This window comes from Trichogramma pretiosum, unplaced genomic scaffold, assembly GCF_000599845.2.
Source record: "Trichogramma pretiosum strain Unisexual culture from Peru unplaced genomic scaffold, Tpre_2.0 scaffold102, whole genome shotgun sequence".
Classification (NCBI taxonomy): domain Eukaryota; kingdom Metazoa; phylum Arthropoda; class Insecta; order Hymenoptera; family Trichogrammatidae; genus Trichogramma; species Trichogramma pretiosum.
In genome coordinates, this window is record NW_019640799.1 from 237,046 (window position 1) to 360,060 (window position 123,015).

The following is a 123,015-nucleotide window of genomic DNA, read 5'->3' on the forward strand; positions in this document are numbered from 1 at the left end:
AAATTATTGATGATATTAACATTGCCTGACAATCCTCATAACTGGTTTGCGTACAGGCAAAATATTGAACATCGATAATTATCAATGAAAGATCAATAATTAGTGAAATTTCAGCTCATCTTATGCAAAGCACATCGTGCGTATGGTGATGAAAAGATACATTATTTTGCAATCATCGTTCGACTTTGCTGGGCTGCGGTCAATTTATTAGAGTATTAAATAATATTGATTCCTCGCGTTTGTGCGAGGGCGTATTGTAGTGTGCTGGTGTGGTATCTTCAGCATTAAAACCTACTGTACATGTCCGGAAGTCTAATTTAAAAGTTGTCATTTATAAAATCAATAGATCCTTCAATTTTCTCGTATGATGTTAAAGCAATATTAAATATTTTAAAAAAGTTATTACATTTGGTAATGCTTCTGTACTTTTTTCTGAGGTGATTTTCTTATTGCAGTGCTACATTCGCCAAAAATTTTTTGAATTTTTTTAAAATGAATTTTTTTTAAAATGAAAGTTTAAATATATCCATAGACATTTACTTACGTTAGAATGTTGAAACTGCCGAATGCAAGATCATCGATGAGTTTGAAAGGACCGCAATAAAGAATTTCGGCCAGATTTTATAATCCGGAGAGCTTTGCTATTTGAACGACATGTTGACGGTGAGATTTAAACTCTCCGCTCGTTATACCGCCTATTCGAACAACGAGCGCCACGGTAGAAAAAGCAACCAATGAATACTGTTGAATATTGAATTGTATTCATAAACTATTAATCCTTTCTACCTTTTTAAAATTTTATTCGTTCCTAAAAACTTTATTTCAAACATATTAGGTGAGTCTAAGTGCCCTGGTTGTACGTGAGTAAACTGCTGGAAGAACAGAATGCCAAGGAATTATAGGTATCGTATACACAAGAGATCAATAAATTAAATTAAAACACAAACAAATTATAAGCTATGCACATGAATGAATTCAATTTTTTTCATATTTATTTACTTCAATAATATGCGAAATATGCAAGATGAAATAATAACAGACATTTAAAAATATTGAAAATTATGCTCATCGATGTCGGAAGCTTTGGCCTTTGGTGGCCAAGGTAATGTTACACAAATCTTCGTTAAAAAATGGTTCAATAATCATTCGGCAGCACTCGATCGGCAGTCGATTGCGGGTCAGCTTTGAGAGAGATTTCAACGCCCAGCGTAGGAAAAATTTCCTAGACATTTTCTCGCACAGATGTAAGGCACAAGCATCTCGATGACTTTCAGGGAGAAGATTTTCAAAGTTACTCACTTCTTCCGCGAACTTGTAGTAGTCTGTATATGTGAGTTGTTTCGCCGCCTCTTCGGGGCTCAAGCAGATTACGTTAAAGAGCGACAGGTCTGAATTTATCATTTCCTCTTTTGCTTTTTTTACAACCTTCGAGTCTTCGTACCAAGACTTGTCAAGATCCGTCGACTCCGCAAACAACTTGTGTTCAACAAAAAATTCCATAATTTTCAGGGCGCCGCTTCGGTCCAGTTTGTATCCTCTTCTTTCAAGACGTTCGACGACTGTCAGACATTCAGATGCTAAGCCGAATTTAGGACAAGAGCTTGGCGAATTAAAACAATCCCCATAGTAACTTTCAATGGGAAAAACAAATCCAGACAGGTCAGCGCCATGATTCAAAAGTAGATCGACCACATGAGGCAAAAATTCCGCCACGGCGTATTGAAGGGGTGTCCGGCTCAACTTGTCCAAGCCATCGACTTGCACAAGCTGATTTGTTTCGTCGTTGACCTTGAAGAATAGCTCAGCCATTCCATCATCGTTTGGATCCTTGCAAATATAGTGCAGAGGTGTCAATCCCTCTTCATTGGCTAAATTTGGATCCGCGCCTCTTCTCAGCAACGCTTCAACCGACTTCCGTTTGTTCCAGTACACAGCCAAGTTCAATGGTGTGTCACCAATATTGTTCTTGGCATCTATCTGCACTGACTGTCGTATAATGTCGATGATCTTGAAGAATTTCTCCATCGTGTCATCGTCACAGAAGCTCCAACTAATGTGCAAAGGTGTCTCTCCGTTCTTGTTCTTTAAATTAGGGTTGGCGCCGCGCTTCAGCAATAATTTTACAACCTCCATACGCTCACCAGCTAAAGCCAAGTGTAGCGGCGAATCACCTGTTTTTGGCACAAGTTGGTTGGGATTCTGGCCGAGCTTAAGGAATTTCTTGACGACGTCGTCACAGCCATACTTGCAGGCCACATGAAAATGTGTTAATCCGGATGCGTCGGTGTAGTTCACGTCGAATCTGTTATATATTTTGAAGAGGTTACCGACTGTCTTTACACAATAACAATCGTCTTCTAACCCTACATGATGCACTGGTGTGGTGCGACATGGCGATGACTTGCCGTCTTTACCAACTTTGGGCTTGTCCTTGTAGCCGCATTTGACCACAAACTCGATGAGTGGCTCTTTCTCAGACTCCACAGACTCAGTGAGAATCCAATCAATTTCTTCGGCCTGAAAGATGTCTCGAAGATTTGGAAGTTGGCCCTTCCAATGTCTAATCAAGAATCGAAAACGATCGAAGAGTAGACGTCGCTCTTTCTCCACTTCCCAATCGATCGATTTACGTATACTCTTCAGTTCATTCAAAAACTCAGCTTGATCATCTTGATCAGAAACAGAATCGTCGGACGAGGACATATTTCTACTCACTCACACACACACAGCACAATCGTACACAATTCAAGATGTTTTTTTTTATGAAAATCGCTTTCAGCAGTCGATGCGGCCTTCCTCTGTTCAAGTGTTTACGCTGTGGCGTCGTAACGTCAACTGAACTGAGCCGAATGATTCCGCCGAGATAATTCTACGTTCGAGCGAAACAAACACGCATGAACATGCACAGCACAGAATCGCAGCGAGATAAGAGCGAGGGAGACACAAATACACGACGCTTCGTAAACGTGACACATGAAACATGAGCGCTGAGGAATAGTCGAGCGAGCTATAACTCGCCCATAAGCCTCTCGCCATCAGAAAAAACTTTGTCTTGGAACAATAGGCTAGGCGAGGGGAGGGGGGATTACTGCACACCAAAAACTTGAGATTTTATTAATTTATTAAACTTATTCGAGTTAGTTGACACAACATTTTTAGCATATTTTTGATTAATGTTTAATTCATGAATTATTTATGAAGATTCAATTAAAATGTTAATACTTGAAGATACAAATAAGACTAAATATAGAGTTAGTAAGTGAGAAAAATTCGACATCAGGAGTACCTCTGCCAATTGAACGTTACAGCTACTCCTCCAGATAACGTGCAGAGCTGTCGATCCGCATACGTCTCTCCACAGCAGGTTGGCGTCACTTCTCAGCAGCGATTCTGCAACCTGCCCTCAGTTTCTTGATTAGAGCAATTGTCACCGTGGCCGAATTTTTAAAATAAAATACTATTTTATACATTCGTGTGTGTTTAACAAAAGTGAGACCGACATGCAGGTGTCGCAGTATGTATGCAGTTTCATCTAAACAGAAAATTGCTAGAAGAATAGAATGCCATGAAAATATAAGTATAGAACACACAAGAGATCAATAAATTACATTAAAACACAAACAAACTATAATCTGGGCACATGAATGAATTCAATTTTTTTTCATATTTATTTATTTGAATAATATGTAACAGAAGCAACGTAAAATAATAACACACAGAAAATTATGCTTATAGATGTCTGAAGATTTAGCTTTTAGTAGCCAAGGCAATATTACATAAATCTTTGTTTAGAAGAAGCTCAATAATCATTCGGCAGCACTCGATCGGCAGTCGATAGCGCGTCAGCTTCGAGAAAGATTTCAACGCCCAGCGTAGGAAAAATTTCCTAGACATTTTCTCGCACAGATGTAAGGCACAAGCATCTCGATGACTTTTGGGGAGAAAATTAACATTACCTACTCTTCGCGCTGACTTGTAGTAGTCTGTGCATGTCAGTTGTTTCGCCGCCTCTTCGGGGCTCAAGCAGATTACGTTAAAGAGCGACAGGTCTGAATTTATCATTTCCTCTTTTGCTTTTTTTACAACCTTCGCGTCTTCGTACCAAGACTTGTCAAGATTCGCTGATTCCGCAAACAACTTGTGTTTAACAAAAAATTTCATGATCGTCAGGGCGCCGTTTCGATCCAGTTTGTATCCTCTTCTCTCGAGACGTTCGACGACCGTCAAACATTCAGATGCTAAGTAAAGTTTAACATAATCGGCCGTAAAACACGAGCCATAGTTATTCCCAGTGGGGAAAACGAATTTTGACAGATCAGCGCCATGATCCAAGAGTGGATCGACCACATGCGGCAAAAATTCCGCCACGGCGTATTGAAGGGGTGTCCGGCCCAACTCGTCCAAGGCATCGACTTGCACAAGCTGATTTGTTTCGTCGTTGACCTTGAAGAATAGCTCTGCCATTCCATCGTCGTTTGGATTTTGGCAAATATAGTGCAGAGGTGTCAATCCCTCTTCATTGGCTAAATTTGGATCTGCGCCTCTTCTCATCAGTGCTTCAGCCGTTTTCTGTTTGTTCCAGTACACAGCCAAGTTCAAAGGTGTGTCACCAATATTGTCCTTGACGTCGACCTGCACCAACTGTTGTTTCTCGTCGCACACCTTGAAGAGTATCTCTACAAAATCGTTGGCGTCATCTCTCGAGCAAAGAATATGCAAAGGAGTTGATCCGTTGGCATTTGCCAGGTTCGGATTGGCACCCCGTTTTAGCAGCAATTCGACCAGGTATCGTTTGTTTACACTTGTCGAACGCGCAGCCAAGTGCAGCGGCGTGTCACCCGTTTTTTTCCAAATGACATTGGGATCTTGGCCGAGCTCGAGAAACTTCTTAACGACGTTGTCGCAGCCAATTTTGCAGGCCGCATGAAAATGCGTGAAACCCGATTCGTCACTGTAATTCACGTCGAATCCGTCGTATATTTTGAAGAGGTTATTGACGTTCCTAGGCCATAAGGAGAATCCGCGTATAGCCGCATGATGCACTGGTGTGGTGCGATGTGGCGATGGCTTGCCTTCTTGGCCAACTTCGGGCTCGTCCTTGTAGCCGCATTTGATCAAAAACTCGACGAGTGGATCTAGCTTCGCGTAGTTAGTTAAATTAAAGGACTTTGCATACTCCGAGAGAATCCAATCAATATCTTCGGCTTGAAAGATGTCTCGAATAATTGGAAGTCGGCCCTTCCAATGTCTAATCAAGAATTGAACACGATCGAAAAATTGATGTCGCTCCTTCTCCACCTGCCAATCGACCGTTTCACGTATGGTTTTTAGTTCATCTAAAAAATCGTCTGGATCAAAATCGTCGGACGAGGACATCTTTCTACGCACTCACGCACAAAGCACAATCGTTTATAACTTAAGAAGATATTTTATTGTCAAAAATCACTTTTTGCGGTCGATGCGATCTTCCGCTGTTTACGCTATGGCGTCGTAACGTCAGCTGAACTCAGAGCTTATAATGAATCACGCACGAAGATGCACGGCGAGACAGAAGCGAAGGAGACACAACGACAACTGCACGACATTGCATAGACGTTACAAATGAAACATGAGCGCATGAGGCTTGAGCGTCAAGTTCACGCATCAGCGACGGCAAAAATGTACGAACCGCCGACCAATCTCAGCTCGCGAATAACGTTGACTTTGAGAAATGTATACTTGATAAGGTAATACTTTTTTCAAAAAATTAGATGAGTGCAAGTATGTCAGTCAGAAAAATTTATTTTAAATGTTGAAGAAAGACCATTTACCATTTTCAACACTTATATAAACTCTTTTTCCGTATACATTGAAACATGAACGACGAGTGCGAATATCTCGTTTTTGATCGAGACAGTCGGGCAAGTAGAGTCATGAGTCAGATTTTTTCCATACATTTATTAATTTCACATGATCACTATTAAATTATTCTACTCAAGCTTAGTATGTTTGTCGACGGAAAAAAAGTTTCAGTTTGTCTGAATAGTTGTCGGAATATATTTGATTTCATTACTATCATAGCCGAGTAAGAATTCAATCGCAAATTGAAATTGTACCTTTCCAAAATGAGAAAAAAAAGTATTTTGGAGTTAGACTGCACGTATCTAGTCTTTTGAAAAAAGTATTACCGCGATTTTGAATTATTTTATGTTAACCTTAATAGTCCAACTTCAATTTCCGAAATAAATATGTTATTTTGACAGTTTTATCGAGTACTTCAATAATTGCATTTTAGATTTTCAAAGTTTATTTCAACAATTTTAAAACTAGAAGCTTAAAATTGAACATTTATTGAGGAAAATGATTTTACACCAATTTGAGATGAAAAAAATTGAAACTTTTGATTCGCCTTGCTTAAATATAATTATCACACAAAAAAAATCATGATTCTTTGCATTATTGATATTTGGACTTGATTTCCGAATTTCGAGAGCTACCAACAAGAGCTTTCTGTGTCCCTCATATCACTTAGGTTATCGATAAATCTTTACTTTCTTTAGAAAGTCATCGTATTTTATACTTCAAACGATCGCGTGCTTGTCAATAAAAAAATCGAAACTCATTCTTTCAAATTTATTTATTTGCATTACATGTAAACAAAACAACATTTAATTACAACGAATACAAAAAAATTCTGTAAAAAAGCTTATGTTGACATCACGAGCTTTGTACTTCAGCTGCCAAGCAAATATTGCATAAATCTTCGTTCTATAATTGCTCGATGAACAGCAGAGAATCGGCAGTCGGTCGTGTATCAGCTCCATGAAAGGATCCAGGGCCCAGCTCTGGAAAAATCCTCTCGACAGTTTCTCGCACAGATGTAATGCACTAAGCTCCCGATACTTATCAGACTGCAAAAACAAAAACAAATCGAACGTGCAAGCAAATTTCCAGTAGTCCTCGTATGTGAGTATAAGTTTGGCCGCATCTTCGGGTCGTAATCGAATCACTTCATCAAGCGACAGACTCGGACGTATCCGTATCACTTTTGCTTTAGTTATGAACTCCTCATCATCGTACCAACATTTTTTAAGATCTGACGACTTCTCAAACAATTCGTACTCGGCGAAACATTTCATGATCGTCATGGCGTCACTTCGCTTCACTTGATATCCTCTTTTCACAATTCTTTCGACGGCGGCCAACGCGCCGGACGCCAGTTTCAATCTGTCATTGGACGAAATATCTGATTTAATCGATTTATATCTTTCGGCAAAGTTTGGAAAAACGAAACTAGACAAATCAGCACCACGTTCAAAGAGAATATCAATGCAATCTGGCCAGAGATTCGCCAGGGCCAACTGCAGCGGTGTCCGGCCCAACTTGTCCTTTGCATCGACCTGTATCAGATTATTGAATTCGTCGCAAAATTTGAAGAATAGCTCCACTGAACCCTTGACATCATAAGAATATCTGTCTCTATTGTAAAATTCGTGCAAAGGTGTCGATTCCTCGTCGTTGGCCAAACTCGGATCGGCGCTTCTACTTAGTAGCAATGCAGTAACATAATCGTTGTCGTTGAGCACAGCCACGTGCAAAGGTGTGTTACCTGTGATGGCTGGTTTGACCATCTATTAATTATTAATAAAATATGCCAGCTGACTGAAAGCTAATGACTCGACTCTATGTCTGTTGGGTGGGGCGTGGTGGAGAAATGAATAACACAGGGACTTGGATTCACACACAACACTGTTTATTCAACCTTAATCCTAGTTACATGAATGTTGCTTACTATGTACTGGTGTTCTTATCTTCGGCGGCGACGTTCGGTGCGGCGACTGAAGGCGTCGGTGTGCTGGCTGTTGTAGGGCGGGCCCGTGACGGTCTGGCCTCGGCTGTTGCGGCGTCGGTGAGGGTGATCGGCGTCGGCGAGATCGGCGTCGGCGAGGTCGGCACGGCGTCGGTGGATGTAGCAGAACAAGCTCGCGCACTGTTCGAGTAACTAAGTCGGTGCTCGTAACTTTGTATTTACCGGATTCGAATGACTCGCGAATTCGTCTAAGTGCTTAATAGCGTAAAAAAATCGAATAAGTCCCGAATAGAGCAAGGTGTAGCGCGATTGAGCGTAGCTCCGTCCTGGTTCGCGTTCGGTCACGGTGTGCCCTGAGGCCGTGCTGTGGCCCGGTATTTATATCGGACTCCGTGTCCGGTCTGGCCCTGTGAACGACTTGCACATGTTTGTCGAGGGGATGTTTAGTTCTTGCTACCGTTTTTTCCTCGTCCGGTCCTGCTTGGTGATCTATATTCTGTCGCAAAAAATGTAAAGTTTATAAGTTGCCTCCTGGAATTTAGCCGGCTCGGGCCTCTCATTGATGAATCGACGAGATGAGAAAGCTCGCTCGGGCCGTCGATCATAAACTACATCTTTTAACGGCCCCTGCCTCCGGTCTTGTTCGCTGATTCAGCCTGTCACCATCTTCACGCCGGCTTCGGCCACATGTGTTGCGCTGCGCGATTTTTATTGCTGCACGTGTGGGCCCTTGCTGTCGTCGAATAGTTCTTGCGAACTCGCGGCTCTATATCCGCCCGTGTATATCCGCAGGTGCTAGTTTAGCTCGCAATCGTGCGTGTGATTTCGCCGCTCTTTCGGCCTTGACACTCGCGTGCGTATTCGGCCGCTCGTGTCTTCACGCACATACTGCGGGGGCGTCTGTGTGTGTGTGCGCTGCCTCTATGCGAGCATAGACGTTGCGGTGCGTATGGGCCGCTCGTGTGAGTGCTGGTTCACCCGTGCCCGTGTATATGGCAGCGGGTGCGCTTGCACTTGCTGCTTGTATGCTTGTATGCGCGGGTCGTTCGGTTATTATTGTCTTATTCCTGGACATGAGTCCGTCCAGCCATTACATACCGAATTTGTCACGAGCATCGACCAGCAATGGCTGTTGTTTTTTCTTGGTAATCTCGAATAACAACTTCGACGTATCGTAATCATATTTCACGCTTATCAAGTGCAAAGGTGTCAATCCATCCTTGTTAGCCAAATTAAGATCAGAACTACTTTTCATCAGTACTTCGGCCATTTCCGTGTTTTGCACGAATTTGTTCTTACCAATCAGATACAAGTGTAGTGGCGAATCTCCTGTTTCTGGCCAGAGGCCATTAGGATCCTGGCCGAGCTCGAGGAATCTCTTGATTTCGTCGTCCAAGCCACACATGCAGGCCACATGGAAATGCGACAGTCCAGATTCGTCGGTGTAATTTACGTCGTATCGGTTATAGATCTTAAATAGTGAATAGATTACGTAATGCTTTATTTTAGCCGCAATATGTACTGGTGTTGTGCGACGCGACGATGGCTTGCCGTCTTCATCGATCTTAGGCTCGTCCTTTTAGTTAATGTCATTCAGGAAGTCAATGAGCACTTCGAGTTCTTTCATATATTCTTTGTCTTCAAAAACGTTGATGTAATCCATGGCAAGACGCTCAACGTCTTCAGAACGTAAAACGTCTTGGAAATTTGGAAGTGATAATCGATCGTATGCATACCATTTTTCGATAAAAGGATAAAATTGACGGATATATTTGCGTCGCTGATCCACGATCTCCCAGTTGGTATTTTTTAGTAAACTATTCAAAAGTCTGTCTGTCTCATCTAAAATTTCTTGTCCATCGAAACTCACAGTGGATTCTTCTCTGCTAGTGCAGTCTTCGATTATAATAGTACCCATCGTTCAACTAACTTAAACACAATTCACAATTACTAATAACTTGAAATGTTTTTTATAATTTTTTTCCACGAGAATCACTTGCTATATCTTTTTGATGTTCACGCTGCGGCGTCGTAACCTGTACTGATCTTTTACATGCACTACGATCTGTATAGAGAAAATTGAAAACTAATAGGTGAAGCTACAAGAGATGAAAGTAGCTATGCAGCATAAAAATACATTTCGAAAAACGATTAGAAAGTCTATATCCAGCATAGTGGGGGCCACTCGTGCATAAGACAATACGAGGAAATAATACCAATAGAACATGACTCGGCATAAGCAACGCCCCTACTTCGATAGACTGCCACTTTTTACTGAATTAGATGACTCTCAATTTAGTTTCGGTATAGGAGAAGCATAAGAGAAATTAGAAATAATGCAGAGACACTAGGCTGCTTCTACACGTAACTCAGGCATAGTTCATCAAATGGGGGCTTTCTTTTTTTCAAATAGGGAACTCGAAAGAAAACTCGATGTAGTCGAATTTTTTCGAGTAATTGCAGACCTATAAACGAAAATTTTAAATCTGACCCATATATATATTTTAGACCTCAAATTATCGTGTGCTTATCACTAAGAAAATCGGAACTCATTTTTTCAAAAATATTCATTTGAATTATTATAAAAAGACAACAAAAATTTAATTTAGGCTAAGAAATTTAAAAGACATGAACAATGAATACGAAACATGTCTATCTATATCTGAAATAGTTGACTGATTATGTCACGATTTCGTTTAGCGGCATGATGCACTGGTGTTTTGTGACACGACGATGGTTTGCCGTTTCTATCGAGCTTGGGCTAGTCTTTATAGCCGCTTATACACAGGAAGTCAATAAACAATTCAAGTTCTTTTATATATTCTTTGTCTTCAAAAAAGTTGATATAATCCATGGCAATACGCTCGACGCATCGGGAGCGAAAAACGTCTTGCAAATTTGGAAGTGGGAATCGACCGTATGATTGTTTGATTAAAGGACAAACTTGACGGATAAAGTTGCGTAGCTCATCTACGATCTCCCAGTTGACATTTTCTGGAGAGGAACTTTACCAGTGTACTTATTGAATAAAGATCCAATAAGTATCCCATACGGTTGTGAGGTTATTGATACTCTTCGATTTGACACTCGCCAGTGCGTCTCTCAAAGCTTCTTCTGTGTATAGAAATCTTTTTCGATAGGTCCTTTTTTTCTTACCCTCCTTTTTACCCCTTGCATTCTTCTTCACGTCTCTACTTGGCATGGATGATGGGTAATTAATTAATATTTGCTCTTTCAGGATTGATGCTCGTAGGATTGCTCTGAGTTTTTCCAACTCGTTCTCGTGGCTACGAACCGCCGAGTGAAGTGATGCACGTAGCAGCGTTTTAATTCTGTAATTATCTTTCTTTTTCGGTGCATACATTTCAATTTTTTTGCGTAACAATTCGATCCATTGGCTGACTTTTTTATTTCGCTCAAAATCAAAAGAATTTTTCATTGTGCTGCGGGTAGAATTCACAAACTGCACGTTATGTTGCTAGCCAGATGATAAGTGTGGCTGTTGAGTTGTCAATGATTCGTCGAATAGTTGATTCAGATAGAAAAGTAATGCGAGGTCATGATGATATGATTTATAAATCCAATGATTTATTTGAATCACTTTTGAAGTATCACTAATTCACACGTGCAACTTTTTAGGTTATGAAGTGGGTGCGCTCGCTACTACTGCTCGATATTATACCTGTCTGGCGCCTGTCTCTCTGCCAGCCTCTTCGGCATCGCGAAGAGCGGCGAGGCGACGGCGACACACAGCTCCCCGCGCATGCGCTGCAGCGCGCAGGCGAGGCAATGTCGCATGACGGATGCCAAAAGTAGCAGAAAAAAGAAATCTGACGGTCGCCGAACCACGAAATTTCAAGATCTCATATTTTAATCTCGTTATCTTACTTTCATCTACTGCTAGCAAAGCTTGTGTTCAAGATACTTTAGATGCATTTTGATGGATCGGTATACAACAGAAACATTTCAAGTGAGAATTTTATCAATGAACTTGATAAAGAATTTGAAACTCTTTCAAATGGTCACGAAGATACACGTGTTAATATAAATAATAATGAATGTGTCATGTGTCAGGTTATGTGCGATTAAATAAATACGTGTATAAATATCAAAGCTAATTAAACTTCATCGATCTACGGCAGTTTGACAGAAGTTAGACAACCTGGTCAACTGGACAGTTGGAAGCTGAAAGGATAAATTTCACAACGGGAAAAGATTATTTGTGTAAACTCTCCAAGGTTTGTTTAAAAAATTTCATTATTTATCAAGTGAACTTGATGCTATTGCATGCTGTCGATAAAAAGAAATGTATGCAAATTACTTCAATCCTAATGCAACACTTTGTATCTAGGCTTTCTAGAAACATAAGTTGAAGGTGCATCTACTGGAGCTAGACTTGGATGTTTGGCAAAGAAACCAATGGAGCATAGTGTGCTTGAAGTAAGTGTGCAATAGGCGTATTAGTAAAAATAAACAAATTTTAAGAGAATTTGTTTTACTATTTACTTATCATAAGAATAATACGTTTTACTATTGAATTGTATATTTATGATTTAGAGAAATTTAGATCAAGCCTTATTATGTAGTTTAATCCATAGTTAATTTTGTACCAAATTTATCAATGACAAAATGCTGCAATTTGACGAGTCATTTATAAATTCAAATAATATGTAACATTGTATACATCAAGTTATTTGATCAGTTATATTGTTTTTATTAGAACGTTATGCTAGTGTTAAAATGAATATTATGTTAATGAAACATTATTAAAAACCAAATATCAGAGTAAAATTTTATATCAATTACTTCATTACAGGTCAAACCAATCACTGTTGTTGTTGTTGCTGCTGCTGCTGCTGCTGCTGCGGAGCTGCTGGACAGATAGCCTACTTCCTGTTGTATCATTCGGCTGCTGGTTCAGTACTTAAAGGAGTTGCTGTGTTAACTGCAGGATCTTGCACTTCTCTTACTTAAAAGTTAAAAATTACAGTTAAGTGTAAAATTACAATTTTTCTCATTATTTTCTTGATGCTATATTATTATTATAAATTTTCAGACGTATTGAGAACTGCTGATCCAAAGACCATGCCACAAAAACAAGGGATGAAACGGCAAGATCTTTTCGCTGCTAATATTAAGATTTTCAAAGTTCAAGGAGGGATCGAAGCTTGGAGGGATACTTTTTTCAATGTGCCATTCCCATCTGATCATGAGTTTATAAAGCACTTTTTAGCTTGTATGATTGTTGTATCAACTGCAGATGAAAATCCTCTTGACAAAATTCAGCAGATTGGAGCACAATTAAATCAAAGTGTACCTGGAAAATTACCAAAATGGTTTAACAACAATGCCCTTAGATATTATATCTTTATTTATGACACCTTTCAAGATGACAGAAAAAAGTTAGTCACCAATATACATANTTATTTATAATAAAACTAATTCATGCTCCTTTTTAGACAACAATATTCTACGATGGTTTCATAGCAAAATGTCCTTATTGCAAAGAGAAATCAAATAATTTTTTTTCCTGCGATATATGTAAGAAAAATCTACCAAAAAATGTTATAAGGACGCAAATCGTTTCAGAGCCAAGCGGTAAATAAATTTTCATAGTTGATTATTGTTAACATACTTAAATATAAAATCAAAATTTAATTACAGCCTTGTCCGAAGACGTAGAATATTTTTACATTCACGAAGAAGAACAGCTCACGATTGGAGATTTTACATTGCCAAAACATCTCATGTTTCCCAAGGAGAGCTTTCAACTTTTTTCAGAGCATTTTTCTATCTTATCACATTCATCATCTCCAGAAGGATGGTTGAGTGGAGAACTGATTGATTGCTTCATGAAGTTCAAAAGCAAATCTTGGCCTGGGTCCACATTTGTAACAACTGAATTAAGTTATTTGATTCTAAATTTAGGACAAGAAGTACAAGAAGTAAATTGGAAGGGTTACAATATTGGAAAAATTGCTATAAAAAATTATTTATTCATGCCATATTTTGAAGCAGACCACAGGACTCTATATGTAGTCGACTTTAAAAACAAAACGTTGTGCTTATTAGATCCGGTGCGTACGGGAATAACTAATCGATCACGTAAAGCTCACAAACATTTCAGGAAATTTCTAGTCTATTTAAAGATAAAAAAGAGCAAAACTTCGATTCCAACGACTAATTGGACAGAAGTGTGCATGGATGTACAACGTCCGCTGCAAGAAGACGGGTACAATTGTGGCGTCTTTGTTTTATATTATGCTGACCAATTAGCCCGTAACAAGAAATTTGACGAAAATGATATGAAATTTAATGCAGATGAGCATAGAGTAACCATTGCTAAAGATTTTTTGGGGTCTTCAAATAACAAATCTCATTGTGTATATTGTTTTAGAAAAATACCAGGCAAGGAAGTACAGTTTTGTATTGTATGTGACAGAAAAGCACACCTTTCTTGCCTGGAAAAAACTTTATCTCAAAGTGTCACACGGGAAAAGTACACATGCATAAGATGCCAATTATATAAGCAAACTAGTTTATGATCTGGATGTGTACTTTCAATATTCTGCACTCCTCCTTCAATTTCTTGGTCATAATATCTAGTTTGGTGAGAACGTGACTGTTGATTTCCAATCCCTTGTAAAAAAGAATGTACTGTATTAATTAGATGAAAAAATGAAACAAAACATGATTCTTTTAAAAAATATATAGATGAAAAAATACCAAAGCCCTCGAATCGACTCTACGCCTGTTCTATCGTCGTCTTGACGCTTTCGATCATTGGTGCACATGGTCTTTAGTTCATAAATTTACTCTGACAATCGTGACCCGAATCATGTGAAAATTTGTCAATATAAAATATCAAAAAATAGATGTTTCACATCAAAAAGTAAAGTCACGTTGTATTTTTCAGACGATCACGTAAGTCCCAAAAAATATCATTTTATTTCAGCTCGCCAAATATTACGAAATTAGCTGGCGCGCTTGCAAATGAATGGAGCAAATTTCCCGAAGTGTCCTAGCACTCTGCAGCACAGAATATTTAGGCAGTATCAATAAATTTCTAATTTTCTGCAAAAGTATTGAATAGAAAAAATAACTAACTATTCGATAAAAAATTTCCTCAGTTTTCCAATGGTCGCGACAGATTTACCAAAATGTTCCACCTTTAACCGGAAAATTACTATCATTCACAACCAAATATCTCTAAAACATCATTTATATACTTGAAATGTTTTGCAACGTTGAAGGAAAATATAATAAAAAAAATTGCTGCTGGTCGATTTTATAATAATAAGTATAAACAAGAGTGAATGCAGGCCATTTTCTGATAAAAACTGTTTTTACTACACTGACAATTTATACACATTTATACAAATTTTACGTTTAACTAATAAAGACTTTAAAAAATAAAAAACTAACATTTCTTTCATTATTGAAATTATGTATCAATATTCAGAAGTTATATAAAGATTATTAATCAAAGTACAAAAGAAAAGTAACTATTATTAACACTAAATTTAGTTCACTAACACTTAGTTTTGTGTACACATGTGTACATGCCAATATAATTCTGATATCATCATTTTCAATCGTTGAATATCTTCAGTTGAAAGTCTAGCGCCATGATGTGATAATACTTGTGTGGGAGAATCTACCCAAACATTAGCATTAATGGGTGGCATACCATCGACTTGAGAATTCATATTATCTACATTATTCATCTTAGGAGAGAGTTCACTTTCAGGACTTAAAGGATGAATAATTATATTGCTAGTAGGTACTACTTCTTGTGCAATTTCCAATTGACTTATTTGTGAGTCTGTCAGCTCTGTAGCAATACTAATATTTTCATTTCGATCAGGAGTCATCAAATTGAAATTTCTGGGAGAAACTGGAGTCCCAGCTTGACTAGTTGACCTAGTAATAATTAAAACAGTTAGTAGGTAATAGCTTATAATTCTAAATATAATTTAATTGCTCATACTTTTCTGGTTCAGTATTCACTGCATTAGGCATTGATGCAACACCTAATGTGTCACCAGGAGAACGAGGTGAGTTATTTTGATCGCTGATATACCAGTTAAATCAGAATGCTTGACTATAAATAGACTCCATGGATCTGGTAGGTGAGTATTGTCTTCTGAAATATTAAATGGTCTTGACAGAGTGTTGACAGAAAAAAACAGTTGTTGGGTCCATAAATATTTTTCATTTCAGAAAAAATTTCTTCAGCTCTAAAAAATAATTTATATATTAGTTGATAAAAAGTTGATGTAAAAGTTGTTATGTATATTGGTGACTAACTTTTTTCTGTCATCTTGAAAGGTGTCATAAATAAAGATATAATATCTAAGGGCATTGTTGTTAAACCATTTTGGTAATTTTCCAGGTACACTTTGATTTAATTGTGCTCCAATCTGCTGAATTTTGTCAAGAGGATTTTCATCTGCAGTTGATACAACAATCATACAAGCTAAAAAGTGCTTTATAAACTCATGATCAGATGGGAATGGCACATTGAAAAAAGTATCCCTCCAAGCTTCGATCCCTCCTTGAACTTTGAAAATCTTAATATTAGCAGCGAAAAGATCTTGCCGTTTCATCCCTTGTTTTTGTGGCATGGTCTTTGGATCAGCAGTTCTCAATACGTCTGAAAATTTATAATAATAATATAGCATCAAGAAAATAATGAGAAAAATTGTAATTTTACACTTAACTGTAATTTTTAACTTTTAAGTAAGAGAAGTGCAAGATCCTGCAGTTAACACAGCAACTCCTTTAAGTACTGAACCAGCAGCCGAATGATACAACAGGAAGTAAGCTATCTGTCCAGCAGCTCCGCAGCAGCAGCAGCAGCAGCAGCAACAACAACAACAGTGATTGGTTTGACCTGTAATGAAGTAATTGATATAAAATTTTACTCTGATATTTGGTTTTTAATAATGTTTCATTAACATAATATTCATTTTAACACTAGCATAACGTTCTAATAAAAACAATATAACTGATCAAATAACTTGATGTATACAATGTTACATATTATTTGAATTTATAAATGACTCGTCAAATTGCAGCATTTTGTCATTGATAAATTTGGTACAAAATTAACTATGGATTAAACTACATAATAAGGCTTGATCTAAATTTCTCTAAATCATAAATATACAATTCAATAGTAAAACGTATTATTCTTATGATAAGTAAATAGTAAAACAAATTCTCTTAAAATTTGTTTATTTTTACTAATACGCCTATTGCACACTTACTTCAAGCACACTATGCTCCATTGGTTTCTTTGCCAAACATCCAAGTCTAGCTCCAGTAGATGCACCTTCAACTTATGTTTCTAGAAAGCCTAGATACAAAGTGTTGCATTAGGATTGAAGTAATTTGCATACATTTCTTTTTATCGACAGCATGCAATAGCATCAAGTTCACTTGATAAATAATGAAATTTTTTAAACAAACCTTGGAGAGTTTACACAAATAATCTTTTCCCGTTGTGAAATTTATCCTCCCTATCGAAAAATGTCAGATGATAAATCAGATGAAACATCATCTGACAAATTACCTGCAACATCATCTGATAAATCATGCCAAAATATCATCTGACGTTCAAACATAATCCGTTTTCAATTAATAATCCGAATTCGCTGAAAGTCAAATTAGACATTTTGTCGGAGACCTTCTAGTCTGGGGACAAATTGATATCGCACATCCGATTTTCGATCGTTAGTAATTCAAGTTTTCTCTTCCGCATACCACGTGTAAAAAAACACTAGAAAGCATAGAGCTAGCGGAATTAAGCCCAAAAAATTTAATGGCAACAAATCTAAAGCATGTGACATTGGTTTTCAAGACACACCGAGTACTGGATCAGATGGCAATTTTCACGAGGCCCCGTTATACCTACAAGAAGCATACATTCATTAAGGTTGTAGATCACCGAATTGAAATTATGGAGAGATTTCGATGAAACTCTGCACATTTCTATATTTATGCATGAGAAAGACTCTGCCAGATTTTTGGACCCTGGGGTTAGCTCTGAGTTGAATAATTAGTAATTAATATTTCGCTCATTTAACATAGGAAAAATTGACGCTGCTCCTTACAATTTTTTTTCGCTATTTTGAAAGTCAAATTTACTAGAAAAAATAGGTTCTCTTCTTGAAGGCTATTAATAATTGATATGTGAAAATTGCCATCTGATCCAGTCATTAAAAATGCTGAAAATCGAGATACAGCGATATGAGCCAATATAGTAAGCGGAAATTTTTTCAGTTTTTTATTGGATTAAAAAACATAACCTCAATTTTTTTCAGATTTTTTCAGATGACCTAACGCACCTTTTGAAGCCTAAAACCGCTTTTTTTAACGAAAATAATTTTTTTAGGACAGTACGGAGCCTTGAAAAATGTGGAAAAATTTTTTTCTTGTTTTTTTCATTAAAATACATAACCTCAAATTATTTCAGATTTTTTAATTCAAGGCGATAGCTTCTAGGGCCGAAAAATGCTATTTTCAACAAAAAAATTGTTGTAAAATTTTTTTTGAATTCCTTGACAAATTTCAATAAATTTTGACCGTTTCAGAATTCCGATTGAAGCCTCCTAGCTCAATATAGAGCATCAAAATAGTTTTATCGTTTCTTAATGTCTTCAGAAACCGTCTTCAGAATTTTGCATAAATCTTTGTCCTGCTCTAGATTAAGCTAGGAGGCTTCAATCGGAATTCTGAAACGATCAAAATTTATTAAAATTGGTCAAGGAATTAAAAAAAAATATTTTCAAATTTTTTTACCTGAACCATCGGGTTCTAGGAACCTTTTTTTGTTAAAAATAGCATTTTTCGGCCCTAGAAGCTATCGCCTTGAATTAAAAAATCGGAAATAATTTGAGGTTATGTATTTTAATGAAAAAAACAAGAAAAAAATTTTTCCACATTTTTCAAGACTCCGTACTGTCCTAAAAAAATTATTTTCGTTAAAAAAAGCGGTTTTTGGCTTCAAAAGGTGCGTTAGGTCATCTGAAAAAATCTAAAAAAAATTGATGTTATGTTTTTTATTGCAATAAAAAACTGAAAAAATTTTCGTTTACCATGTCGGCTCATATCGCCGTATCTCGATTTCCAGAATATTTAATGATTTTATCTGAAGGCCTGAAGCACTCAAAAAATCTGAAAAAATTCGAGGTTGTTTGGATTGTGTAAAAGTATTTTTATGAATTTTTTTAGATTTTTTACTTGCTTCATGTCCTCAGAAAAAATATAGATCGAAAATGGACGTTTATACCGAAAGTAATGGGTAGGAGGGGGGAGAGTCTAAAAATTTTTTTTTGGGAGCTTCTTACCAGTACTATAACATAGCAAAAGCGCGTCAAGATCGGTGACATACGTGCGCACGGTTTTGTAAAAAAGTATTATTTTGACCCATATACATTACCATGCACGAGAAAAAAAACTTCAAATAATTGTAATCAGGAATAGTTGAAAACGAATTATGTTTGAACGTCAGATGATATTTTGGCATGATTTATCAGATGATGTTGCAGGTGATTTGTCAGATGATGTTTCATCTGATTTATCATCTGACATTTTTCGATAGGGCTTTCAGCTTCCAACTGTCCAGTTGACCAGGTTGTCTAACTTCTGTCAAACTGCCGTAGATCGATGAAGTTTAATTAGCTTTGATATTTATACACGTATTTATTTAATCGCACATAACCTGACACATGACACATTCATTATTATTTATATTAACGCGTGTATCTTCGTGACCATTTGAAAGAGTTTCAAATTCTTTATCAAGTTCATTGATAAAATTCTAACTTGAAATGTTTCTGTTGTATACCGATCCATCAAAATGCATCTAAAGTATCTTGAACACAAGCTTTGCTAGCAGTAGCTGAAAGTAAGATAACGAGATTAAAATATGAGATCATGAAATTTCGTGGTTCGGCGACCGTCAGATTTCTTTTTTCTGCTGCTTTTGGCATCGCTGATGACGGCTAAGGCCTGTAATTCGAAAGTGCCTCTAAAAACTACGGAAGCCCGCAAGTGTCATGCGTTGCCGCATACTGCGGGCGAGCGCTACAGTCGGGTGCAGCGCTCGCCAGCAGTATGCGTGCGAATTTCTGCATCATCTTTCCAACTTTTATGTTCATGCTCCAAAGTGTGCAATTGCTTCCTCATAGAGGGAGCTCTATGATAGGCTCGAAAACGAGATTTTGAACCAGACCTCGTAGGATAATTTGGTTTACATATTTGGAAACTACATTGAATTACCAACAAATGTCTGTATGAGTTTTTGTTTTCTCGGCTTTTTGGCTAACATAGAAGTGTCGTTGTCACTTTATTACGTTTCGACTCGAGTCAAAAGTCAGTCGACCAATCAGAGGCCGAATAGATTGGCTTCACTTTTAGGTCCATCTCTTTTTATAAGTTAGATTGGGACACACTGAAATACACACACTATGGCTTATGATATGAAATATTTATTCTTTTTTGTAGTTGATTGATCGGTTCTGGTAGTGACGCTGTTGGGATCTTGGCCCAAGTCTAGAAGTTTCTCAATGATGTCGTCGAAGCCGTAACTGCAGGCCACATAGAAATGTGTTTGGCCATATTCGTCGATGTAATTCGCGTTGTATATTTTGAAAAGTTCGCGGATTATCTGATCCCTGTTGACGAACTAGCGTCTGGTAGCGAGATGCACCGGTGTGGTGCGTCGCAACAGTGGCTTGCCGCCGTTATCGGTCTCAGGCACGTTCCTGTAGCCCATCGCGATTACAAAAGCGATGAATCGTTTCGCTTGATAATAATTATCTCTCATGATTTTTATGCAATCTAAGAGAAGAATCCGATTTCCTTGTGCCATTTAAAGATGTCTCCGAGATCGGGTAGTGGGCTATCCCAACCGTTGATCAAAGAGTCCAGCTGACGAAGAAATTCAACTCGCTTATTCTCGATCTTCCAATTGATATTTTCTCGTGACTTTTAATGTTTGCAATTTTTGTTGGTTTATGGATTTATTGAATAAAAATTTTTTTCGTCACGAAAATAACTCGTCTACGCGATCTTGGTAGGTGTGCACACAACGGCTTCTCGATGTATAATGACTATTTTACTTGGACTGCGGTTGCTTTTATAGTCGACGCGTAGCTCAGACAAACTGCCACATAGACGACGTGTTCCACGTGATCGAAGCTATTTGAAAGTAAAAAACGAGAGATAATGTAAGTACACTCACAAGCTACGTAACAAAATGAATTTTGAGTCATCAAAAATTTCCGTAAGATTAGAAGGTTCAAAAAAACCCAGCGTAATTCCACGAACTCGTTTGTAATACGATAATTAGACTCGCTTGCTACGTGACAAAGTGCAGCATGAGTCATCAAAAAATCCCATTAGAAAGTAAAAAACGAGAGATAATGTAATAAGACACACTAGCTACGTGACGAAAGTAATCATAAGTCATCTAAATTTTCATAAGATTAGAAAATTCGAAAAAACCCAGCATAATGTGAAAAAATGGGAAGGTTGGGATAAGTGCCACACCATGTCCGATGAATTAATTGTTATTTTTTTGGAGTGCTTTGCGCGTGTGCAATGTCCAGGTGTGTTCATTATAAAGTAATATTGTATCCACTTTGTCGAGCAGTATAAAATATGGAAAGAAGCTTGGCAGCTAAGACAATCGGAAGATCTGACATCCATTATTCCGAGACTTTTTCGTCTTACAAAAAGCAATTGGCTCTTCTGAAATCCGATATTACGGAGACACGATCAGAATCTCTTATCAACTTCGCAATGAATTCCAACTATAAAAACAAGACTAACTTTGATAAAGATGCTATCGCACCATCTTACACTTTGCACACATCGCACACAACCATCGCACACGTGGCAGCCCGAAGGACTCTCTCGCTTTCTTTCGGAATGACTGAGAGAGAGACTTAGAGCACTGTGATATTGCGCTAACGCACTCACCAGTTTCACCACCCTTGATGCTGCTGCTGCTGCTGCTGTTGCTGGTGTATACACCCCTTTTGCGGGTGTGTAATGTTGGTGCAACTGCACCCACGACGGCAGCAGTAGCGCTCGCGTTTGCATCTATCTATAAGTATAATAATACTAACTAACGCAGCGCCTTGCATGTGCATTATGAGCGTTCCACAACCCTCGAGTGTGTGAGCGCGTTTACCTCACGACTGTACTCTACATTCCGTTACATTTCGGCCCGCCTCGCAGAGTTTTTTTTGTAATCGTAGCCAGTTTGTGTTTCTTATATACTTACTTACTCCTACCTTGACTCGTGTATCCGTGTGGTTCGATTATTATTATTCAATGGTTATAATTTCATACTGATTAAGCATATTTAACCATGTTTAATTTCGTTTATGTGAAAAAATGGGAAGGTTGATAAATAATTTCATGACATGTTTTTGTGTTATTTATCATAAATTTTTTTATTTTTAAAATTTGTTCCTTATATTTGCATGAATACATTTTTAACGGAAACTCATCGGCTCTCATCCGTTTGAAAAAAAAACTTTTGGAAACTAAAAAAATCTTTGCCACAATCAAAGTCCGTCCCCGCTAAATCATATCAAAAGCTTAGTCGATGGAGGAGGGATGTAGCAGGAGCTCTCGAGTGATTTTGCACATTCAAGGGCACATTCCGTTAATAGAAATGACCCAACATTCAAGGCACGATCCGTTTATAAGACGGCCAACCATTCAAGGGCACAGTTCGTTTATAGAACGGCCCATCATTCATTCGTATAATCACTCGGAGCACCTGCCGATACTCCCCATTCCCCTCTTTTCCACTACTTGCTCATACTAATCTTAGCTAGGACATCGCTAATTGTGACGAGATTTATGTGCCAATTTTCAAAGGTTTTTATTCGAAGAATTTCCATTGGTTCTATGTGGTTTCGTCCCGTTCGATGGACCATTGGCCAGGCCAACGACAAAACTTAAAGCTAAGCGTGATTTCAAATTTGACCACCTTCACATACAATTTAATACAATATTTGATTCATTATTGATTATTTTTCACAAGTGAAGTTAAAAAATTTAATTGTGAAAGCACGAGTTGATGTTGGTTCTGTAATTCTCGTGTGCACTGGTTTTGTTTTTGCATCATTTGTTGCAGCTGTAGTTTCTGCATTCTTACCTGCAATACCTCCAAACTTTGTGATTTAAGTCGTTCATTTTTCGTAGGGAACGTCTCCAAATGTAGAAAGTCAAGTTGATGTAGACTTTGCAATTGTTGCCGTTGCTGGTGTTGTCTCTGATTGATATGCTGCAGCTGCAACTCCTGCATTTGCCTTTGCAACTTTTCCTGACTTTTAGATTCAACACTAGATTCATTCTCGGAATTAAAAACATATTGTATTTGTGGTTGCTCTTGAGAAAAGCGAATTTTCTTCGGCTTTTCACAGGAATGCGTTTTTTTTCAAAGATTTCATCAAGTTTTTTTTTAAAACATTAAAATCTGCTATTTTGTGCTGCTGGTGCTGGTACTGCAATTTGCGTGTAGGTTTAACTGCGTATACAGTAACTTGGTGATTGATTCACGTTTCTTTGACTAACGATTTTATTGGTAGCACAATGATCACTATTAAACTGTCGACTCCAAGCGGTGTTAATATCACGATTCGTACTGGACCGTGTCTCAGAAAATAATGGCGAGATATTAGTTATGCTGTCTATAAACTAGACGAATATATTACATTTCCATACACTTGCAGCCTATTGGTCCGTACAGTGCGCGGCCGAAGCAAGAGAGAGGGTACGCGTACTTGAGCCCAAAAGCCAAAGCGCAGTTTCATATGCGCACTGCGCAACGCACGTGTTGGAGGCTGACTAGTTCGAAAAATCGAATCTACTTTCTCTAAAATACATGCTCAATCATAATTAGCCATGTACGTTACAGACATGCAGTCTTTGCAAGTTCATGAAGCTGTTCACATCTTCCTCTCTTCATCAACTTTTCTCAAGTCCAAGTGAGTCATTAGTTTCGACCACATGTTCAGTAGTAAAATCCAAATTTATCATGGCATAAGAAAATTTAAAAAAAAATGGTTCCAACGAGAGAAACATAAAAGATACCTTGAACAGATTCAGAAGGAATATCCTTCGAATGGATTTTAAACAAATGAAAAAATGTAGATATATGATAAAACGTGTCCATCTAAATTTTTCAAAATTGTATTGGATGAGAAGCATTTGGAAGTTCTTGAATTTCAACAGCAACGCACGAAACTCAATATTCATAGAATATTAATAGATGGAAAGTTTGCAATTGTAAAAAGATTTGCCTAATAATTTTTTTTTACGTTTAAGATAAGTGATTTGTAATTTAGTTAATAAACAAAATAACCTTATTATTTTGATACTAATATAATACACACCTAAATACACATGTTTCAGGTGCTACACCCGTTCTCAGGTTATTTTTTATCTTCGACTATCATCAGATCAAATGTGTTTTTTAAGTGTGTTTTGTGAAATCAAGTTGTAAATTGATTCGTAAAAAACCTAGAGTTTTCTTGGTCAATTAGATGTAGAAAATGTTTAATAATAAACCTATCTATGTTAGGTCGCACTAAAAAATGTAATCATTTTTGAAACTTGAAAATAAAATAATTCCTCGATTAAAAATCCGATTATTTGTTATTATTTAATATACATTTCCATACTTTATTACTTAATGAACCATCTTAAAATAATTCTTGGTGCATCTCCTCCGTCACGTATGAAAATTATTAGGATTCTGAAATATCAAAGTTCTCACATACGATCTGACACAAGAACTTATGTAAGATCTTGTGTCGATTATCGTAGGCCGGATCTTGCACAAGATCTTGTGTACGATCATATGTGTGATCTCGTATAGGAACTTATTTAAGATCTTTTGTCATATTTTTCACCTGGGTATATCTTATTTTCTTATTTCATCTTTGTCATTAGTTTTGAATTTTGATTCCACAATATCAGACTGTAAGTTTCTAATTTTGTCAACATCTTGAGGTTCTGGTTTCATGAACTCTCTGTAGTGTTTAATTCAAACTTTTTAGATTTCTGCTTTAACGTAGTTGATTCAGTTGAAATGTTACTGGTGGTTGGTACTTGAACATTCAACTGACGTTTAGACCTGGGTGATTCTTCTATGCAGATGTATTCACAGAAAAAAATGAATTGGCTAATTTGAAATGTTTTTCTGTATTGCACTGCGATAGATCTGCTGCAATAAAATAAAAATTAAAACCAATTTATTTCACGAAGATGAAAGTAAACTTATCATTCATTACACTTACTGGCTTTCCTTTTCAGCCCAGAATGTATGCTAGTACTTGAACTAAGTGAGTTCAAGATGTCATGACAACAGGAAGCTTTTGGTTTTTTTTAATGGTCTTGCTCGTGCATCGTGCAATTTAATGGATCGCTTTTGCATCGTTTGTTGTTGTTGTTGCTATAATCCAAAGTTTAGATCCCACATCAAATTTATTGTCCTTGTAATACATATTCTCATGGGACGTAATCGCCAAAATCACTCAGACAGTGAGATATTATTGTTTTGGTGAGATCTGCAATTAATACAATTTTTCATACAGACATTGATACAACAAAGCACAAATCCTTGTGCACAAGATCGCTCAAATTTTACTGTACAAATTCCAACCTAGGACAATAATAATGATGCAAAATAATTACCTTACGTATCGCTGATACAATCGTTGCTGCTAAATGAATGCTGGTAATTTATCTAACGCAGATGTAGAGACAAGTTGCTGCTCTTTTGAAAGAGATTTAATGAGCGTCTCTACATCTCACATTCGTAACACTGCTCTCGAGTCTCGCTGTCGTCAAACGGCGCCGGCCTGCCTTTGCAGACGATTCCGCAGCGGCCGAAATCCCCTGTGCTGCTGCTGCAGCTGTTACTGCTATCGGTCAAATTTGCGGAGTTCTACAACTCACATTCGTTTTCGCTCGGTGGCGCTGCTGCGGTCAGTTCTGATCTTCGGTTTGCCGCGCATTGAAGTGGAAATTGTTAGACTGGTTCACGACGAACCATTACTTTATAATCAAATGGACAACCGCAATTTGAAAGTGCACATTCACCGGGCAGCCTTTATTCGGATGGAGGATACTTTGATCGAGCAACACGGGGAGATAAGGAGGAGAACGGTGAGTAATTCCATTTTTTATTTTTTTTTTTGCAATAACTCTAATCTTGTCGCGCATATTATTTTGTTCTCTTTCGCTTTCTCTCTCTCTCTCTCTCTCTCTCTCTCTGTCTCTCTCTCTTTTTCTCGTTGTAAAAAAATATTGCCTTGCAGTGTTCAACTTTTAAAGCGATTCGAATCGAAATCGAATCTCTCCTTGTGCCTCTCTCTCTCTCTCTCACAGTGTCGCTAATTTTCCCCTATTTATATTTGTGTTGCAGCACCCTACGAAGCCAAGGCCACTTGGAACAAACTTCGAGCGTCATACTCGACCTTGACTAGACGGATTATCGAGAAAGGGCCAGACTGCGTCAATCGGATGCACACTCGAAGCGTAGACATTCTTGAACGTCTGAGCTTCCTGAAAAATTTCATCCGCCGTCGAAATTGAGTGGGAGAAAGTTGCTCGATGCCTTGAAGAGTTTATGTATTGCTCTTGCTCTGTAGAGCAATGTTTTGATTTTAATAGTATTTTTGTCAATTGAAACAATGCTTTTTTTATTTGAAATCCTTTTCATCCTCCTTCGACTCCTCTCGAATTACGATTGCAGTAATCGATAGTATATAAACATTGCTGTAGTTCGGGCTAGCGTTGGTGTGCCTGTAGCTCCTCGGCGGCGGCGATGTATTCCTGGTAGGCGATGGCGGACGGCGGCGGCTCCGGTCTGTCGGCTTGGTGCGCTGTAGGCAGAGGTGGTATGGGAGGGAAGGGGTAGCGGACTGCTCACCGAATAAACAACACTGATCTATTAGGATCCAAAAGCTCGAATTTTATTTAATCTCCTTTTCGAATCGGAGCGAGTTCGATTTCACTCGTCCGATGGGCTTCTATATAAGCCTACAACTCATCTTTCTTGATTGCGGGTTTCGACCTCGCCCTCTAGCGGCGCAACTTAATACTAACATAACTTTATTTACAATTCTCCGGAGAGTGACATCTGCAGAGGTCAAATCTTAATTTATATCAACATATACATTGTATTATCCGCGATTGATCGAATCGGTTGCATAAGTCACGAGTTTTCAAACGAGTCGCGCGCGTACACAAATTATGAGCGATGAATCAACGAGACGAGAATCTCTCACGATTATCTCTCAGCGCTCCTTTCCTTTATTTATTTTATACGGAATTTGTCGATACATAAAAATCTTTCTGTATTTTTTTTCAAGTTTTTGATGTGAAACATCTATATTCGCGTTTGGTGTCAGGGGTAAACCCGTAAAAACCGAGCGTCCGTCCGTCCGTCCGAGCGAGCGCAACTTTGGTAGTAGAACTGCCTATACAGCGTCGGTTTGCGCTACGCGCTGTGATTGGCTGCCGCGCCAGCTACAGAACTGCTTTCTGCTGCTGCCCTCTGCCTAGACTCGACGCGCGTACGACTGTGTTTACGTATACACACGAGCACAGGAAGAACATCATTTCCGACCCAGGATGTGCTTGCGGCTCGGGGGAGGAGAGCCTGAACCACGTCCTCTGGAACTGCGGGAGGTTCGAACGTCAGAGACGCGCCTTGTGGACGGAGCTGGCGCGACTCGGCCTCTCTGCTCCGTTGAACGCCGAGAGNATAAAAAAAAAAAAAAAAAAAAAAAAAGTATACACACGAGGTAACGAAACAACATAAGCAACAGCAGTCGGTTTAGCTCACGGGATTGACTGCGTTGCGATATTTTTCTCTCTCTCGCTTATGCTTACGATAATACATAGAATGTCTATGCGTATGCGTCGTGAGACTACGCACTATTATGCACGTTGTCAAATCTGATATTTATTACTGCATGTATGTATAGTACATTGTATACGTGTCTATGAGTGTGTATCTTCTTAAGGGAAGTCGAAATTTTTATCATGTTATATACTAACATACAATGAATGATAACCGCTCGATGCACTAGGACGATATTTTGATTCAGCGATGACTTGTGCAAGGAAGTCGATGTTTCTTTTATAACTTGTAATGTATTTGATAGGTCTATTGACTCGATATTATAAGAAGTTTTTTGAAGTACTTAATTGAATAAGACTAAAAAAATTCCACGAAGAAATGTTAGACAAGTTTGAACTTTGAACTGATTCAAATATTGAACAGACAATGTGTGTATAAGTCATTACAGATGAGTCGGTAATTTAATTGTAAGCAATAATATCATAAACGATTTTGACATCGTCCCTCGGCACCCTGATCATATAGCAAAAACAAATTAGTTTGAATGTTGTCTTTCCCGGTGAGACAAGCCTTAGATACATTTTACTAAATGCAAAGATCTATTTATTACTCGAGATATCAAAATGGATGAGTGCAAGAAGAAATCGGTGGAATTCGTTTCGAAAGATAACTCGCGTGTACGCGACATTATGATTTCGTACGACAAAAAATACGTTTGTGATATTTGTCTGGAGGCATTCATATTAGAATCAGACTTGATAACACATAGACACACAATTCATAATAAACAAAAAAAGTACACTTGTGACAAGTGCGAAAAAAAATTCGAATTCGAGAAAAAAGCTTTTTCCGCAAAAATTTTTTGTTTTTTTTTTGTTTAAACAACCATAACTTTATAACTAAGCATCAACTGTCAAATTTAAGCCCGGATTCTGAAAGGGCATTAAATTCTACATAAAATTATATTTACTTGAGGTCTTTTCAAGGCCTTGAACATGGAAAAAAATCACATCGATCGCGAACAAAAAATTTCGTCACTTTGAGCTTTGGTGAGTTAACATGCATAAAAAAATCGAAAAAAAAAATTTTCTTAGAAACGGATTATAACTATTGCTTCTTATTGTACACATAAAAACCAACCTTTTTTGTATATAAAATTTTTTTCTACGACCCCTTGAACGCGGTGTACATGCAAACGAAAAAAAGGGTCGTTTTTGCACTAAAAGGGCTGTATATTTGTGAAAAAAGCTCGTAGGACAATTTTTAAAAAAAGGATTTAAAGGTCTCGTTAAAACCTACAAATCCATCGGTTCAAAATGTTTCTACGACCCTTCTAACTAAAATGGCAAGAGAAATAGCGGAGGCAAAAAAAAGAAATATTTTTTATTCGTTAATTGTTAATAAAAATTGATGAATAAACAAAAAAACCTGATAACAATTTATATAGCCTTAAAGTGCTAGTAAATACCTTTTGAATAGCGGGTTCAGAATGTCAATCCGACTTTTTTTGACTGAGCTACGAAACTTTGAAGTTTACTCATTTTTCGCTCAGGTATGGCAAAAGTAATTGACGGGCAGTGTATGTACTTTTCATTTGTAGCTTAATTATTGTAATTTCGAAATTGTACACACTTTCTCGCATTTGTAAAGACCAAGAAAATTACTCATTACTGATTAAGTTGTGGTACGTATTTATACAAAAGAAGCATTTTTTCCTAATTTTAATGCACTTAATCGGTAATAATTAGTTTTCACCGCTGTTATTAAATTCTTGTTCACTTAATAAATTAACAACTTTGTATTTGCAATAAATGTAGTATTTTTTATTTTTTGCAATGAACGGTTAGCATATTTACATCATCGACCATTTTCTTATATTCGATAATATTTTCTTGAAACTTGATGCTGTAAATTTATTTATTTAGTTTAGAATCTTTTTTCATTTCATTCAATTCATTTTCCTCCGTCAATGAAAACTCACATTGACATATCTATCATTTTTCATTTTACTTCGCGCCATCATCTTATCAATAAGCATCTTTTCATCTCTTATTCTACTTTATCAACTGGAATTATAAATACACCCGATCTAGTGATCGGCGCGCGCATTTACTCCTCCCATCTCCCTGCTTACGCTGGAATCAACTTTGGAGGTTGTTGCAGAATCAAACGTCGTATAGTGTACTTGTAGGTGTTGTTACTTGATCGAAAATTCATATTAAATAAATCAGTTAAAAGATTAGATTAAAGTTACTAATTCCAAAACACTGCTACACATACAACTACAATTGTTAGATACATGGCTATATTCATAGTAGTTTGAGGCATAAATCCTCGTAGCATAGCCCGTTAATACACACACATTTTTGTACTTCATTAACGATTCGTGAATTTTTCAAGTTTTTTCTTTGATAAATTGTAAAATGATTGCCGCAAGCGACACCTACATCCTATCGCCGGAATTACTGGGGCCGATATTCAAAAATCCAAATATAAATTTCCGACAGGTTAGAGAATTCGCTGAGTTTTTTTTATAGTATTTGAAGATGATACGTAAATTAATTTTATATGACATTTCAGGCATTGTACGAAGAAAATAACATAAGATGTTTGCGAATTATGGCCACGTTTGTTCCCGACATGCTGATTTGTTTGTTAAACGAAGAAGTGGAATATCGCAGCTACGATTCCGTTGTATTGATGCTCCTGAATATTTCTGGTATAGTTTTGCTCTCTACTTGTTTTTTTTTTTCATGCTCGCAAAAATGATATGCAAGTGATATTAATTTCTTAAAATTATTATTTTTGAAGATTGGCACACTTTACTGAGTAAGCTACGCATGCACAACCAGCACGCGGCCTCCGAGGCTTTAAAAATAATCAATTCCCACACGAGCGTCATCATCGAATTGATAGCTCAGAATTACGGGGACGTTTTTCATTTCACTGGTGATTTTTTCTTGCAAAAAATTATTTTATCCTGATTTACGAGCTACTGTATAATTTGAGTATTTCTTTATAGACAGTGGTATTTTGGTCTTGTGGCAAGAAAATAAAGATGAAAGCAAGAAATCAGTAATCAAGAAAATTATTTCCTGCTTTTTCACTATTAAGGAATCGATTGAACATTTGGAAGCAAATTTATCGAATGCATTGCCAAGTAATCAACTTCTCAAAACATATAAAAATGTTGCCTAAAGTACGTTTTTAACTTTTCATTGATCTAGTTTCAGTGAGAGCTACAGTGGCGGCAGGTGCAGCAAACATCGCATTGATCGGTCGCGAAACTCCTCGCTCCTACATCATGACCGGTGAGGTCATGTCGGCACTGAGAAGATCGAAAAAACTCGCGGAACCCGGTTACCTCATCCTCGACGAGAGCATCTCGAAGTATTGTCAGCTCAGCGATTACGAATACGAAATTAAATCGCAAAACTGCATAAAGGTCTCTAATTATTTCGTATCATTTGCACGAGGTATTTGACTAAAAAAGTTATCACGAATTTTTAAGATAATAAGAAAACTTGAAAAGTCGAATAAAAGTTCAACGTCGAGGAGACTGACAATCGAGGAACTTTCGGAGATACAAGAGGTTCCTTTGATCGATGAGATCAGTGCGAGTGAAATAACGACGAAACCGTGTCTGGGTTTTCTCAAGTGCGTCGGCTACGACAGATATATTCTAGGATGTAAGTTACAATTAATACCAATAATCGTACAATTGCGAATTAAACATTTTTTCTCATCAAGGCACAATAACCGAAACGGAATATTGCAAGACAGAAGCGTCGCGAAGTTTGAAAAATTTTATCATCCCATCCATTTTGACTTGGGTAATTACAACTGTCTTGTGAATATGGATAAATTTTTGATGATTATTATGAAAAGTATCTTTTTTAAAGATAGACGAGGATCGCTCGTTGAAAAGTTTAATTGAGTGGAGAAGTATCACCGTCATTTATATCAAAATGACCACAAAAATGTGCACCTTGAAGCAAATAATCGAGATCGCTAACGATTGTCATTCTCTCATTCTGAGGTAAAATTTTCAAACCTAACGGGGAGCTTCAGATTTTCGTTAGAGAGTAAAAAACATATGATCGAATGATCTATGTATGATGAATCAATGTACAGCTGTTCAAGTAGGTAACGATTGGAAAGCGTAATACCAGCCAAGTGGGCGTGACTGTGCCTATGGCAATACGCGACACATGGAGACACAGAAGTCGCTACTTCGATGGACTAACGCTTTCTAATCGTTACTGAATGAACTTGACGAAGCAATTAAAAAAAAACTCGAGTTACCCATAAAACTCGAATGCTCGACTCGAAATCAGAAATAAAAAGTCGACTCATCGCTTTTCATCCTTCGTCCTGCTCAGAATTTGCAGCCAAGCAGCTTGGATCGAGAGGCTGCGCCTGCACGACGACGGCCTGTCGTACCGCGTCGTATTCGGCGCTCGCAACTACCTGAAAAACGTCAATCACTGCCGCTTCGCCATCGAGTGCGCTTGGCAAATGGTCGACTCGATGAGCATCATAGATCGCGTCGATCAAGTCACTATGGGCATTTCAACGGGTATGTATTTGGGTTAAGCAGAATATCATCGGAAAAAGACATTTCACCTTTAAGCCTCTGTAGATTCATAGACTCTTCAAAAGTACAAAATTTTTTCGAATTTTTATTTTTTGCCATCAAGCTAACTATGGCTTAGCCCATTTGTAAAAATTATAAATACTGTAACTGCGGGAATTATAAAAATTTAGGCTGCGGATTATTATTTCCATGTAATTGAAGATGAGTTTTTTAAGAGAATACATCTTTTTTACAGATTTAGCTTATTTTACAGTCATTGGCCACGTGCGACGTCGTCATTACGTAATCATGAGCCCAGTTTTAGCTAAAGCCAGAGAAATCGCCATTATCGTCCCGAACTTTTACGAATCCTCGAAGGTTACTTGATATTTTAGTAATATTTATTTCTTGTTAAATAGAAAATTTCAATTTAATGCATTAGACATAAACAACAGATTGGATGCGATTTGAATTCTGTGCTCTACAGTGGACTCAAGAGGAGCCTCTTCAAGTTCGAGAGATTGGAGAACTTGAAAGATCTGGGAAAAAATTACATTTACTCTTTGAGCAGAGAAGAAAAGTTAGTACTTACGCGAAAAATAACTCTCATTTTAGGGTAAAATTGAAATTTTTTCTAAAAATGTTCTGTTAATCGGGGGAAAAAAGTAGAATCATTGCATGCATAGTAAAAAACATTGAAGAGAACAAGAAGTGTCTCGGAAAATACGTTGAAAAAAATTTCATTTTTACCGAAGATTTGGGGTGCTCTCTAATAAACTCGTTACCAACATGACTCGTGAAATTATCTTGTAGAAAAAAGGAGCTAGTAAAGGATAAGACTTTCTGCATTCTGGGCAGACGCCGTGTATTGGCAAAATTCGACGATATTCTCGACGACGTCGGCGTGGAAGGTCGAGTCTACTCCGGTATTATCATTGAAGTGAGCGGAATCGCAAACGACTGAAACAAATCATATCATTTTAATATTATCACGCAGTAAATGTTGAAAATAGGGCGATCGTACGATGGGAAAGTCTCGCGTTTTGGACGCTTACGTCTCGTTGGCAAGGGCCAAACGATTCGACGTCGTTAAACTTCTGATTCATCCGTCGTTTGCCGCCTGCTCGCACAATACGATCAACAAGATTTTGATTCAGGTATTTGAGCAATTGTATATAAAAATTCTCAACAATCAAAGATAAAATTGCTATTGAAATTTTTGTCACGTGACGTGTGTACTGAACATTGATGGTCGCTGGGATGCAGGTCTCAGAATGGTGGGAAAATGCGCGAACAATATAAAAATGAAACCGAATAAAAATTCATAAGGGATCAATCAGAACAAACTGTATTTTTTTAAAGTTAAGTTTGGCGATTAATATTCCCAATGCCTTTGAATTCACAAGTTATCCTAAACTATTTTAGGAATTTTCATTCTATAAAATTTTTCCGTAAAGTTGATGATTACCTAGATATAAATAATGGAATTCGCCAATTATTACATAATTGAGCATAATATGTCAGAAAAAAATTACTGTAATCGCAGTAATTGAGAGATGTACTTAAAACTGCTCTTAAAATTTACTGCAGTAATTATTACAATCATTTTTTAATTTCTTATTTTTTCATACATCATCGAGAAAAATTTTTACTCATTAAATATAGATATAAGTTTTATATAAAATGTCTTTAGTTCATTGATTTAATTAATCATAATAGCTCCATTTTGCTTCTTTTACGTAAACACTTTGAAATTTAATGATTTGATTTGCAAATATGATTAAATTTAGCTCCATAAAATAATTAGCAAACAGGCTTTGTTCATTCTGATGTTTACGTCGAGCGACGCATTCATGACCTTACTAGAGTTGTCCAGTACTGCGTGCCATAGCGACACAAAAGGCTGTAGTTTCAACTGAGTCGATCGCACGTAGAGCGGAGAGCCTAGTACTCATGGTCAGTGCATAAACAAAAGTGAGCAAAATACAGCGCAGTTCACCAGTCTTTTTCTATTTAATTAGTTGTTAGTTGATTAATTTATAAAATCGTCTCGGAAAGATTAAGTGTTGACAAAATTGCAAGTAACAAAGATGGAACACAGTAACGTACATAATTGTGCTGCCAGGTAATTTTCATCGATTGAGAATGAATTAATGATAAAAATATCGTGAGAAAATACTTGATATGATTGAGGTTATTTCAGAGTGAAAGAGGAGCCTAGCGATGAACCGCTGAGTGAGAATGCGAGGAAAATGATTGACGAGAAACCAGATCTGAAAAACTTCCAACTCTTATCATTTCCGCCAGAAAATTCAGTAAGTTTTGTTAAATATTTATATCTCACTCGTTTTGTAATTATATGGGAATCGTATTTTTGATGTTGCAGCAGCCCAAAACCCCTCGAAAATGGTACGTAAATCATAAAAGTGAACTTAATAACGAATTGGAAATTGTTGCTGAATGCGAAGACGTCAAGCCGAACATGAATTTAAAAGCAGTTCATAAGATTAACTACGATTCGCCAAATTTCTTGCGTAATGTAAAAGACGACAATGGTTATAAAAGTCAGAACGCGATTAAAATAGAACCCGTGACAAAAGTGAAACAGGAATTCTTCGGTGATGTAGCGGAAGAATCAAATATGAATTTCGACTGTGAAGTTATCGAAAAAAATAAAAAAAATAGAATTACTAAAAAGCTTAATAATGAAAATAATCTAAAAACTCGCAATGGGTCAACGAACAATCGTACAATCTATGCCTGTGAAATTTGTAAAAAGAATTTCTCAACTAAGGGCAGTCTGAGTAGGCATGTCAAATCGTTACATCATCGTATCACCCACTCATGTGATACACGCGGCAATACATTTTCACTAAGATCCAATCTTAAGGTTCACATCGACGCAGTGCACAATGGTCTCAAGCATACAGGCGATAAATGCAGAAAGTCATCTTTACAAAGATCCAAACTTAGAACCCACATCGATTCGGTGCATAATAAGATAACTTATGCATGTGATGTATGCAACAAAACATTTTCATGGAAAGCTTATCTGAAAACCCACATCGATTCGGTGCATAATAAGATAACTTATGCATGTGATGTATGCAACAAAACATTTTCATGGAAAGCTTATCTGAAAACCCACATGGATTCGGTGCACAATAAGATAACTCACGCATGTGATGTATGCAACAAAACATATTCTCAGAGAGCTTCTCTGAAAGCCCACAAAGATACAGTGCACAGCTGTCTTGTATATAAATGCGATTTTTGCATAAAGTCATTTTCACAAAGATTCAGTCTCAAAAACCACATGGATACGGCGCATAATAAGATCACCCATGCATGTGATGTATGCAACAAATTATTTTCACAAAAATATCATCTTAAAACCCACATCGATGCAGTGCATAATAAGATAACTCACGCATGTGACATATGCGGAAAAAAATTTACACGGAAGGATCATCTTAAAAACCACATCGACTCGGTTCACTATGGTACTAAACATACATGTGACTTATGCGGAAAACAATTGTCGAATAAAAAAAATCTTAAAAAACATATCAATTTGATGCACAAAAGTACCACACGTGCATGAAATGTATGTGGGAAGAAATTCTCAGTGAAGCAATCTCAAATACACATCTATACAATGTACAATAATCTCAAAAATATAAGCGATCAGTGTGGAAAATCATTTTCACAGAACAGTCATCTCAAATCCCACATCAATACGAAACATTGAAGTCTCAATTTCACACGCAATTGGTGTGAAAAATTCATAAGAAAGGATTATCTCCAATTCCACATCTGTTTACAGTACATAATGGTATCAAATACGCGTTCTACGTATGCAGGAAAACATTCTCAGCGAAAAATTATCTGAAATTCCATACTCCACATTGATCGTTACATCTGTGCATAACGGTACCACAAGTATACGTGATATTTGCTGAAAGATATTGAATCTCAAATGCCATGTACATGCACTTCACAAAGGTATCACTTATACAATATACATGCAATACACGCGGAAAGAAATTCAAGCACAAAACGATTACATACATAACTTGAAGAATTTAATCTAAACGTTCAAAGACTCATTAAAAATTTTTTATTTATAATTATATCATGGATTTTTCCAATGTTATCTAATAATGTAAAAGTAATGTTTAATTCAAATAAATAAATCAATAAATAAATTATACAAACGTAAGTAATTTTGAACCACTTGAATTAATCTCGATCGGTCATTACTTTGCTTTAAATTCAAGTTTTGTTTCGCCACTTATTTTTGTCTATCACAACTAAATCGCTTCAAAATTGTTCAAGCTAATTTTAAGAGGCTTTTCAATTCAATTTTTTATACGAGGTGTTTTGAGTATAATGCCACGTTTACTACTAGAAATAGTAATTAATAGTAATCCCAAAGTCAAAACAAGAGCCAGAGACAAGTTTTGAATGAAAAAATAGCTACAGGCAAAACACCCATCAAGCTTTCGCTTGTTCCCGTATTTTCCTATATATTTCTCGTACCTCGATTAACAATTATTATCAATATACGTGAAATATTTTTATGAATAAAAGTGTACATATTAACCCTGGAGACATGTATTGACGTTAACTTAGGTTTTCGAAGCGACGGAATGCAAAACCATCGATGAGCTCGAAAGAACCGTCATCAAGAACGTCGGCCGGATTTTGCGATCCGAAGAGCTTTGCTATTTGAACGAGATGTTGACCGTAAGGTTCAAACTCTCCGCTCGTTACATCGCCGATTCGGACAACGAGCGTCACTGCAAGAGAATCGACATCTTCACGAGGATCCTCAAACTGGTTCGAGTCTATATTATACGAATTGAAAAATAATGCAAAAAATAAACTTTACATCGGGTAATTCTTTTTCACTATACTATATACAGCATGATTCGAAGAGGTGCATCGTCTTGGACGACGCGCACAACATGGACCCGATGTCTTGGGAATTTTTGAAGCGAGCCATGAACGACAAAAACATCGTACTCGTAATGGCGATACTCGTTCCGAAGCGCTCGAACGACGTGTCTCAAATCGAATTGGCTCCTTACAATGACGAGCGACTGTTCAGGCATCGCTTGGAGGAGTTGGAAACGCGATACCTGCCTGCGTTGGTCTGTCAATTTATGAACGTGCACGGATTTTCTCAAGAATTATACAAGTAAATTCAATATGGCTTTTATTTGGTAAATTTTTAGGGGATGACAATTCGATGCTCAGCTTCAGAGTTCGCACACTGATTATTCAATGGGATTCGCGATTAATTTTTTTTCGAGAGTTACAAAAATGTTTGAACTGAAAATTCAGAGTATTATAGTTATTACATACACTATATTCTCCTGTCCAGATGTTTGATATTTTTAACTTATTATGATTTTATGATTTAAGCCAATTAATGATATTTTTTTAATTTATTTATTTGAATCATAAAAATATAAAAAATTTAAAAACACAAGACATGAATTAAAAGTTGCAAATATATCAACACCGTCATTAATTTGGGCCTGCCGCAGCCAAGCAAATATGATACAAATCTTTATTGATTAGCGGCTCGATGATGATTTCGCAGCAGAGAATAGGCACCCGGTAGCGCATCAGCTGCCATAACGAGTCCGACGCCCATCGCCGGCAGAATCTCCTCGATAGTTTCTCGCACAGATGCGAAGCACAAGTCTCTTGAAATCTCACGGATAGATCCCTCAATTTATACGAGCACTCAAAGTAGTCCTCGTACGTGAGTAATTTCGCCGCTTCTTTGGGTCGTAGCTGGATCAGGTCGTTGAGTGACAGGCTCGGACGTATCATTCTCTTTTTTGCTCTTTTCACTAATTTTTTGTCGTCGTTGCAACATTCGTCGACATCTCTCGACTTCTGGATCAATCCGTACTTGGCGAATGTTTTCATAATCGACAGGGCGTCGCTTAGGTCCAATTCGTATCGTCTTTTTTCAAGACGTTGGGCGACAGCTAGAGTACCAGTCACTAATTTCAATTTATAATACGAATTTTCTAATCTTCCGCGAGAGTAACTCTCATCCGGAAAAACGAAGCTAAACAGATCAGCATCATGATCCAAGAGTACATCGATAGTATCCAGCTTGAGATTTGCCACAGCCAATTGTAGCGGAGTCCGACCCAACTAGTCCCGGGCATCGACCTGCACCAGCTGATTGAATTTTTTGGCGATCTTGAAGAATATTTTCACCGAGTCGTAGTCGTATTTTCTCATGCAAATAATGTGTAGAGGAGTCGATCCCTCTGCGTCGACTGAATTTAAATCTGCGCTTCTCCTCAGCAGTTCACGGGCAATGCCATCTATAGAGCCGTCGGCTAATGCGTAGTGCAGCGGCATCCGGCCCCTTTTGTCCCGTGCGTCGACCCGAACCGTCTGATGTTTTTCATCGCACATCTTGAAGAACATCTCAGCTAAATCATCGTTGTATCTTCTCTGACAAATAAAGTGCAGAACTGTCAATCCCTGTGCATTGGCCAGATTGGGATCGGCGCCGTTTCGTAGCAGCAATTCGACCATCCTCTCGTTAAAGTAGGGCAGAGCCAAGTGCAACGGCGAATCGCCCGTTTGTGTCGCGACGACGTTAGGATCCTGGCCGAACTCGAGAAATTTCTCGACTGCGTTCTCAAGACCGATCTCGCAGGCCGCGTGAAAAAGCGTGTATCCAAACTCGTCGGTGTAGTTCACATCGAATCTGTCGTATATTTCAAAAAGCTCGAAAATCACGGCATTACGGATCCTGCGTCTGATCGCAAGATATATCGGTGTAATGCGACGCGACGTGGGCTTGCCGTCGTAGTTCAAGCGAGGATCGTCTTTGTAGCCAGCCGCAATCGCAAGGTCAACGACGGAAACTTCGAAGCGAGGATATTCGGCGTTTCTCACGTCCTCCATGAGAAGCCAGTGGATTTCTTCGGGCCAAAAAATGTCTCGGAGTACTGGAAGTTGGTCCTCCCTATAGTCCCAATCTTCGATCAAAGAATAAAATTGATCGCGAAGTACGCGTCGCTCATTTTCAATTTCCAAATTAGCTTTTCTTCGTAAGTTCTTCAGTTTGACTGAACTAACTTCATCGAGGTAGCCCATGTTCAGATTTTCGTTACACACTCACGCACTCGACACACCTATTTTTTCACGATAATAACTTCGATCGTCTTCTGTTTACAATAATCAATAATTATACTGCGTCCTCGCTCTTCTACATTACCAATTGTAGACGTCCCCGTACGGCTTGCTGACCACGAATTCAGAGTACCTGAAAGTAAGATTTTTTGGCCGCGCGCGGCGCCACACCGCTCGCACCGCGTACGGCCGCCCTTCCGCCTCAGTTGCTTTTTCGTGCGTGCACGCTGCACACGTATAGTGAGTTTAACCTAGAAAAGTAAAGTAAGATGCCCAAAAAATCGAAGAGAGAAAGAGAGCCTGAGGAGAGGTTGGAAAGGCTCCTCAAGAAAGTTAGAAAGTTGAATGCTGAGGTGGAAAACGTTAAGACTGGCCTAAATAAGGACGAGGACGGCGGAAATAAATCTCCATTGGGTGATGAAAATGCTTCGCCAAACACCAACAATGGCGTACTGCAGTCACCGCCTCCCAGAGATCCGTTGTCTCCTGAGGGCACCGAAAGCGAGGGAAAAACTATCGAAGAGGAGGATGACGAAACTATCGACGATGATAATTGGAATAAAATAGTGAGTAAAATTATTTTAATAAAATCATGCATTAGTGGCTCGACGGGTGAGCATAATGGCGGATCACTGTCCGACCTCCGTATAGCGCTGTGAAACAGTGGCGCATGGACGACGCGTTTCTAGGAATTACACAGTTATTGGACGCTCGCGCGTATGCGGCGCTCGAGGCAGTTTCGTGCTCGTATTTATATGCATACGTTCATGTACGTTTACTGTTCTTTCTGCACGGTGTGTTTGCACGAGTGGCAAGACAAGCCGTTGTATATCGCGCTAGTGCTTGTATGCGTGACAAGACGTGCTGCTGCCTATTATGAAATCTGCCGGTGTTTGTACGCGTGACAAAACGAGGCTAGAAACATAGTGCTTATGCAATTAAAAATTGAAAAATTTTTTCAATGCGCTCTGACGCTAATTTATTGTTCCCCTTTTCTGCTCGCAGATTGGTGAGGACCCTTCTTCTGCAAAAGGTGAAAAACTCTCCGTAAAGAAAGATTTATTAAAGATATGGCAATTTCTCTGTCGCGATGGCATGTCAAAAGAAAAGGAAGAGGCCTTGATTGAAAAATATCAGACCTTAGAGGAACTGGCTCCACCCGACTTGAACCCACAGCTAGACAGCATTTTGAAAGAGACAGCTAAAAAGCGAGACAAATACATGTTAGCCGTTCAAAAAACAGCTGCACAAGGACTCTCCATAATTGGTTCGATTATGACCAATATTTATAACAACGCAGCAGAAGGAATGGATATTGAGGACGTTCTGTCGCCTCTGAAGGAAGCCGGAGATTTGCTGTGCCTTATTATTAATAAGCAATCCAAAAACCGGAAAGCGTTTATAGAACCTGGATTAGCTAAAGACAGCGCACAGATTTTGAAAAATACAAAAATTGATGAATTTTTGTACGGGAAAGATCTGTCTTCCAAAATTAAAGAAACCAAAGCTCTGTCAAAAGAAGGGCAAGAATTTGCCAAGCCAGTGGTACCTTCTAAGAATTTAAACACGAAATCCCCGAACGTTGGACGTCGAGTTGCGGGGAATACATTTATCGGAGGACGTCCGAAACAACAGCTGTTCTTCAGAAACAGCCAACAATTTGTGAACAACAGGGGTCGATCATCTCGAGGGCGCGGAGGCAGACAAGCACCGTACAGTCCGAACCAACGAACGAGCCAATAAATGTAGGCGGTAGACTAAAATATTTTTATAAAAAATGGATGGAAATCACGGATGATAGCTACATTCTTAATTTAATTCTAGGCTATAAGATACCGTTTCACACTGTTGTTCCGGAAACAATGCATACTTATAAGTCGCGCGTTGAGTCAGAAAACAAAGTCGCATTAAACGCGGCGATTGAAAAGTTAATAGTAAAAGGCGCGATTAGAGAGTGCGAATACTCTGTGGGTCAGGTATTATCCCCATATTTCTTAGTTAAAAAACCGGATGGTTCCGACCGTTTTATTTTGAACTTGAAATATTTGAATGAATTTGTTAGAGTAGAACATTTTAAAATGGAGGATCTCCGTACTGCCATCCAATTAATTTTTCCGGACAGTTACTTAGCCTCGATTGATTTAAAAGACGCATTTTTTATGATACCGTTACACCCCAACAGCCGAAAATTTGTACGTTTCAAGTTTGATGACAAAATTTTTGAGTTTCTCTGTTTACCATTCGGTTTATGTTCTTCCCCACTTGTGTTTACTAAAATCATGAAAGTAGTTATGAAATCGTTAAGAGCGCAAGGTTTCACGTCAGTAATTTACTTGGACGATATTTTATGCATAGAGAATTCTTACGAGGAGTGTTTAACTAATTTGAAAAAGACAAGATTTTTTCTTACGGAATTGGGATTTATCATTCATAATGAAAAATCAAACGAAATTCCTACCCAAAAGGGGAAATACTTAGGTTTCATTTTTGATACTAAAAGATATTGTATTGAACTCCCAGAGTACAAAAAAGACAATTTGCAGATTCTTATTAAAAAATTCCTTAACACTCAATCGTGCAAAATCCGAGAGTTAGCTCATCTCATAGGTAAACTGGTTTCATGTTGTCCAGCCCTTGATTATGCTTGGCTCTATACTAAGAATTTGGAAAGAGAAAAAATCTTCCAATTATATTTTAATGATTTCTGTTATGATAAGACTATAATATTATCTGACGCGGTTAAAGCCGACCTTTTGTGGTGGTTAAAAAATATCCCGAATAATGTACACTACATAAAAAACAACGAGTTCAAATTAACGATTTTTACTGACGCTTCACTTGACGGCTGGGGCGCAACTGATGGAACACGCAAAATTTATGGAATTTGGTCACCCGATGAAAAGAAGTATCACATAAATTATCTTGAGCTTCTAGCAGTAAAAATCGCGTTAATAAATTTAGCATCGAATATTCGAGATGCGCAAATTTTATTAAGAATAGACAACACTACCGCTTTGGCGTACGTCAACAAGATGGGGGGCATTCGAGTTGATAAACTTAGTAAACTGTCTAGAGATATATGGCAATGGGCGGAGGAAAGGCGTATTATTTTGTTCGCATCTTATATACCGTCAGAATGTAACACAATAGCAGACCGTTTGTCTCGAATAGGTAATATTGACACGGAATGGGAATTAAACGACGCGTATTATAGTAGAGTCGTTAAAAGATTCGGAAAGCCTCAAATAGATCTTTTTGCTTCTAATAAAAATCGAAAATGCGAGAAGTTTGTTTCGTGGAAACCTCAAAATGGTGCAGTCTGCGTTGACGCGTTTACCATTGATTGGAGCAAACACTTTTTCTACGCCTTTCCCCCTTTCGCTTTACTGGCAAAAACCTTATCCAAAATAAAGAAAGATAAAGCTGTCGGAATACTAGTAGCTCCCTTTTGGCAAAATCAACCGTGGTTTCCACTTTTCATAAAATTATCTATCACTGAAATAATAATTATAGGCCCAAGTAAAGATCTTTTATTGTCTCCTTGTAGAATTATACAACACCCGAGAGCACAACACCTGGCTTTAATGGTGTGCATTGTATCCGGGAAGCATTTATAAACAAGAACATCACAAATTCCGCAGTCGACATAATCCTGGCGTCATTAAGTAAATCGACATTTAAACAATACAACGGCGCACTGAAGCAGTGGTCTGATTTTACAAAAAGAGCCAATATTGAATTTTTTGATATTACCGTAAACACAGTGNAGTAGAATCAACTATGGAAAAAATTGCATGAAACTGTCTGATAGGTTTTTTTCTCACCTTTCCAACGCCGGTTTCAGAAGTTAAAAATTCGCAAGATTCGCTGAGATACAGCTATTTTTGTACCATGCATTTTTTTAGCTTTAAATTCATTAATTCTCAGCCAGCTCTATTCATTCAAAAACCAGCGAAGTAGAATTTAAGCTAAAAAAATGCATCGTACAAAAATAGCCGTATCTCAGCGAATCTTGCGAATTTTTAACTTCTGAAACCGGCATTGGAAAGGTGAGAAAAAAACCTATCAGACAGTTTCATGCAATTTTTTCCACAGTTGATTCTATTTAGCTTTTTCCTGAAATAAACTAATACACTTTTCAATTTTTCAATTTTTCGTAATGTCGTTTTTTGGGATAAAGACGTATTTTTCTGCATTAAAATAATTTCAAAGTGTATACTAATTTATACCATTGGATTTGTCATAAAAAATCCTAAATTTTAGCAGTGTCAAAAAATTTTCTAAATTTTTTCTGTTCATTTTTAAACGTTTACAAGACGATTTTTTGTTTTTTGCGCAGAATAAAGATATCGAAAAAGTTCATTTTTTTCAATGAAATCGTCCTCCTAGGTCAAAACTGACTACGGAATTCGATTCTACACACAAAAATACGTAAGAAAACGTCTTGTCGACATAAATTGTACCTTCTGAGCAATGTTAGCAATCTATTATATGATTGCCACTTTCAGAGCGATTTTGCTAAATTTCCGAAGCACGTTTTTAAACTTCAAAAGCCTATCGACACCGGTTCCGGTCACTTTTTTGACTTCTGCAGCCCGGCTTTTTTCATCTGAAACCTTGAACTTTCAGCTCAGCCATGAGCCCAGGCGATACAAAAAATTTTTGCAAAAACGACCCGGTCTAATATACATGTTACAGCTGGGGCGTATCGGGACCGTCACTTACTATAAGCACGGGATAAAACGTCGACTAGATTACAGTTCACCGCCTGCATTTTCTTTAATAAAATTTAAAAGAATGATAAAAAAATTAAAGTTTCTAATGGATTATTGTTATTTTTCTAGATTGATACAAAAAATAACAGTCAGACCGCCGGGATGGTACGAGCTGTTGACTACTTTTTTGATCGTAACGAAGGGATGCGCCTTGTCCCACAAGAAAGCGAACGACGAGACTCTGCGCAAGTTACATTTTCCGGATGCCACTTTGACGACCAAGTACGACGCGGATTTGTTTCCGGACGAAGCCGCGGCGCCACTGTCTTGGAGCGAAAGAGACAAGGTCGTCGTTTGCATCGTGAACGAAAGATTCACCATTGCGGAATCCGTTCAAAATTTCGATTTACAAGGTCAGTCGCGTAAAATTTTTGAACTGTCTCTCGAATAATTTTATTATTCATAAAGCTCTGGCCGTGAAAATTTTTTTATCTCTCCCGGCGTACGAGCAAGATTTGGTCAAGTGCGCCGCACTCATCGGCAAAATATTTTACCGCAGTACCCTCGAAGCCATAGTTCCTCGCCACGATCCATTGAAAACGGCTTCGGGTAAACTGTCATTCATAATTAGCAGTTAAAATTTGAAAAAAACAATTACGCATTTATGCAGGTATACACAATTTGATGAAAAGTCGAATTTTCAAATGTACCGCACAGCCGAATCGTTGCTGCGAGGCCGACGAACTCGTTCTTTGCTATTTGAAATCGACGACTACTTTCTCGGATATGCTTCACTCGCCACGATGTCGATGTCACTTGCAACGTAAGGAATTTCGCGTGCCATACTCAATTATGTTTTATCACGACTATTTTTTATTATTTACTACCTTTTTTGACGGTGCCAGTGTCAACAGTAATAAATTTAAGTGATCATCCACCAATCATACATTTATTTTAGACATTCCACTGATGGAAAGTAACTTGCCGACCTACGCTTACTGCCGGTTAATGGAATTTAAAATGTCCCTGTTTCGGCGTACCGTTCTTCAGCACATCGACGAAAAGGACAAAAAACACCTCAACACAATGATAATTGAAATAAATAATAGTCGATTGAAGAGGTGCAAAGCTTGCGGTGGAGAGCCATTTTTAACGATACCTGGTTTAGAAAAGCTTGTGAGTTTTTAGAGAAAGCAGTAAAATGAATAATGGCACAGAATATAATGTTTCAAATATGCTTTGGTAGCACAAATCTGTTAAAATTATCAATGAGTCTACGATGAAAAAGAGCGATGTGGTTACTGCGAACAAGAGTCGGAAATCTATATTGAAGAAGTCTGACCAGAATTACAGCATTCAGTCACCAGACGAAGGGGTTTCAAACGACCAATTTTTCAAACGTATGCCATATGAATTTAATATTTATTCATGTATTTATTATTTCAATCATTTGCATTAGTTTTAATAATTTTTACTCCATAACAAAGCCAAAATCGATCAGAATCTGATCCAGTTTTCCTGCTCTGATCACGGGGTGCTGCCCATAATAATCAGTTCATTGAAGCAGTACAACAATTTGAAAAACTTCGAACATATTGACTACAGAAACTGTCAGTGTTTGGCTTTGATCGAATGTATATTCATAAGACTCAATGATCACGTAGACTCCATTGAAAAATATTGTAGGTTTTCAATTGAATGCGTCCTAATAGTTTTACGATGTTAAATGATAAATCAACAAATTTTCAGGTAGCAGTGAGAAACTGATTGATTTTGCCATAGAATATGCCGCAGCTCTCATTCAATTCGATCGACCGGCTTTCGCACTGAAACTTTTAAAACGAGCGGAAACCAAAACAGATGTAAGTTATTGGTAATTTATTCAAAATATTTTACTAGAATTAAATAGACCATATGATCTTTGGAATTGTGCTTTTTTAGTAAAATTGTTCGTAATTTTAGAACGAAAAGCCCCATCGCTTGACTCTATTTCTAAGAGGATTTCCATACTCCTGCCCAAAATTAAAATTTTCAAACAATTTTTCTTAAAATCCTACTGAATATTTCTCCAAAAAGTTTTACGAGCTTCTTCATTTTGAAATTCTCAAAGAGGCTTTTTCAGTTTAAGTTTTTCAATCGTGAGCCTAAAGCTGTACATTTTGTATGCGCTGTACGCACTGCGTAGTCTGGCATCCGCTTATTCATAACAAAAACATCGTTTTTTTCACTTCAACTTTAAAAAAAAAAATCTTGATTTTTTGCAACGTCAAGCGCTATTTTACGATGCACAGGCTGAAAAATGAGGGTTTTCTTCTGTAAACCCTGTATCCTTCGATACCCTAACAAATTAACTTTTGTTTATAAATAACTCACGAGTGTGGCCATTGCATAAGACAAATATTAAAACTGTCATACTTTGAGATAAAATATCTCGAGATTTTGAAGCGTAAGCTACATAAATAATTATACCCTTGAATTAAGCTTGATTAAATCTATCAAATAGGGTAGGTAGAACTTTTTTCAATCATATTATATTAAAATTAAATGATTATACTCAATGGAAACTAGCATGAACAAATAAGTAGCTTTGGCTAAACCGATTAAAATTAATAATTGACTCTCATTGAAAACCCAATAACTAAGAAAATAATTATTTAGACTACAAATTTTCTTTCCTACGAGAGGATCTTCTTAATTGTTTGTTTGGTACACTTTCATTTCATTTTGTCTTATTTACTGGTACATTTTTCAATACTTTTCTTACTCTCTTGGATTTGGTGCTTACATTTTGTTTATCCTTTTGGATCTGGCGCTTTTGCTCTTTTTCTATGTCAATACGCTCGACGTATCGGGAACGAAAAACGTCTTGTAAATTTGGAAGCGGGAATCAACCGTATCATTGTTTGATTAAAGGACAAACTTGACGGATAAAGTTGCGTAGCTCATCAACGATCTCCCAGTTGACATTTTCTGGAGAGGAACTTTACCAGTGTACTTATTGAATAAAGTTCCAATAAGTATCCCATACGGTTGTGAGGCTTTATTGATACTCTTCGATTTGACACTCGCCAGTGCGTCTCTCAAAACTTATTCTGTGTATAAAAATCTTTTTCGATAGGTCCTTTTTTCTTGTCCTCCTTTTTACCCCTCGCATTCTTTTTCACGTCTCTACTAGGCAGTACATAACCTTTACACGCAAGCAGAGCCCGAGGCGAGAAAGTAATTTAAGGGAAGTCATACGTACACATACATGTACTTAATGAAAGCGCTGGTCAGGGTACACCGAGCAGTTCACAGTTTAAGAAGGAATCTTTACGTTTATTATTAAATAGTGCTTACTTTTGATTAACAATTTTAATTAAGGTTTACTCAATATTGAAATTCCATTTCTGTCAAAAAAGAACCCAAATTATAAACTATGTGATATTCGTTAACTCGGATGTCACACTATATCAGCTTGAATCGACATTCAAATTTATTTATCGCTATAACCACGCCATGTAATTACTGTTGGCACGTGAAAATTCATTTGAATTTTGTAGCGTGCGCGAGCCCAAAAGCCAAAGCGCAGTATCGTATGCGCACTGCGCAACGCACTTATTGGAGTTTTAACTAGTTCGAAAAATCAAATCTACTTTTTCTAAAATACATGCTCAATCATAAGCCATGTACGTTACAGACATGCAGTCTTTGTAAGTTCATGAAGCTGTTCACACCTTCCTCTCTTCATCAACTTTTCTCAAGTCCAAGTGAGTCATTAGTTTCGACCACGTGTTCAGTAGTAAAATCCAACTTTATCATGGCACAAGACAATTTAAAAAAAAATGGTTCCAACGAGAGAAACATAAGAGATACCTTGAACAGATTCAGAAGGAATATCCTTCGAATAGATTTTAAACAAATGAAGAAATGTAGATATATGATAAAACGTGAAAGTCCATCTACACTTTTCAAAATTGTATTGGATGAGAAGCATTAAAGTTCTTGAATTTCAACAGCAACGCATGAAACTCAATATTCATAGAATATTAATAGATGGAAAGTCTGCAATTCATTATTTGTTCAATCTCTACTACAAACACTAGGTTAAATGTGGGTGTTACTGCGGTTTTTTTAGGTTGTTTTCCAACCTTCGATATTAAACGTTGTAAAAAGATTTGCCTAATATTTTTTTTTACGTTATTGTTCAGGATCTCGGCTAAACAATTCAAATATTAAAAATTGTTTAATTTCAATTTAATATTACTAAACAGTACTTGGGATGCCCTTTTTTACGTTGAGATACAATCCAGCCCACTATCTCATCCTTTTCAGTTTTAGTAAAAACTGTTGAACGTCCTGACCTGTCGCTTTTATATTTTCCTGGTTTTTGAGCTTAGATTGTTCATTCAGGTACCTTGAAAGTCCGTGAAGCTTCAGCGATGGTAGTACCTTTTGTGACGGCTTCAACAGTCATTTTTTCTGAGCACTAGATTCACTTTGGTTTTATTATTTTTTACTGTAAGTTTATTAAATAAACATTGAGATTGGCAAATTGCGAAGTCATAGATCTATGATTATTTGGTTATGTTACCGCAGTAATATACACATTTCAATAACATAATGTACCTTACATTGTATCAACGAAAAAAAATAAAAAATAATTTTAAATCGATATAAAAGTTAATTGAATATTTTCTGCATCACTTATGCTTACTGATAAAATTATCACTTTTCTTTCCAAGTCGATGCAATGAATCAAATCAACTACAACAAAATGTGTCTAAACACAAAATTTTTAAACTTTTTTTGCTTGATTCCAAGAATCACATTTTAAGAATGCTTCAACAATAATTAACTTCATTGTTATCTATTAATTTTCAACTCATAGAAAGAAAAAAACTTACTTTAAATACTGATATAGTTAAGTTACAGTCATATGCATTTACAAAATCATAATATTAGTTTATTTTTCTCCCGTATAAATTACTATTTTGAGGGAGTTGAAAAAAAGATAGTCATTTCAATAAAATGTTTTTTTATTGAAATATTTTTGCATTATATACAAAATTATAAACAGGTCTGCTCAGTCGAATATTTTTTTCTCTCGACTAATAGTGAATTACATTTCTATTTTTCCACTTGTATTGAATCGAACTCCTTTGTGCCTGTATATCTCTTCTATGAGGTTTCGATTGACAAATTAGTAATGTCTTCTTTCCGAATAGTTATGTAAAGATTTTATTCTCAGAGTATGCAGTGTTGGTCGGTTAACATAAAAAATGCCGATTAAGGCTTTTTTATTGAATGCTGTCTGGTTTGAAGAAACTTCATGTGTCTGCGGCACGTCGCCTGAAAGATTATTTAATCATTCTCGGATTTCATTTCGAATTTTGTCGTTCTTCAGGATTGCTCTGAGTTTTTCCAACTCGTTCTCGTGGCTACGAACCACCGAGTGAAGTGATGCACGTAGCAGCGTTTTAATTCTGTAATTATCTTTCTTTTTCGGTGCATTTCAATTTTTTTGCGTAACAATTCGATCCATTGGCTAACTTTTTTATTTCGCTCAAAATCAAACGAATTTTTCATTGTGCTGCGGGTAGAATTCACAAACTGCACGTGATGTTGCTTGCCAGATGATAAGTGTGGCTGTTGAGTTTTCAATGATTCGTCGAATAGTTGATTCAGATAGAAAAGTAATGCGAGGTCACGATGATATGATTTATAAATCCAATGATTTATTTGAATCACTTTTGAAGTATCACTAATTCACACGTGCAACTTTTTAGGTTATGAAGTGGGTGCGCTCGCTACTACTGCTCGATATTATCTGTCTGGCGCCTGTCTCTCTGACGGCCTCTTCGGCAGCGCTATGTAGCTTAAAATTCTGCTTAGCCGGTTTTTTATAAATCGAGATAACTCAGAATTTTGGAATTTTAAGCTAAAAAAATGCATCGTACAAAAATAGCTGTATCTCAGCGAATTTTGCGAATTTTTAACTTCTGAAACCGGCGTTAGAAAGGTGAGAAAAAAACCTACGAGATAGTTTCATGCAATTATTTTAATAGTTGATTCTACTTAGCCATTTCCTGGAAGAAACTAATACACTTTTCGATTTTTCAACTTTTCGTAATATCGTTTTTTGGGATAAAGTCGTTTTTTTTTTTGTACGAAAATAATTTTTAAGTATACACTTATATATACGTTTGGATTTGTCATACAAAATCCTACATTTTGGCAGCATCGAAAAATTTTCTAGATTTTTTCTGTTTATTTGACATACCCTCGAATATGATCTTTTCGAAATTTATGAAAATAAAATATCGAAAAAGTGCATTTTTTTTAATGTTATCGTACTCTTACACAGTACACAATTAAAATCTTATTTAGCGATGCTGTCCAATTTTTGCACTACGTTTTTTAATTTCAAAAAGCTATCGACAGTTATTCATAGCATCTGGTGATATCAGGTAGACGACGAACTTCATGTTTTTAGTTTAACTAAAAGATTCTACCGGTGCTTGCAAAATTAAAAAAAAAATTTCCAAAACGAACCGGTCTAGTGTTTAACCATCACAATTGACGATTTCACTCATGTTAAACATTATTAAAAATGTTAATATTAAAAATAACTATACCACAGTGAAACCGAAAAAATTCAAATGCGTAAAAAGTAACTAACCCAGCACATGTCTCTTGGATTCGTTCGTTACTTTCTTTCACCACATGCTCATAAATTTCTCTTTTGGGAAATCCACTCTGGGCGGTGCTTAGTCAACCATTGCCACTTACGAATGCGCATTTCCAAGTAAAGTACACATTTTCGCTGTCTGCGCATCCTCGTAGTAAGTGTTCCGGTAGAGGGCGCCTAGACGATCTCGTTCCCCAAAGCATCTCGGTGCATGCGAATGCAGGTCGGGAGTCAGTACCCCGTACAGCCACCGACGTGTGAACAACGCAGCGAGACCGCCTAGATCGCAGCAAGTGATTTCAGTGAAATAAAGTGTATAACAATTTTGATAGCGACAAAATGACGTCCAAGTCCGATTACGAATCCCACGAGATGTTCTACTACGAGAGCGGAAGCAGCGAGTTGGTCGTGAACGATTTCGAGCCTGAAGCTGCAGTGGCGGATTTCCAACGAGAACAACTCGAGAGTTTGAAGAGTTTGTTGCTCAAAAAACCCAACTGGATCCGTCGCTTGAAGAAAGAGCGATACGACGTCCAGCAACTGTACTCGTTGATCAGCGATTGGGACGGGCCGCTTCCGGATCTCCGCGGCATCCTCCAGGCCCAAGAAATCGAGCGTCTTCTCGTGGAGTGCGTCAATTTCACCGGCGGCCGCGAGTACAACTATCCCGGCCAGATAATCATCGAGTTCGTCGCTCGAAGCGGCTACAGGGACCAGCCCCGAGTCGGTATAGACGGCGAGCCGCTCCAGTATCGCACCACACCGATACATCAGGCCGCCAGACACTTGTTCGTCAACAGAAATATCGTGATCCGTGAGCTGTTTAAGATTTACGATCGTTTCGACGTCAACTACACCGACGATTTTGGATACACGCATTTCCACGTGGCCTGCGAGAGTGGACGGGCCGACATCGTCGTCAAGTTCCTCGAGGCCGGTCAAGATCCCGATTGCCTCGTACCAGGCACGGGAGATGGGCCGCTGCATTTGGCTCCCTTGGGGAACAGCAAACAGGTAGTGGCAGCGCTGCTGAGAGCCGGAGCCAATTCGAACTCGACTAACATGGATGGAAGGACACCTTTGCATGTGATTTGCAAGATAAACGACGAATACAGCTTCATAGACGAGTTCTTTTCAGTCAACGACGAGTTGGATCGGAAGATTCAGGTCGATGCACGAGACAAGCTAGGCAACACGCCTCTGCACTTGGCTTTAATGCGCTCGCGCGGCAACGAGACGGCAGCCGAGTATCTGTTGAGACGTGGCGCCGATCCCAACGAGATCAACCAAGATGGACTTACTGCTCTGCACGTCTGCCTACGGAAGGAAGACGAAAGTTTGGCCAAGACGTTGTTCAAGATCTGCGACGATGTCGGACGGAAGTTGCTGCTCGACGACGGCGACGAAGAGGGGCGAACACCGCTGGAAGTGGTCGTGGCGAATATCTTCCCAGACCTGGTGGATATACTCCTGGATCGAGGCGCCGGCCTGTCGTGTTTTGTTTTTCCCACGCTCGCTCACTTCACCGAGAGACTCAGGCTGTGCAGGCTGCACGAGGATAATTCGAAATTGAGACTGGCCTCGGGTGTTCTCAGCTGCGTCGAACGCCTGGAGAGGAGAGGCTACAAATTGAGCCGGAGCAACGCCTTGACGATCATGAAACTATTGACCAGGGAAAAAATGTTCCTGTCGGCGGATCTGGAACAATCTTGGTACGACGATGTGCAGTTCGCCGTCGATGCGAAAAAAATAATGCTGAAGCCGGACCTGTCACTCTGCGACGTGGTCCGGTTACGAGAAGAAGAGCTGGAGAAACGACTCACTTACATGGACTACTTTGAGTTGGCAAACTCGGACAGATTGTCTAATTTCTCCGTAGTATCCAGAAAGGCTTGCACTCTGAGTCTGTGCGAAAAATTGACGAGAGGATTTTTTCTGCGCTGGGCACTGGATGCGTTTTTGGAGTTGAAAGGCGACGACTATCCCGATCTCTCCTGCGAAAGGCTCCTCGAGAATCTAAAGAACAAAGACTTGCATCGCGTTTGTTTGGCGAATTTGGACGAAATGCCTCTGGGACGATATATAAGTTTGTTGACAATACTTTTTAAATGTGGATATTTTAAATATAGTAATTCAAATAAAAGAAGTTAAAAAATAAGTATTGTATTCTTTGATTGATAAGTACACCATCATCTGTAAAAATTTTCTACATTCCTTTTCAGATATCTTAAAAAATGATTTCTTTCCAAAAATAGGGGTTTTTTCTGATTCTAGATCATGGATCATCTGAAAAAATCTGAAAAGATTTGAGAATTGAATTAAATTTGATAATGAAAACATCAACATATAAACGATGAAAAATCTTGAAAAATTTTAAAGAAAATTATAGAAAATAAAATCTTAGGGCTTAAAGGGGGCTTGAATATTTTCTATGTTTTATTTATAGTAATAAATAGACTTTAAAAGTGATAAAAAAGTATATAAAAATATTTTTTTTATAAAAAACAGATATGATATCCTTTTTCAATAGCTCATTTGAAAGGTTTTTGTCCTCTCAGATACTTTCAAGCAGTTAAACACAATTATTATAGTCTAAAGATCTTCAATGATAAGCATTTGGATATCTAAGCTGTTTGCCACAAGATTTCAAGAGAGAGCATGAATCTGTTTTTTCCTTTATGAAGTTTCATTTTGTTCAAGCCACCAACGCAACCTCAAGCATATGATGAACTTTAACTACTTGTACATATAATAAACTGATTCATTAACTGTTTTCACTTTATTATATTTATTTTTGTCTTATATGTGGTTTCATTTTGTTCAAGTCACCAATGCAACCTCAAGCATACAATGAACTGTAACTACTTGTATGTATAATAAAATGTTGCATAAACTGATTTCCCTTTATTATATGTACAAGTAGTTACAGTTCATCATATACGTGAGATTGCGTTGGTGGCTTGAACAAAATGAAATCACATATAGGATAAAACAGATTCATGCTCTCTCTTGAAATCTTGAGGCAAACAGCTTAGATATTCAAATGCTTATCGCTGAAGCTCTTTAGACTAATATATGAGTGCATTTAACTGTTTGTAAGTATCTAAGTGGACAAAGAACTTTCAAATAGGCTATTGAAAAAAGATGTTAAATGTGTTTTTTATAAATAAATATTTTTTCACTTTTACAGTTTGCTACTGTAAATAAAACATTAAAGTCAAAAAAGAGAAAAGGTGAATAAGATTAAAGAAAAAAATTCAATCAAAGAAATGAAATCTGAAGTTTCACCTTTGGCGTTTTTATGTACTACATAATATGTAAATTTATACTGATACTTAATTTCGTTGAAAATTCTCCTTAACTTACTTAAGAATAGAAGTATACTTGAGAACGTTTTACTTGAGAATATCATTCGAATATGAGAATTTTTTAAATAAATTTCCTGCTTAGCGTAAGAATGTCAGTCAGATAACTTGTCTCTAAAATGTCTCTATACAGCTAAGGCACAGTTTTGCATCATTCTATTATTTTATATTCTATTTTAAAGCTATTCAAGTTCAATCCGTGACAATTGCATTATCTTATTGTCGTACCTGAAAAATGTCTCGTTTAAATTATATAACAATTGTAATGCATCTTAACTCACGAAGTGAGTAATCAAAATCAAGTGTCATATTCGGCATGCAATGTATTTAGCAGCGAAAGAATATAGTCATCGAGCTCTATGCGTGCTAACTGCTAACTAAACACGTCGCATCTCGCTTTCTGTCATGCGATATGTTTGCAATACTGCAATGAACCAGGAGGACGGCGCACAGTTCAGTTAGTGTTGCGCCGCGTGTTGAGTCGTGTTCAGTTCAGTCCGTGTCCTACACTCCACAACGCCACAGCGTAAAACAAAATAAAATCGCATCGACCACCGCGTGTTAGACAAGTGACCAAGTGAAAAAAAAAGTATTCCAAAAGATAATAAGACAACAATGGCCCGAGACCACGACCAAGAGTGTTTGAAAAGATTGAAAGCCATGCGAGAGGAGGTCAATTGGGAGATTGAAAACGAGCGACATGAACTTTTCGATCAAATGCATCCCTTGATGAAAATGTGGGTAGGCCGGCTTCCAAATCTCCGGGATATTTTTCGGCCCGAAGAAATTGATTGGCTCCTTACACAGGACATGAAGAGAGGCATACCCATTTTTATCGACTTTGCTATTAGAACCGGCTACAGAGACGAGCCCGAGGTAGACGAAGCCGGCGAGCCACTATTGCGTCGTACCACTGCACTGCACTCGTTCTTTAGGTTAGGTTGGGAATTTTGCATCGGGCCACTATTTCGAATATACGAAAGATTCGATGCGAATTACATCGACGAATCTGGACTAACGCACTTTCATTTGGCTTGCACTGGAAAATGTTACGAAGCCGTTGAGAAATTTCTCGAGCTCGGACAAAATCCCAATTGCATCTGGCAAGGTGATTCGCCGCTACATTTGGCTCTCATGACGAGGGTCTCTCTTCAGATACGTAAAAATGTGAAAAACAAACAAAAGGTGTTGAAATTGTTGCTGGAAAATGGGGCCGACCCAAATTTGGCCAATGAAAATGGATGGACACCTTTACACATCATTAGCACGAGTCCGAGTGACGACGACATGCCAAAAACATTTTTCGAGATCACAGATGCAAATCTTCAAACCGTACATATCGACGCAAAGGACAAGTAGGATCGGACACCTCTTCAATTGGCCGTGGCGAGTCTCCATCCAAACGCAGTCAATGTACTATTTGCTCGTGGCGCTGATCTCTCTAGCTTTATTTTTCCCACCGAGGATTACTTTGGCGAGGCCCTAGAATCGAAACCAAATGAAGATTATAATCTTTTGCTGGTATCTTCCGCTCTGGCCGTCGTCGAGCGCCTAGAGACAAGAGGATACGAATTGGACCAATGCGACGCCCTGACGATCATGACATTTTTCTCAAAACGCCAATTGTTCAATGAGTGCGAGATAATGGCGCGAAGATTTTTCCGAAGATGGGCACTGGATCCTTTCATGGAGCTGATACGTTACAGATTGCCAATTATCTGCTGCGAAAGAATCATTGAGAAGTTGAAGACCGAGGATTTGTTTCATATTTGTTTTTTGGCTTGTATTGAAAGTTATGAATAAATTGGATGAGTTTTCTCATTTTTACTTCAGAATATTTATATATTATTCAGCTCCTACCACAATGTTATACCAGAATATGCGCATAAATATAAGTACAGTAAAAAAACGCACCTACATCAATGTGAAAACTTTAGCTTTGCTTCATATTTTAGTGTAGGTTCGATACCATTGATAACTTACTTTCGTGGGTAACGCTCAAATATTTTGTTTAAATGACAATGAAAGATATAAAGTCGAAAAATTGAAGAGAATTCAAGATTATTTATTTTGTTTGAATGTAATTTCATTAAAAATTTTTAGATTTTCTTAGTCACAATCAAATTTAGAATTTGTAAAAATAGAAAAAAACGTCTACACATATTCTGAAGGCTACGACCGATATCGGAGTCTAAAATGCCGTCTTTAGCACTATTTTTCCACGTACTATAACATACCAACATTTTCAAAAAAATCCGCGGACCTTATCCACGTGTTTGTTCAAAACATTCTGAATTTGACCCATACATATTTTATGCTAATTCAAACGATCGTGTACTCATCAATAAAAAAATCGAAACTCATTCTTTCAAATTCATTTATTTGCATTACATGTAAACAAAACAACATTTAATTACAACGAATAAAAAAAAATTCTTCAAAAAAGCTTATGTCGACATCACGAGTTTTGTACTTCAGCTGCCAAGCAAATATTGCATAAATCTTCGTTCGATAGTTGTTCGATGTTCATCTCACAGCAGAGAATCGGCAGTCGGTCGTGTATCAACTCCATGAAAAGATCCAGGGCCCAGCTCTGGAAAAATTCTCTCGACAGTTTCTCGCATAGATGTAATACACTAAGTTTTTTACATTCTTCTTCGCATTTGTACAAATAGAGTATCAAATTAGACGAGCAAGCAAATTTCCAGTAGTCCTCGTATGTGAGTAGTTTGGCCGCATCTTCGGGTCGCAATCGAACCACTTCATCGAGCGACAGACTCGGACGTATCCGTATTTCTTTTGCGACCTTTATGAACGTCGTCGTACCAACATTTTTTAAGATCAGCTGAATTCTCGAACAATTTGTACTCGGCGAAAAATTTCATGATCGTCAAGGCGTCAATTCGCTTCAGTTGATATCCTCTATTCTCAATTTTTTCGACGGCGGCCAACGCGCTGGACGCCAGTTTCAATCTGTCATTGGACGAAATATCCGATTTAATCGATTTATATCTTTCGGCGAAGTAATCATTTGGAAAAACGAAACTAGACAGATCAGCGCCATGTTTGAAAAGAATATCAATGCAATCTATCCAGAGATTCGCCACGGCCAACTGCAATGGTGTCCGGCCCAACTTGTCCTTTGCATCGACCTGTATCAAATGATTTAATTCGTCGCAGACATCGAAGAATAGCTCCAGTGCAGCCTTGACATCATAACAATATCTGTATCTATTGTAAAATACGTGCAAAGGTGTCGATCCTTCGTCGTTGGCCGAATTCGGTTCGCGCCTTTTCTCAATAGCATTTTAATAACATAATCGTTGCACTGGAACACAGCCAAGTGTAATGGTGTGTTACCGAGTTTGTCACGAGCATCGACCAGCAACGACTGTTGTTTTTTCTCGGCGATCTCGAATAACGACTTCAACATATCGTAATCATATTTCTTGCTTATCAACAAGTGCAAAGGTGTCAATCCATCCTTGTTGGCCAAATTAAGATAGGCACTTTTTCTCATCAGTGGTTTAGCCATTCTCATATTGCAAAAGTGTTGGTCCTTACCAATCAGATACAAGTGAAGTGGCGAATCTCCTGTTTCTGGCCAGAGGCCATTAAGATCCTGGCCGAGCTCGAGAAATCTCTTGATTTCGTCGTCCAAGCCATATATGCAGGCCACATGGAAATGCGACAGTCCAGATTCGTCGATGTAATTTACGTCGTATCGGTTATAGATCTTAAATAGTGAATAGATTACGTAATGCTTTATTTTAGCCGCAATATGTACTGGTGTTGTGCGTCGCGACGATGGCTTCTCGTCTCCATCGAGCTTGGGCTCGTCTCTGTAGCCAATGTAAGTCAAGAAGAAGATGAAAAGTTCAAGTTCTTCTATATATTTTTTGTCTTCAAAAAAGTTGATGTAATCCATGACAAGACGCTCGACGACTTCGGAACGAAAAACGTCTTGGACATTTGGTGGCGATCGAGGATCACATTTTCTGATTAAAGGATAAATTTGACGGATAAATTTGCATCGCTCATCTACGATCTCCCAATTGGTATTTTTTTGTAAACTCTTCAATATTTTTCATCAAAACTTTTTGTACACTTGTTGGACATGTTTATTGTTCAGCTCAAACACAAATCACAGTCCTTAATAACTTGAAATTTTTTATATTATTTTTTTTCCACGAGAATCACTTGCTGTATCTATTTGATGTTCACGCTGCAGCGTCGTCACCTGTACTGATCTTTTACACTCACTACGATCTGTATAGAGAATTAAAAACTCGTAGGTGAAGCTAAATAAAAGATAAAAGTAGCTATGTACAGTCAGAGTCATTGAATTCGGTATCGATTAGAAAGTCTAAATCCAGCATGGTGAGGGCTACACGACCGAAAGACAATACGAGGAAATAATACCAATAACACATGTCTATAGGCACAGGCCCCTACTTCACTAGACGCACACTTTTTAATTGTTCAACCGAATTTGCTGACTTTTAATTCGGGTGTCAGTAGGAAAAGCATAAGAGAAAGTAGAAATAATACAGAGGCACTGCAACTAAGCTGCTTCTACACACAACTCGACGCCTCGATCATCGAATGGCTTTTTTCTTTTTTTTTAACAGGAAACTCAAAAGAAAACTCGATGTAGTCGAGTTTTTCGAGAAATCGTACACTTCAATTGTGGATCATGGTTGACCAATGTATTTATTTTTTTATTATTTTTTGATTGAAAGATCCAAGTACGAAAGTTTAAAGAAAGCGAGTGTCTGACTACCAGCTATCCGAAAAAATAAATGTATTTCGTTCCAATTTAAATTATTCGAAAACCCAGCCCGTGACAGTATAATACAATAATTGACGCGATGATCGTGCGAGCGAGAAAATATAGAAGAGGGTTTTAAAGGAAAAGTATATGATAATTTGTATAAAATTCATATTTTGAGCAGTGCCACGAGTGTCCATAAAGCAGGTGCCGAGGTAAAAGAAAAATTAATTAATAAATAAAATTAATTTTGGAAAAGTTTCATTTCTGATGGCTGTCTTCACAGCTAACTTAATATTTTAGATTTACTTTTTCAAATTTTTTAGATATTATTTTGCATTGTATTCTGAAAAATAATTAATTTAATTGATCATAAATATTTTTCAATTAGTTACAAGATTCGGTGATGAGTTCCGAGCCAATGAATTTGATTTGTTTAAATGTGACTGAATTGAATTTTCATAAATACTTTTCAACTCATTGTAAATTTTGGTAGTTTTGACTTACACCTACTGCACAAATGAATCTGATTTGACTCAACGTTTCCGAATCAATTTTTGTATACATACTTTTCTCTTTATTGTTAATTTCGGTAGTGAGTTCAGAGGCTGGCTGACGCGGCCTGAACTTACACTACCTCAATCAACAATCATTTGCGAATGAACAGAATCATATTTCACGCAAACATACTTAAATGTAATGATTCAAAATCATTTTAATTATTCAAAAATATCTATTCCATAAATTCAAGTACGATCATTCGGATGAATTCTGGAAAATTCCCATTATACGAGAGAAATTGATCAAGAAAAGCGTAATTTATCGCTTGCGAGGTAGTCTGAAAAAATAATAACAATGAACTAGCTAAAAGGCTCACAGAATAAAGTATGTATTTATTTGATAATTCAGGGAATGCCAATGCGCTGCTTGGAAATTACATTCAAGCGACGATCAACTATCTCGAATCGGCGTCGATTTACTCCTACGACTTGAGCATCAGCAAAGCATTGATCAATTACGACATCTTTTTCGAGCAGATGCGCCACAAAATATGGTGGAAATTCAAGCAGCCCAGATCGCTCAAGTACTTCGGCGATCACGGTTTGATGGTGGCGAGACAAAATTTGGCATCGTCCTTGAGTCACGTGTCCTTTGTTTTAATGGTACAGGGCTCGCATTCGATTTTTCATTCGCGTCGATAATCACGAAATTTATTTGTGACCCGTACAGTTGAACAAACAACACAAGCTGGCCAAATTATTATCGCTGCAGAGCCTACAAATGGGATTTTCCAAGTACAGCTTGACGGCTTTCAACGAGCTGTGCATACTCTATCTGGCCTCGGTGAACGTGTACAAACAATCGGGAGATCTGACGTTCATCGACCACGTGGAAAAGTACATGCTCAGGGTGATCGACAAGAAGAAAAGCTGGAAGAGGAGCAACGACTTTTACATGCTTGCTCAAGTTTATTTTGCTACGATGGAGTGCTGGTATAAAAAAAACTGTCCCATCTCGATCGGTCGAAATAATGATTGACATTTTTTTCGTAGCTTGTTGAAAGGCAACTTGAAAAAAGCGACCAAGTACGGAGAAATGGCGCTGCAAATATCCAAGACCTTTCAGATTTTGCGGCTGACGTTCGAAATTCTCCCGCTCATGATGCAAGCTCTGGTATACATGCAAACACAAAACAACACACAACACACAATAAACTCGCGGGAAAGATTTGTGACCGGCTCTCGATAATAATAGCCAAACATTTATACCTCGTTCTCTCTCTCTCTCTCTTTCTTTCTCGGTGCAGATACGTCTGAAGCTGATTTGCAGAGCGATGGATTTATTGCAGCTCCTACGAGACATTTCACTGGAAGACATCGATAAATCAGCCCTGACTTGGTATTATGCATTGTGCATGGACTTATTACTGGATGCCGGAATTTTAATAGAAAGTTTTGAGGCTTGCTCGGCTTACGCTGAAAAAATACTCGGTTCGTATGTAGACTATATAGGTATTATTATTTCCCATAGCGCAGCTCGGATAATACAATGCTTTAATCAAACGTTGCGCTCGATATATAAATCGTGTAATTGTGATTGACGGTAGATTTCAATGCGTTTACTGGTGTTTTAATACGAGAATATGAAAAGGAGTTTCTTGGGTGACGGTTTCAAAATTTAGTTGAAAATTTTTATTTCTCAATTCTTAGAAAAATAAATTATTTTTCCTATGGTATGATATTGAAATAATTTCAATCGAGACATAAATAACGTCGATTATTAACACCAAACTAGTGGTCCGTTATCTCTACACGCTGTAAATTCAACTCGATCGGTTTTCCCCGAGAACCTCCTTTAAGTAGTCGTATTATGCGACGCGTGTATGCATTATCTCCTTCTCACGCGTCAACGGCGTAAATGGCATTTACAAATGATTTTACATATTCTCTCTCTCTCTCTTTCTCTCTTGGTAAAATAGGAAAGTCTGATGTATGCGTTTATCGCGACTCGAACGGCTTCAAACGCCTCCTGGTCTGTCTCTGGTCGTGGCAATTGCGGAAGTACTTTATCATACGCACTTTTACATATTACCGATTGTCCGTCGCGTTCGTATGTAAGATGTAACTCACGCGACAATCATGAAAATTTTCAGGGGCTATCTCAATACGACGATGTTCGTGCGGAATTTGGACTTTTACGCGAAAGATGTCAATAGTTCGGATTATTTTCAAATTATGACCCTGCTCAAAGTAAGCCCATCTATTTATTACTATGAAAATGTATGCTCAATATTTTATTAAGGTTTTAGAATGTCACTTGATTCTGCTTCTTCGATGTGTCAACTTGAAAAAAGGCCAGCACATTAAAATACTTTTAAGAGACATCGCAATTTTGATGGATACTTTGAATGGCATACAGAAAAAATCACACTGCATAAGATCTCAATACTACATGCTTTTGGCGTATTTTTATTTAATGCACGATCGAACTGAACTATTAAAGTCTTATTTACGAAAGGCCAAAAAAGCAGCCGCGACGGAATGTAACAAAATGTCATTGGCGACCATCGATCAGAACGAAAAAGTGAGTAGGTCAAAAAAAATGGAATCAAACACACATCGATTACATGTATATTAAAATATATTAAAGTTGCACAAATTATGCAATATAAATTGTAAAAATTACAGTATAATATAATACAAGATTTGTTCATTACAAAAAAATAAGAAGGATGATTATAACAATTTTTTTATTACTTTTTTCTTGGCATATTATAGACTTGGAAAGCGGAAAGTTACAATGACATGGCTTGTTACTGGGAAGAAGACGCTGATTCGCGGAGCAAGATCGCTTGGCAAGACATTGCTGCGTTCGACATGGACAATTGGTCCAAACTTCTTTACTCTCTTCCGGTTCCTCATGCTTACATATGACAAAACCATTAAAAAGGATACAAAAAACTAGTCGATACAAATGTGGACAAGGCAGTTTTTTTGTCTTCGAATCATCTTAAACAGTAAATCGATAATATTTGTGATTGATATAAAATTGTTCAAGTTTACTTATCTGCAGCCCATATGAGGATCATCTCATTCAATCGTACTTTGTTTACTACCAACTTGACTGCGTTCGATTTCATTTCGTAGGCTCAAAATCGAGGCAGTCTATTCATCTTTAAGTATATTTACAAATAATCTCAATAGTAAATTATATTCTTTAACTTAAGATTCCAATTTTTTGTAAGATTAAGGCTTTCAAAATGCTTACATCAGTTCGTAAATCTACTTATAAAAAAACTAACTTATCAAATAGAACGTCTATTACAATAGAAAATTGCTTGTCATTTTTCTTGCATTGTCTGAGAAACTTGTAAATCAAGTTTCACACTTCGTGTTACATGAACCGTAGTACACATTTTTTCACCGCGTGAACTTCATTCTTTAAATACATTTTGCTATTATTAAGGTTTTTTACTGCAACTATTTCACTTTTCAAGTTGATTATTTTATATAGTTCATTCAAATGATATCTTTTAATGATGATTTTTAATCTAATAAAAGCCAGAAAAAGAATTTGTTTTCTTAAACGTAAAAGTTAAAATAGGATTCGAGTGTTTTGAAATTTCTTTATCATGATTTTTATAAGAATCATAGACTATGAATGGTATTTATGGAATAAAGATAAGAAAAATTGCTTGAATAGGCTAAAAATTAAGCTTATATATTACATTCATCAAACATTCGTACTCGCAGTACGAATCAGTTTTGCAGTAATTCTCTAAGGTACCTAATAGCTTAGAGTTACATTATAAATCATCTTACACTTTCCTTACAATTACTCCAAACAAAGGAGTCATCGTTATAAGGTTAATAGACTTTCAGTATCAGTTTCAAGTTAATTACGAATTCGGAATATCGTTGCCACGAATCGATCATTCTGGCTGGATGATATTCCGAGCGAAAAACTTAAAAGTGATACGGAGTTTTGGGAAACCATTTCTTTTCCTATTTATCTTATTACACAAGTTGAGAAACGTGTCTCACGCGCATTCCAACTCAATCTTCGTATATAAAAAAATCCTAATTGTTTAAATCATTCAAAAAAAAAATACTTTCGATGCAACAATCTTTTGACGAACACGTATACACACGCACACACTTTTTCCTCTTTTCAAATTACATTCGGCTTACTAACGAACATTCCTATACGGGTCGTGTATAATATAAAATCGACGTCGAGCCGCTGCGAGAGTGGGCCAACCATTTCGTTGTCTTCGTCGTCGTCTACGTTGTTGCAATTAAAAAAAAGTTTTGTCGTCGTTGCACGTCGTCGCCCCCCGCTCTCCGGACGTGGGAGAGCGGAGTCGTCGGCGAGCTCGACTCGCTCGCGAACGGTCCCGCTCAATCGTGATTCTCGATGTCGTTGTCGATGCGACTGCTGCGGATGCCCGTCTTGCCGGTCCACGGGTAGATGTCGGGACAGGCCTGGCACGTTTTCATGTATCTCACTCCGCTCTTGTGCCACAGGTTGCACACCTTCGGGTTGTTGCACTTTTTCGGTCGGTCCTGCGTAGAAGAGAGAAAAAATTTAGTACATTACTCCATTATAAAACTATGCATAATGATAAAACATTGTGTTGCGTGGTTTGCCCAATGTCGTACTCTCGGGCGCGGGCGTGTTTCTATAATAGACAGAGCGGCGCTTATGGTATATAATATTTGGGAACTTTTCTCGCGCACCGCCGCAATTTTTCAATTTTCGTAACTCATCGTATAGCCTCGCGTGCGGTTGCTAAACGCGCGGATAAGTGATACTTTGTTTGGATAATTCACACTTTGGCGCGTGAGAGAATGTAACCGAACGACGAAGTCATTGCGCGCGGGTGGGTATATAGCATCCGATCGAGAGGCCGAAATATTCCGTTGAGTAATTAATAAAACGCTATTCGTTTTTTAACTTTTTAAATTATTTTAACATTTCAATATCGATGTTCAATGGTTGAAAATATTGCGCGTGTGAATCAACATTTTATCCATAGATCTCTGAAGGCTTTGTGCTGTTTCGATAGCTCTGAAAGTTGATAATTTATGTCTCGCCTATAAAGCGAACTATTCTTTCTTCAATAATTGGGTCACGTGTAAGGTAACAAAAAAAAACTACTCTGGGAAGAAATGATGCAAGCAAAAATGATTCTTTATTTTTTGCGCTAGTGTTGTTTGCTTACACGCCGCGAAAGTGTGTACATAATAGAGTTATTAGCGGATATCTCGGGACGATCTTAATGAAGAGAAAAAAAAGAAGGCATAACTTACTTGATAGTTGCATCCGAACGGCTCGAATCTGTCGAGGAGGGATATCGGCGTGGGATTGCGGACCCACTGGAGCGCCTGCCAATTCGTAACCACCCAGACGTCGTCCATGGCGACGATGGTGTCGAGGAAGGAGATGAAGCCCTCCTTGTGATGGGGCTGGGTGAACCAGGCGGCGTGGTAGAACAGGCCGAACGGAGCCCTACAAAGCAGAAACGATCACAAAATTATTTTTAGTTTTGAGACAAAAAAAAGTATAGGTATAATCTATCGATACGAACCTGTTGGTCGTGTAGTGCCTTTCGAAGTTCTTGATGAGCATCTTGTAGACGCCGTCCGAGGTGGGTGGATTGCTGCAGGCGTCGCCCATGGAGCAGCGTCCGCCGTTGAGATCCTGCCACATGACCATGGGCACCTCCCACAAGCCGGGATAGGAGCGCGTGGGGCAGGGCGGAATCATGCAGTCGTGGAAGAGCTTGTAGTCGAGGGTGTAGGGCCAGCTAGGCGGTCTGTTCTCGTAGATCGGCATCGACGAGTCGTACGTGAAGTTCGTGTCGTACAGCATCTTGAACATGTTGTTGCCGCCGACCTGCGCGCAGAAGCATTACCCATAAGAAACGAAAATCACTTTCACAGTGGCAGTTCGAGGGCTCTATACAGCACTCACAAGACCAGAAAGGAGAAAAAGAAGAAGTAACGAAAATAATGCAATCATGCATTGACAAATCGGCGGTTGTATGACTTATATCGTTTTATATCGACTTATTATATCGACTTATAAAATTTGCCACTTGAAGATTTACAAGTACAGTTGCTCGACATCTACTGGTAGAGTCTTAAAGTAGTATTATCGTATTTAAATTGGTTGAAAATGAGTCTAACTTTTTATAAAAAATTCTTTTCTAAACCTTCTGTAAACTTTTATAAACTTTTAATAACTTCTATAAACTTTTTCTGACTCTTATTAAAGTCTCAAAACCAAATTTTTACATCAATTAATAAAAAATTCAAAATGCTCAGACTGTTAAAACTAACATTAAAAACCGCTCTTGACTTATACAATCATTTTTAATTTGCCACTTGCAGGTTTACTGACAAAAGTACTCGCCATCTAGTGGCGAAGGCTTAAAGTAATCATATTCTGGTCACCGAGTCGTACAAAAAGATATTTATCGATTTTCAAAAATATCAAGCAACGCAACGTCTGACGAAACACGATTCGCGACAAAGATGAGGCCATTCGCAGCGTAAATATATGAAAAATGTCGTCCTTACGCTCGGTCGAATAATAAAAAATATATCGTATTACAATAACTATTCGGATGTCAAGGGGCAATAAAAAAGGCTTTTATACACCGACGATCCAGGTCTTTTTACAAAATTTTCCGATAATAGCCCATTTGCGGAACGGTGTCGAAACCAGGTAGTATAATGCAACGCAATCAAGACACTCGAGACTCTCGTCGTCGTCGTGAAAAGTCCTCGAAATCGCTATTATACTCTATACCAGCGTGTGTATATACAATAAGCCGAGCTGCTGAGAAGGATTTTCGATCGCGCGAGAAAGAACGTCGTCGTTACACTATATACGGAAAAGTGGTGTAATCCATATACATATAAGTTGAAATTTTTATGCACACACACATATACGAGGCGATCACTCCCTCGCTGCTGTGTAATAGCTGAGGCAGGCAGTCGAAAATAACGTGACCGAGGGAATCGCGACGACGAACGAGACGAGAGGTGAATGTATACACACGAACTACTTCGCGTTGCAAAGTACACAACACACGAGCCGACGCCGCGTCGGCGAAGGGGAGGCTCGAGCGCCTCTGACATCGCCGAGAGATCGCGTGTCAAAAGGTTACAGCGGCTTAGAGAGCCTCGCGATAGCTTATTTCACGAGTTAGTGTCATCCTCTCCATCAAGACACGAAATCCCGAAGCGGGCCATTAAGACACGATGATGTTGCTCAACGCGTGCATTCGGCACGATGCACTGAAGACACACGTATATGCCCCAGAGCAATAATAATCCGTGTATGCGCGCGCGCGTTATTTATAATACGCATATTATTACTTGTATATGCGTGTATTTGAGAAAGAGGCCCGTTGCTTTTTTGGGGTCGTCGTTTCTCCTCAGGCTTGTCGTCGTCGTCGTCGTCGTCGTCGATTCAATTTACGGACATTTTTTGTACGTATTCGCATATATATACGCGCGTTCCTCGAGTCACCGACACCCTCCGGCTACATAAATAAGTTTGCCTGGCGGTGTGTAGTCTCGGCGATGCGATGATGCCACAGCCGCTGCATCTCGTCATAACGATAATTGCGCAATCGCGAAAAAATCGGTTCGGAATGCAGCGAGTCCTCGCGCGCGTACACACTTTATGTACAAAAAGTGCGTATATAATACACTGCTGTACTGCGCACTTAATTATTTAGCATTATGAGGCAGTTCGATTCACTCTTGAGAGTGCACATACACACGATATGTGTTGGTCGCGGTCCTCCGCCTTTCGAAACGCATAAATATTAACGCGCATTGAAATCACTTCTTTTGGCAGGAATGTTTATGCGTCTGATGCTGCTGCTGCTGGTCTCGATTTAACCCCAACGTTACGTCATTATCAAGTATATAAGAGTATAATTGAATTACCTCGTGCCATAGTAATCATCGTATCAAAAGCAGAACGAGATGGATGCGTTTTTTCATATTACAATGTACGAATGCATATTATTACGCGGGTGCGTACGTATAAATCGATCATAATTATACAGCGAATTTATATTAACGAGCTGTACGTGTTATTGCTGTACTCACCGAAAGGAATGGAGCTCTCATGCCTCTGATGTCCTCGAGCTTGACGCCTCCGTAAGCCGAGAGGATCTCTCGCTGTCCTGCGACTTCGCGCGCCCACTTTCGAGTCGAGAATTGCTCGCCGAAGCTGTGCCTGTTTGTCGCAAATTGCGGAGAAAAAAGAGAAAAAAATAATCGTTAGTTCCGGTGCCTCGAGTTTCGTCGTCGACGAGCGAGGGATAGTAACGAAGTGTGACATTTTTCAGTGCTAACATGAAGTCCGTGATATTAAATATTGAAAAATATTTTGACTTATAAGAATATTCTTACTTTGTCACTTGGGGATTTACAAATTATAATACTCGCCATCTAGTGGCGGCGAATTCAAGTGGCATTATCGTATTGATACAAATTTACAACGTCAATTAAATGCAATTCGCTCATTTAAATTAAATAAAATTATTTGAACTTTGAATTGAATTGAAAGTATTGAAACTTTGAAATTGAAAGGTATTTTGAATAATACGTTAAAACGTGCTTTTAACCATGGAATGAACGGTATTATTTCCAAATGCAAGAAACTTTGCTTTGACTTGTACAATTATTATTACTTTGTCGCTTGCAGATTTACAGATCTATATTACTCGCCATCTAGTAGTAGAGACTTTAAATGGTATTATCGTACTCAAAGTGGTTAAAACAATTAAATCGTCATTTTCGCGATAGATCTTTAGAACCCGAAAACTTTGAACAATCAATAAGTTAAATCTCTAGAAGAATATCACATTGTTCGATATCACATCGCTCGTACGCGCAGTCGCACATTTCGATGCTGTTAAGGAAGACTAGCACGTTTACATTTAAAAATGTATAGAAACGTGCTACTCTTCCTTAACAGCGTCGATTTACACACACATACGCACGTATAGCTGTCAATCGAGTACGTCATTCGTCGGTATAATTCAACAAGTAAAATTTTTTATAATGTATATCCCTATCCGAATTTTGAAATTGGTTTCAATTTATCAAATCAGAACTTTGTTGTAACGTGCCGATAAAAAAATTGCTACCATTAATTTCAATTAAGCTGTACATTTTTATATCAAAGAAAAAAATAGAAAAAAATTGTTTCTTCAGCTTCATTCGCATTTATCGGTATCGAGAGCGTTTAGTCCAGTTCATCTGTGCACGTGTACGCGAGCTGACAATAATGTAACGATTTACGTGCAGCGCGACGGTGTGTCAGTTTGTACAAATACATCGCACACGAGTAAACTCTTGCGGTGCAATTGTATTAATACAATATATAATATGGACAGTCTGACACATCGAACGGACGTTGCAATAGGTGATACAAGTCGGCGATCGTTCAACGTTTCAGAACACGTCTAAAAAATAGAGGGAAGCGCGAAGAGCCACGATCGCTAGAGCCGATATTAATCCCGACGAGGCAAACTGCTTATCGTTTTTTTTTTCTTAAATAATATATATGGTGGCAGAAAATTAGTCAAGTCCGCAAAGAGTATAGCAATATCCGATGTTAGACACAAATAAGCCCGGCAACACTTAGCATATAGACAGTCACGTCATGTTTTTTTTTTTTTTTTGTTACAATCCTGTACATGAAAACAACACGTGTGCCTCGGCTGCTGAAAGAACGACGAGCAGAGAGCGAAAGCTGCTGCGGTGTTACAGCCTGTGCACAGCTCACGTCGTCGTGCTTAATGCAGCGCGAGATAATATACAGTATATACCAGAGTCGTTAGTTTGTATAACGTATAAAAAGGTCCGATGTGACAAGACATGCACACACATACACAGTGAATGAATGAGTGAATGAGTAAGTGAGTGAGCGAGAGAAAGAGCCAGCGACATCCGACAGACAGAAGCATGAGCAAAAGAGACACACGACAACGCGTTCGATTATAAATACATAACAAGACAATTATTTGGGTCGGATCCTCCTCTCGGATCGGTATCGCGGTGTTGTATAATTTTTCTGCACACCGCGACGATCGTGTTGTTATACTTACGAGACCGTGTGGGAGGCGATCTCATGGCCGGCCGCGTAGAGATTCTGCACCTGGCTGTAATCGGTCCACTCGTGCGACACGTACATGGTCGAAGAAATGGGACATCCGTTCGGGTTCTTCCTTCCGTTCTCGAAGAGATCGGCGTACAGGCCCTTGTTCAGATCGTTCACCGAGTCGTCGAACGTCAGCAGGACGATTTGCGGGATCTCCTCAGGCAGGTAGTCTCCTACATTTGGATTCGAGGGGGTTTTCGAGGGGGGTTGATTTTTTTTACGCATCGAGTCGTGTTTTTTTGGTTGTCGTTTTTTGTCGGTACAGCGTGCGTGCGTGCGTAATCGATCGATAAGTCATTGAGTGGTTTTTTTTTATTGTGCGTAAGTTGGCAGATAGGAGAAGAGAGAGACAGAGAGGCAGAGAGAAAAAAAAACGAAATGAGTTAGTTACGTTTTATAAGGCATTATTATCAACATTTATATATAAAAAGACAATAGCAATATGTATTAATAATATATAAATATTTATGTAATGAATATGTATTATTATCACATGTATTATACATTATGTATTATGGTGAATGGGTAACACACGAATTTTCTGCTCCGTTTGACCCCAAAACCACCTCGTCACCGTTGTCGAGCCACAGCCAGCCAAGAGTGAAAATGCAGCGCATGATACGATCCTTTTGTTGTTGTTATAATAATATTATAAATTGTAATCGTGCTCGTGAGCACGTGGGCAAATAACACACACGCGAAATGTACCCGTTTTTCTGCCGGAGAAATTTTGCCTCCGTTTATGTGTATACGTATGAGCGATAAACATGTATGAAATGTTTAAATGTTTTTAAATGTTTTTCTCGTATTTAACTCGAGCGTATCTTGGGTTCCATTTTCTCGCTTGGCAGCATGTGGGCAACGACGTAGAGTATATAGTGGCTTATGGGGATTTTATATTTTATTTTAATGGATGAGAGACGTCGCGGCGCAGCAGCACGTGCCAAATGTATATACGTTTATAACTGTATAGAGCCTCTCTTCGTGCCTGCTTCAACTATATTTTGCTACTTATAGGCCTTTCAGAAATCGTCATCTTTGGGATGCTAGTTGGCTTTGGTATATATAGTAGCTGCAAACGACACGAGCAGCTGTAGTTTCATTTTCCGCGAGAGATGCCTCGCTTTTCGCGCCGCTGAAAAATGAAAGCTACCTCGTGTATACCGTAGTAGTAACACCGATGCTACATCCAGACAGAACATCCCGTTAATGACCGGTGCGCGGCGCAGCTCATTGGGCCGTCCAATGCGCGCGCCTCGGTGCTCTTTGATTGATTGCAGCCGATGTTAATTTTATGTCGTCATATTTCACGCGGACGAGGCATTGAAAATCACTCAGCTGCTGCTTTTAGAAGCAGCGAGAGAGAGAGAGGGAAAGCATTGAAGAAAAAAAAAGAAAAGCACGCGTAGCGTCGCGTGTATACAATTTTGCGCAATTTCACGAGATTACACGTGCGACGAATTTCAATCGTCGATTGGGTAAATGCGCATATCCGATTATCGCGCGCAAATTGAAAAGAGTTACGAATAAAAGAAAAAAAAGATGAAATACGTTTCGAGGTTGACAAAAAGTCTTCTTTTCTCTTCATCCTCTTATTCCTTTCTTTCGGGAAAGCCGCATACCCGAGGCCCCGATTGGAGTCGAGTCGAGAAAATGAGCTACACTCTACACGTATGGAAAGGCAGCCCTGACGTTTTTACATTATATATATTATACATTGGCAGCGCAGCTTTAACACACGTACATATGTGCGCGACGTCGTCTCATAATCCTGTTAAAAATGATCAATGTCCCAAAGAAGAAATCGAGTTTGTGCATATTATTATTTCAGCCGTAGAGTGAGAGAAAATAACAAACACACACAAATATGCATATGAAATATTCACCATGTAGTTGCGATATGTATGTATAAAAGCGTAGTATATAGCAATATGCATATGCTCCGTAATAACGACGTGCGATATATATTATGCGACGCGCGTGCGTAAATAGCCACACGCACACATAATGGTCGGCGCACTTATATGCCCATACGAAACACCACGAAAATGCATAGAGATAGACATCGGCTAGTGGTTGGAAGTCGTATCTCTCGCTCTAACTTTCGTGGTTTCGTTCGTTAACTTCCGGGCCTGCGATCACTAGTGGAGTCAACATAAGTGCAGCAGTCGATATTCCCATGGATCGCAGCTGTGTGTATATAGAATAATGATCCAACTTGTGTATATAATACACGATCGCCAACGCCGAGTGTACAAGTCGTGTGCCGTGCCGTGCTGAGCTGCACGCGCGAAAGTGCAGCTATGCACTTCCGACTTTTATGTATATGTTGTGCGTTAATGCAGTCGCAATTGATTCGGCGATCGGCCCGCGATAGTCAATTATAACGCGTCTCTGTACACACGAACACATACTACTACGCGCGTGCGATAAATAACTTTCTGGGCCGAAACTCGGACTTCTATTCTAGGCTCTCTTATCGTTTTCGTTTCATCGCGCGCAAACTATCGTGTTCCGTAATAACGTTATACCTCCTTTCCGTAGTAGTAGTAGTAGTAGTAGTAATGATTTAACATGCTAACGACCCGCTGATCCGCGAAATATCTCGCGCGCGGCACGCGTCCATCCGTCATCTTCTCGAAGCTCGATCTGCGGTCAAACCGCATAGCGGCGTATTATAAATCGGGAGCAATGACTTCGCGGAGCATTAATCTTTTTTTTTTCTTCTCTCTCGATCCATTAACTCGATTATGAATATCTTTATATATACGAGTGAATTTTTTTTCCTATATCGTCGTCGTAGTCGTCAAAGTCATCACACACGACTGCAGTGATGTACACTTACGAAACTGTGTGCGAGGCGAGCTCGTGCCCGTCCGCGTAGAGATTCTGCACCTGGCTGTAGTCCGTCCACTCGTGCGACACGTACATCGTCGCCGAGATCGGACAGCCGTTGGGATTGCGCCTGCCGCGCTCGAACAGGTCCGAGTACAGCTGCTTGTTGAGATCGTTCACGGCGTCGTCAAAGGTCAGCAGGACAATCTGGGGTGTCTCGTCGGCCGTCAAGTGACCTTGAATATCGTTGTTGTGAATATTTTTTCGAATTCTTGTCGCGTGATACTTTACACCTTTTCTCTCGTGTCGTTTTTTTTTTTTTGGAGCATTGCACATAATCGATTTCTTTTCGTGGTTACGCTTAAGCTTTTATTCTTTGTATTGAGTATACTCACCATACATAAAAATTATGATTTATTATGAAACAATTGTATAAAGCTCAAACTGGCAGAAAAGTGATGTTTCTTAATTAGATTAACGATCTTCATTGTTTCTAAATAATTCATTATTTTTATCGTCGCTAGATATTTTAAAGAGTAAAAAAATGTTCATTAGTAGTCATAGAAAATATATTTCCATATGAAAAATAGCAGCAAAGATTATGACAGAGTTGGAAGTTGTGCATAATTTTTCTATGGGTCTATTTATTCGTCATGTGGTACACATATGCATATTCAGCTTTCTCCTAGTTATATTAAAGTCATGGGATATACGTAGAAAAAAAAATATCTTATTTTTTTCTTCCTTTTTGAACGAGCGTAACTTCCTTGCGATCGTTAATATGCGATGAAAGTTCCGCTTGAATTCGCAGCACGTATGGGAGTGTGACAAACGCGCTACCGATTCAACATTTCCATTTGCTTGCAAACAACAGTCACGTGTGTACGAGTTCTTTATCTTTCTGCGGGGACTATTCGCTGATGAGTAGTGACACGCCACCTATTGTCAGCAGCCACGAAGCTTACGTTAGATATCGGGTATCGTAAACAACCTCAAATCTTCGGGAGAGTAAAGTACAATTTTCAAATAAAAATATGTAATCTCTCTAAAATTAAAAACCTTTTGCACAGAGTACCTCGTGTACAGTCTATCACAGGTAAAATAAAAGCGATCGAGTCTTCGAAGCTACAAACGGCGTTAATAAATGACAATTGTTTCCATGATTTCAAGTTGAAAACTTTCTCATCGTATAATACACCATAATAAGAAGCGCCGAGGCGACGATTTATGATTATCATCATCGACGTCGTGCGTCGGTTCATATTAATTCTCCCGCTGAAATACGGAGGCGCGAAGTAATTTTCGCAGTCGCATTATCTATGGAAAAAGAGACAGAAACAAAAGTCCATTCGACGTTGCGTAATTTCGCAAAAGGTAATCGAAAAAGTTCGAAAAATCCGCTTGTATTATATTATATATTCCGATATCGTCGCGTAGTAGCGCGCGGCGAAATTTGCATAAGTCGAGCTGCTGCCGCCTCGATCTCGGCTCGAGCCATTAAACCGCGCTACCGTTCGGCAATCAATCAACGAGTCACGCGGCGCGTTAAAGTTTGTATATTATATACCGTGAAAGAAAAACAAAAACACGTCTCGTCGAAGCTCGAATACAATGCCGATGTATATACACTGGCTTGTGCACCAGCGTTTTTATCCCTTTCGCTATCTTTTCTCTCTCTCTCCCTCCTCCTTAACGATTTTCTCCCCCGCTCGCGCGTGGGCAGCAGTGCGCGATCAACCAGAGCTGCTGCTATAATATAACGAAAAGAAAAAAAAGTGTCTACGGCCTGCAGAAGTCGTCGTTGCGCAACATGCGCAGCATAGTGCAGGCCAGCGTTTTCTCTCTGGCACGTGGCTAAAGACACCGATGCAGTGTTGGTAATTCTAAATTTTCGAACTTGACGATTAGTTAAAGAGATGTTCCCGTTAAGCTCGATATTATAGCATTAACACGTTGATACGGGATCAGGAATTGTCACGCCTGAATTTGTGTGTATCTCGAGAAGGGAGGAAGTCGAAGCCAGCGAAAGTTTGCCTCTCTCTTTCTCTCTCTCTCTCTCTCTCTCTCTCTCTGTGAGAATGACGTTAATTAATCCGAGCCCATACAAACAATCGATACATTGAAACGCGCGCATACATATAAAACGCCGCGCGTGTATACAGATATGGGCGGTCACTTTTAGATCGCGCCCGAGAGATAAGCAAACCTTAGTTATTTATGTGCTGTATATTTTGTTGGTTATATTCACCGCACTCGGTAGTTCCGAGACGACATATAAACTCGCGTGCAGTTTTCGGTGGCAACGCAAAATTATAGATGCGAATTTCGTAAATCCGTGACATGTATTACAAGTTGTCCGATAATAAGTGAATACTCGCGATACGAAATTTTTGCCTCGACATCTCAGAAACAAATTTTGGCATATTCGCGGTGGCGTATGATAATCAGGCCAACAGTATACTTCGGACACGCGGCTACGGAGACATTAAAATACAATCGCTGCACGCAATCGCGGTACACATAGACAGATAAATGGAGCCGCGGCGCGCGGATTTAATTAATTATGTATCCACCCGCGCGCGCAACGAGCTGTGTGCTATACGAATGCCAGCCACCCCCTGGATCATGAGTGGCGGATTGTATATGTATGCACGAATGCGAGTCGAGTTCGTATCTGTGTTACGCAATCGAGCAATTGAATAATGATAATTCGGCCGTATTATACGTGTGTACGTATGTATAATATGCGCGGCACTGCACTCCCACGCGGGGCGCAGCAGCAGTAGTAGTAGCAGTGGCTGGGCGAGCATATTTGACTCGCAAAAGTGGCGGCGTCCGATTTTTCGCATTTCGCGATCGCTATCTTATTTCGTCGGCTGCAGTGCACTGCACACACATGTGCGCCGCACTGAAAAGCACACTTGGGCGCGTAAACAATCGCAGCGGCAGCAAAAATCACACACGCGTATACACAAACCAATTATACGAGTCGAGAAACGAGAGCGAAGGACGCCAAGGAGACTTGCAAAAGTGGAAAATTTATATTTATTGCGCCCTTTATATATTTACACGCTAGCTCGAGTTTGTCAAAAGCGTCTATTATATGCATGGGAGCTGCTGCGGTGCAGTAATACCATATATCGACGTGGCCGCGCGCCCGTACCGATGATTTGCATTTGGGCGACGCAGTCCAAACACTTTTCAGTCTCATTTATACAGCTGGTTATTAGGCGCACGACTTATCGTTATGGCGTTCGTGTCCGCGTCCGCGTGTGTAGGTGCGCGCGCGCTCGAGTTTCCCTCCGCTCGTAAAAGTCGAATTTTCAATACGTATATCTAATAATGCATTCATTGTGTGCCAGAGAAGCTGGAGCTGGTATAGGCTGCGCCCCACGTGCCTACTCCAAAACGTAGTAGTAGTGGCAGTAGTGGCTAACGCGCGCAATTGCGTAATTACAAGGGAGCTCGCGAGAATTGTGCCCGCGTTCTCGGACACGTTTTTCGACGCGCAAAGAATTGCTATTATCTTATATTTATAAACAAACGCGCGCACGCATTGCTATATACACGCCCGCTCGCCGCAATAAATTCGTATCTGTAATGCCACGAATTTACATCAAAGTTCGGTCGGCTCGACACATGTATGGATTTATTGTTTCGTCGGTATATGTAAGTGTGTGTATACATTTATACTTATACGCGCAAATGCATATGAATAAGGATAAATAACACACGCGTTTTATCGCTCGTAAACGATCGATGATGATTTCTTAACTCGATTCTTTAAACTTCGATTCAATTTTTGTGTCTGCGTGCTATGTGCACTTGCGCATTGAGAAACTCGATGCACTACATAGAGGCGCACAGCAACAGCAACCAGCGTACCAGTTCGCGGATAAAATTGAAGAAAAGAAGTTTTGCAAAAAATTTGATTTATCATTTCAGATAAAACAAGACATGAATGCCTAAATTTAGAAGGCATTGGATTACTTTAATATTTAATATTTACTTTATTGAGGCTAAGGACTTAAGTCCACCATAGCCCACAGGCAGCTGTACAGTATAGTATTACTATAGTTTATGTATTATATGGAACTATTATAGTGCTTTTTTTTAAATCGAAATTAAAATTTTTTCTTGAAAAAATCGGTAATCAACCACTTCACTAAGCCAAGTTTGCTCTGAGATTATGATTCTTGAATTTTACTTATTCGTTTGTGGAAATCGATAATTGGTTTATTCGCCATCTAATGGTGTCGCTTTAATTACTACGCGTAGGATAAGTACATCGGCAACTTTAGTCGCGGTTCACATCTACACAGCAGATTGGCAAATAAATTGTCAGAAAATCTAAATACAAATATATTTTTCATGCGAAGCATCATTTAGCAAGGCAGAGACACTGGTGATGTCTTCGCCTCGATGTTACAATCTTAAAAATTTTATTTGTCACACATACGAGCTCGCCGAGCATAATTCAAATCGAGTGGCATAAGGCTCGACTCGAGTGTAATAGTCACGACTACTACAACATTTTTCCTTCCTCTCCAGTCGCGGACTGCTGCCTCTCCGCGTATACACTCGAATCCACGCGATCGCGCGTATTATGTACACGAAATGTTTTTCCTCGTCCGGACTCGAGATCGACGCTACATACGCACGTAAGTACATTTGCGTACATATGACATTAGGAAAAAGCAAAATGCGATCGCGAGCGGAATACGACGCACCAACACACACTCACGCGCGCACGAATTATGCGCCTGTGCGTAAATGGACAGCCGAGGATTATATATTACGAGTATAAGGAGTCGTGCGTGTATGCGGGCTTCACTTTCGTCGCGATCCACAATGCACACGTGCGCGCACATACTCGCACGGACTCTCTGATGGCAATTTATATGTAGATATGTATAAGAGACTGCAACAGTGGCCACCGCGTAATATGTAACGTTAGAATCGGAGAAAGTTTTTGCGCGGCTTTCCTCGGATCGATCGTCAAAATCAACATTCGAAGCACACACACGTACACGTGACGTTGTGCGCGACGTTTTTTTTTTTTTACTTGGCGCACGCCTCGGTCGGACAGCGAGGCTCGATTAAAACTAATTTTTTGCAGACCGCGATGTATTTTTATATGGGTATGCAATAAACGATTCGGTAGTTCGATACGATTGGCCGCGCGAGAATCTCACTGGAGTATAAATAGTGTCGAATAATTTATCTTCCTGCGGGGACTATTCGCTGATGGGTATAGTGACGCGCCATCTATTGTTACCGGCCAAGAAGCTTGAGTTAAATATCAAATGTAAATAAATATTCCTTACATTTTTAAAAGAGATATTGAATACCACCCGACTAGGTGGTCAGTGCTTTATTACCCTGCAGGGACCGTCAAGTGATGGGTACTGAGACGCCATCTACAGCGGCCAGCTCCGAAGCTTGGAGCAAGCGAAACTTGCGGTACACTTCGGCGAGTGTCTTATCGCGTAATTCGCGAATATTAATTCTCACAGACAGCAGCCATAGTGTTATACAGAGCAATAAATTTATCCGAAGAGTTTGCTGGCTATGTAGATGGGTAAATATGAAACACATAATTTAGGCTACAAATGCAACTTTTGTCAAAAACGTTGGCAAACATACATGGAAAAAAAATGTTACAGCTCTGAGCGAGCGCTTCGAGAGATCTTTCGAGGCAAAGTTGAACTTTGTTATTCACAGGGTTGAACTAATTTTTATTTCTTTGTTTCTCCCTCAAAAATGCAATATCCCGCGCCCCATCGTCACACGCGGAACGAAAGTCTCGTCGATCACAAAGCAAGAAAATTTTCAACGGGTGAGCTAGCTACATGGCGCATAAATCATGTATTAATATGATCCCTGCGCGCAGGTTCACCCGTGTGTGAATGTGTGTGGCATTACACGCGATATCGTTGGCTCCTATCTACAAATGCAGCACAGGATAAACACTTGTTCCGTATAGTTTATAATACACAAATATACACAAATACACAGGTAGAGATGTCGATGGCAGATAGAAGAAATCATTATTATTAGACACGTAATTCTACGATTTCTCTGCGGTCTATTCCGTATAGAGGCGCGTTCGGTATAAGTTATTACAGATATGGCCGTATTGCCAACCTGTTCGAATCATATAGATTACATATTTTCGCGGTAAAAAGCCATTCTTATAGCTGCTCCATAGCGAAGGTTTTTATTACGAATATTATTCCGCTCGGCGCAGCTTTGTCCGCGGCGATGTCGACGACGTTGTGTATGTGTGTATATATGCGCCGCTGTGTTTATAAATTGCATTAAAATTATCGCGAATGTATACAAGAGAGAGAAAGAACTCGAGTATATGTGTATGTTTAGACGATGCTCGCGAACGTTTATGATTTCTCACGCTGATGGTCTATATAAAAGTTCTTTTTTTTTAATGCGCGTTCTCAAGACCCCCCTTTAACTTCATTGATGACTGAGCTATATTTTCCTCTGACAATGAAGACAATCTTTTCAGCTCTTCTATGAATGTGTATGCTATGTTCGAGTGTGTGCATTGACAAAGACCAACTTTTTTTCTGCTGCTGCTAAATACAAATAAAGTCCAAACTATTAGATAGCCAAACGTACGTCGTGATGCCTTAATTGGCATCCTGATAGACAATAGTTTTAATTAATGAAGCGGTTCCTAGTTAAAATTTTTTTTGATTGATTTTTTGATCGCTAAATACAGTGGTATGGATAAAATAATTAGTAGCTGCAATACTTCCTATGCTTTCATTGTGTTCATTCGACTCTTGCGACCACGCGAGATACAGTCAAGTATTCGGTACTACAGGTAATGAATTGTTTGTGCATAAACTTCCAACAATGCCCATGATTCTTTGCTTCGAAGTTCATTTCAAATATATTTGTGTATACAGAAATATGTAAAAAAAAAATGGAAATGAATGATGGTACATACCAGGAATGTCCGGACCGCCGCAGTTGCAGTCGGGCAGCAGGCAGACGTCCTTGCGGCACTTGGCCGCGGGCTTGTCGGGCGTCGGGGTCGGGTAAATATTGACCGGCCTCTGCGGTGGGAATCGATAGATGTCGACGAATTCTTGGGCTTTCGAGACGATTTCCGTCGATGGCTTCAAGGTCGGTCGTAGGCGTCTATACGCATTAATAATCGTTCGATCGTTAATATAATTAAATAAAATCGCTCGTTTACGTGTGACTTTTACGTAACTCGAGCTCGCGAGCGCGTTTCAATGCGCGATCGACCGTTGTTGTTATTATTTTTTCTTTCTTTTTTGTCTCGCTCGAGCTGCACGCGCGGGTCAGGTGTGTCGCAACCGCCAGAGAGTGAGAGTAAGAGTAAGACAGAGAACTCTTGTGGAGTTATTTTTACGATGCGCTTTCGATCGAATATTTACGCATCAAAACTGTTGAAGCTTTTGCATTGACATCGATTGTCTTCTTCTACTTTTTTTTTATCAAATTCATCATAATTATAATTTTTTAAATTCACGTTGACTGACGCTGATAACTCACGCACGCGACTCAATTAAATCGAGCTTCGCGGCTTGCCGCTAGGTGTCTTGTTGCCACCCATCAGTGAACAGTCTCGGCCAGGGCATAAAAAAGTTTATTATTTAACGAGTTTAAGACATTTGTGCTGAAAATTAATTATTTAACTTCTACGAACAAAATTAAGATTGGATCAGTGCAAATTGCTTAATTTCAAGCCGGTATCGTGTATCTTGAAAAATATAATTTGTCAAATATAAAGATATACACATTAGAAAACAGTCCACGCGTGTGTCGATTTAAAACTGCTGAATTTTCTACGCAAAAAAAAACCAATCGATTTCTATATACTCTCTTTTCTCCGTAAGCGAGTAAACGTCGCGATCGTCTTAACCGCGTGACAGTCGATATATTTGCGACACGAGTTGAGAATATGTTTTCAACGACGTGCTCGCGTCTGTTTTAATGGCGCGAGCGTAAAAAAAATCTCGCTACATAGCCGCGATCGGTTCTACTTTACAAATATTTTTATTGTCTCGGGTGCATCTCTGCGCAGCGCGAAAATTATGTAAAAAAGACGCTCAGCAGCGAGATCGAAGTAGAAAACCAATCGATCGTCTTCGTCGCGAGAATCCGACGAATTCGATGCGCGTAATAACTCTCTAGGAATTTTTTTTATCCTATCCTAGACCCTACGGTAAAGGGGGAGTAAAATTTACAGCTGCGCCATTCGTGATTTACTGTTCGACTAACTTATTATTTCAAGTCGCGCGGCCATAGGTAAGGTATACTTTCTCTCTCTCTCTTTCTCTCCCCGTGCGGATAAACGTTCGAGACATGCTTGTCATTTTTATACGCGTTTCGCGAGCCTTGACTTTAACAGTTTTTTTTTTTTAATAAAATTTTTATTTTCATTTTAATCACCCGCGTCGCCGTCGTCATCTTATGCGCGCGACGACGACGACGACGAAACGACCATAATATAATATAGCTCTAGCCGCGTACACATACACACGTGTGTCTGTGTGTGAGTGCCGCAACACTTTTTCTTTGCATCATTTTGGAGCGTGTGTATGTGTGCATAAGCGACGCGATAAATTTTCTTTATGAAACGTTGACCTAAATCGAGATTATCTTGAATTAAAAAATAAAAAAAAAAAACAGATGAAAACCGCGCGCGTCTGGTTTAAATATATCGAAGAAAACCTGCAGTCTAGAAAACCACAAGCGAACGCATAATTTTATTACACAAATCGATCGTGCGAGCAGCGCGAGCAATTATAATATCCTTAACGAACGTATATCATAAAATGAATCGGGTATATTATGTTATAGCTTACGGTGGTGCAGTTCCGCGATTGACTTGTTGGCGGCTCCTGTGGATAAAACAAACAAAGAAAAATTCGTGTTAATAGCTGCAGTTATGCGTTCAAAAAAAAAAAGACTATAGTAATATAATGACAAAAGTCCGTTGTATATATCATCGGCAGCTGCCGTGCACCGCGGACTTTTGCACAAGTTGCTGGAAGAAAGGAAGAAAGGAAGAAAGTGGCGCGCGGGAGTTTCATAAGGCGTATCACGTACGGCACTCAGACTTGAGATGTGTGTGCATATACATGTGTACGAATGCAGCAGCAGCAACGGCTCGTCGATATATGCACGTTACATATGCCGCGTGCGAGAGTAGTAGTACATAAGCTGGAGTCTATAAGTGGGTCTTGGCCGACATTGAGCAGCAGCAGCTACACACAACAACGTGTGTTCGATTGTTTAGCGCGCGAAATATGATCTCTCTCTCTCTCTTAGCTTCTCGCGCAGGTTTATCCGCGTGTGCTGCTGCTGATCGAATCACGATGCAAGCGACCGACCTTGCCCCGGTCATGTACGTAGGTATATATCGGTACTGTAATTTTTTTCCGCTCGACTTTTCATTCCGTTATAATAAGCGCGCGATTGTCCAGCTTATTCATAATACACTTGTGGATTTGCGGCTCAAAATATGTAAGCGCGCCCACGATATAAAGCGAGTCCAACGAGATAAAAATTATAATTGTGCAGCCTGTAATACCGCTGTCGCTCCAGCAAAAATTTTTATGCGAACATAACTTAAAACTATGTCGGCCTGAAACTGATAGTTTTTTATAGGCGTTAAATAAATTTAGCTACCAGCGGGGACCACTTGGTGATGGGTGTCGCCACGCCGTCTAGTGGTCAATCACGAAGTTGAATTGTTCCAAGTCGCGGACGGTTTCCATCGGACCCGCGTATCTCGTTTCGTTATAACTCTAAACGTTCGAGGCTCGTATCACGATGAATCACTTTACGTAATTTTGCGGCCGAGATCGATCGCTACTAGTAATAACCGATTTGTTTTTTTTTTGTGACCTACCTGAGAGGCGGAGCACTGGCCGAGTACGAGCGTGGACTGGTCACTGGCGACTGGGTCGTGGTCGTCAGGGGAATGAACGTGTCGATTATGGCATTCGGAGTCGTCACGTGAACGACGGGATGGCTGATGATGTTCGGTCTGCGAATAATTCAGAAAAATTCAGTTTTATTCGAGTGCACGAAGAAAAATCGTATACGAATCGTATACGCGAATGAGAAATTGTAAACATTTCTATACGATGTATTTGTTTACGAGCAAATCATGTATGTGTATATTTACCTGACAGAGTGTCCATCAGACAGGCGGAATTTGTTTTTGCTCAGATGCTGTAAAATAATCAAGAAACGTATATATTAGATGAGTTTTAATGCGCGCATTGCGGTTTCTACGGCAGTAGCAGTAAATGCCGATCGAAATGATTTATTCATGCTCTGCGCTCAGCAGCAGCATCAGCTACTATAACAGGGACGAATTTCACTCTTGTCTCTCTCGACGACGAGCAGCTCGTTTGTATTAGTCGAGAGAGAAAAGAGCGAAAAAAAACGTCTTCGTTTATAACAAACCTGATTATCGTAGATGTCGTAGTCCTGAATCGTAACGTCCTGATTGAGATTGTACTTGTCGGCCTCGTGGACGTTGATCTTCTTCGGCTTGATGGAGAACGGCTTGGAGCTCGGCGACACCTCGGCGCGAATGTTCACCGGCGGGGGTGGTGGTGGCGGTGGTTGATGCTGCTGTTGCTGCTGGTGCTGGTGCTGCTGTTGTTGGTGATGCTGCTGGTGCTGTTGCTGGTGCTGTTGATGTTGTTGCTGCTGCTGTTGATGCTGATTTTGCTGCTGCTGGTGGTGCTGTTGGTGCTGCTGCTGTTGGCGATTGAACTGATGCTGAGGTGGTGGCGACGGAATGGAGAGCGATGCGTTCAGCGCGTATTGATTGTAATCGGCTGCAAAATTAAAGTTGACATTAATGTAAAAATATGTATACTTTCTTTAAGTATTTTTTTAATTAACGATTTTCATGCAATTTTTTTTTTTACTGTGTTTCACCGAATAGCATATGTTGCACTTCTCGATCGAAATTTTTCTCACGTACATCAAAACTAACAAATTGATCTAATAATTCATCCGTACACGAAATTAATATCAACGGCGCTCTGCAGTCCATATACAGCGCAGTCGTTGTTGCTACACATATAGATTAGCTGTAAATCATCTGGGTACACACGCAAAATTGAAACTTTGAAATAGATTAAATAGCATATTCGAAAAACTTTCCACGCTTCTCGATAAATCATTTGTCTAACTAGCTCTCGTGCATATACATAGACACAAATATAATTATTGCAACAACGCGCGCTGCTCGGCGCGAGATGATTTTTCAATTCGGAGAGGAATTCGAAGCAAAAATAATTAACAGCTGCGAAAATCAACCGGTGCATAGCAGTATACACGCGGCTAATGGATATATAAAAACATCGTTTGCCATTGTACGCCTAATGCCCGTAAAAAAGTTGCTTTCGTTATAACTATATACACATGCGTTGCGTAAGGCGCGCGAGTAAATTTGAGTTTGAGAAAAAAAAATCGTACTCGAAGATTGACTTTCACGAGTGCACACACAGGTGCGTGTTTGCGTTGCTAATATTTTTTTTTCTCTCTCTCTCTCTTTCGGCCGCGGCTCTTGATTGACGTGCGCGTGTGTGGTATACACACTGCTCTCTCGGCGAGTACGTGTGTACAGTATATAGAAGTGCACTCAAGAATCATCGAAATATATACATACCGTCGTCCTTGTAAATGGAGACGTCGTCATCGTAGATGGTGTAGTAAGGGTAGCTTTGGTCGGGCTCGCTGAAGTACGACTTGGAGACTATCGGCGCCGCGGTGGAGGCGCTCGCTTTGGCGATCCTCGGTGCCTCGGACGACACACTTCTGGTAGAATGAGAGAGCGCAAAACGTGAGTTTGTTTATATGAATGTGTATGTGTGTAATTATAAGTGCAGTGGGATGGAGAGAAAAGGTCAACGAACTCGGAGTTTCGTTCGTGAGTCTGTGCATGTAACGTTTTATAATTATAATCTATATATAAGTTTTTGTGCACTGACCTGTAATGAGTTTCTTGTTGGCCTCGAGAACTAACGATACGGTCCTTTTCTCGTTCCTGTAAAATTAAGCAAAGATAAGATATCGATATTTATCAACTATATTGGTAATTTTCAGTCGGTCTTGTTATCGCATGACAATGAAAAAATGCGCGAGTCGCATCGAACACCTTTTCCCGCGCTGTCATAAGTTACTACATTACACAGCTCGTTGTGTGTGTGTGTGTGCGCGTGGACTATGTGTCGAGTTTACCTCAAAAATCCTGCTCAGCAACTGTTGTTGTTCGCGTGGCGCGGAAAGCATTAATTACTCTCGCTACGCCACGCTATCCTAGACGCGCGAGTTTTCTCTCGATTTTCCGTTTTGTGCGCGGTGGCGTGCGCGCGCAATAATGATAGCCTTGAACTTAATTTATTACCGAATTTCGTGGCTCCGTATACATGAAGTATACGTAGGAGAGCTAGAGCTGCGATAATAACTGCTTTTAGCTGCTCGAGCGCCTCATCGTGTGTTTCGCCGCGGCAGCTTCCGCGTTTTTGAGTGAGATTTTCTTCGTTATCTCTCTCTGTGCTCTTAACCAACGCGCGCGAGCACGAGATCATAAGAGCAGAGAGACTCGCGAAAACGTCGTTTTGCCTTTCGATGTTGGAGATTTTTGGGGGAGCACGTCTGTATGTGTGTGTGTGTATGTGTAAAGTAACGTTTCTACGCGGTCTGAAGTTAAACTGCACAAACGGCGCAGATCGAAAGGCGAGATTATTTTAATGTGTACGTACAGCGGCAAATTAAATTTCAATCGGCTGATACATATAACCGTCTTGAACGGCTGAGATCGGTAGTGGCTTGATTTTGACTTTGACAGTCTTACGTCGTAAGTGAGGATCGATTTTGAAGCAAAGATGAAGGTCGATGCGACTACGGCGCTAATTTTAATTAATCGTTCGTAATATAACTCACGGAAATGATATTTCTCCTGAGGCCATCTCGATCTCGGGCTACTTGACCGACGGTCGATGGCTGTCCGCGATAGACTCGCTGCTGCCGATCGCTCTCGATTTCCGAGGCTGGCTCGTACTCGTCGTCGTGATACGTGCGCTGCTGCGACTGTTGCTGCTGTTGTTGCTGCTGTTGTTGCTGATGTTGTCGTTGGCGCTGTTGATTCTGACGCTCGATTATGGCGGCCGTCGACGAGACGGTGATGGATTTCGGGAAGGCGCGAGGCTGCTGTTGGTGCTGTTGATGCTGCTGCTGCTGCTGTTGATGTTGCTGCTGCTGCTGAATGCGCTGGGGCTGCTGGTGCTGATGTTGCTGAATGGATTCTGCCTTTTCGGCTCTGCAAAATTTCAAATTGAAGAATGTATTTTACTGTTGGTATGCAAATATAGAAACTCTGATGGAAATGCTCAACATTTTATGGATCATTTTTGAACACTGCAGTGTGTGTGCAGTTGTGCATGCAAGCCAGTTAATAATCATTTATTTTGAAACATTTTTAAGTGCTATTTTTTGACCATTAGGTCTTTAGTAATGTTGATCGTGTATAGATTTGAATAAATGTTCATACACGAACAAAAGGTTTTCATCGTTTACACCGACTCAATAGCTCGTTGTGTCATTCACGGAAAATATCACTCTCGACACGTCGAGTGTATAACTAGTGGCAACCCCAGTTGCAGAATGCTGAGCAAATATAAAACTTAAATTCAATATTACAACCTAGTTGCTGACAGGACTGTGTAGCTCGAGCTAGAAATACATACACGGTATACACATATTTTTCTATCGGAGAAAGCGAGCGTATTATACGATACGTATATATAGCGAAAATTAGAGCAAAAAAATTGTTTCGAGTTAAAAATATATATAAATAAATTCCGCAGCCACAGCGGCGCTTCCGTGCATACGTTACACGCTTATTTAAATAAAACTCGTGGGTCGTATTTTCATTTGACCGTACGCAGCGGCGTGCTTAAGCTCGAATTTTACGCTCTCTTTTTCAGAGGTAAAATAATGCGCATACTTGGCATATACGTTCACATGTATAAATTCAAAAAGGTGGCACTTGGAATTATTTGTTGAAGTTCAAGTTTTACTAATTCCTGAAAATGTCGAAATGTAAAAGAGTTCAAATTTCACTTTGATAATGGTGTGACCCCCAACACCAGAGACCGCAGTTGAAGTGCACCGGCTTTTTTCCAAGGAAAATTTCCACGGTATACACCACAATTTGAGTTTTACTCGTGGATTCGACGGTGACATCTATCGGTAGTCTCTGAGTCTAAATGTGTTAAATCTGACTGATATCATTCACACGCCGTCCACGTGTCACAATTGCTTCGATCGGCGCGAGGTGGCGAGTGCGCGATAAACATAAACACACGATCGAAACAATCAAGTTGATGGTATAAGTAAAGCAATAATATTTTTTAATAATATCTTCGCGTTCAAGGTTACTTTGATCTACTGAATCTGATTTATAGATTCGGCTATTCCTCTCGCTGATCGTTTATAAAGAGTTAGTGTCATGGCGGCAGAAGCTTTACAATACGCTGATAACGAGTACCTGCCCCTTCAGCTTATTTTGTATACATTGCCTTCAACTCGCACAATATTTTCTCTCCTTCTTTCAATTCAGCTCTAACTCTCTGCTTCCATATCGGACAATAATTTAAACGAGCCAAGCTCCGCTCTAACGAGAGAAAGACACAGAGAAAGGGAGTAAATTTTCATTTTCTATAATATACATTATGACCACCGGTAGCTGCGCGGCGATTGTTTTTTAAACTTACGTATAATATAGCGAGCTTATCATCGGGACTTATCTGCGAGTCGCGCGCCAAATGCGGGGGTATATATTCCGCCGAGATCCGATAAGGCCGTTAACGTACGCGTGCGTTCATATATGTACGTTATTATGACTGGTTCGCGCCGACGCTTTTTCTTCATTTTCTATACGTGTATACTCGCGAGTCTGATTATGCGCGAGCTTTTCTTCTGTACAGCGTCCTTGTTATAAACGTTTTATCGGATTTCGGGCTCGATCAGTTTTATAATAATGCTGTATATTTCGGACCGCCAATTGATCCCTTTTTATACAGGATTTATTGGATCAACGCTTTATGCGGGGTGTGTCGAATAATAATATAAATACAACGTCTCGATGAGCGTATGAGTAATTTATGATATATACGTTTTTATCGAGATATCGGCTTCGAAACTATCGTTTTCTTTCAGGATTGATAATTGTTATTCAAAGAGTCTACGTATACGAGAAGGATAATTCTTTTTTCTCTTTACAGGCGGGAAAAAAGCGCGCGTACTCGTTGTTGTTGTTTCTGTTGTTGTTGTTGTTGTTGTTGCTGCGATACACGATCTTTTTGAAAGTTTATGAATAAAATGCGCATAACACTTTGTGGGAACTCTGACAGCGAACTCGAGAAAACGCAGACACATACACGTGCATTCGTAAATGAAAAAAGAAAAAAGTGATCGATCGTACGTATACTGTACAAGCGTCGACGAGCTGTTCAATAGTTAATTTTGCCGGCAAAAGTAATTATGTAGTTAAAAATCGATCAACCGTGCTCGATATTATAACTTAAATTTGAGAGTTACGTCAGGCGCACATATATCTCTTTTTCGAATTACACTCGGAGAACTCGTGGATGTGGAAATGCCTTGTATTTTTTTTTATTGTTTCTCTTACTTATTTTCGTTTGATATTTATTTACTTTTTTTCTTAGGCTCTTTGCTATACGCGCGCAATCGAACTTGATTCTGCAATGCAAAACTGCGACTAGATTGAAAATATTCGTGTATATTTGCTCGGCCAACCGTCGCTAACAATAATACTAATCATTATGCAATTTGAGGAATTTCACCGCAAGAATTTTTTAACGGATACGATAGGCTGAACGATCGAGGAAGACTATCGATGACAAAACATCTTATCCCCCCCAAAAAAAAAAAAAAAACAGACACCTCACTACCTGTTGTCTTTTCGTAATTGTCGCACACACGACTTAATTACATTACCCGCGAAGAATGTTAATGAAATCAGTGTGTATACAGGGCTAGGTGCGACCGCTCATACATCGATATGCGATTGACAACTTTTTGCAAATATTAACTCGACTCGTGTTTGATTAATCAATTGCTCGGGTCCGCGCGCGAACTGTCGGTCTGCCGCTGTTGCTTTTTTTCTGCTTATTACACCTGCCACACTCGACGTAATTGAATATATATATGTACGCGCGCGTTGCGATTTGTTTTTACAAATACGTAATTATGGTGCCTCGCGCACGCGCGTTAAACCGGTTATGAAAAATAAAATGGAAATTTCGCGCGCACCGCGTTTCGAACGATTTATACAAATTTATTTTTTTTTCGTCCGCTAATTTCGATCATCGTCATCGGCCAATGAACAAGTGCCAATCGATCGATTAATCGAGTCTTGTGCAAAATGGAAAGTGGCCGCAGTGTGCGCGCACCAGCGCGAAATGCATCAGAAAAATTATGCGCGCGATTCGACACTTAGATAAAAGCCCAAAAGAATGCCGCGAACTGCAGTGTAGTGTCTGACGCGCGATCGGCACTTGGACACATGATGAGAGATTTTTATATATATTATACAGATCGAGATCGACGTCTGAGCGCGAGATCACGTCTGCGATTTTCGAAAATGGTAACTAAGCTCGCGAGTCAAAACGAGTATATGAAAAATATTCATAGGGGCTGAAGCGGACAAAACTATCCAATAAGTTAACATTACTGGATTGTCTCAGAAAGTAGAAGTATCTTATACAATTATTTCCACTTTGCCACTTACAGAATTTCAAAAGAAGTTGGTGGCCATCTAGTGATGAAAACTTAAAGTAGCATTAATGTTTTTAAAGTGATTGAAAACTGGTCTCAGTTTCGTAAAACAATTACATTTTCATTGTCAGATCATTTAAATTTACCTAATATGTGTAACATGATTGTAACAAAAAAATGACTAAAAACAAGTCAATACATGGTATGACTAACTATATTTAAAACATTTTAAATGGTATTTTTCGGTCACCATGACATTATCGATGTTGAGCATTTCCGACATAGTTCAAATAGTTTTTTTTCAATGCACCACGTTTCCCAATGCCAAAAAATCGTTACAACAATCAAAAATCAATTTTTTAAGTGATATTTTATAGTTAAAGTGAGGAACACACTCAATTTTTATACGTAAAAGCACTACCTTTCAAGAAGTGGATCATCGTCAAGGTCCTTGTTGGGTGCGCTGTTTTCAGGACAGCCGACGTTGCGAGGCCAATCGCAAGTCTGCAGCTCGTGACTGTAACAAAAAAGGATAAAAAAACGTTATACATTATTCAAATTGATCGAGAAACGACTCAAGACTTCTTCAAATACTTTATTCAAAAACTTGATGTAACGATTCACGTGCGATTCAGCTATACACGTACAGGATCGAGAACGTCGATTTTCTCCCATTAAAATCTATTTATACGTACGTTATGTACAGTGACGAAATGGAGATGTACGCGGCCCAGTTTGTAAACAACATCGGCTGCAGTAACTGTGCAAAGGTTAACTGCTCGTCCGCCGGGCGATTGCCTAATTACTTGTTGCCGCGGCTGCTGGTGCAGTCCGGAGCAATGCGGGGTCCGCGCGGCGCGATGCATCGCGAGCATAACATAACGGCAAGTTCAATAAACCAAGATCGCCGCACCGTCGAGCGCATGTGTACAACATAAATGAATATGTGTGTCGAGACTGCACTGCCAGAAGAGGAAGGGAGGGAGGCGCCGACCGGGAGCTAATCCTGCGAAAGCAAAAGTTCGCGTCCTCCTGCTGTTGTAGTACACAGCGTATAGAAAGGAAGAGTAAAAAGAAATCAGCGCGGAACGTGTCCAGTGTACGATAGACGGTATACGCGTAACCGAATGAATAATTTAGCAAATAAACTCTTCGTCTGACCTTATGTACTATGCGCTCGTCTATCCATTCCAAGAGCTCGAGTACGTGTGTCTATGTGTGCGTAAACGTACGCAACGTGCAATTACCCGCGTACGGCACGCATCGCCGTGCACTTTATGCGAATTATAATGGGCTTAGAAATCGAAAGTGTGCAGCAACTCATGTTTTTTTTTGTTTCAACGTGCGCTGCATATTGTGTGTGTGCCGCGAAGGGGGCAGCAGATCGTAATACGGTATCATCCTTTTTATTCGTTATAATGGGTAATTATTAAACATTTAGGCGGATAAATAATAAATCACAGGTCATAATAAACAATAAATCATAGGCATATCCTTACTTGGACTTTTCACAAGTCTTTGGATATCCACAAGTCACTTCAAAACCATGCTTTGAGTTATATGCAATTATTTTGACTTTGATGCTTGTGGATTGACAATTAAAGGTTCTCGGCATCTAGCGGTGGTGACTGGTTTTAATCATGATTAAATTTTTAATTCAATAATTAATGCAACAATAAATTAGTATCGAAGCTGGAATTTTCAACCTGAACGTTTGTCAGTAAAGATTTAAATTTTGTTTAATATAGAAAAATAAGTCAGTACTGATGCATTATTTTTCTACAAAGATCCTCAGTAAAAGTATCTCGAATAAAATGCAGCGTTGGTTATTTTTATTTCATCTATATTCATTTAATTTTATTATTACATATAAGGAATTCGTCAAAACTCGATGAAATAAAAATTACATTGGAAATTAAGCTTGGTTTAGCAAGAAAAAATTAAAAAAAAAAATTACTCTGTCCTTTCGATTTTTACTCACGTCGATCGCTAATTAGTAAAGTTAGTGTAGTAGCTATAGATGTGCCCATCTAAGATAAATTTAGCTTTTACTCACGAGCACGAGGTGGCGAGTGTAAGAAAAACGTAAACTAACAGTCAAAACAATCAAGTTAATCTTATACATTGAGAAAAAAAATCATTGAAACAATGAAAATTTGATTAAGGGGGCCGACCTATGTTAAAAGTTTAAATTCAGCTTCAGCTAAAAATAGCTATATGAATCGAAAGAGTGGAAAATTTTTTTCTGTGATAGTAAAATATTTTCATTTTACACCAGATTGACAAAAAAACTTCCACCCAAGCTCTGAAATACCAATTACATCACTTTTTTCATAAGACAAAATATTGTGTTTGCCGCATGATCTTGAAAAGAGTTTTCCATCAATATTGATCTATAGAGTCTCAAAATCTTCAGAAAAGTACCCTCATCCCCCTAAGTGGAGTAGAATTTAGAACAATTGCGTACAACTTTATATACACGTCAAAATGTGTCAATTTTTGAGAAAATTAGTATTTTATCAACACTAGAAGCCATAATTAAGCTCTTGGAAGAGAAACAAACAACTAAGTGGATAAGGGTACTTTTCTGAAGATTTTGAGACCCCATAGATCAATATTGATGAAGAGCTCACGTCAGAATCGCGTGGCAAGTGAATCCTATTATAATATTTAGTATTATGAAAAAATAGGCGTATTTGGCATTTCAGAGCTTGTGTAGAAGTTTTTTTTTGTCAATCAGGTGTCTAATGAACATATTTTACTATCACGAAAAAAAAATGTCCACTATTTCGATTTATTTAGCTATTTTTTGAATTTAAACTTTTAACACAGGTTGGTCCCCTTAATCAACGCAATTATTTAATTAAATATAATCTATGAAATAATTTCATTGAAATGGTCTTTTTTATTTTATTGCATGAATGAAATTATTTTGTTACAATTGTGAAATTGAATTGTGTTCATACAACATTTTTACAATTTAATTATTACATTAATTAGATAACACTAATTGATACATTTTTTTTTAAATTTAGTTGCGATATGAAGAAAATTGAATTACTCAAATCATATAATTATTTTATTAAAGCAACAATTCTATTTAATGAGAGTAAATAAATATTTCATTGATTTTATGAAATTTATTTAAGACATTGTATTTCATTGACACTATGAAATAGAATCGTTTACGGGAAAAAATATTTGTTTAATCCAATAATATATTTTATTAAAATATTCTATAATTCCAATGAAATTGATATTTTTCATTTATAGTACTTTACGATTCAAGTGCCATAAGTAACACTTTTTGGCACGGCGTAGTTTAGTTTTATATACTATTAATTTAATCAAACGATTGATTGAAGCAATGAAAATTTGGTGAAAACGATTAAATATTTTGTTGGAAAAACAATAAACAAAATATTTAGAACAGTCAACAAATTATATTGTAATTTCTGTTAAATAATATTATGTACGATACTCGTGCCATGGGGACACTTTTTGCCCGAGTGCAGCGAGGGTCCTAATAGCTGGGCCGAAAAGTGTCCCCATGGCACGAGTATCGTACATAATATTATTTAACAGAAATTACAATATAATTTGTTGACTGTTCTAAATATTTTGTTTATTGTTTTTCCAACAAAATATTTAATTGTTTTCACCAAATTTTCATTGCTTCAATCAATCATTTGATTGAATTAACAGTGTATAAAATATTAAATTAAAATTTAATTGAATCAATGAATTTTTTTTCTCAGTGTAAGTACGATCAAATAAATTGTTTTTATACTTATACATTACTGTTTATAAACTTAGAAACCGATATTTAGTTGTGCTTTGATCGACCGTTTAAGGGCTCTCTATACACACTCAGTCGGTAACATCGGGATATCAAGCAATTTCTGTTAAATCTGAAAAATTGAGAGTGTCATTCGCCAATTCTCGACCACAATGTTAATAAGTGTATTAGAAATGTGCGTCCACTCGAGAATTGTCGAATGACACTCTCAATTTTTTAGATTTAATATGAATTGCTTGATATCATGGTGTTACCGACTGAGTGAGTATCTCTATACTTAATTTTTAGCAAAGGTATAAGTACAACACTGCTCAAATTCGAGAATAAAGTTTCGAAAAGATATGATTGAACGATTGAGCAGAAGAATTCTGTAAATCTTGCGAAATCCGTATCGGTAGAAAAAAATACGATATTGAAATTTTATCAAACTCTCGACGCGGTACGATCAAAACTGCCACCAACCAGGGCTGCTGCGCCGAGCCGCCGCGCATCCACTCCTGCAATGCGTTCGACAGAACCGACGCCAACGAGTAGCTCCCAGCCCATTTGGCTCTCGCAGTCGCACCAGAACGTTCTACTCTTGTCTCGCTCGCACACAGAAGAAGTAAGTCGAACACGTGGGCCACGCGTCATTCGTTCAGTTGTCATTTACAACCACGTGCGCGTCCAAAGTTCAAAGTTTATATAATATACAATAATTTTTTTGTAAAGTTTATATAATATATAATAATTTTTTTGTAAAGTTTATATAATATATAATAATTTTTTTGTAAAGTTTTTTTACAATTTCAGTAAAAAAATGGCGAGTACAGTTTTTAGCAGCAATATTTTATTTGATACGAGGACCAACATTCACGAGCAAAAGAAAAACAATCTACAGAAACTGGAGGATCTGGGCCTTAGCAAAGTTATCTGTGAAAAGGCCAAGCAATTGAGGTGGACCAGACCTACGAGAATACAAAAAGATGTTATTCCACGCGTCTTGGAAGGTAAAAATTTATTTGCATCTGCTCCCAGTGGTGTAGGAAAAACTGCAGCCTATGTTCTGGCGATACTGCAAGCATGGCTAGCAAATTCTCATCCAATTTTTGCTGTAATCTTAACTCCGACACAAGAATCTGCTGAAAAAATCAAACAGCAGTTCGAGGATTTTGGGAAAAGCTTTGGTATCGAATGTGCAGTCATTGCGAACAGCGGAGACGTATTCCAGCAACAAAGCTTGCTTGCCACGATGCCGGATTTCATTATTGCCACTCCTGCCAGGCTCAAGTCTCACTTGGAAAGCACAAGGGGATTCAATTTGAATAGTATGAGGTTTCTAGTGATAGATGATGTGGATAAAATGTCGCGGGACAACTGTAATCCTGACATATTCAGATTTTTGGGATCCATAAAGAGAGGAAGTACTGCTTTAGCATTTTCTTCTGAAATGAACCCAACAGCATACTCATTACGGGAGTTCTTAAGAATAGAAATCCTGATTGAAGATACAGCTAATGATAAACCAGTAAAAGAATTGAAACCCTACTATGCATTTACTACATTTAAATCCAAGTGTGCGTACTTGCTGAAAGTTATAAAAAAATTGCCAAAGGGTAAAATCATTATTTTCTGTACCTCTTGCCACAGTGTCATTAAAATATCTACAAAACTTCCCTGGCTACAGCGCTTAACTTTACCCTTTCATGAAGAAATGTCACAAGAAGAAAGATCGTCTTCACTTGAAAAATTCAAATCCCGCAGCGATTCAATTTTAGTATGTACTGATATTGCAAGTAAAGGTTTGGATATTCCTCGAATTGATATGGTGATCAGTTTTGATATTCCTACTTTTTGTGAAGATTTCATTGATCGAATAAAAACTATAGCTCGAACTGGAGGAGCTGAAACTTCAGTTACTTTCATTACAAAGAATGATATTGACGTGTACCAACGGTTTCAACAGATAATAGGAGCGAAAAGGCTTCTTTTCAAATTCAACAATGAAATAGAAATAGATAATCTCATGAACTAAGCTGTTACAGTTTTAAAGCTGGCAAAGGAGAGAGAAAGAGAGGCTGATAATGAAGAAGATAATACATTCTAGACGATTGAATTCCAGATACAAATAAATGAAGTATACAAAAGAAACTCAGCAGTTAAACTCAGTATTAATGAAATAATCTTCTCTGATCTATGTTAGATCGTCCAATTTTGTACACAAAAAATCATATTTTAAAATAAAATAAAATATAATAAAAAATAATCAAAAGCATAACCAATTTATTTCTATAATACCTATAATAGTCCAATACAAACAAATTTCAAACAATTATTTCCTTGTAAAGATAAATTTTGAATTAACTTGTAAAATTTGCTCACTATTAGCCTTTTCAATTCGAGACCATGAAAATCTGTGAAAGTAAAAAGTATGAGTATTGACTGAATGAATTTTCGAATCTTACAAAAGTCCAATTATCTATTTATTCGGCTATATTGGTTTGCCACCAATAAAGCAAAACTCGCGTTTTCACAAAATATATATTTATTATAATCAATAATAGATCGAATTCAAGTGAAGTATTTGGCAAAAATTATAAAACAAGATAATAGTAATTTGAGTGATATAGCTCGAACAGCAGCTAAGCCGGAGCGACATCGTTCGTATCTACCGCGCTGATCGAGGGCGCTATCTGTATAGAACCCTACTTTACCTTGCAAGTTGCACGTGGGCCACGCAGCACATGTCATTTATAGTTGACTCTTGACTCTTGAAAACAAGTGTGTCTAAAATTCTCTTCGTTGTTATTGTAAAAAGTTGTTTGTTAAACTTATTATATTAAACAATGTCGGACTCCGATAGTGACAGTGAGCGCAAAATCGAGCCAACGAGTAGTAGTAACACTCAAGTCGAAGAGAATGAAGATTGTACATTCGAAGATCTGGGCTTGAATGAAGTTTTGTGTGAAAAAGCCAAGGGCATGAGCTGGACAAAACCTACAAAAATACAGAGACAAGCTATTCCACCTGCATTAGAAGGTAAAGATATAATTGCATTGGCAGAGACTGGCTCAGGAAAAACTGCAGCCTTTGCTCTGCCAATACTGCATACGTTGCTCAAAAAGCCTCAAACATTTTTTGCATTGATCTTGACCCCAACGAGAGAGCTGGCTGATCAAATCAGACAGCAGTTCGAGGCTTTAGGCTCAAGTATTGGTGTCCAGTGTGCAGTCATCATAGGTGGTGCAAACTTAACTCAACAAGCGCTCATGCTCGCCAAGAAGCCACATATTATTATTGCCACTCCTGGTAGGCTCATAGAACACATGGAAAATACAAAGGGATTCAGTTTGAAGTCTTTCAAGTTTTTGGTATTGGATGAAGCTGATAGAATATTGAACCAGAATTTTGAAGTAGAATTGGACAAAATTTTGAAGTGTAAACCAAAACAATGTACTACTTTCTTGTTCTCTGCTACAATGACCAATCAAGTACGTAAATTACAACGTGCAGCTTTGAAGAATCCAGTAAAAGTTGAAGTTTCAAATAAGTATCAGACTGTGGAAAAATTGAAACAGTATTACGTGTTTCCTCAAGTTCAAAAGAAGGATGAGTATTTGATCAGTATTTTAGAAAAATTGTCTGGACAAAGTTTCATTATTTTCTGTTCTACTTGCAAGAGTACCATTCTCACGTCTTTACTACTACGTCAACTAGGATACTTGGCTGTACCATTACATGGACAAATGTCACAAGAAAAAAGGTTTTCATCGCTTGAAAAGTTCAAAGCCCAGAGTCGATCAACTTTAGTATGTACCGATGTCGCCAGTAGAGGTTTAGATATCCCTCACATTGATGTGGTGATCAATTACGATATTCCTACACACAGCAAAGATTACATCCACAGAGTTGGAAGAACAGCTCGAGCTGGAAAAGCTGGTATATCAATTACCTTTGTAAATGTGTATGAAATTGCACAGTTCCAACAAATCGAAAAGTTGATTGGAAAGAAAATGGATAAGTTTGAAATCGAAGAGAGTAAAATAGATAGTCTCACAAACAGAGTTGTTGATGCTCGAGCAAAGGTCAAGATGGAAATGAAGGAGATTGAAAACAATAAAGCCCAAAAAAATAAGAGGAGGAACGATGAGGACGATGATGAAGATGATACCGAACAGTCTAGTGGATATCAAAAAAGGTTGAAGAAAAGTGGAAACAAGAAGCGCAGAAATTGATCTTGTATATCAGATTGTCTAATTTTGTACATAGAAATTTATATGATTTACAATAAAATATATAAAAAAAAACCAAAACTTTTTATTCATTGCACATGTAGATTTATTATTCATGTTTAAATTATCAAAAGTGTAAACTCTATATGTCTTTTATACAGCAGCTGTGAGAAGAAGAGTTTGATTGCATCGAGCAACTTTTTGACTCCAATGTCAGAACTTCACCTCCTGCTTTACATAAAAGCTCTTCTGCACTTTGTTGAGCAATCAACCGGTACAAGTCGATCCTCCTAGAACATCATATTTAACTCACCGGCGGCATACAGTCAATTTAAAAATATGGTGATATAACGCAGCAGATACAGAGAGCCGCGAGCAGTCGATCATTCAAGAAGAGGTATAAGTATTAGATACGCGTCGATGCGATGGCAGCTCGCGAACGCCCGCATGATCGCATTCGCGTACATATAAAAGAGCAATTGAGAGAGAGAGAGAGAGAGAGAGATCGGCAGGTGAACGCACCTCCGCACTATAAATATACACAAGTGCTGCTCTCGCTCTATACTCGAGTGTAATCCATCCGCATGTGCACTTTCGATTTGCAACTCAAGTTGTATGTATACGCACACATACACACACACACACACACGGACGAAATCTTATAATGTTATGCGTGCAGCACTTCTACTTCCGCACGCGTGCGCCGCGCGGCTCATTTCACTTGTCTGCTGCCGTGAATATTTATTATTCCGACTCGAGGCCTCGTGTGGTGCGATGCCATCTCGTTACCCGCGTTAACTACCTAATGGAGCTCCTTATATCCATGACCATTTGTATATAGAGCTATATTTACCGTGAGCGTGTGTGTGTGAGCACACATTTTTTGTTGTCCAATTTCGGCCGCACGATTGTACGCACAAATTTTGGCTTTGGGCGCATAGAAGCTGAACATAATTGCCCAGGAACAAGATTATTCGTTTCCTCGAACGCACCGCAACTTGTGAGAAATTTCCTCCTGTCGACTTTTATATTTATTTATAGAACTTTTGGTGATATAATGTCAAAAGCACGACTGTCAAAGCTTTATTTTCCTAGACGTTCGACGCTTGGAATCGTGGGAAGGTGCACACACGCCTATTTGATACACGTAACCGATCTATGTAGCAAATTAATTCTTACCGATACCCTTTTTACGTCTATATAAAGGATAATTTACTTCGACTCTCGAATTCATATTAACGGAGAGAGAGAAAATCGTCTCTTTTATAAAGGCCAAACGCGCCAGTTGTTGCAAACTAATTGTGCACACGCGAGCGCACACACACACACAAGACGAGATAACGTCGATTGAAATGATTACTAAATTGCGCGGCGCGCTTACCTCATTGACTTGCAGCAGGACATTCTTATAAATTTCGTGAGCTGTAATGTGCCCCGCGCGTAAAGTCGTGTACATATACGGTACGTACCGGTATACATAATGCCGGGGCGTGGTTGCGTCGGTCGGTCGGTCGGTCGCGCGGGAAGGAAAATAAGAGCGAAATAAGAGGAAATAAAAAAAAAGGCACGAGAGAATGAAAAAAAAATGAAAAATTATGCATGTCCTACTGCTGCTGCTGCTGCTGCTGCAATGCAGGCATGTGCATATAATGTATACGCACACACATACTCTCACACACGCAGATATGCCAAGCGGATATAGGCACGGTGTTTTCGAGGCTGGCAACGAAAGCAAAAAAAGCCTATAAGAGGAGAAAGGGCCAAAACTCGCGCGAGCCCGGACTTTTCTTCCGCGGCGAGTCACGTTCGCAGCGAGTATAGTGCGCCCAATTAGGATCCCCGCGCGCACTCTGCGTCTGCTTGCATAAGTTTTGCGCGCGCCCGTTATAATACACACACACACAAAGTACGGACTGCGTCGCGAGAGAGGCATTTTATAAATTCACTTTCAAAATTACGTCAATTTTGTCGTTCGCACACACATACACAATGGTATATCCCACACAGACAGACACGAGATACACACTCGTTTTTATATATATAGCTACGATTTCTCTAAAAAATTTTGTGTCCCACTCGCTGGATAAAGAGAAAGAAAGGCTGCATTGCACGAGCAAGCTGACCATTGTCGTTTATTAACAAGGCCGCCGCCGCCGCCGCCGCAAAAGTCGAGGAGCTTTTTCTCACGTTTATGATACAGGCCTGACATAATAATTCAATTCTCCTTCGAAAAAGTCGTGATTTCTTTTGTCGCACGCGGCTGTGTCGAACATTTTCTACAACAATAATAATAATAATTTGAAGGAGACTCACCTGTACATGAGGCCACCCGTGCAGGACTCGAGCAGGGCGCCGCCAAAGACGCAGACGTAGTACTGGGTGCAGTCGCGCGGATGCGGATAATAGCCGAACTCTTCCGGGCACTCGAACTCGAGGCCGGTGTTGCGGCTGGCGCGCGGACTTCTGGGAGTGATTCGTTGACATTCTGCAAACATTGAAATAAGAAAAAAAATATGGTTACACAATTTTAAAATCAGTTTTACGAAATCGATGTATTAAGATATAAATTAGAGAAAAAGCAATCGTTTTCGTTTATCGCGCGGGTAATTTCAAAACTTTAACGATCAATCAATTAGGTTGATTGAAATCGCGGAAAAATTGTAAAAAATAAATAAACGCCCCAGCTAAACCGTGTATTTTGTGGAAATTTTTGGGCTCTCTCTCTCTCTCTCTCATCGATTCATATCATTATCGATAGCTGCCCGCGCGCGCAATCAACGAAAATTGCCACCGCTGTGCGCTTATTGCAATCGCCAGCACGCCGCTGCGAGTTAATTGTGTATAATCCTGAGAATCGAGCGAAAAGTCATTTTTTCCCTCCCCGCACGTCGACGTCGTCGTCGTCGTCTGCGTGGAAAATAGGCAATCTATACTTGATACAGTTTCGATGGCGCGGTCTATAACGACCGTTAGAAAAAAGTGTGCCTCTCATGCTAGTAGCTCGAGTAAGAGGCATATATATGTATGGGATCGATATCGATCTCCTCCGTGCGGTTTATAAAGCTCCTCTACAGCTCTCGCGCGCACAGATAGATACGAACGTGCAATTATGATCTATGTCATAATTGACCGCAAGACTCCACGCTAGATCTAGCTTTAGCTGGCACGCAGTCGTCAATTTTTTAATATTTAATTTAGCGTGAGGTAATTCCTTAGCGGCAGCCGAGCGAGCGAGGCATGAAACATCAATCATTCACACGCGCGCGCCAAAGCCACTGCAATAATAAATCCCAAAAATAATGGTGTTTTTCGCTCGCGAGCTATTTTGTAAGGACCGATCAATTTGGCGCCTGTGAGATTTTTTTTAAACTGTCACGCGAGCGATGCACTCGATGTATAGAGGATAAATACCCCCTCACACCCATAACTATGTTTAAGAACGATTTGCGGTTTATAATCACGCTGCTCGCGCCTAAAACTCGATACAGGCGGAGGAGCTTAATGAAATGAAAGATAAAGAAAAAATTACACCAGACATCGCGCGCGCGGGTCGCGATTTCATCATTATTAATTCGCCCTGTGTGCGCGCGCGACTGATTAATGATCAACCGATGAATTTGCTACATAGTTGCAGTTGGCGTTTTCAAAAATCGTTCTAGTACCAAATCTGTTATTAATGGAGCTCGAGTCAAAAATTTTGTTATAACCGATATACTTAATCCTCTCCGTGCGGCTTTTTCCGTCGTATCGTTGTCAAGCTAGTGCACGCGCGAAAGGCGCCCGAACCCCCGAGAGTGATTGTTGCCCCCCGCTTGCGCAATTGCGCGCACCGATTTATTAAACGTAAAAGTAGACTCTCGTTCAGTATATATCTATAGGTATATATTCACGAAATATCACGTCCTGACAGGTAGATTGCAGTAGTCTCTTTGCGGTATTCTCTCTCTGCCTTCTTTCCTTCTTTCCTTTCGATCTCGTTGAGCGCGAAAGTGATCCTAGAATTGCGTACACACACACACACTTTTGTTGCACTTCAGAAGTTGAAATTCTGCTAACTCCTTCTTTTTTTTTATCAGGGTGTACGTACGACTTTTATCCGCGTTGAGCAATTGTCGGTGGCTTGGCGCGGTGCTGAGCTTTCTTTTTTTTTTCTTTATACACTCGAGAGAGGTTTATATTGGCTCGAATTGCGACGCTCGAGAGAGAAAAAAAAGAAGAAGAAGATGAAGAAGAAGCCTAACTGGCAAGTCGTGATCGATGGCTTTACTTTATACTGCACCTACGTATATATAAGTGTCTTTATACGGTGCAAGGTATCACGATTCGCCATGCTTAAACATCTTCATCAAGAGAGAGAGATATAAAGAGAGAGAGAGAGAGAGAGAGAGAGAGACAAGTATGCGCTTCGCCGTACATTTAACGCGTGCCTTACACACACACACACACACACATACACACACGAATTGCACCTCGTGTGCCGCAGTTGCGTAAAAACAAATAATACGTTATGGACTGCACTTCGGACTGCGCGCACACTCGTAAGTACGTGTAACACAACTACTATATACGCGATCTTCAAGAGAGTTAATAAAGCGCCGGGGCCTCTCGAGCGGTATTATCTTTTTTTTCGAGTAACAGCTCGCTGTATAAGTGCGCGAGCTCGTTGGCACACACGCAAAATTCGCATATAAAGACGAGACAATGAGCCATAAACATGCGGCAGCGGCGCACTTATACGATTGTTGTTCAATTCAGGGTGGAGATCCTGGCATTTTCGCATCAACGCTACGTGTACTTTCCCAAAAGCTAATTACGTATATAGTTATATATATGTACGAATTCATCGTGCGTAATTTGTATCGTGTGCTCGCGTCTTAATTACTCGCAAAAAGTTGAAATGAAATTAACGTAGTTTATAGGTTGTAATTTTAAAGAATACCGAATTGTAATTCATGATAATTTTCTAAATTTATATGGTGTTTATAAGACTGTATTTTTGTCTATAATAATGACATATTTTTCTGTAAAAGAATGTCAACTGTACAACTCTTGTTTTTTTATTTTTATTTACTTATTTTTTTCGCTCGATCGATGAAGCAACATAGCAATAAATTCATTTGGCTATATCTTATAGTATATAGGAATCAAAAAATGTTTGTCTGTTTACTAATTTGTATGCGAATACAGTCAGACTTCGTATTTCTGATCATGCGGGACAGTTTTTTTCTCATCGACAACATGAGAAAAATTAATTACAAACTATGGGGAACTAACACAATAAAGTCGAGATTTCCCTCGAGCTACCGAATTGAAAAAAAATTACTTAAACATTATAAAACGGCCCGTTGGGTGAGTATCCAAGCAAAGCACTATAGTCTATAAGTTGGAAAATAGTGGCAGCCGCGCACAAGTAGTAGTAGTATATAAGTGGCGTTGGTGGCGGCGGCGGCTGGATTTATATAGGGAACATTATAGTGAATGTAAAATTGCGCAACATCGAAAGGTAACCGGATTTTCGGTCGACCTTGCAACGCCAGAAAGCAAGAGTGTCGCCGCCGCCGATCCTTTACCGCTGCACATTTATCCGCCTCGCAGCGGAGTTGCTTATACACTTATATTCGGTATATATATCTATATAGGCGCGCGCGCAAGCGAAAGGACGTTCGAGAGAACTCGCGACTGTATCTCCTTTCTCTCTCTCTTCGCTTATAGCGATTGTAATTAGAGGGCAGCGCGGCGGCGGCGGCGCAACAGCTCGATGGATTTTCGATGTTTGTTATTCGACCTCCCGTTCTCGACATTCGTCGCGCGGATTGGCGCAATATTATAATGTGCTCGCGGATGCACTCGATTGAGCCGTGTGTCATGCAGCCGGCCGCATGCCAGCAGTCAGTCAGTCAGTCAGCCCGAGTGACAATCGCTCCATTATCCGCGATTTTCGATCTCGATGATCGACGATGAAACTGATGGTTATTGCGTACAATCGGACGATACATAAAAATCAAGCTCTCACTCGAGCTTTTGAGTTTGCAAGTTTTTATGTGCGTATGTGCACACGTCTGCTTCGATTACTGAGGTACTACCACACTTTGTGGTAAACAAATCAAGCTCAGATGTTTATGAGGGATCGTAATTGTATCAAGTTATAGACTTGGGCTTTACAATTATTGGATTGAATTTTTTTATTAACATGAAATCAATGAAGAAGCTTCTTGAACTTTACATTGTTTAACTTTTATTTTAAGAATGTTCTTGTAAAAAAAAGACCTACCTACCTACAATTTTAAATATACGCACTATATTCTTTTGAGAGTCGAAAATAGGACCACGACTTATCTTTGGCGTACGACATATTTTCAGTAGAATATGCGCGTAGCATCATCAAGTACTAATCTTAACAAATTATTCAGTAAGGTCAATGTCTCTATTTTCACTCAATAATTGAGATCTATATTCAATTTTATACAATAAAAATTTAAGAAGATTGTTTGTACGAGTCGAGAATGTTTAACAAAAATATACTATTATTAATTATAATATGATCTACTACTAATTCTATTATTATTACAAACTATATGATTAAATTATACAATCAAGATTTGACCTAAGACCAAAATTCAATTCAAAGTTGAGCGAAAATAGGGACAGTGGCCTATTGTACGTATATTATTTTTCAATGATTTATAGGCACACTAGTTTGACTTTATTCTAGTATGCATCACTATATTATTGACTAGTAATGTTGATTTTTTCCTTGTCAAGCTCCTGAGCTATTCATGAGAATCTTTGTCGTTTGGACAAAATTCACCCATGATTTTTAGAACTGGGACATTTGTATTATCGTTAAATGTATTTGATAATTGTCTATATCCAGACGAACTGTAAATAATCAAAATTTGTTATTAAAAAAAAAAAAAAAAAAAAAAAAAATTGACCGCAAAATCGAGTAGCCGGTACTATCGCTGTCGGCCTCTGGGCTCACCACAGCGCGCCAGTATACCGTACTATTTGATATTTTCAATGCACGGACGCTCCGTATTACATTCGCACATCTGGTCGAAGAAATGCAACAGATTCGCGTTGTTCATAGAGTAGCTGAACTTGAGGTTGGAACAGAAATTCATCTCCTCGTCCCCTTCGGTCATGCTGTCCGACAAAATATCGGCCACGAGAAAGTCCAGCTCCAGCTGGGACCTGGCCAGGACGTTGGCCAGGTGTCTCTTCACGGCGATGCTCAAGAAGCTGCATCTCAAAATTTGCAACGACGGGACGCTCCATTTTGCCGGGTCTCCAAGTGCCAGTGCGGCCTCGGTATCGTCCAGCTGGCAAAGCTTAAAGAGCGTGACGTTTCTGGCCACATCGATAAATTTCAGCTTTTCGACTTCTTCGGTCAAATGGATCCTTTCTCTTACGCTGAGCTGGTGCATCCACCAGCTCCGTTGCACTACTGGTTTCAGCTGTCCGTATCGTCGTGCCAAGAAAACGAGGACTTCCGGTTTAAAATGGAAGCCGAATTCTTCGTTGAGGTATCGATACTTTAAAATCTGATCGAAGTTGAATTGATCTATTTCATCGCTGTCCCCTACACAAAAGAAAAAAAATTATAGAATGAGATGAAGTTATTTTATTGCGAGATGAGCAATAAATGACGCATACCACAATCGTCAGCGAGTATATGATCCCTGTCGCATCCGCGAACTCTTATCCAGAATTGAATCATCCTGAATCTGGTCATGACACTCATTTTATAGCGTTTCCCGCGCAATAATTTCATCACCTCGATGATGTGCAACGGCAGAGGGTAGCACTTCAGCTCCAGAGGCGTAAAGTCCGAGAGGAAGATTCGATGCTCCTGCAAATTTCTCACTCTGGCTTCGCGTCTCAAGAGGGCCCGAACGAGATCGGCGTCGAGGCGCATCACCGCCGTCTGCAGCGGAGTGTCATTGTGACGATTTCGCGCCTCGAGATCGGCTCCGTACTCGAGGAGCGCCTCGACGATGCCGTCGACGGGTTTTCTCGTGTCGCAGAAGTACTGGTCGCTGCAGTGACACCTGCACGGCCACGAGAGGGCGTGAAGAGGCGTCGCGCCGTCCTCGTCCTGCTGATTCGGATCGGCCTTGCTGTGCAGCAACAATCGGACGATAGCCAGGTGTCTGTACTGGGCGGCGAGATGCAGAGGGGAGCATCTCCAGGTGTCCAGGTTGACCCTCGCTCCTTTCTGCAGCAACTGAAGCACCACCTCGAACTCGCCCATCATGCAGGCCCCGTGCAGATACGTGTAGCCGTGATCGTCTTGGTAATTTCTTTGCGGATCATACGTCAAGAAATATCGAAGGATTTGCTTGGTCTTTCTTTTCGACTCGAAAATATCTCTGCATTCGTATAGATCGGCTTGTTCGTGCACGACGGACTTACCGTTCTCGAATTTGAATTCGTCTACGTTGAAGTTGCCCCGTCGGAGCTGATTCAATATATCGATACAGACCTCGTCTACACCGAATTTGAGGAAAAACTCCTTGTCCTCGACGCTGGGAAACAGCTTGGTGCAGTTGATGAGATCCAATAGAGCCATGCCTTTCGACTTTCCTCTGCTTGACTCGAGCCACTTCTTGAATAATCGGCAATATTCCTGTCTTCTGGTCCTTGGGTCTCCGATGAATCTCAAATGCAACTTCAATCTCCACAAATGGAAATAATAAGCCAATGACATTTTGTCGATTGATGACACTTCGTCGTTTATTTATAAAATTAAGCACTGAACATTGAGCACCACCGAGCACGTGTTTGAAACTATTACCGGAATAACCCAGAAATGAAAGGAAAGAAAAGTAAAATTAACTGGTGTTGCTGCTGCAGCGTAGATCTTTAGAATGCCATCAAATCTCTGAATGTGTGAGCCATGTGTTCATCGTAATCGTATACATGCGTTGTAGTGCATGAGCGCATAGGCCACTGGTTCGGAGCGCCACTTACCAAGCTCATTAGACTGACCAGGCAAAGCCCCAACTTCGCTACGTTTACGTTTTCTCGCTTGTAAGGAATTTAACTCGGACCGGCGTACACCATTGGTAGTGTAATTCTGTACCGGCGAGAAATCGTAAGTATAGCTAAGTAGGGACTTTGACTACGCTTACTAGCTTACTATCTACTAAAACTAGTAGAAGTAAAGTCTCGTCACTTTCGACTCCGTTTTATTTAATCATCTACACTATGGGTAAAACGATTCGTTTCCCAAAGAAAAAAGTAAACGTAGCTTAATGAGGGCCGCCTGCGTGTATAACATACACGTCAATAATAATAGTAGTATACAGGATAGCATAGGCAGAGCCCCTTATTCGCTCTGTTTGCGTTTTCTGCTGGGAAACGAATTGTTTTACATATATAGTGTACATTTTATACGTAAAACGTCAATGAAATTGTAATCGTTAATTTGAATTTAATAGCGTAATCATTTTAGTATTTGAAAACTTGTGATTAGATATGAGGTCGCATTATAACTGTCAAATTTGAAATGTATGATCCCACAAGAGACAATATGGATGTTGTTCGAACCCAAAGTCTTGACTAATATTGTTATTTTTAACTTTCCCACTTGCAGATTTATGGGCGAAGATGCATTCGCCATCTGGCGAAACAGGAGTAACCTTTTTTCAAACGCTCAATTTGGCATCATCAGATAATTCAAAATGCGCTCGATACATATTTGTTACATCGCTGTATCACAATGTTCGCAAAAATAAAAAATTCGATATCGATAATGATCGATGAAAAAAATCCATCATGACTGTTAACCATTCATATACACACACAGCAGAGCTCACAATTGTCTTCCGTACAACATCCTCTCATCCGCAACGAGTGACCCCATCGACGCGCCGTCTCGAGGGTGAAGGACGTCGCAAATAGAAGATAACTAATTTATAATCGAAGCCTGCTCAAGTCTATGTACTGTGAGATATGACTCGGTGCATTATGGTATATATTATAATACGCAGGCATTTCTTCGGCAAACGTATACGCGCGCAAGGTCGCCAAGGCGCGCATAATATAATATTCAAGTGTACCACCGCGTATGCATGTACGCGTACTTTCGCAAGTACGCCATACGGCCACGCCCTTCGCGCCGTGTACATTACCCGCACCGCATATTTTCATAAAATACATGTATCTTGTATAGTTTATATGTGGTCCAGTACATATAGCCACGCTGCAGTCACGTGCGCAGTCTCTGCTCATAATTATAAGATATAATTCACGATATTTATAGGTAATACGTGTGATGTGTGCGTAGCTCTCCTTCTCGCATTTTTTTTTTGTTTTTTTTGTTCGTCTATACCGATTAAAAAAACTCGTTGCCGCGTGTCTGTAAAAAATCCCCGAGCTGCTGCCGCGAACGTAGAGCGAAAAAAAAGTCACGTATATTTTATAATTAATGCAACGTTAATAGCCGAGCGCTCGAGGGGGTTCAGGATATAGATGTGTGCTATATATAAATAATATAATACCGATCCTCGATATCGAATCGGTCGGGAGCTAACTGTGTTGTGGTTTGGTGCATTTCAGATCGACGACGTTGAATCGTTTCCCACTTTATTATAAAAATACAAGAATATAAATATTTTTTTCTTCCCGATCCAGCCGCGACCGATTATAGAACAGAAGTCGTGCGATATAAGCATTGGGCAGCTGGCACACTACTCGTTTCCGCGCGATGTATATAATACCGCGAGATTCATTTACAAGACAAGTTGCGCTCGAGTGAGAGGACGTGTCGTAAAGCGGGGACTCGATCGCAATTATCCGCGATAACGTTCTTTCTCGGCCACACCGCTCGAACGAAAATTCATCACTCGTTCTCTCGAGCTGATAATTCAAAGATTTCTTTATTGACCGTATATTATGTACATTTTATCGAGAATCGAGAGACGTTATAACGCAGTTTATATGTACGGCTGCTACATAAACGTTGTTTTTTTTCTGTATCCCGCGGAATTCTTATATAAATCGTGTAATTGAAGTGTTTTGCACGTTTTGAATGTGCATTGCATAAAGGTTCTTGGCGTGCGCCGCTTTTTCTGCCAACGACGACGACATGTTTTATCTTTAAAATATCCGTTAAAACCAATTGAACGCTCGATTCCGAATGAGAATCGTGCGAGCACACGCGCGTCTGTGTAACCTATTAGACAGCTAATGATCTTTACCTGGTAATAAGCGTGTTAACGAACGGAAAAATAATTAATTTACGATCTTGGGCACGTACGTACGAGCTTTTTCTCTCTCTCACGTGTGACGTTTAATTGTTTACATCTGTCGCGGCCATTTTTATTATTGTATACGCGCGTCATTCGTGCCGTACTCACCAGTGCCACGCCAACGAGAGTAATCTGTCGTTCGTTCGCTATTACATCGATTGCTCGTTAATAAGCTTTTTTTTGTTCGTCTGGCATTGTCCCGCGCGCGTAAACGTATTTAGCTGTAACGAGCTCGGCGACCATAAGTGCAGCAGCCGCACCGGTAGCTGCTGCAGAAAGAAATTAAAATAGCTGTTTCTTTTGTATCGAGGACAATTTAAGAGAGAAAAAGAGAATGGATGATGCTTTTTTCCAATTATTATACAGAGTCGATCATCAGCTAAATCGACGATTCTATATTGAAGCGCAATTTTTTTCAAGATTCACACTTTCAAAAATGTTGCTATTGAAATAAGTGTAAAGTGGAAAAAGGCATTTTCCTCTTCATAATTTAATTTAGGGTAAATGCGTTCAAGTCGATGTGATTTAAATTAAATTCAATGATTTTTTCGTCTTATCCTTCTGCTTGAATACAAGATTTCTGAATTTCGATTCCGCATTTCATGACACCAGATAATCAAAATCTTTGAAAACCGAGACATATACATAAATCTTTACTTTAACACTTGCAGATTTACAGATATAGTTACTCGCCATCTAGTGTGGAGGTTGGCATCAATTAAGATTGAATGGATTTCCCTATACATTTTTGTATTAAAACATGTATATACGATTGTATGTTCATGCATTTTTTGTGCAGTCTATGTACTAATGTAAATCAGTACTGATGCAATCATTTTCAAATTTGATATAAAAGTATCCTGTCATTTTAATGACTAATTTTTCATTAAATTTTTACTAAATTTAAACATTTTTTTCACTGCTCAGTTTATTACAGAGTTGAAGAGCAGTTCGAATTGAAATTCGAATTCACAAAACAAAAAAACTTGTATACCTTGTAAAAATTATTAATCTAACGATTCCATTTAGATAACCGGCGATCGGCGCACAAGCTCGATTTTGTTTTGGAAAATTACAATTTAAATCGAGCCGTGGATCATTATCATCGCTCGACTAGAAAGTCGTTGTGATTTCCGAAAAACTACTTACCGCGAGCGCGCGAAGCGGCGTCGATATAATACGCCGCTGTAAAATGAGCCATTTACGCGTCATTTCGTGCGCGCCAAACATTAAAAAGAGCCCGCGAGGATAATTACAATATACAGGCGCGTATATATAAGCGTGCGTCGCGCGGTCGACATTTATTATACCAACATGTGTGTATGCATACAGCCGCGAGATGCACGAGAGATGTAATATAAGCGTTAAAATATTATATATATTCCTCGAAGTATTCCTGGTGTTAATTTACTGATCAGAAACGGCACTTATTAGGCAGCTTCCGAAATTGATATGTGTTTAGCCTCTCTCTTTATGTCAAACGATGACAAATTACAATTGAAAAACGCCGCTTCGTGATGTATGTAATCGAGAGCAGAGCATTTACCACTCTCATGACCGAGCATTAAAATTTTCCTCTTTCTTTTTTTTTCACGATCGAGCTCGTAAAATTAAACGTGTGAATGCGTACGTACGATATGCGTATGGTACTGCATATCGAACGCACAAATGACTAATGAGATGAGACGTATGGAGCAGCAGCAGCAGAGGTAGTAGAGGTAGGCGTGTATCGAACGAAAAAAAGAAAATCATCGGTCTTATAGACACGACTGCACTAGCGGCCCGTAATGGAGCGAAATGAGCGTGCAATTTGAGGAAATTAAGTGGTACACTGCAGCGCAGCGGTTCGATACAGCATAGCGGGGATATATAGAGAAATAGAGAAGTCAATAAACGCGCCTCTAAAATCACATATTATATCGTGTGTATGTGTGTGCGCTCGACTACGCCATCTCCAGGGCGTAGCTGCGCGTTTATACTCACACACAGAGCTATACACTTATATACGCTCCAATTAAATTCCGCGAATGTATTTAGCACCGCAACGGCGGCAACGGCCGAGTGAAATTCGCTTATGGGCGCAGAGAGCGAAATAATAATAATAACGATAGCAACAACAGCAACAACACAACCGCAAGAATACGATCGGCTAATGAGTTGCTCCGCTTCTGCTGCCGCTGCTGCTGCTGACAACTATTACCGGGGCTATTATAATGCTCTTGACATACGCGAATCATTATGTATTTTATATCATTTATGTACGTATACGTAAGGCCGCGTCCCCGCGTGTGTGTCACACGACCACGACGACTACGACGACGACGACGACATGTCTCCGGAACGAGGAAATGAGCGCCTGCGATCGGTCCAAAGATCGGTGAGAGATCGGTAGCAGCAGCAGCCCCCACCGTATCGAGATATATCGTGATGATTTATTCGCTTTCTAATGCAGAATGCCGGGGCCTTATTAAAACTGGTGTGTGTACCGTTGTTGGCACCACGTGCCCCCCGCACCGAATCATAATATATATGCCTCTTTTGTGTTTCGTCGATGTCGATATATAGGTATAATGCCACTGCCGCTGTTCGTTAACCTCCTCGGCGATCATTTTTTTTCTCTCCTCTTAATTGAATAATTAATTTTTACGACGCACATCGCGATATAAAGAGCAGCGAGCATCAATGCTGCGACGCGTCACTGCTATACGCTGGACACGCGAGACTCGCTATATAATGGGCCTACATTGCATACAGCGTTAACTTATAATATTTGTATATATTTATACACAAACCATCGTTCGAAAGTGAAAATGAACGGATTAATTTATGTGCGTGTATTATACGCGATACACAAGTATATATCAGATAGAAAGGAGGAAAAAAATGAGAGCACAGCTCGAGAGCAAATTTCAAGAGGCATTTTAATTGGTCGAGCGAGAAGACGTGTGTGTGTACGCTGAAGTGCAGTGCCAAGCCAAGCAAATCTTTAATTAGATGATATAATAAAAAGAGAGTAAAAAAAAAAGCTAATGGACCGTGATAACGAAATTCACTTTTTAGCAAGTAAACGATCGTCGACGCTCGTAAGTATATATACAGTGACGTATCGCTTCTTCATTGTTGAGCCGCAGTCTCGTTCGGAGGGGGGGAAAGGAGAAAATTAGCTGGCTCGAGGCTCTCGACCGATAAGCGTATACTTACGCATATACGCGTGCTAAACGTTCGAAGCGCGCGTTTAACGATAATGCGTCACTCTCTTTCTCATCGCCGCAATCGCGATCGTGTATATAGTACTTGCCGATCTCTCTCGCGATTTTTCAGTCGATCGATGTAAGTCGTTTGTTTTCGATGAGCTGGACGACTCGAGGGTTGTTTCATATTATTAGAATTGTCGTTGTAAAGAGATAAAAATGGACTGAGTGAGCGTACATTGACGGTTTTTTACTGGCTGAAAACAATAATTATACTTGCGGCACGCGCCTTGCTAAGAAACGTCAAACATTAATAATCTTTTATTGGTCGAAAAACAATCATTTTAAAATTTATTATAGTACATTATCATTGTTTGGCTTTTTTTGGCAATTTTTCTGATAAATTAATGTTAGAAATATGAAGTGCATTGTAGATAAATGATCCGAATATATGGCAGTTTAATAGTTTCAAAAAATTTAGACCAGTTTTCATCCACTTCAAATAAAATAGCACCGCTTTAAGCTTCCACCACTAGATGGCGAATACCTGTATCTATATAATCGGCAAACAGCAAAGTAAAAATAATTGTATATAAGTCAAAGTATTTTGTCTAGTATCCTCAAAACTATGTCACTCAAGCGGGATATCAAATTTTGAGAATTTCTACCAGGGCAGTGATAATTCGACACAACCCAGCTGTTTTCTCGTGCGCATAAATCTTTTACATATACATACGAGAAAATACGGTAACATATATCAAGGCAATCGCCTGGTTCAAAGAGAGTCGCGAGAATGAGAGATCGGCTAGAGCGACCTGCGAGCCCTGTGGGAGAACACATCGGAAGATTCACACTAAAAACAGAGCAGAGGCGCGAGTTTGCGTAATTCGAGCGTCGCGAGCGCACTCGAGTAGTCTCTCACGATTTGAAGTCTATATACCATAATAAGTATGTAACACAAAAACGAACCGAAAGGAGCAGATGAAATAGTCAAGTATATATATAGGCGTAATGAACTTAGCGCGAGATATATGGTAAAAATCACACGAACATCGCTAAGCTCAATTGCGTCAGTACTCTTATATAGCTTTGATTTTTTGTCGGCTCATTTTGCTCTTTATGCAGAGAATTTGCACTGCCATATATCGCATTAATACGCACAAAAGGAGAGTATAAAGAATATATATGTATAGAGAGAGAAAGGACTATAACTGGCGCGTTTGCGCTCGATCCTGCTATTCTTTCGGTTTTCTTTTTTTGTGAATTTCTCTCGGGCAATCGAAAGTTAGGTGCGCGTGAAACGACCGCACCGCCGCGCTGCCACGTGCGGAGCGCCATCAAATGCATATTAAATTTATGGTCGGAATTTGAGTTTGTTTTCGATATAATATCAGTGAAATCGGTCCGCGGCGGGTATACGCGCGAGAAAATGTGTTCAATGCAATTCAACTATAAAGGAGGGGGGGGCAGAGAGAGAAAAAATATTGGCCCGTGTCTCTCTCGCGGGATAAAAGTGTTTATGTATCATTTCGCGGAAACCTACGTATACATATAAACATTGGATTTATGTAAGGCAATAAAGTTTGCTCCGAGGTTCTCGAAAAACGATTCTTCAAAGTGACACGTCGTATACGGATTCTCGCTCAGGTGCATACGAAAAATAAAAAATCTGAAAAACCTCGCGTGTTTAATGGTTCTATTGCATTAGCGCATCGATGAGGCCTGATTCAACCGATCGTATACGTATTTACAAGAGTATATACATACCTGCCGATACATAATTGTTATTATGCAAAGCAGGAAGGATGCGCGGCTCCTCGAGAAACTCGAGGAAATCGCTGTTCTTTCGAAGGCACAGTAGAGAAAGAAAAAAAAACGAGAAGCTCGCACCGCGCGTGGCCCCGTATAATTATATAGGTCTGTGCTCTATGGTCTCTCTCTCCCGGGGGATTATTATGCTGCTCGTAATACACGTGTGTCTACGTCTATGTGAGTGCGAGTACTATGAATCTGAGCGTTGTACAGTGCCTTGGCCCGCACTCTACGCATACTATGTATATTATAATTCATTGGGATTATAGCCGGCAATTATATAGGCGCGAACGGTAGCCGCAGCGAGCAGTGGGCCTATATAATACTTAAGAATCGCGGAGTCGGTGAAGTTCTTTTAAAAAAACCGCGAGCCACGGTGAAAATTAGAACGTAACAAAAGAAAGCCCGCGTAGTATACGCGCGCACGTGCTGCTGTTGTTGCTGTTGTTGTTGCTGTTGGGTCGGAGCTTGCTGCGAATATAATTATTGCTACTGGATGCGAGTCTGCGTGTGTATATGTGTATGATTATTAATTTATTCTGCGTGTGTATTGCACTCATTAGCACGGAAGCTATACGATGATTCATTTTTCGAGGATGCATATGTATGCAAGCTTTGATTTCTCAATCGTACAATCGTATTTTCACTCATTTTGTATAAAAATTCGTGAGTATAATCCAACGAGATTCCGAGATACGCACAAACGAGTTACAATCCCTTACGGTTATGAGACATTACGCAGCTCGTAGGTCGCTATATAATAATAGCTGCGCCTGCCGCTGCTCGCGCCGATCTATATAATACGTAAGTTATACGGTTAGGCACGCGCTCGCGCAAGTGCAGCGTACATACATATATATGTACTCGTTGCATCACGTAACAAGGCTCCCGTGCGCAGCGCACAAGAAAGAGACTTTGAAGAAGGCAGAAAGAGAGAGAATTACGCGCCTAACTTTCGCGGCGACACTTTTCCAAGTATATACCTGCGCAGTACTGCACCGAGCACCACCCAGCCACCGCCACCGGCTCAGCTCGCTTTACTTTCACCGATTTTTGACACTATACTACTGTACCCGTCGTACCGTACTGCAAGTGGCAAGTGCATATCGTATATACACAGGATACGTCGGCGGCGCGCGCAACAACACAAGAGGCGGATGTACGGCATAATGACTCGCGCGCGGGGAATGAAACGAGCGGAAAAATAGAGCGCATTATGTTGCTCTCGACGTGGTGAAGTTATATACCTGCCTGCACAACGCGTAACAACGATCCGCGGGGCCGCCGGGCGACAAAGCCACGAGGCGCGCGCGCAGAAAGCTCAAAAGTAGTTCGACATTGACATCATCGCTGTGTATAATTCGTACGTAACTATATTATTTCTGGCTACTTTATATTGGGGCTGCAGTTATGTACCGAGCGCGTCGAAGGAGATCGGTTGCGACGATCGGTCGCACAACCTTCGGTCTCCGCGCGCGCGCTTATAATAATTTTTGTCCCATCCGGGTGTGTACTCGCCGAAAGTCACGTAAAAGACGTGTACATTTTTTTTTAGTATTATTAATTTTTGTATACGCGCCACGCGACGACCTTGGCAGCTCGCATCCATGCGGGCGAAGCGTCGTCGGCCCATCCTGCATTGCGGTAAGCGACGCAGCAGCGATCGCCTCTTACTTTTCATTTTCAAACTTTTCTTTTCGCGCTAAAGCGAGTGTGAAACTGCGCCGCGGGGCCGAGCGACATCGTGTCGATTCCTTTTTTTCTTTTGCTCTTTTTTTCTCTATACTTGTGGGTCTTCTGGTCAAGACGAGGAATCGAGTATACACATCGCACACGCACGAATAATTCGTACCTTAGGCCACGAATTTTTTGACCGCTACGTAGTTGCCTCTTTATCATTAATTACTACCCGCCACGCACGAAAAAGCAAAGACTGGTTTTTTTGCTTTGTACTTTTTTTGCAAATGCGAATCTATTCGCCGTAAATAATTTTAATTAATCGATTCGACGCATTATACATTGTCCCCCGGTGCAAGAGCTCTTTTGAAGGCGCGCGCGCGCGCATTACACATTGCATCGATTCAATTGCCGCCGATCGAGCGGTGGGGCAAGTTTTTTGGCATCATTAATGAGCTGATTTTGCCAATATATATTATACACCGCGAGAGACAGAAAGAGAGAGACGTTTTTTTGCAACGTTTTGACAATAGGAACGCGAAATTCATTAAGTGAGGGGGTTACACAAGTGAATTTACTGCCGTTGCTGCTGCTGCTGCTGGCTTGATTGAAATTTCCTAAAAAGCGCGCCGGGACACACACACAGACACGCGGGGCTAGTGCATAGTTGCGCGATTTATATTTTATGTATATTCCGCGCGCTGCCCCGGCGCGCTCAATAATGCGCGTGCTGCAGCTTTTTAAAAGCCGCGCCGCAATGACATTGGGCAACACACTTGCATACGTATACACACTGTGCCGAGTCGATTATTATATAGAAAACGGGAAAAAATGTAGATATATTATTTAAGCGTTCAAAGGTAGTTGGTGAGAGAGAGAGAGAGACACACACACACAAAGATTGCCCCAATAGTTCATGCGCATAGAGCTTCGACGACGCGTACATAAAAGTGCGGTTTAATGTGTGCAGCGGAGTGGCGAAATTTTCGCGTGTTTTTTTTTTATTCGAAGGGTACAGGGTGTGTGCAATTAAAGGGTGTTGATTTATGAAAATTACCCACAAGCGCCGATTCCGATAAATAAAAAATTACTCGAGGGCGATGATTGCCCCTATATAATGTATAAGATACATCGCACATACCACGAGTGAAAGCGACGAGACTCGATATACTATTTATCCGCGCCAAGTCGAAGGAACTCGATGTATGTACCACGATATTGGCATATAATTTGTGTGCGTGTGCAGCCTGAAGTACAACATACACAAAATCGGAACTGGCCGCATGTACGCATCCTTCGAATTTTAAGCTCGATATAATATCAAGTATGTATGTAACTGCCTCCTCCCGCGCACATATGCTCATATACATATATGGGAGCCACGCGCGCTCGCGAGAATTTTTGGAGTAAGTAATGGCACTGTACGCGCGTAACGCAACCGCGTTACATAAAGAGCAGCTCGAGCTACTTTATTTTTCATTCGCATTGTTGTTTTCAGGTTGTGTGGCACTTTCTGCGTCTTGTTCACAACAACAACGATGCAACGATGCAGCTGCTCATAATCTCCCAGACGAGCAGTCGATTGTTTTTACGCAATTATAATCTTCTGCTGTTTCTCTATAAAAATTGCCCGCGCGCACTCGTTCGAGAGCTGCCATTAAACTCTCTCTCTCTCTCTCCCTCGTCGCTCAATCAATTACATCGCAATTTCACTGCTGCCATGCAGCTGCGGAATGTGCAGCGATGATTTTATAAATATACAAAAAAAATTTCCAACTCGTTAGTCGCGGCGTGATCTTGTCGTCGTTTATTTCTTCTATGCGTGGCAATTAACGATCTCGGGTATACGGACGAGTGCGAGCGATGAAGCGATAAAAGCTCGCTCGGGTGGTTTGGAGGTGCGCAGCAGCAGCACCTCCAAGCGCGATGACAAATTGCTCCTAGCGCGTACCGGTGTGCGCTATAAGTGGTCCCAAATGGAATGGACGATGCACGCACTTATTACGAGTACATGCTTCAGACGATCATTTTTAAAGCTATGGTAAAATGGGTTAGAAAAAATAAGACAATGGCTGCTAATGTAAAATGCCGATCGATGCATTAGTTACCAATTATCATTGGTGCGTCGTATTGTCATTTATGTGAATTATAAATAATTTAAAATACGAGTCATTCGTACGTTGTGATTTTTAATTTTATCGCGTAATTGTTTTATTTCTTAATTAGTTTAGATTATAAGTGATGTAAATATAAATATTAATCATCAATGTGATTATGTTCGCCATAGCCCATAGAAATGATCTCTGCCCCAAGTGATCCCGAGCTTCGAACTACAGCGGCTGATATTTGTCCTCGCCAAGGTTGAACAACACTTCCGCTCAGTCGTCGTCGTAGTCCATCTTGCTCATAATAGGCAGAGGAGTCAGTCCGTTCCTACAGGCTAAATTCGAATCGGCACCTCTTCTTAACATAGTAATTCGGTCATTCTCTTGTTTTCGTAGCGCAGAGCCAAGTGCAGTGCAGCGGTGTGTTGTCCAACTTGTCTTGAACATCGACGCGTACGATCCGCTTCTGGACCTCTACCTCTACCAACTGGCAACTGTGATCCTCGCGAAAAACGAGCAGTGAATCAGTCGTCGATGCATCCTCGTCGTTGACCGAATTTGGATAGGCGTCCATTCTCAGGACGTTTTTGATGCCACGTCGAGCGGACTCCAATGCCAAGCACAACGGCTTACTACTTCATAAATTGCCCTGAGAATCGATTATTCGATGGCAGTCGTGGCTGATCTCGAGGATCCCTCGTTGCCAAGTCGTCCTGGTATTTTTTCAGGCAGATGACGTGCAAAGGGATACATCGGCGACCTCACATAGTGCGTATCGACCTTAATAACTCCAAAAATATACGCATAGAATTTATGACTATGCTTTATACGGAACGGTACGGACATAACTTGGGAGAGACTATTGAAGAGTACGATTTCACTTTTTCATTAATCTATAAAAATTGTCTTTACCACTTGAGGGTTTGCGATGCGACATCTACATTCGATGAGTTAACTATAAAATGTAATGTTCAAGTCTGATGATCCGTATGCTTCATCGGTTTAAATTTTGGCGAATAGTACTTTACAAAGTATCGTCTTCGTGTGATGAATTGGCCGCTTGACGCTAAAATTGTCACTCAAGCATTTTTGCACCTGACCAAGCGCTCGCACCGATCGAGTCACACGCACGAAACCGATCTCTGCATTATAGAGCGAATATAGTGTAATTGACTATGCACGCGGCATTGTCGACTTTCGACTGCAAAATGGAAAAGACAAGTGAAAGTTCATCGCGCGCCGCCTGTGCAATACATGCATTTGGATCACGAACTAGTGTCGCGATCGAGATGTATCATAATGCACACCATACGCAAAAACTTCACAATTGTCGTTCGTTGTTTCATATCAACAACAACAATTGTTTCGATGCAGCTCTAGAAGAATTAAAAAATGAGCTTTCAACGTCCTTGCCCGGTATCCCATGCTGTTCTTAATATAATATAAAAAAAGTTTCGAGATTGCGCAACTCGCACATTGACACACATAAGTCGTACAAGGATGATTATGATAAACGATCATCGACCAAGTGCGTACATAATATTTCGTCAACGCGGGCGCAATATTCGCCAATACGGGCCGTGCGCGAAGGCGAGGTTAATCGATAACGATTTACAACGTGACCGGGCGTTTGACAAAGGGCCTTCGTTACTCCCTCCCCCCCCATAATTTCATAATTGCGAGCTGCTGCCGTTGCGATATTATCTCTCTCTACGGGAGAGCCGGTATAATTTTCGAGTGTCGTCGCCCCGAGAGAAAAACTGCATCTCTCTCTCGAGCGCCGATAACTCGTAACGTAACGATCGCTGCGCGGATCGAGGCGTTGATAAATGTCGTCGTCGGCGGCGGCTGTATACGTACGCGTTCACGTAATGTAACGACGAGCGAAGATCCTTTTTTGCAGCAGCAGCTCGAGCTCGCGTAATTTTTCTCCTCTCTTATAAGGCAGTATTTGAACGCGTCGAGATCGAGACTTGTCGTGCACGTCATAGATATATATAGTGCACTAGTATAAACTACAGCTCTGAATGTATGTCGCTGCTCGTCGAGTGACATACACGCATTATGTGCGTGCCACACCCGGTTGAAAGCGGCGGCGGCTACAGCTTTCCGCCTTATAAAAGCCCGCTGAGCGCGAAATTGTGCGGCTATTTCTCAATTTTTCGCCCCAGAGCGTGTTTTTAGGAGTTGGTCGGCACCTCCGACACGAGACCCCCCTTCGTTTCGTTTTTATTATTGTAAACGCTCGTTTAAACCGTCTATAAAAGTCAATTTTCCTGAGTGTCGGCCTGCCCGTTTGCAACATTGTCGTCGTCGCCGTCACCACCGCTGCCTAAATCTAAAGACAGCCGCTTGGTGGTAGCTAATTTGCTCTCGAGCTCGAGCGCGTTTTTCGTTATTTGGCAACGAAAAAGTACGAGAGAGAGATAAGTAAGGAATTTTAGAACTCGAGCGCACACCCGCGAGAATACGCTTATACATTTTTCTGGCTTTTCGTTCCTTTTTTTTCCTCGACTTTCACGAGAGCGAGGCATATTTTTACGACTTCTGGACCGAAAGAAATCATAACGTTGCGTTATGTGCATGCACCGCCGCACCGCGGAACCAACGACTTGCGAAATATATATTATACGTTTCAAATGATTTTGGGGCGAGCTGGCAAAAATAATAAAATTTAGCTGAATACTCGTACATATTTTTGGTAAAACGATTTGACGAACGTAGTACCGATCGCTGTGACAACAAAAATCATTTTTTCACACTACTACAATCACGTCTTTCTATACAAATGTTTTGATTAGCCACTTGCAGATTTGCAGGAAAAGTACTACACGCCCTCTAACGTTGGAGACTGCCGTTTTAATTATGATTAAATGTTCGTATATTTTTTTATCAATTAACGTAAAATTGAATTATTATGCATACATTTATTTTCAATTAAAATGTTTAATAAATGTTATTATAAAATATGTCGAAACAAAGTCTCGGATTCATTTTTACGGCATGGTTATTAAAATCTAACTGATCAAAATTTATGCATGGAAAAAAAATAAACTTGCTTAAATGCGTTTCAATTAAACGCAGTTATCAACGTCCATCACACCCGTCAAGTGACAAAAATTTCAATCGTAATTTAAGCCTCGGATTTTTTTTAATACAGAATCGCTCATATACAAATAGGAGCAGTGACTTCCTGATGGAGCCTGCTCCGAATCGCGAATCCAGGGCATTCTTGGGTTTGAGCGAGGAGTCTATGTATACAAGAAAAAAAAACCAGTCGAACCGCAACGAGCAGTACAGCGTTATATTTAAATGACCATATTACCGAGCCTAGTTTTATATATATAGATCGAATTCACGACGTCGTTCGAGGTGCATTTAGTAGCGCAAAAACTCGACGATTAAATAACGTTATGTAAAAGAGCTCTGGCAAAGGCGCGACGTCTTCACCGCGCGTAATCGATGCACATCTCGGGTTTGGTGTCGCGCATACACATATACGCACATTTTACACGCGGTTATGAGAGTTGCAAAAAGAGAGGCGATGAATTGCGATACACCGAGGCACACGTCCTTACACATGCATATGTGTACGATCATTCGCGCGTCATAATTATGGGTGGATCTCAGCTCGACGTGCATTACATGCATGATAATTTTTTTCTCTCTCCTCCTCTTTAAAAATTATTAATCGTGTTTTTTCGTACGTTGGTACAATTTTACGAGCGAGTTGCGTTACATATAGAGAGATGTAAATGGTAATTGCCGAGTGAGATGTGTGAACGAGTTTAGGGAAAATGTTTATTTCGAGTCGCGTAAACCTGTCGCATGTATAGAGTAGCATCGCGTGCCACGCGCTATCTCTATTTTAATCGATTATGCCATCTCATTGCGTTTTAATGTAACGCACGCGTGTTAAACATTATATATTACGAGCTCGTAATTTTACAACTTTGTTTCTTGGCTACATATTTAACAAACCATAAGGAAATGAAAATTTTTCGATCTTTCGGAGACTCGTCCACCGATCTCGAGATATCATTGAGATCGGCAGGATCGTATAAGGTTCACCAGCAACAATAACGATCCAACTTGTCACGATCAATTATTTCGCGCACTGCGTCGGCGGAACGAGAGGAGAATATAGTTTCTCGATCTCGACCGGTTTCGGTCCATTATATCGCCCAACGAGCTCCCCACCACACTGCCGGGGTAATTGAGCTTTTCGCAGATTATTAATTTCAATTTCTAATGAGCCGATCGAATACCGGCTACGTGTATCGAACACTCGGTGGATTGTAAAGTTATGGCTTTTTAAAATGGGCCGAAAAAGTGCACTCATGGCTCGGCCAATTTATCAATTACTTATAGCCTTTTTTGGCCTATATCTCTCTGTCTACTTTAGTTTACCGCCCGGGGGCTTTTCGTTTCCGCAAAAGGGTGGAGTAGCTGCTGTATAACAACACAATATAAAGTGCATATAATAACGGTTATACACCACGAGTGCGAGCGCGACGAAACGCACACCCATATATGTGTGTGTCACAACTTATTATGTATATACGCTCAGAGTGCGTGAAATTCGATTTGGCCCGTGTGGTATGTGCAAGTACGTGTCTCTCCGGAGGCAGGCAGCGTATGCGCACAGTTTCTCGCAGTATCGGTATAAATACGGACTTTTGATGACATATATACGAGCATCACTGACTAATTGACTTTTATATATCTACCAAAATTGTTCTAATCGCTTGGGGGTTAGCGATGCGACATCTACGGTCGACGAGCAAACTATAAAATGTACGATTCAAGAGTCTCTCAAAAATGACAAGCTGACAAGATCCTGTCGACCTTTGCTCCAACTTGTATCATCTTCTAGTTTCATTTTTGACATTCTGTTGATACATATTTCGATAATCTGCATTATCATGTAAGTCGATGTTCTTTACGAGTCAAGGATCCTTTGTGAATTAAATATTACGTGTACATTATCGTCACCACACGAGAACGAGATCTAGGCAGGCGGTCGGTCGTAATCGATTGCAGCATCGTCATTTGACAAAACGGCTTCATATGTATAATGTGTTTCGTACCTCGACGACGACGATTACGACGATGCGCCGCACCATCACCACGATGATAAGTTTAAACTAGTGGCAACATTTGTTGCTAAAGCTGAGCGAAATATGGTTATATGTTTATTTATTCATATACTTCGTACTATAAAATCAGAAAGATTTAAATGCGATTCTGAAGACTTAGGAATAAAGAAGAACCACAATATTAATCAATGACATATCAAATTGTCTAATTTATAACAGTTTGAAATACTTTATTTAACAAAAATTTAATAATATTTTCGAATTATCCAAATACATATGGGTAAGGCTCAGAATTTTTTAAATAAACCTGCGCTCGTATGTCACCGATCTTGACGCGCTTTTGGTATGTTATAGTACATAGTAAAAAGGTCCCAAAAACAAAATTTGAGACCCCCTCCCCCCTCCTACCCCCCACTTCCGGTATAAACGTCCATTTTCGATCTCTATTTTTTCTGAGGACATCAAGTAATTAAAAAATCTGAAAAAATTCATAAAAATACTTTTCAACAATCCAAACAACCTTGAATTTTTTCAGATTTTT

At 39.4% G+C, this 123,015-nt stretch overlaps 5 protein-coding genes and 1 pseudogene across 5 annotated transcripts in view; 4 read left to right on the forward strand and 2 right to left on the reverse strand.

Annotated features, from left to right (window-relative positions):
* The first annotated feature begins 30,115 nt into the window (after positions 1–30,115).
* LOC106653321 (adenylate cyclase type 10-like) lies at positions 30,116–34,159 on the forward strand. Its single transcript, XM_014372722.1, has 14 exons — positions 30,116–30,199; positions 30,273–30,411; positions 30,504–30,641; positions 30,715–30,852; positions 30,920–31,137; positions 31,204–31,381; positions 31,443–31,525; positions 31,595–31,731; positions 32,030–32,271; positions 32,525–32,646; positions 32,724–32,848; positions 33,082–33,208; positions 33,282–33,425; positions 34,076–34,159. Exons 1-14 carry the CDS (start codon positions 30,116–30,118, stop codon positions 34,157–34,159), a joined length of 1,959 nt encoding a protein of 652 aa, XP_014228208.1.
* A 126-nt stretch (positions 34,160–34,285) lies between these two features.
* LOC106653320 lies at positions 34,286–37,475 on the forward strand. The gene is made up of 5 exons (XM_023458594.1): positions 34,286–34,393; positions 34,472–34,583; positions 34,655–35,257; positions 36,904–37,110; positions 37,197–37,475. Exons 1-5 carry the CDS (start codon positions 34,359–34,361, stop codon positions 37,473–37,475), a joined length of 1,236 nt encoding a protein of 411 aa, XP_023314362.1. The 5' UTR covers positions 34,286–34,358.
* Positions 37,476–39,517: 2,042 nt separating this feature from the next.
* On the forward strand, positions 39,518–43,078 carry LOC111693596. The gene is made up of 3 exons (XM_023458579.1): positions 39,518–40,010; positions 40,450–41,189; positions 42,992–43,078. The coding sequence occupies exons 1-2, from the start codon at positions 39,714–39,716 to the stop codon at positions 41,185–41,187; spliced, it is 1,035 nt and encodes a 344-aa protein (XP_023314347.1). The 5' UTR covers positions 39,518–39,713; the 3' UTR covers positions 41,188–41,189; positions 42,992–43,078.
* A 20,623-nt stretch (positions 43,079–63,701) lies between these two features.
* LOC106653318 lies at positions 63,702–106,045 on the reverse strand. The gene is made up of 18 exons (XM_023458597.1): positions 104,992–106,045; positions 104,378–104,917; positions 99,649–99,868; positions 89,747–89,842; positions 85,468–85,843; positions 84,507–84,568; positions 84,191–84,339; positions 83,258–83,351; positions 82,972–83,137; positions 82,688–82,734; positions 82,409–82,546; positions 81,360–81,395; positions 79,469–79,662; positions 69,608–69,833; positions 67,599–67,728; positions 65,057–65,364; positions 64,779–64,977; positions 63,702–64,031 (listed from the first exon to the last, which is right to left on the reverse strand). Exons 1-18 carry the CDS (start codon positions 106,043–106,045, stop codon positions 63,867–63,869), a joined length of 4,200 nt encoding a protein of 1,399 aa, XP_023314365.1. The 3' UTR covers positions 63,702–63,866.
* Positions 95,873–97,338, forward strand: LOC106653415 (annotated as a pseudogene).
* A 16,134-nt stretch (positions 106,046–122,179) lies between the features above and the next one.
* LOC111693599 (tigger transposable element-derived protein 6-like) overlaps positions 122,180–123,015 on the reverse strand; it is a 14,223-nt gene continuing 13,387 nt past the window's right edge. The window contains exon 2 of the mRNA XM_023458601.1: positions 122,180–122,267. Coding sequence (XP_023314369.1) covers positions 122,180–122,267 — 88 coding nt within the window. The remainder of the gene's footprint in view (positions 122,268–123,015) is intronic.

Bases quoted from the DNA above. Each gene is read 5' to 3' on its own strand.
- LOC106653321 (XM_014372722.1), top strand. From the start codon at position 30,116: ATGATTGCCGCAAGCGACACCTACATCCTATCGCCGGAATTACTGGGG. The intron at 31,732-32,029 runs GTAAAATTTTCA...ACTCGAAATCAG, and splicing joins TGTCATTCTCTCATTCTGAG to AAATAAAAAGTCGACTCATC. The intron at 32,647-32,723 runs GTTACTTGATAT...CATAAACAACAG, and splicing joins ACTTTTACGAATCCTCGAAG to ATTGGATGCGATTTGAATTC.
- LOC106653320 (XM_023458594.1), top strand. From the start codon at position 34,359: ATGGAACACAGTAACGTACATAATTGTGCTGCCAG. The intron at 35,258-36,903 runs GTGCATAATAAG...ACGTTAACTTAG, and splicing joins TTAGAACCCACATCGATTCG to GTTTTCGAAGCGACGGAATG. The intron at 37,111-37,196 runs GTTCGAGTCTAT...TACTATATACAG, and splicing joins TCACGAGGATCCTCAAACTG to CATGATTCGAAGAGGTGCAT.
- LOC111693596 (XM_023458579.1), top strand. From the start codon at position 39,714: ATGCCCAAAAAATCGAAGAGAGAAAGAGAGCCTGAGGAGAGGTTGGAA. The intron at 40,011-40,449 runs GTGAGTAAAATT...TTCTGCTCGCAG, and splicing joins ATGATAATTGGAATAAAATA to ATTGGTGAGGACCCTTCTTC.
- LOC106653318 (XM_023458597.1), bottom strand. From the start codon at position 106,045: ATGTCATTGGCTTATTATTTCCATTTGTGGAGATTGAAGTTGCATTTG. The intron at 84,340-84,506 runs GCACAAAAACTT...TCATTCTACCAG, and splicing joins GAAACTCATTACAGGTCAGT to AAGTGTGTCGTCCGAGGCAC. The intron at 83,138-83,257 runs GCACCACCAGCA...GCAACAGCAGCA, and splicing joins CAACAGCAGCAGCACCAACA to TCAACCACCGCCACCACCAC.